Below are 144,179 nucleotides of genomic sequence, written 5' to 3'. Positions count from 1 at the left end.
ATTACATATATGTCTCTTTAAAACATTATTTTAAAAAACCAAATACATCTTTGAGACTGCAAAGGACATCAGAATTAATATTGAGGCTCAGAGAAAAAAATATCTTGAATAAAATCATACAGCTTGTAAATGGAAAAGTCATAAGAATTTTAAAATTTAATATATTTAAAATTATATCTCATTCCTTTATTGGGAACAATAGGTTTAACTTAATACATTGTATTAAGGGTCTTTTCTGTAATTTTAAAGCCTCACTTAGACCTGTAAGACAAAAATAAAAAGAATAAGGATTCTATGTGGTACCCACTCATGATGAGACTTTTTGATGTGAGTGTAAGGGGTACCACAGGGGCAGTTTATACTTCATCTGCTTCTAGCATTAAACTCCTATCAAGCAGAATCCAAGGGAATACAACTTATGTGCCATTAAGCCATCAGGGTCCCTTAATAAAGTAGAAACCTATAGTGAGATAATGCCAGCCACAGCTTAGCCATTATAAGGAGAACTAACCCACCAGGTCACAAGAAAAAGCACCCAGAAAAGCAAAGGCTCCCCTTCCACATCCAACTCCATCACCATCAGGGAGTTTTACTCCCATTAACCTGGTGACACCACATCTGACACACAGAAGCTAGGCCAAGAGATGGTAAGAAGATGACACTGATGTGTCTATAGTAAGACTACTGACCCCTACCACACCATACTGCATTATAGCTTCATTTGCTCATTTCAATTCAATGCATACATTAATTTCAGATCTCGCTTTCCATAAAAAATGAGACAGCCTATAAATAGCCATCCAAAAAATATTTTAGATTAAGTTCCCTGATTCAGGTCACTAAGTGTTGTTCTTCTTTATTTCTCAGAAATGTTTCATACTCCAAGAGAAATTTGGTGCTCATGATTAGACACAATTTTACATGCTAAGGATTCATATTATTTATGATAATAAAAACAACTTCTATGACTTAACTAATGCAATATACAATTCATAAAGTTCTCTCCTATATGTTTCAATGATCTCCACAGTCACATAGGGTTTTTTTGTTTTTTGTTTTGTTTTGTTTTTAGAGTTGTATTCGGGTAAGCGATATCACACTAATTTGAAAGCTCACATACAAACTAACTGGTAGATCCTAAAATTGATCCCATGACTTTGGACATCAAGTCCAGTGTTCTAGCCACTACTTAATTGTGCAATGTTGTTGTAGACACAGTATTAGAAAGACACTAATGTATTTTTTTTTCTTCAACAAAGTCATTCAGAGTAACTATTCCAATTTAGGGTTTTAATTGTATTTACCTTGTCAAGATATGCTTCCATTCCAAGAAGAGAACCCAAACTTTTGGTTCTTTATATAAGTAGAAACCACTATTAAAGGATAAATAAGTTGAAGAGATGAAGGAAGAAAGAAGGAAAGAAAAAGAGAAAGAGGAAGCCAGGAAGGAAGGAAGGAAGGAAGGAAGGAAGGAAGGAAGGAAGGAAGGAAGGAAAAAAGGGAGGGAGGGAAGGAGGGAGGAAGGGAAGACCAGGTATTTCATTTTCAAGAAAAGAAATGGTGCACTAGATACCTAAAACAATCTACTTTTAAAAAGCTTTTTACTCTGCTTGGCAAATTCCAGATAAGATTCTTTGTATGTAAATATGTATGATTTTTTGGGGAAAAGAATGTAAGGCTTTCATCCATTCAGTCCACCATAGAATCATCAGATGAGTACATCCCTTTAAATAAGAAACTATTTGTGTAAAAGACAGAAAATAAAAGGGAAAAATATTCTAGGAGTAGGAAGACACAACTGAATAAAGCAAAAGGAATCTTGGAAGAGTTTACAGAACTCATGGAATCTGCACTGGGTCTTGAAAGATAGGTTGAATTTTGTTTGACAGGAAGGGAAAAGAGAGGGCGTTTCCAGTTAACAGAAAGGTAGGAGTGAAGACACACATACACGCACACACAAATGCACACATTTGGGAGAACGCAGATGCTGCTACTTGAGTAGAAGAATTATTGTACATAAGGGTTCAGGAGAGTCCAAGTGCTAAAGGAGAGGGCACCAAGCAGAAAGAAAATCCATTTTCTCCTTCCGAAAGCAGTTTTTGTTATCTTCAGTAAGAAGAGCAACACTAGAATGTGTAAGCTACAAAAGATCATTTGTTTTCCCATCTTTATTTTACAGAGGAGAAACTTAACTGTCATACATGATTTGGCCATTTCTACCACTGAAGAAATTCAATACAATCTCCTAAATGTATAGCTAGAGCATACCTCAAAGCATATCTGCTTTTCGTTTAGTGTGGGTTCTAATTATAACTCTTTGAACAGGTTAATGTTTCTCTCAGAGTGTCTTTTATTCATTCATTACTGAAACATTTTCAATGCATGCAGTTCAAGAAAACTGAGTCAGTGAAGTCACTTGTGTCAACAGTAAATTTTTTTTATCTTTTTTCATTAGTGTCTTAGTCTAGCACTAGAATCTTTAAGGAAAGAATTGACTATTGTGTAGAAATAACTTTAGAAACTTAAGGTTCACTGATTAGATGAGGTCTGAAGTCCTTCTCTAAAAATTCTATTTTATGTTCTCAAATTTTTCTTTAGAGGAAAATAATTTTTTATGTATTCTGGTTCTTCTTAAATTGCCTTAATATGTTTGTAACTGTATCCTAGATTATTAGATGCTACACAGTTTCACCTTCTCTAGGGATTGACTAAATTCTGAAATGTACACAGAAGGTAAAAATCCCAAGGCGCCTGGATGGCTCAATTAAATCTCTGACTCTGCATTTTGACCTAGGCTATGATCTCAAGTTTCTTGAGATTGAGCCCCAACTCGAGCTCTGTGCTGATAGCAGACAGCCTGTTTGGGATTCTCTCTTTCCTTCTCTCTCTGCCCCTCCCCTATGTGTTCTCTCTCTCTCTCTCTTTCAAAAATAAATAAATGTTAAAAAGTCACAACCAAGGGGTGCCTGGGTGGCTCAGTTGGTGTTGTGTCTGACTTTGGCTCAGGTCATGATCTCACAGTCCGTGAGTTCGAGCCCCGCGTAGGGCTCTGTGCTGACAGCTCGGAGCCTGGAGCCTGATTTGGATTCTCTGTCTCCCTCTCTCTCTGCCCCTCCCCCGTTCATGCTCTGTCTCTCTCACTTTCAAAAATGAATAAATGTTTTTTAAAAAAAAGTTTTTTAAAAGGTAAAAATTCCAAATCCCTAATCACCCTATATGTGCATATGTGTTATTTGTCATATTATGGTAATTTAAGAGTGCCTACCAAAGACACAGAGTGACAGAAATTCATGAATTAAGGAATGAAAAATATATAGAGTTTAAAATGAGTAATTTAGGGGCACCTGGGTGGCTCAGTTGGTTAAGCATCTGACTCTTGATTTTGGCTCAGGTCATGATCTCACAGTTTGTGAGTTCGAGCCCTGAATCAGCTTTTGCACTGACAGTAAGGAGCCTGCTTGGGATTCTCTCCCTTGCTCTCTGCCCTTCCCCGCTCTCTCTCTCCGTCTCTTAGTAAACTTAAAAACATAAAATAAAATAAAATTAGTAATTGAAAATGCCATTTGATGAAGCTTTTGATATATTTAATTACAGAGCCCTGAAGTGATGGTAGTACATCAATAGGGAGATAGTACACTGAGAAATTACTTTCTTTGTATTAAAATTTATTGCGATCACACTGATTAGTTATCCATCTGCTCATACTCCAAATTGATTCTATACCCTGAGATGCTAGGGTTTAAAATATGCAAACAATACTTCCCAGAACCCCAGTGCCAGCTGGCTGACTGAGAAGTCTGCCAATAGGCAGCACTGAGTGGTACTGGAAGTGGGGGCAGGTGGAGAGAGAACTTCCTGTCTCAACTCCAAACCTGGCCCCATTAGCTGTTGTAGCAGTAACACTTGGTCAAGTCTGCAGTTTCTTTCTGCATTCCGCAAGCCAGCCACACTGGGGCCCTTATCTTTACTGTTTCCTCTTTATCCTAGGCTCTTGCTGTAGCTGGGTTTCTAGGTCACCAGGGCTCTCTTTTTGCTCTCTCAACTCTTCAATGACTGTAATGATATCCCGAATCAAATCTATTCCATTTTTAAATGACTAATGCGGTTTCCATTTCCCATCAGGATTCTGACTGATGCTATAAAGTGATGCCAATGGAATGCCAGTCTGTAAATGCCATCTCCTACAATGACCACAGAATGGATATGATGAGAAGAGTCAAAGCCAATGACAGTGCCTTGCCCTTTGGAGCAAGAAAACAGTACAGACACAAACACGTGCCGAATCCAGTGAGCAAAAAGCTATATTCTCTGAAGCTATCCCAGGGAAAAACAAAATTCCCTACACATCAGTCACTCAGAATAGAGGAAGTGAAAGGGCAGCAATTTTATAAGAGCTTTCCACTAGAAATTGGGCAAAAAAAAAAAAAAAAGGAAGGGGTCATTAAGGAATAATTTTATCTTCACCTGGAGAGTTTCAACATTAGTTTATGCTTTTCAGCTTCAACAATTGCCTTGTTCATTAAAGTTTTATGAGTAATTTAGATATTTTCTGCAAAAAGATACAGAATATACAATGAGTTTCTGAGTTCAGGGGTTTTCTCCATTAGTAGCCAATTTCTGATTCCTCTCAAAAGGCCTCCCAGACATGTTGGTCTCTTTCAGCTACTCACACTCTCATTTAGCGAAGAATTAAATGAAAACTGAACACAATTATTTTAATGTTACCTTAAGGATAAAGGCAATGCTATTTTAAATGTTAAATATTTTAGCTCTGGAAAACAGCATGGTGCTTAAATGTCTTTTAGAAAGAAGGAAATAAATAGTACTAATGGGCCACCCAGTAAGGTATACTTGAGACATAATTTTATGGCTACATTCATTTTAAGCCTTTGATATGTGAATCCTAAAAGAATTGTTCTAAGGATACCAATCAGCACAGTCACATTGAAACCCCACTGAGTGTTGCCAGTGGAAGTAACATATCCTCAAGACCTCTGAAAAGGGGGGGCATGTGTAGCCCCTCAGGTATTAAGAACCTTCACAGGGTGTCCCTACTCATCTGTGAGTGTTCCACTATAACTAGTAGTTCATTATATTGATGTTTCTAGAGGAGGATTATCCTAGCAAAATAGTTTTGCCCCTGCTCATTCCAGTCTTCTGAAAATACAATAATGCCATTTCAGTTACAGAAGAATGTATGAATCCTTTTCACATCTCGTATCTAATCTGATACACACAGAAGCATCACTCTGACTTGACAAATGAAAAACATGAATGCTCATGGAGGTGGGACCTTAGGCCTGATCACACAGATATTGAGCAAAGAATCAGGACTAAGTGGTCAGAAATATTACAAAGCTGGGAAATGTGGTCCTCAATATTCCCAAACACAGAGAGCACACTCAGGGTTTAAATTCCATTCTTTTCAAAGGAAAAAGAAAATAAGTTGTTTTGTTTCAGATCTGTTCCAGAGATGTCAGAGGATAAATTATTTCAGCCAAGCAAGATTTTGTCCTGTATCTACAGGAAAATAAAATCAAATTATTGAGTTACATGCATTCCTTTGGGGCTACAGTCTTTGTTTTGAAAGGGAAAGTCTAAAAAATGAAAACTTCTAACATGAACTAGAACCATCCTGAGATTACTCGTGTGTGTATAACAATACAAAAGATAAGTGTGATGGCACTCTACAAGCTAGAAAGCTATATAAACTTCTAGCACATAACTACAGTAAATGAGTTTCCAAAAGTTTCCAAAACCTCAGCATAGTCTACAGCAGTAGTTCTCAAAATATGATCCCTGGACCAACAGTGTCAACATCACCTGAGAATCTGTTAGAAAAGCAAATTCTTGGGCCCCACTGGATCATAAAATCTAGGGGTGGCATCCAGAAAACTGCCTTTTACAAATGCCTCCGGGTAATTCTAATGCATGCTGAAATTCCAGAACCTCAGAGCTAATGGCAGAATTAAATTTAAGGCCAAATTTGACCTTGTAAACAGATTCAGCTGTCCACTGTGTAGACACAGTATTTTCCAACAAATTCCTAAGTGTATTTTCCAACAAAATGAAACTATTGCCTCCTTGCTGTGAAATAATCATAAGTCAGTGCTCTCATGCTGAAAAATCAGCCTTGACAAACCCTAATAAGAGAATAGAACCAAACAGCCATTCCACAAGGAAGTTACTACTAAAATAAAATTCCATGGACACCTGCTTCACCTTGAGCAATGCTTGGATCATTAAAATTTTAAAAACCACAGAGGTCGCCACAGACTCCACATGGAGAAGACCATTCTGTAAGAATGCTGAGCATGGTTTATGCATTGAGGCAGAACTCAGTCCTCATCCATATTGCATTACCCCTTGGAAAGGTGAATGTACCAGATTTCAGGCCATAAATAATTTACCTAAATACCCACAGATCTTCCAAGTATTAGGGTTGTCCTCTTAAACGGGCCAAACCCTGTGATAATTTGCCAAAGAAAAACAGCCATGCCCAGCAGCAAAAGCTGTTCTCTAGTGAGAGTCAGTAATGGAATGGCAGACATTCCAGGACTAATCTCATCGCTGGAAATGGGGGATTTTCTTATTCTCTTCCCACTGCATCTGGAGGACCTTGGAACTTAACCATGGGTCTTCCGAATTGCTTCCAGAACAGATCTAATCTAGACAGTGTCTAGCTTTACAAATCTAACTTTTCAGAACCTCATGATACAAGTTCAACTGGTCACCCTGATCCCACAGGGTTGGGATTAAGTTTTTTTTTTTTTCTTATCACAGTGGGGACAGGGAACACAGATACTTTTTCTAGACTGGGGACCTCCTGGATTGATGCCTCCCAAGAGAAGGGATCTTCTCCTCTTCTAAGAAGATTCCAGTGAGTTTCTGAATTATAAACACTCTTTCATTGAGAGATTTCTAAACTTAAGACTGCCCTCTCTAACCCTTAAAGGACTTGGGGCTACAGAACCTAGCTGTAGTATTCCCAAAGCCTCCAGAATCTGGATATCTACTTGGTAGCTTCTCAGACCATCTCTGAAAAGCTCCAAAGTTATGGAATTCCAGATAATGTGTAACCCTGAGAGAAACAAGTACTGTTTCTGTAGCTCACAGGAGGTGTACGAACACCCAATGATTACCCTAGACCCTTCTGTGGAAGCCAGGTTAGCCAAGAACCCTAGGAATTCCCTCCATGATTCCACAATATTGTATGTTCCTCTGTACGCGGATCTTAGCACATAAAGTACTTCCAGGTTCAGTGGAGATGCCCAGGCTGCCCCTTGAGCTATGTCCTGGTAACCCCCAGAAATGTTTTCCTGACCTTCTCATGAAGCAAACTCCCAGTAAGTACATGGCCCTAAAGGCCACTGGGAGTTTTGGAATCCAAGATAAAGAGCTCAAAGACTCTCCTAGATTTTCTAGAACATGCTGGGGATGTCACTTATCCTCTCAGAGCAAAAGCCAGCACTCATTAGTGAGTATTCCCATAGAAGTTCTAGATGCAGCCTGTCGAAAACCCACCAGAGCTGACTGTGAAGGTCTCAAAGTGAGCATCAGGAACCACCAGTCAACTCTGATGAGACTGATGTCATCAAGAACTGGGATTAAATCTACCGTCAGAGATCACGCTGTGGCTACAGCCGAAGGACCTCAATTCTGAGATCCCTGAAACTTATCCTAAGTTTGGACAGGTGAACTTGACCAGATCCTTGGGGAATGTCAACTTGGTGTTGAAGAGACACGCTATGACTGTATTTATTCAGAAGTTTTTACTACTAAAAAAAAATCTCAGGCTAATCCAAGTGTTTAGGGGTTTTAGTTGCTGGGGAAGTATGACAGTTACTGGGAAATCTCATTCTCCTGGAAGTGGGACACCCATTGAAGAAATAATTCTGCAAGGCACAGAAAACCCATAATAGTTCCAATGGCTTCATTAAGTGAGACCCAAATGTCCTCTAATAACTTGGGACTCTGCTGAGCCATCCTGTGGTCAGTTTCACAGATCATTACCTTTGGGTCAGATTTAGCATTAACTGATACTGTTATTTCTTTAACAAAGTTCCTGAAACCAACTACTTTTTAAAATAAAACTCAAAAGTAATACATGTTTGCTATAACAATATAAAGGAAATTACAAGAGCTTATAAAGCAAAATTAAGTTTTTTCCCCTTCCAGTTTTTCCAGAACCATCTGGTATATATATACTCAACTCTCTCCTACTATATATATATATATAAAGTAGCTATATAAATATATATATAGTAGCTATATATATAGATAGTAGCTATATAAATATATATAGCTACATAAATATATATACAGTAGCCATATATATATATATATATATATATATAGTTAAATCCTTCTTGTGAAACTAACAACTTGAATTATAGATATAACAGATCCAAGATAAATAATAAGCAGCCAGAGGACTTTGTACTGGGCCACGCACCTGACATTATCATCAAGTTGATTTTCCAAGTATTAAGTAAATGATATTGATGAGATGCTGCTGTACCAGAGGTACAAATAGCAAGGTATGTGGAACTGTGGAGAATCCAAGGCTGATGCTTCCAATAGCTCAGCTTTGTTCATTGTTACCACGTGTCTTGAGTATGTAATGACTTGGGGACTTCACAAGGTGTGCCTAATTGTCAAAAGACTCTACTATATTGGTGTTGTGCAAGATTTGTGCTTGTCTTTAATTTAAACTGTCATTAAGTGAAATGAACCTGGTGCTGAGTAAAGCCTATTCTTTCCCTCATGAGTTTACCAAGCCAAACCTAAGATTCATGCCACTGGTCAAGCAAAGTGGACACTGCAGTATTAATCTGCATTTTCCTGATCACCATTAGGTTCCCCATCTGCATATTTAAACATTGTTCAATGTTTAAATTTTTTACACTTTTTCTATGGGTTGTGTTTTCCTTATTACTTTTTTGGAATACTTTATATATTAACTTTATATCTAATTTATACAAAAACAAGTTTAATTTCTTCTCACAATTATATTTTACATTTATTACAAATGTATTTGTTTTTATTTTTCATTTAGACTGCAATGTACCATTGTATCCTGTATACCTATCTTGATTTCTTTCAAAGCAAAGTCAGTTACCCCATTACCATTTAGTATATAATCCATGCTTTGCCTTTTCTCCCTGAACTAAAATGTCTATTCAGATACTAAGAAATTATACATTTACATTCACATTTAATTCTATTCCCACCCTTTATGCTGATCTACTGATATATTTGTTCCCGTTGTTTCTTTTTAAAATAATAATAGCATTATAGTAACTTTTACTAGCTGGTATGCAGGTTTTCCTCCATTTTTGTCAAACCCGTCTTCAGTCTGTTTTGGATAACACAGGGTTTACAAGAATATAATTTTGAGCACATCATTTTCCCTCTCTGGAACTCACTCAGAAAATCAGATGCGTAGTTCTCCACGTTCTATGGCAGTTCATGTTCTTACATTCTCGTTTCCAGTTCTCTCCTTAGTGTTCCTGGAGATTTCCTGCTCCATAATTGGTGTCATCTAGAAACCTCAGCTGTGCTTTCAATACAGTATCTATTATATGGCATCCAGTATTCCAGGTAGCTGTGCGCATGCATGTGTGAGCGTGCATGCGTGAATGCGTGCCAGCGCATGCGGGTGAGTGCGTGCTTGCGTGCGTGCTGTGGGCGGAGGTTTCTGGTCATGCTGGTAAGTGGAACAGAAGGTCCCATACCACTAAGTTTCTAATAAGTACAGAAGTTGAGCCAGATTTTGCTTTTTAGTGTGCTCCCTCGAGCAGCATCAGGGGCATCCCTTGGGAGAGTATTGTAAGCGCAGAACCTAGGTCCTCACCGGAGACCTGCATTTTTTACCAGACCTTTATGTGATTCATTTGCACATAGGAGTTTGAAAAGCACTGAACTAGGTGTTGTCTTATATCCCCGCAACTCGAGCATTACAGAAGTCAATGATTAAGTGGTAATCCTGGTTTTCCTGATTCTTCCTATGTATCTGATTGAATTAAATCTGGGAGCATTCTCCAAGGTTTAAGACTTTTCTAAAGAAATTAGTAAGAGGGAAGGAGAAAAACAGTGAACAGTTTGTCTTATAATTTTCCTAGTCCATGATAAATATAGATAACCTGCCTCAGTTGCATGATTATGTATCTTCTTCCTGGTCTTCCTGCTTCCAGTCCTTTTTCCTTTCTACTCTTTCTGCAAATTTCTACTCCGCCATTCAGAAATCTTTAGCTGCTTCTTGTCATACTGCTCCCACAGCCTTGCTGGAACCTGTATACCCACACTGTATCTATTTTATATAGCCTTTGCTTCTAAGACTTTATTTGAAGATGGGTTCCCTGTTTAAAAAAGAAAAAGAACGGGGCACCTGGGTGGCTCAGTAGGTTAAGCATCTGACTCTGGATTTTGGCTCAGATCATGAGCTTACAGTGGAGAGACGTAGAACCGTAAGGAACCCAACTTGGGGCTCCATGCTGGGTATGGAGCCTGCTTAAGATTCTCTCTCTCCCTCCGCCCCTCCCCCGATTTCAGGAAAGCGCACGCGTGCTCTCTCTCTCTCTCTCTAAAACAACGACTATAACAAAGAAAACAAGAGCTCATTCATCTGTGGCATTTTCCTATTTTAGTATTAGTTAGAAAATGTAAGTTGGTTTACAGCATAAACATAAATAAGCATAGGAAAAAGGGTTACTGTCTCTAGTAAGGAATTGTGACTTAGAACTGATAGTATTTTTCAGCTATCAAGTTAACAAGATTCAAAATAATGTCCAGAGTTATGCAGGATAAAGGTGTCTCTAAAGTGGGAGTGTACAGCATTGTCCCATTCAGAAGGAAGAAATATTTATCAAAATTCTTTTTAAAATGCACAGTAATTATATTTCCAGGAGTTTGTCCTAAGAAAATGTTTAATAATGTACACAGAGATTTAGCTACAGGGATAGTCATCAAAGTGTTGTCTCTGATTAGGAGAGAGGGAAAAAATAAAAAACTTGAAATGACATAAATATGAACTAGCTTAAATTGCTTATGGCAAAATCATATAAATGGAACATTTACATGGAGAGATATTCACAAAATTTAATTTTAAAGGATGTGTTAGAAAATAATATCACATTTTAGTGAAATAAATATATGCATTTATGTGTGTATTTGGTTTGAGAAGAATGTAGATAACTTTTCATGTTTTACTCTGGAATTACAAGACATTTTCCCCCTCTTTTGTTTTCTTTCCTGTATTTCTAATTTATATTTTTGTGGCTTTTAACCAGAAGAATTAAAAAGTGTTATCTTTCAAAAAGACAGGGTCTTTCTCCTAAGGTGGATGATGGAAGAGATAGAGGTAAAGCCTAAAGAAAAAGTCACCTTGCCTCTTTCAGTTCTATATTTTCTGTTGTTGTTAGATGAAAACTCCAAGTTAGCAAATTGCCATTTCATGCATAATGACTGCCCTGTTGTGGGCAAGCTCAGTTATTTGGGAACTGATTATTCATTAAACAAATATGTAACTACTCATGTCCCTTATATAAAGACAGAATATAGGGCCTTTGTTTCCTTAGAGTTTCCCTGTGCCTCACTTGTTCTTTCTGGCACTTTATAGACCCTTTGTCAATGGGTTTAAGGCAACTGTATATATAATTTATCCATACCACTCAGTTTGTCCATTTTTAACAACTACAGTTAAAATTCAAGTGTTAAAGTAGTTGAGAACTATTGGCCACAGTTTGAAAAAAGAACAGGTTTTTTTTTTTTCCCCTTTTTTCCCCCATGTCAACAACTAAGGAAAACCAAGTATAAGGAAAACCACTTGAATTTGCAAGTATAATAATCTTTGTTTTCTCATTTTAATAAATAATACATTTGAACAAATTAAGAAAAAATAGACCAGCAAAAGGAAAATATATTAAAATTACCTATAATCCCATTGCTAGGGAACAACTATCCTTAACATTCATAAGCTTATTGTTCCAGGCTATTTTCATTCTAAAATATGCATGTATACATAGCTTATATAACTTGAATCACAGTGTGCCTGTTTTTTGATGAGCCTTCATCTTGTTCAAAAGTGAGTCACGAAGACCTTTCATGGATTACTATCGTATAGCATAAATATAATGGCAGCAGGATGATCAATGTGCCAAGCTGACAAAATTTATTGTTTTTATTTTTTATTTTGAAAATTTAGACTCACAGAATGGTTGCAGTAATAGTACAAAGAAAGCCTAAAATCCTTTCACCTAAATTCTGTAAATGTTAACTTTTTACTGCGCATGTCTCTCTGTTTATGTTTCTCTTTTAGCCATTCTCTGTTTATGTGTGTGTATTATACTTTTATTTTTTAAACCATTTAAAAGTAGGCTGCAGACAATAGAGTGCCCCCTTTACCTCTAAATTGACTGCAACTTTCTTTTTTTTTTTTTTTTTAATTTTTTTTTTTCAACGTTTATTTATTTTTTTGGGACAGAGAGAGACAGAGCATGAACGGGGGAGGGGCAGAGAGAGAGGGAGACACAGAATCGGAAACAGGCTCCAGGCTCTGAGCCATCAGCCCAGAGCCTGACGCGGGGCTCGAACTCCCGGACCGCGAGATCGTGACCTGGCTGAAGTCGGACGCTCAACCAACTGCGCAACCCAGGCGCCCCGACTGCAACTTTCTAAAACAAAGGACGTTTTTACATAAAGACAGTACAATTACTAAAAGCAGGAAATTAACATTGATGGGCTATCTCTCCTGATACAGAATGTATACTTTCTCAATTTTTTCTAATTATACCATTAATTTCCTTTATAGGAATATTCTTTTTCTATCCAGGACCCAATCAAGGATCACACATTGCATTGGTGAATTGGGGAAGAGTCAGATCACAGTGGACATTCAAATGTAGGTTTATTCTCCCTCCAGAAATTTTAAAGTCCTTTTCTATTCATTTTTAAGGGCAGTGAGGAGGTCTGGTAAACTGCATTTCAGAAATGCTGTCATAATGGGTTTTAACACCTTTTACTGTTCTTACTGGTGCTATTTTGTAGAATAAGGAACAATATTGACAGGGTTTATGGGAGGTATTTTCATACACTTTTTTAAAAAAAATCTCAGACTTCCATTTTTATATTCTAACGTTTTCATAATTTTTTCTTTTTTTTTTTTTTTTTGTAACTGGAGCCATGTAATATGTATAAGGGAAATGTTTGCTTTGTTTCAAGAGTTTTGCTAATTTTTAGGCAGAAAGATAACAGTTGCCTAGAGTTTACCTTATGTTGAACTAAAATCAGTATTTCTTGGGGCACCTGGGTGGCTTAGTTGGCTGGACATCCAACTCTTGATTTCGGCTCAAGTCATGATCCCAGGGTTGTGGGACCAAGCCCCATATAAGGTTCTGTGCTGAGCATGGAGCCTGCTTAAGATTCTTTCTCTTTCTTCCTCTGCCCCACTCACGCTTTCTCTCTGTCTCTCTAAAATAAGTAAATAAATATCAGTATTTCTCTTTAAAAAAAAAAAAGGGTGTCAGTCAATTAAGAATTTCTTACCTAATCCTTAAAAAAAAAAAACGACATTGGGGGTTTTAAGCAGGAGGTAAGATTCTCAGATTTTGTTTTGTTTGTTTTAAAAGTCATTTCCCTGGCATTACAGAAAATGGTTTTGAAGAAGCTGTTTTAATAAATTCTTAGAATAGTGGAAGATGAGAGGACAAGGCAGAGACTGGTGATGGGGAGGAGAGAAAATAACATAGATCAAAGCCCAGTATGCAAAGTAGCCCTTGCTCCAATACTCCACTGTAGGAATAGAATGGTTTAAATTTGTGATGCCAGACCTCTTACCACTAATATGAAAATTCACGTATAAGAAAGAGGACGAAACGTTCCCCACCTTCAACTTATGTTTGCGAAGAATGTTTTAATTGAGTCTTATTTCTTAGTGAAAGATGATAGCTCAGTCTCACATCTTCCACTTTCATTTCTAAAAGTCTTTTTATACCGCCACAGTCCCCTAGTGCTATCCATCAAATTATGAGGCAGGCCTTGAGTGTCAGCCCAAAAGGCTTTACTTTAATATTTAGTGTAATGTTGGAGATCATTCCTAGTCTTGTACATGATTCAAATAACTATTTCTTTAGTCACCTACAGTGCTAAACTTTTGTCATCTAACAAGATAAAGAATAAGCAACAGCCTATTGAGTTGAAAAAAAACATATGCACAATGTATTATTTTACAATCCCATGAAGGCTAAAGAGCTTACCCTAACAAAATATATCCATCAATTACATTTTAAAGTCTTGCCTGAAAATTACTATGCTACACATTTCAATTTGCACCTGAATCTTCTGGAACTAATTTAAAATGCAGATTCTGATTCCATGGGTTTGGGATAATGTCTAAGATTCTTATCTTTAACATTCTGCCCAGGGTATCCATTCTGCTCATTCTCAGACCACATTCTAAAGAAGAATATAGAAATCATCTATTACTTCTCACTGTATTGTAGGTTTTTACTTGAAAACAGAGGTTGGAACTGCAAGTTAGAAAGAACACACACAGGGTTGGAGTCAAGACAAGGAGTCTAAGACCTGTTTGCCATCAACAAACCAGGTGACTCGGGGTAGATCCTGTGATCGTTGTGGGCCTCAGTTTCCACAATGTGGACATCTGCAACAGAAAAGAGAGCTGTTTTTCTACGATATAAGGTATGTTTTTAATAAAAATTTAACAAAAATCCAACCTTCAGAATGAACAAGCCTGAGTTGGTTTAATTGCAGTAAACATATTTATTTAAAAATGTTAAATGTTTTCCTTCTGAGAGTGCAATGCCAAATAGCTACCATATGATTATAAAGAAAATGAAAAACAAAATTACCTTCCTGAGAAAGTGACCCTTTCTCTTTATGAAGTCACAGGCCGAATGAGACAGTAAACAGAGAATGTGGCCAAAGAGTCATGATTCAGGAGATTAAAATATCCCTTCTCAGAAATGGATACACTACTTTTCTGCCTCAGGCACAACTTTCAGAAAAATATATTCTTTGAATTTGGAATGAAGCAATTTTTCATTTCATTTCAACATCTGGCTCTGAAATGAGGGGAGGCAAAGAAACATTGCACCATCTCTTGCTTGAAGAATCATTCAGATTCATAGTGGCAGAGTTCCCCAAGAAATAAATGGGATCCAACTGGAACGTCCCAAATCCAATATATATAGACACCGTACAAAAGATTATATCTTAAAAATCTGTAAGTGGTAAGCTGAAAAAGATGAATGTTTAAAAATGAGAGAGAGAGAGAGAGAGAGAGAGAGAGGTGACAGGGCATTTAACTCTCCAGAGCCTCATCCGTTCACTCTCAGTCTTTGGGGTCAGCTGTGCTTTTGGAGAAGCCGCATTTCCAGGGGTCCTTTTGCCAGCTGCCTGAGTCCTGTTGCTTTTGATCACTCTCTCTGACGGATGTGATGTGATTCTTTTTGCCAGCTCGTTCCTCTGAGTCTGCTAACTCGGCACACGCTGCTCTCACCTCACTAGCAGGACTGCCTCTTTCTCAGCAAGAGCTCTTAGTCCTGCCAAAGGCCAACACCCCTTGGTGGCCCCCGCACCTCCTGACAGCCCAGCTCCCTGGCAGATGAAGCTCTCCCTCTGGTCCCCGTGTCAGATGCAAAGTCCTGACCAGCTTCCATCAGCAGAAGCTGCCTCTTAATTGCTGTAGATCAAAAAGCATTGAACATGTCAATTAAAATAGAGTGGAAGAGGGCAGACAAAGATAGGGAAGATCTGGCATTTACCAAAATAACCCATTTCCTGCTGGGCTGATGGCTTTCTTTATGCCTCATGGTTCTACTTGATTAATGGGCAGGTCGTTTCTCCAGCAACACCACGAATACAGCAATCAATTTCAGGGTCTGTCTGATTTACCTGACTCTCTGGCTTTTTTCTTTCCTATAATCCATTCCATTCTATAGCAAAAGGGTTTGTCCCTAGAACTACACATATTTCCATTAGAAGAGAACCCCCTCAAGCCACATGCAGATGTGAAGGAAGTAGCCTCATTGCTTTTGACTCACCTCTTATGAGTCCCTTGTACTTTCCTATTATATTCCATCAACATGGCTAAAATATAATTTTCAGAGCTAGAACAGGGCTTCACTACATAGTCTAACAGATGAGTAAAGTGAGGCTCAGAGAGGTGAACTGACTTGCCCAAGGCTACACAGAAACTGTACTTACTAACTCATTTTCTAGTCGGTGCCTGCTTCCATTTCACAGCTATGTTGCTACCCTAGCCATATTTCAAGAACCCGATCTAAGACCTAGAGAAGCAATCGCCAGGAAACGTGCTGGTTAGAAGCCAAGCCTACTATGCCACATTGCCCCTGCCAGTTACTGGCTTCCTCCTCTGCAGAGTGGGTAGTTCATAGTCATCGTGGAATTGCTGCGAACATTAAGATTGTTAGTGTTGGCAAATCTCTCTTGTCCTCACAATAGCAAGTCTAGTTTATGGACTGCTTCTTAAGTGTTCAAAGAAAGTTGATGGGTTCAGGAAACACTACCCCCAAATATGGCACCTTGGCACATTGAATGTCTTAAGCTGCAGGAGTTTGAGAAAATGGCAGGATTGGGAAGTTCTCTCTGACCTCCCTCTTGCCTTTCTTCCCTGAGACAGGGACCTCTGAAAGGTACTGTCCCTACATCAGTAGGAACGGGGAGTCTCTTATGCATGATGGGAGTTTGGGATCAAGAAATCTTTACCAACAAACCTTGTTAAACTAACCCTTATGTTCCTAGTTACCTCTTCCCCATTTATTATTCCTAACCCAGCCTCCTCTGCTTCATCAGTTCTTCACAGATCTATTCTTTCTTTGTCTAAAAGGTATAAAAGCCCCTGCTCTGGTCATTTCTTAAGGTCTTTATACTTTTGTGGGGGCTCCCAGGTACATGTAAAATTTGTATGCTTTTCTCCCGCTAAATCTATCATTTCAGACCCAGCAAGGGATCCTAAGAAGGTCAAAGATAACTTTTCCTTCCTTAAAAAGTAAAATATGTATTGTTCATTAGATTTATGTAATGTAGCTATAGAAGTTACAGAACAATGGTCCCTAATTTGGTAGATCAGCAGATTGCCAAGTTTTATTTTCCAAGTAAGCAAATAAAAAAAAAATCCACTTACTAGCACATCTATCTTGTAAAGAACACTAAAATTCACAGTAGAAAAGGTATAATTTGAAAAGTAAAAATCCTCCTCAAAAAGTAATAATACTTTTGCTTCTGATGAAAAAAGTGTTGTCATGGGCCAGTGTCAGTACAAACACTGCAGTTTAGTTTGCAAGCCCACTGTCTCCCACTCATCTTCAAGGAGGAAGCACGCTGCCAGAGGCTGTGTGGCCCCTTCCCTCCAGCCTTCCCATGTGAGCCGGGAGATGTAAGGCCTCTGGGGCCTTAACTGTGAACATAATTTCCAAATTCCTAAATGAAGCAGCTGCCAGTCACCCAAGCCTTAGCCAGTGTTCTTCAAATCTGCACATAAATCCAATTTTCCAGAGTCAGGATCTCCCCACATCATCAAAGGTAGACCATGGGCAAATATACAAAATGAATGTAACCTGGAAAAAGAGCAAGCCCTGCCCTTTGTTGCAAAATTCATCCACATTTCTGGGGAAGTTCATAAGAGTGGTACACGAGAAAGCAGATGGAAGGCTTAACAGAAGGTCTGTGGGTTCTAATTGCATGAAGTAAACACCCGAACCTTGTATGGCGATGGCCCTACTCAGTTTTGTGGAATTCAGACCATGCCTGGAGGTGAGGTACCAGTAGGGACAGAGACAGATGAAAATAGGCAAAGAGGCAATAAGAAGTGCAAAGGCCCTGGGGCATGTTGTAAAAGGACACTGTCAGACTAGGGGTGTCTTAGAGGAGTGGAACATCAGGGGAGACAGTCACTGTCTTTAAATGTCTGAAGAGCTGTCAGGTAGAAGAGAAAATAGAATTGCCAGAGGGCATAAGAAAGTCAAATGATTGGAAACAAAGAAAAACAGACTTATGCTACATAAAGGAAAACCTTCTAACTCTTAAAGGTGCCAAAAGAAAAAAAAAAACAGGAAAAGAAAAGAGGAAAGGGAAGGAAAGAGCAGTTCTTTTTTGTTTTGATTTTTTGTTTTTCGTGTTTTTTTTTTTTACTTTTTTTTTTAACGTTTATTTATTTTTGGGACAGAGAGAGACAGAGCATGAACAGGGGAGGGTCAGAGAAAGAGGGAGACACAGAATCTGAAACAGGCTCCAGGCTCTGAGCTGTCAGCACAGAGCCCGACGCGGGGCTCGAACTCACGGACCGTGAGATCATGACCTGAGCTGAAGTTGGACGCTTAACCCACTGAGCCACACGGGCGCCCCTGGGTTTTTTGTTTGTTTGTTTGTTTGTTTGTTTGTTTTGTTTTGTTTTTCATGAACAGTGGTGATTTCTGCATACTGAGAAATATTCAAGAGAAACCAGGTAAAGGGTCTTCAGTAAGTGAGAAGGACTTAGGCCAGATATCTGACAAAAGGAAAGGAGATGATACTATAGATTCTGGCTAGGAATTGAAGATCCTGATAACCCTACCAAGTGATCTTGACCATCCCCTGGTTTCTTTCTCTGTTTCTTTGCCCACAATTGAAGCTTGATACATGGTATGTATTATAAATTCGGAGCATCCTTCTAGTTTGAGTACATTCTGGGTTCCATCAAACACACCTGGTTTTTCTTAGGTTTGATTATGGTAACTGTCATTTATTGAATATTTTCTATGAAAAAGGCACTATAAAATTTTGAAGTAGATTATATCATTATCCCCATTTTATAGATAGGGAAATTAAGTTTCAGAGCTGGTATGTGCTTTGACCAAGCCACACAGCTAGGAAGAGTCAAAAACCTATTTCTAACCACCATCATCTGCTGCTGTTAAGCCCCACAGTGCATGGCCTGAAAACGTCCAAATTTACTCTCTCAAAAGTATTTGCATTTTGCTCCAGCAGCCTCTGCTTCATCGCCAAGTCCCATGCCTAGAAACTGACACAAATTCCTGGTTACCCAAGGATTACCTTGGAGATCAGCATCATGAGATTGTTGTCCTTCTCAACTCTATTTTTTTGTTTTGTTTTTTGTTTTGTTTGTTTTGCTATTAAAGTAAGCCTCCATGACACCTCCTACTTTCACATTCTGGGACTCAGTACCTATGTAAATAACACTTTAGACAACCTAGGCTCCCATGTCCTTGACCCCGAACTACAGTCCTCTTTCTCTGTAGCCCACTTCAATCAATTACCCCTTGGGCTTACGTCCTTTACTATATCTAAGGTATCCTCCTTTTTTAAAATTTATTTTTAAGAGACAGAGAAGGGGAAGGGGCAGAGAGAGAGGGAAAGAGAGAGAATCTCAAGCAGGCTACCCACTGTCAGTGTGGAGCCCGTCAGGGGCTCAAACCCAGACTGCGAGATCATGACCTGAGCAGAAATCAAGAGTCACTTGCTTAACCATCTGAGCCACCCAGGTGCCCCTAAGCTATCCTCCTTCTGACCAAAACAGTTCATCCTTTACACTCCTTCATTTTCTGACCCCGACTCTATGATCCTCATAGTCTCTTGGAGCACTCTTCCCTCTTCTCACAGACTCACTTCCCTGCTCCAGGCTCATCCCAAGATCTCAGGCTGCTCTCACCTCAAGCCCTTTCTTTCCTTCCAGTCCTTTGACACTGCTGCACATGAGCACCTACACCTCCAACCAGCCCCGTCTTCTGCTTCCACATGTGGGCCACTGATGCAGCCACCACAAACCAAGAGGCCATGAAGACTGACACCATCATGAGCGTGTAGAACTCAGTCACAGCTGCTGCTCAGTCTACACGGCTCAGTGATTCCTAGTCAGTCCCTCCATACTGTCTCAGGCATTTTTCCAGACCCTCACATTTTCCATAAGCTTCTAAATCCCACTCTCTGGTGTAGACTAGATCTTACATCTTATTTCACATGCTCAAGCTTCCAACCTTGCTTCCTCATTCTCAGCACAGAGAATCAGTTCCCTTCTACTACACGGAAGGAAGAGATTACAGAAACCCTATCCACTTCACACCTCTAGAACTAGGTTATCTGTCCACACTTTCCTCCTGCCATCGTGTCATACGTGGCCACGTATGAATAGGTCATGTAGAATAGGCTATTCTAGGATGTGATCTATAAGGCCAACTCCTTCTCTAGGTACGCCTGTTACACAAATAGCACATGTGTGACCATGTCTCTGGTTCCTGTCTTCCTCAGGAACTTTATCAGTAGTCAATTTCTCTCCATGTTCTTCAAGCTCTTCTCTCTAATTTATCATTCCCATCAGCTTTTAAACATGCTCAAAGATCCCTGAACCCTTTCATATGACTGCAATCACATGGAATTAAATCCTATATACAGTGAAGGGCTTGGAACAGAATGTGGTGGAAAGGGTTTGTAATTGGGTTTCAGTGGGTCTACGGGTGATGCATTAACTGATTTAGATTGTACATATCAATTTTTAAAAGTTTCTATAATTATAATCTAATACCTTTATAGGTAAAGTGTTATTTTGTAAAAGTACGATTTTTCCTAACTGAAACAATGTGTTGGTTTTTATATCCAGCCAGTCTAGTTGAAAGAGTGCCAAGTCTGGGAGTACAGCAAAGTCTAGGCTGTCTTGCCAGCTCTGAGCGCCCTCTGCTGGCGAAAGTGGGTACAACAGTCAAAGAAACCATTCAGTTTGATGACCGTTAAAAAACACTTCGTATTTATCACAATGCAGTTTATGTTTTCTTTCATTTCCAATATTGTGTAAGGGCTAGTTAACATGTTACAAGTGGGACTCTTGCTGACTCCATTTGAGCTCTGTATAATAATTCTGTGATGCCTAAAACAGCAGCCATTAGCCACAGGTGACTCCTGGGCACTTTAAATATATGTCGTTTGAAATGACAGGCCTTGTAAGTGTAAAATACATACCATAGTTCAAGAGTTATTACAGGAAAAATTATTTAAAACATCTAATTAAAAATTATATTGATTACATGTTAAAACGATAATATTTTGGATATAATGGGTTAAAATATCTTACAAAAACTGATTTCACCTCTTCATTTTTTACCTTTTTATATATGGTTACTAGAAATTTTAAAATTATGTATTTGGTTTGCATTGCATTTCTACTTTACAACATGCCATAGATGCTTCATTCCAAAGTTAAAGTACCATGCATAAACATCAAAGTAGGTCCCTAAAACATGGTTCGTGACTCATGAAATCCTCACACATATATATTGAGGGCATAAAAAGACTTGGAAAATAAAGATGGGAAAACGGGTTGCTGAGTTTTCTATCAATTTTGGAGAGAGCTATTGGTGTGTTAAGTACTGAGGACCGCCAGCCAGCTCTCCTCCCTCAGGGGAGACAGTGGGACATACTGATGCCCTATTTCAAGCCTATCGAGTGGCGTCAATGGCACCACTGAGAGCTTACCTAGATGCTGGCCACGGGCTGGCAAGGGAAGCAGAGTAAGAAGTCTGTGATTAGGAAAGCAGCCACACTTCCAGACTTGGTCAGAGTTAAAAATGCCTCTTTCCCCAGGTCAGTTGTGGATGAGTGATTCACAGCCAGAGTGTGTGATTTAAACCTCTCCAAGAGGGCCTCAGGGCAGTGAGAGAGTTGGAGGTGGGCTTCTGAATGGGAATTCAATTTGAGTGGAGGGCAGTGAGGGGTGAAGGAAGAGGGGAGCACACATGCTGTGTGACCCTCACTCCCCTTCAGAGAGGGCCCGACTCGCTGCCTTAGCAAAAACTGCAAAAAGATCTGAGACTTCTTTCACACATGTCTGAACCTGAGCTGTGTGGCACTCATTTGAAGTATTAATTTCTGCAAACATAATCTAGAAACAACTGGTAAGTCAAAAACACACCACCTGTTTCCAGGTGGCCTCTCTGATCCTTAATGCTAGAACCTTCCTAACATTAGCTCATTCATTAGATCTTGAGTAAAACACTTGCTGAAATAACTTTCTAGACCCCAAATGGAGCTGCTCCTGCCTGGGGTGCCACATCAGCAAACCAAGATGTAGAGGACTTTCACGTCCCCGTACATGCTCCACTTGACCGGAAACAGTATATCCACTCAGCCAATCCCCAAACGCCGAGCCAACTATGCACACACGCTATACTCATTTACTTGTTCTTTCTCACCACAAATAATGTTGACTATGTGGCCCCAGCCAGTCAGGTATTTCCTATTTTTCGTTTCCTCGTTCTTTATTCTTAATCCTATAAAGCTCCCTGCCTTCCTCCCCATTTTGTACTTTTCCAAAAGAAGGCTCTCTGCTTCACGAAGTGTTCAGGTTTGTTTGTACTACCTGAACTGTCTTCATTAATCGTTTTTTAAACACTTTGCGTAGTAGATGGGGATCCAAGATGTCAAGGTTAGAGAAGGCTTTAGGAGCCCTCTTTTCTTGCCATCCATTAATTTATTCAATGTAAAAGTGTCTACATTTGGGGCGCCTGGGTGGCTCAGTCAGTTGAGGATCCGACTATGGCTCAGGTCATGATCTCACACTCCGTGGGTTCGAGCCTTGCGTCAGGCTCTGTGCTGACAGCTCAGAGCCTGGAGCCTGCTTCCGATTCTGTGTCTCCCTCTCTCTCTGCCCCTCTCCCACTCGTGCGCTGCCTCTCTCTGTCTCAAAAATTAAAAAAAAAAATTTTTTTTTTAATTAAAAAAAAAAGTCTATATTCAACTCCTATTATGTGTCAGGCACTATGCTAGTCAGTAACAATATGATACAGTCTTAGCCAAGGCTGAATTCGGTGGGAAATCACCATTTCCCAGTGCAGCCAACTCCACTTTGAGAAAATTCTCGTATTAGAAAGATTTTGTGTCTATGCATAGAATTATAGAAGAGCCTAATGTTTGGAGAAGGTGGGTTTTGAGTTGTTGGCGCCCCGTGTGGTGGATAACTTGCTAACACTCCCTGAGGTAGTCCAGCCTAGATAGCTTCGGCTGGTACAAAAGTTCATTTGTCTACTTTGTGTAAATCATCCTGGTGACATCAAGTGTTGACATTTACAAAGTGCTTCTCTTTTTTCTCTGGCAATGTTTTTTATTACAGTTTGCCTTTCCTGATTTTTATCACTTTTTTTTCTTTATTTTTTCTTTATTTTTATTTTTATTCTTTTGGTCACTATTTCCATGGAACATTTTTCTCATCCTTCTACTTTCAATCTTTCTGTATCATTGGTTTTAAGTATTTCTCTTTAAAAGCATATCGTTGAGGGGGCACCTGGGTTTGTTGATCATCCGACTTCAGCTCAGGTCATCTCACGGTTCGTGAGTTCAAGCCCCACATCTGGCTCTGTGTTGACAGCTCAGAGCCTGGAGCCTGCTTCAAATTCTGTCTCCCTCTCTCTCTGCCCCTCCCCCGCTCACTTTCACTGTGTCTCTCTCAAAAGTAAACATTAAAAATTTTTTTTTTTAAAAAAGGGTGTCATTGGGATTCATCAATCTGACAGTCTGTTGATGACAAAAGGTGTCATTTAATTGGAACATTTAACCTACAAACATTTAATATAACGACTGAAATATTTAGGTTTGAATTTACCATCTATGTACTGGCGTGTACGTGCTCTACCTTGTCTGTGCTCCTTTCACATTGATTATATTTTATTATTCTGTTTCCCTCATATTATCTTGGCAGTTTCACATTTTACTACTCTTTTTTGTTCTTATAATGAAGATTACATCAAGCATATTTGACATATCAAGGTCCAATAAAAGTCTTTTACCTCTTCCAAGATACTGGAGAAACTTAACTTTGCTACTTAATGGGTTCTAGACCAGCAGCATAAAAATCACCTAGGTGATTGTTAAACATGACAAATCTCCAGCACCACGCCAGACCTTTTGATCAAAATCTACAATTTAACAAGATGATTCATATGTTAAAAGTTTAAGGAATACTGCTGTACAACATTGTTAGTTCTACTTAAATTTTTATAATTTATATACCATTTTGTGCATTTACATCTTAAACCCCTATCATGTTTTGCACAATGCTCATTTATTCATTTATATTTACCAACAAATATATTTTTTTTAATTTTCTAAAAATGTTTATTTTTGAGAGAAAGATAGAGACAGAGTGCAAGTGGGGGAGGGGTAGAGAGGGAGACACAGAATCCGAAGCAGGCTCCAGGCTCTGAGATGTCAGCACAGAGCCCAACGTGGGGCTTGAACCCATGAACAGTGAGATCATGACCTGAGCCAAAGTTGGACACTTAACTGACCAAGCCACCCAAGTACCCCCATACTTTTCATTTATATTCATTCTTTTTTGTATTTCTGACCTTTCATCCAAGATCATTTTTCTTTGGCTGAAAGCACACATACATATTTACTTTAGACTGTGACTATCCATACTTTTAGTTTGAAGGTTTATTTCCCAATCATTTAAAAAACCTTTATTATGGACATTTTCAAACATATGTGAGTAGAGAGAACAGTGTAATAAGCCTGATTTACCCATTGCCAATTATTGATATATGGCTAATCTTTCCTTTCTTCTACCTTATTCACTTTCTACTCCCTGACATCAGATCGTTTCATCAGTGTTTATCTCTGAAGCATAGGGACTCTTTTTGTTTACAACCTGATCCCAGCATCATCAGGTGATGATCAACACCAAATACTCAATATCATCACATGTCTAGCCAGTCTTCATATCTCCCCATCACCTTATGAATTGTGTTTTCAGTCTATTTGCAACTAGTTAAAATGTCATTTGCGTCTTATATCCCTCCCTCTGTCCAGTTTCCTCACAAATATATTTCATTTTGAAGAATTTTTTTTTGTTTTATAAAGTTTCTCACAGTCTGCTTTTGTAGATTTCAACCTTATTTGATATTTAAAATGTTCCTTAATGCCCTATGCTTCCTACAGATTAGTAGATAAATCCAGAAACTTCGTAATTTTGTTGTATTGTTTCTTCCATTTAAAGGCATATATCAAATTCTTCCTCCTTTTATGGTACCAAATGTTGGTGATCATTACCTAGATCTGTTAATTCTTTGAGGGTTGCAAAATGATCAAAATCTCATTCTATCATTTTTTTATTTGACTACCAGTTAAAATGTTCTGTAAAGGGAAATGTATTCTCATCCACTATTCATTTATTCACCAATAAGGTATAGATCTTATTAAAATAACAGGCAGGATAAATGCTCAATTATTCCCCTTATTCACCAGTTTTCAAAGACCATGGGTTGGCCCATAGCATCTGCCATAGGTAAGCAGTAAGGGTTACTTTAAGAGGATAAAGATGCTTATAAAGATGTGGATTTAAACATATTTGATGTGTTTCTATTTATTTCCATTACTATTTTTATTGATGCACAGCCTCCTATCTCTGGTTGGTTGGAAGCAGTTGACATAACTCCGGTAGTCTTTGATAGCTTCTTTGCTATCTAGTAATATAAAGACGTTCCAGGTTTATATTGTAAATTTAAACCATACCTAAAAATAACCATATCTCTATGTAAGTCTGTTTTCTTTGGGTAGGAAATATTATTTCAAAGACCACAATTTGAGTATGAAAAATGTTGCTTCTTGCCCATAGTTTCTAGGTCTTTTCAGTCAACAAAAATGGTGGAAAATACTTCTAAAAATATGTAGGTGTGTATGGAAAAGCGGGGGGAAGATAAATTCATATATAGATAAAATCATTGAAAATAGTTCCCTTCTGTGTGATTATGTACCAACTGGGTATGGTTAGTTAAGTCCATTGCTTCATTTTATTCTGACTTTTAAAGCTTCCATTTACAAAATTTTGTTTCAAAATTATTTAAAGTAAGTTATCTAATTCTAACATCAGATCTACGAAATTAAGTATATACCATTACGTCTAGCTTCTACATCTCCCCAACACATGTATTTCTCCTCCCTCTCTAGAGCTAACTTCAAGAAATGTTGCCACTCCATTTTTATGTTGTTATAAAAATGCATACATATTAGCATTTCCCCCACCCCACCCCCTTTTCCAGATAAGTGGTAGAAAAACCTTAATACTTTCTCTGCTCTGCTTTTCTCACTTAAAAATATGGGGCACCTGGGTGGCTCAGTTAGTTAAGCATCTGACTTCTGCTCAGCCAATGATCTCACAGTTCATGGGTTCAGGCCCCACCTCGGGCTCTGTGCTGACTGCTCAGAACCTGGAGCCTGCTTCGGATTCTGTGTCTTTCTCTTTCTGTCCCTCCCCTGCTTGTGCTCTGTTTCTGTCTCTCAAAAATAAATAAATGTTGAAAAAATGATCTTGGAGAAGTATATTCATGATGTAGAAAAATATTCATAGTGTATTCATGATGTAGAAATATGTTCATGAGGTTTTGCTGAGTTCTTAAAAGGCAAATAAAAAAATGCACTGTATTTAAAAATTTTTTTTAAATAAATAAAAATATATCCTGGAGGGTGCCTGGGTGGTTCAGTCGGTTAAGTGTCCAACTTCAGTTCAGGTCATGATCTTGCAGTTCGTGGGTTAGAGCCCTGGAGCCTGCTTCAGATTCTGTATCTCCCTTTCTCTCTGTCCCTCTGTTGCTTGTGCTTTGTCTCTCTCTCAAAGATAAGTAAACATTATATCTGTATTATATATAGATAGATAGATCTATCTATATTATAGATATATATATGGCTGAGATTTCCCTTATTCCTTTTGACAGGTAACTAGTACTGCATAGTTCACTAGTCCCTAGTACTTAGGAAAAGTAAAATGAGATAAACTTTCGAACATTAATCAATAAAATGACTCAGTTTGTTTTTTAAGAAATTTGCCAAGAGTGACATCAGCAAGGTAACCGAGTAGACAGCTCCAACCTCCCATACCCCCGCAGAAATCTCACAAACAAGCAGAAACTTTCAGAAGCAACATTGCCAGAACTCTGGAAATTAGTCAAAGGTTTATAGTAACCAAGTGAACATAGATTCAAGAAAATTTAACTTACAAACAGGAGAAAAGTGTTCTACTCTGGCATCCTTGAAGGCAACAGTCTTGAAGACAGCAGCCTGCATTCCCAGATGGGAGACTCTATTCCAAATTATTGGGTATGTCTGTTCTAATCTGACTGGGCTAGCTGAAGGAGTGGTGCAAAGTGCTCATCTCTGTTTTCCCTAACAATTCACTGAGGCCAGAAAGGCAGGGAGTATTATTTGAAAATATTACAAAAGTAGATGGACTGTTTGCAGACACCCGAGGTAAGAGTTTACAGTTGAGACATACAACAGACAGCTTAAGCCTTAGGAGGAAACGCTGGAGAAAGTTTCTTTGTGAAATGGGAGCAGTCACCCTTATTTATGGGGGAATTTAGAAAGCCATACTCATGTCCACAGCAAAATGAATGCTCAGAAAAGACCTCAGAAGACCTGAAGTTTTGAACTCAGAGGGAACTTAGGCTCAGTGAAAATCCAGCTAAGTGTGAAAGGAAAGCTTCAGGACAGAGCCAATCTGTAAACACTTTTAAAAGAGATTTTTCTTTTTTTCTTACCTCTAGAGTTCAAGAAAATCTACATCAAATATAAGATAAAAGCTAAGAAACAGACACTGTAGAGATCACAAATGAAAGGAATACAATCTCTGCAAAAAAAAAAAACAATTTGGAAAAGTCACTAGACAAATTAACTACTGCAACCTTCACCAATCAAAATGAAGAATAAAAACAAAAACCCTGGGGAAAAGGAAGAACTTGATACCCAGGGCTATCATGTTATAAAATTCAAATGTCCAGTTTTCATAAGACAAACAAAGAAACTATATGCTATCTACAGGAAACTCGATGCAAATATAATGGCATAAATAGGTAAAAGTGAAAGTATGGGGAAAAGTGAGCTGAGTGGCTACACTAAAACCAGAAAAAAAATACTTTAAGTCAAAACTGTTACAAGAGACAAAAAGGACATTATATAAGAGGGTCAATTTCATCAAGAAAACATTACAGTTATAAACACGTGCACCAAACAGCGCCTCAGAATAAATACAGAAGCATTAAGAGAATTGAAAGAGAAACAGTTGTACAATTGTAGTTGGGAAACTTAAATTCACCACTTTTAATGATGAATACAACACCTAGATGGGAGATCAATAAGGAAATAGTACACTTGCACAATGCTGTAAACCAATCAGACCTAACAAACATATAGAGTACTCAATCCAACAACAACCAAATACATGTTCTTCTCAAGTATATATGGAATGTTGTCCAAGAGACTATATGTTAGACCATCACAGTCAAAATAAATTTTAAAAGATTGAAATCATACAAAGTATTTTCTCTGATCACAATGTAATAAAGCTGAAAATCAAGAGAAGTGAAAATGTTTACAAATATGTGAAAACTAAACACATTTTTAGATAACCAATAATCAATAGGTCAAAAAACAAAAATCAAAAAAAAATTAGAATATACTTAGAAAATAAAAAAACAGCAAAAACACAACATATCAAAACTTATGATATGCAACAAAGGTGATACTCAGAGGGAAATTCCTAACTGTACTTGCACTATTAAAAAGATCTCAAATCAATAACCTAACTTTACATCTTATGGAGCTAGAAAAAAAAAGAAGACACTACACTGAAAATTATTAGAAAGAAGAAAATAAAATAATAAAGATTAGAATGATGATAAATGAACCAGAGAATAGAAAGACAATAGAATCAACAAAACCAAAATTGGTTTTTGGAAAAGATCAACAAAATTGACAAAAGACTGGCAAAGAAATAAAGAAAAGAAGCAAATAACTAAAATCAGAAATAAAAGTGTGGAGGGGTGCCTAGGTGGCTCAGTCGGTTGAGTGTCCGACTTCAGCCCAGGTCATGATCTTGAGGTTCACCAGTTCAAGCCCCACATCAGGCTCTGTGCTGACAGCTCAGAACCTGAAGCCTGTTTTGGATTCTGTGTCTCCCTCTCTCTCTGTCCCTCCCTTGCTCACACTCTGTCTCTCTCTCAAAAATAAATAAAAACATTAAAATGAGTGTGAACATTACTACCAACCTTATAGAAATAAAAAGGAGCATTATAGAATACCATGAACTACATGAAAAAATTAGGTAGCCTAAATGAAAAGAACAAATTCTTGGAAACACGCAAATTACCTAATCAAGAAGAAATTGATCATCTCAACAGACCTATAAGTAAAGGCTGAATCAGTAAATAGACTCCCCAAAAAGAAAAGCCCAGGACCAGATGGCATCACTATTAAATTCTACCAAATATTTAAAGAATGAACACTAATTGTTCTCAACTTTTCCAAAAAACAAAAGAGGAGATAACAATTTCTAACTCCTTATATGAAGCCAGTTTACTCTGATACCAAAGCTAGATAAAGATATCACAAGAAAATAAAATTACAGACCAATATTCCTTATGAATATAGATGTAAAAGTCATCAATCAACAAAATGCTAGAAAAAAGAACCCCCCCCCCAAAAAAAAGAAAAAAAGAAAAAAGAACCCAGCAGCATGTTATAAGGATTGTACCATAACCAAATGGAACTTATCCCAGGAATGTAAGGATAGTTCAACTTAAGAAAATCAATCAGTGTTATATGCCACATTAATAAAGGAAACACACATAAGCAGATACCCACCTACACCCGCACACAATCATCTCCACTGACAAAGAAAAGGTATCTGACAAAGTCCAATACCCTTTTATGATAAACACTAAAAACTGTAGGAATATAAAAGAATTTCCATGACAGGATAAAAGGTATTTATAAAAATCCAATAGCAAACATATACTCAATGGTAAAAGACTGAAAGCTTTTCACCTAAGATAAAAATAAAACAAGAATTCCCACTTTCACTGCTGTCATTCAACATTGTGCTATTAGTTCTAGCCAGAGCAATTAGACATGAAAAGAAATAAAAAGAACCTAAGTTGGAACAAAGTAAAACTATCTTTGTTTTCTTATGACATGATCCTATGTATCAAAAATCCCAGAGAATCCACAAGACGACTACTAGAGTTTAAAAATGAAGTCAGAAAAATTGCAGATCAACACATGAAAATCAACTGTGTTTCTATACACCAGCAAAAAAAAAAAAAAAAAAAAAAAATCTGCCCCCCCACCACCAAGCCTCTGTCTTAATTGACCTAAATACACCAATTAGAAGATAGATATGGCAGAATGAATTTAAAAATATCCAACTATATACTTTCTACAGGAGATTCACTTCAAATGTAATGGAATAGATAGGTTGAAATTTAAAAAACCTAAAAAAGACATATTGTGTAAACATTTATCAAAGAGTCACAAGTGGCTATATCAACATCAGAGAAAGTATATTTCAAAGCAAAGAAAATTACCAGAGACAGAGAGGGGCATTATATAATGATAAAATGGTCACTCCATGAAGAAGACACAGCAATCCTAAATGTGTACGCAAAACACATGAAGCAACAATATTAACAGAACTGAAATGAAAAACAGACAAATTACAATTATAGTTGGAGACATTACACCCCTCTTTTGACAAATGGTAAAACAACTAGACAGAAAATCAGTCTAGATGTAGAACTTAACACCATTAACCAACAGGATCTAATCAACATTTATAGAAGTCTCCACTCAAAATCAAAATACACATTCTTTTCATGGAACATATACTCAGAAAATATCCAGGGACCTAAAACAAACCTCAACAAATTTAACAGAAATGAAATCACGCACTGTGTGTCCTCTAACCACAAGAGAACCAAACTAGAAATGAAACAAATATACAAGGAAAATCTCCAAAAACATGGACAAAAATCAGACATAACATTTCTAAATAATGCATGCATCAAGGAACAAGTCTCCAGGGAGATTTTTTTAAAATACATTGAACAAAACAAAGTGAAAACACAACATATAATAATTTGTGGCAGAGCTAAAACAACGCAATTTAACAAAATAGAATTTATATCACTAAATGTTTTACTTAGGAATACTTTTTTTTAGGAATGAAATAGAGCTACAAACCCAGCAGTCATCAATGAGATAAGGGAATACAACAAAAATTCTACACACATGAATTTCAGTATCTTGGATAAAATGGCCAATTCCTTAAAAAACACTAACTCAATAGGAAATGCATAATTTGAATAGGCCTGTAACTATTAATGGAACTGAATTTTTAATTTAAAATTGCCTCTCAAAAAGGATACATCCAGGCACACATGGTTTTTTCTACTGAAGAATTTTTTATAAAACTTTTATTAAAAAGAGTAGCAATTCTATACAATCTTATTGAGAAAACAGAAAAGAAAAAAACCTGTATGTTTAGCAATGCACTAATATAAAATCCGATCAAAGACAGTATAGTTACAGATCAATATTCCTCACAATAAATGCAAAACTCCTTTAAAAATATTAGCAATTCATCAATATACGAAAAGGATTATACAAATCAATGTATTTCCATATACTAGCAAGGAATATGTAGAAACAAAAATATCAATAATTGCACAAAAATAAATACTTTGGAGTAAATCTAACAAAACATACATACAGCACATATAGTGAAATTCTGGTTAAAGAAATCAAAGATTTAAATAACTGGAGAGACATACTTGTAGTCTTTTTTTGAAAGACTCAACACAGTAAAGATGTCATTTCTCCCCAGAAGTTTCATGCAATTCCTTTAAAAATCCCAGCAATATTTCTCATAGATATAAACAAGACTATTCTAAAATTTATATGCTAAGGCAAAAGAACTAGAATAGCTAAAAGAATTTGGAAAAATAGGGTGCAAAAAATCAGTCTACCCAATTTCAAGGCTTACTGTGTAGCTACAGTTATCAACACTTGGAATACTAGGGGGGGGCACAGATCAATGAACAGAATAGAGAACTCCAAAATAGACATACACAAAATATACTCAACTGATTATTGAAAAAATTGTAAAAGCAACTCAATGGAGGATAGATGGCCTCCAGCAAACGGTGCTGGAGCAGTTGGATATCTACACAAAAATAAGTAATAAACCTTGACCTAAACTTCACACTTTATGTAAAAAGTAACTAAAGGGTCACCTGGGTGGCTCAAGTTGGTTGAGCATCCGAATCTAGCACTGGTCATGATCTGGCTCGTGAGTTCGAGCCCCACATCAGGCTCGCTGCTGTCAGCCTGTCAACACAGAACCCTCTTTGGATCCTCTGCCCCCCTCTCTCTCTGCCCTTTCCCCACTTGTGCACTGTCTCTCAAAATATAAATAAAACATTTAAAAAAACTAACTCAAAAATGAGTAAAGGACTCTAATGTAAAACTTAAAACTATGAAACAGAAATATACATACATATGCATACACACACACATCAGAAAATCTTGAGGATGAGACAAAGAGTTGTAAAGACATGACCCCAAAGCATGATCCATAAAAGGAAAAATTTATATACACCACTTGGTACTCACCTCTCCAGACCAGAGAAGTTCATTGTCATTTATACATACACTGTTTAGAGCTACTGCCAGCTATACCTGCAGACACACATACTCACATACAAACACATGCCTCTAGTTCTGTGTGAGAGCCCGAGGCCGGGTGAAGGGTATGAGGGCAGAGGTTGGCAGGTGAGTTGAAGAGGCTTCCTGAGGTCAGGCAGGCAGTGACTGCACTGCTCATGAGGGCCCAGATTAGGTCAGTAATGACACCAGATAATTAAGTGTGGCAGGTGTAATTAAGGGTATGTCATGATTAACATGACCAAAACCAAATCTGTGTAGTTAAGTTCAGGAATTGGTAACAAAAGTGTGTTTTGAGAGTATGAAAAGCAAGTTATGACAATGGGATGTACAAAAGCTCACCAGAACATCCAAAGACTATTTGGTAAAGGAGCCTCATGAAGCTTGGGAGTAATAAAAATAGAGATAGACAGATTTTGGTTAGCAGTAGGAGAGTACAACCAAGAACACATGATCAGCAAAAGGGCATAAACTTTCAATTGCAAGTTTTGGGGATCTAATATACAGCATGATGACTATGATTAATAATAATATACTGTATATTTGCAATTTGCTGAGCATTCTCAAGCATTCTCTCTCTCTCTCTCTCTCTCTCTCTCTCTCTCTCTCTCTCTCTCACACACACACACACACACACACACACACACATACAAAAGCTAACTGTTGGAGATGACAGCTGTGTTAGTTTCATTGTGGTAATCATTTCACAAGGTATACATATCAAAACATCACATTGTTCACAGTACAAATTTTGTCAAAAATAAACAAAAAAATTTAAAAAGAACACATGATCAGGAATAAGGCCTTTCAGCTGAGTGTCTAGAAGTCTTTGTGACTTTCCAGGCCCCCAGTACTATGAGGCTACTCATTTTCTGGGGCATCTTAAAGGAACCTAGCAGCCACTGACAGCAGGAATTCCAGAATGCTAGACCCAAAGGAGCAATTAGAGATCACCAACTCTCATTGTAATGTGCTTATTAGTGTATGTAACAGAACAGAGTTACAGAGACTATGTGGTGACCCAAGGCCCTGAAGCAAGTTCAAAGCCAGGACTAGCACCCAGGTCTCTTTTTCCTGTTGATTTATTGTACACTATGTTGGAGGTTTTGTTTAAGCACGTAACCCAAATATAATGGGGAGCTAATAAAGTTTTCAAACCCCTGCCCCTGCCCTGTGACTTGTAGTAATCCAAAGCTTTCTTAAAGGTTTCACCCAATTTCCAAGGTGTAGGAGGTGAACGTTCTCCTGGCTGCCTTTAAAGGGCTTTGTAGTGTGCTGCACCCTACCACACTACATGGCCACAGCTTAACACTCACTCAGCCACAGTACACAAAATCCACCCAATCATACCAGGTACCTCCTACCACAAATTAAAGGGGGCTACTTTAATCACTTATTTAATTTTTTTTAATTGGCCTCTAGATATGTCAACTTTTTTCACTGTCAACTTTGATTAATTCTTCAGAAAAGGAAGGCTGAAATCAACCAACTTTAACAACACCTGCACATCACTGGTGTTCCTTATGCATATCGTAGTGATATGCAGCACAGATATATTACAGAGAGCATGTAGATTTCCTGTATTTGCCAAAGAAGAAACTAAGGCCTAGGGAATGCATTTCAGGGAAGCTAGATACCTCTTTACAAATCCTTTAGTAGTCATGAAAAATAGTATCTTATTTTTAAGTTACCTCCTAATTTCTGCAGCATCGGTTTCCATGGCATGTATATTCCATGGCATGGTTTACTCTATCAAACCAAAGAAGAAACAAACCTTATAAAGATAAAATGTTAAATGGTAGTTGTTACTAAATCTGTTTTCTCAAAATCCATGGAATACCAGGTATAGTGCAGACAAGAGCTGTTGCATTCATGGAGTCTTGCAGCATTCAGATTATTATGTGAACACCCACTTACCTGTTTTTCTCCCAGAGACATCAAACTAAGCCACCAACCACCACACACAGAACAAAGCCACTTCTCTAACCAAATTTAGATGTGGGAGTATTTGTTGAGGCCTTCAATGTACTACATATCAGTATGAGACTTGGGAGCATTTGTTGACAGTTTTGATGTACTGGATATCATCATCAGTGCTATTCAGGGCTATAGTGGATGGAACTGGAATAACGGAAGACCCTGTTCTTAAACAAAGATATATTAGGGTTACTTCGTAAAGAAAAAAAATAATACTCCTTACCCCAAAACTTCCCAAGTCCTTGATTGCAGTAAAGAAAACATGAGATTGGGGCGCCTGGGTGGCGCAGTCGGTTAAGCATCCGACTTCAGCCAGGTCACGATCTCGCGGTCCGTGAGTTCGAGCCCCGCGTCAGGCTCTGGGCTGATGGCTCGGAGCCTGGAGCCTGTTTCCGATTCTGTGTCTCCCTCTCTCTCTCTGCCCCTCCCCCGTTCATGCTCTGTCTCTCTCTGTCCCAAAAATAAATAAACGTTGAAAAAAAAAAAATTAAAAAAAAAAAAAAAAGAAAACATGAGACCATTGACTTAACAAATGGATGATTTTATTAAGAGAGGAGGACAAGATTGGTGTTTGCCTCAAACATCCAGGAAAACAAGCACACAGACATATACATACTTTGGTTTAAAAATTATTCATAATATTAATGTTAAACCTGATATTTAAAGAATCAAATGGGACAGAAGTATAGAAAATAAACCATAAAAACACAAGCTTGCATAGATGAATTAATGTAGATGTACAACTGGCATTTAAGGGAGGCCTGAGCACTGGAGAGTGCTGAATGACATTACCACCTCAACCTCCCAAGACACTTCAAAGTCACCAGCACCATGTTTCTCATTGTCCTCAATGAGGTCATGAGCAGGAGCAACTTGTGCTGTATGAAGGTGAACTGAAATAGACTGTTTCCATCAGCCTAGTCCAGATGGGTATGTACATACCCACCCAGTACTCAACACCAGTCACCTTTAAGGCATCCACAGAGTGTCCCTCACAGTTTCATTTAATCTCTAAATAGGCATGTGGTTTGAGGTGGCCTCTTTGCTTTCTGTCCTCAGACAACTATTTTCCATTAAGGTTCTGCTCATTTCCATGAAGTAGCTATTTCAAAACTGCCTTTCCTTCTGGGCGTGGCTACAAATTGGTAAGCACTTGGGTTAAGATCTCACTCAGTTTTTAAACATATCTACATTCCAGATGCCAAAGGGCTTACCAAAAACTCTGAGACTGTCTGGGCATTGTGCAGTATCTCCCTCGGGAAAGCACTTTTCCAAATTATATGACAAATGACAGCACCACCTCTAATTTCCTGAGCAACTTGATTTATATGAGCATACTCTTGTACTTTATAATTCAGCACCTTTTCAAAATATAATATTGTGCTGGGATGGATTCTGTTTAAGGGAAACCCCATTACAGAGAATTCTCATTGTGGAACACCATTTTTATATGCTATCTTCCCACTCTATCTCCTCATTATTTATAACACTTCATGAAATAAATAGTGGGCTGCCTTTAAGAGGCAGGTGAAAAATATAGTTATTTCTGAAAAAAAGGGCATTTGGCTTTCGGTTTATAGCAAGAGCTCAAGTTATAGCCTACGGTGATTTCAAGGGCTAATTCAATCAGAAATTTAAAAAAAAATTCTGACATCAAAAACCCTCTCACTAAATTTAATAGCTAGAAACTATTTTACCAATTATGATCTGAAATTTAGTGCAACAAAAACATACCCTAAGTATGCAATGTGTAATAGTATATTTCTTAACTGTCTTTTTACTGCTCTTAATCCTTGCTTTTTGGTAAAGGACATGTCACTCAAAAACCCTGTCTTTCAATTCTATTCTTTGTATGTGAACCTCAACAATGAACAATGGAGCACTAACTAAGATGCACAATTAATTCCGTCCTTATCTGAAATGTGGAAACAAGCACAGTGCTGGCTCACTAGGCTATGAAGTTATTCAAAAAGAAAAAAATATTTTCTAGCTTGCTGAGAACACACCACAGCATATTAAATGTATTAGGAATATGTTCCTAGGCAGTATTCACAAATATATAAGGGAAGAAGATGGTTTTCAGGACTAGGTATTTCCACAAATCAACATGATTGCTTAGATGATTCTGTTAGTCTATGGCATCAAATACAACTTTATAAAAACACTCTGGTGTCTTCCTTACCATAGTAAAAGTTTTCCTGGTTAATTTTCTCCTAAAAGTAACAAAATAGAAACACTCTTCACATCAACAGTTCTCTCATTTCAACTAAATGTCTCTGTTTTGTTTGGTTTTCTCCCTTTTTTTGTCAATGGTATTAAAAACACAAGAGTGTTGGGTTTAATTTTCACAAAACAATAATAAGTGACTTGACTACATAATACAACCTTTGGAAATATCTTCTACGTAGTCACTATAGAAAAGACAGTCAACTCTCAGTTACTCAGGAAGTGATAACCTGAAGAATCTGGCCAAGAAATTCTCACTCTCCTTCCACCAGCCTTTTTGGTCATGCCACTGCTCATTCACAGATTGAGAGGCAACTCAATGAAGTGATAGATCTATCAGTGAATACATCAGCCATAGCTCAGTGGGAGGAAGTCCAAAGTTTCTGACAGCAAGGATGTTTTGGGATCACCTGTGAATTTTATATCTCAGTGGAGAGTTGATAGTCATTCACATACAGGAAATACAGTACACTGACCTCAGTCAGAATCAAACTAATTTAAGGCAATACAGCTCCCCAAGACATTGCTGGCAAAAAGTGCAAGTCTCATCAGAAAAGTGACTCTGTAAGACCTGAAATCTGCCAGTTTGCCCCTTCCTTTTTGACTTCTCTGGAATTAAATTTCAGCATTTCTAACCACAATTAAAGGGCAGGAGCAACAACAGCCTGGACTCTTCCCTTTCATAATCCTAAGTGTCATCAGGGACAAAGGAGATTCTCTGAAGAGGAATTTGGATGACACCTTGCCCCATACAGCACTATCAGAACAGTCTCCAGTTTGTTCCTTGCTGATCATATTACCTGTTATAAGCTAAGGAGAAAAACAGGATTCTATCAACGGTAAGATAAGCAGCTATGGCTTTAAGAGGCACCGGCACCACCAGATAGGAGGAGAAAATGGGAGGGACCACTTTATCTAGTCGCTTCTTGGACTATGAGCAGTAAGTAAAGGACAAAGTACTTTGAAAATCTGTTTTTTCCTTTTGGCTGAAAAAACAGGTTTTGGTTATTTTATGATTGTTTCTAAAAAGCCGGTGTTCTAAGAATATGGCACAATATATCCAGTGAAATCTAACTGAACCGTGTTCCCTTTCACATTAACATTCCCTACACAAATACTGTTTTCCCAAGAGGGAAATAAAGTCTGTCAGTGCAAGTTCTATTCTGTTCTCAGTCCCTCAGAAAGCTGATCACACAACGGTCTCATTCCTTTATTTACAGGGAAGATCTTACAGCCAGTCACCATAATTATCTTTCAAGAAAATCATCACTGAATAAATGAATAATCTTGATATTCCCCAAAGTGATTTTTATACAAGGCAACACTCGTTAAAAATCAAGGCCCTAAAACGTTAACCACTGATGTGGTAAACTGAATGCACCATATTATATAGCAGGTGTTCCCAAAGAACAATTTGGCACAAGACAAAAACTAGAGAATATTTTGACAGTATTGAAGAAAAATAATTCTCCGTTAAAAGTTAATTATTTTTATACTGAAAAGTCCTGACGTGGATGGAAAAGTGTGGACAAGGTTAGCAATGAATTTATTCATCATCCAGTTCAGCTGCAGACCGCAGAAGAGAAGAAAAGGGGAAAATGAGTCCGGTTCACAATTTTCTAGAGTTCAGTGGACCACAAGGCCCAAGGTCACACACCTTGGCATATGCTGATCTACATCCAAGTGGCCATTGAAAATCTGAAAAGGTTTTCCTCCTGGGAAACATCTATCCATATCATTCTTTCCTAATTTAGATGTTTCTCTATGATCAAAACCTGTAAGTCTTTTTGGTCGTCCATTAGTCTGTTGCTGCTTGTTGTAAAGTCACTTGAGAAAAAGTAGCTCAAAGTTATGCAAAGTCTCTTTCTAAAAATCTCAATGTTCTTTTAAAGCATATGTAGCAACTGTCCAGTCCCCCATAAAGTAATCATGTCTAACAATGGTTTCACACTACAAACTTTTTCAGCACTGAACATTTAATCTGACCCTTACCTGACCTTGCTTCCAGGCAATGAGTTACAAAAAGCTAGTTGGGGGGCAGAAGGTATACACATTCAGTAGCCTTATGATAAGGCTCCATACTGTGCTCATTCAGCAGTACTAGTGTTAATGGCGCCTCCAGAGAAAGGTATAGAAACAAAGATTTTCCAAGGCCAGAGCATTAGTTTACATCATAACATTAGAGCATAATACATTGTGGGCCTAAAAATTCAATTGTCTCTTCCAGCAGTAGAAAGAGGAACAAAAGAAATATTTCCACATTTTTATAAAAATAACAACGTGAAAAGCAGAGAACACAGTGAGGAATGTTTGGCAGTTCCTTTAAATAGAGTTGTTAGTTAACTTCTATAGTCTTAAAAATAATAATTATCATCTTTGAATGACAGTAAGAGAATTAAACCAATAAAAGGAACGGAATTACTCTGATACTCTTTAAAAAGTGTTTGCTTTACAAAAAAAAATAAAATTAAAATATTTTAAAATTCTTAATTTTTAAAAACCTAGAAAAAAAAGGAACACATTTTCAATACAGATGTTGAATTGGGTGTCACAGGGATCTATGACCTCTGGCCACTCACTAAGACAGCTAAAACACTAATATCCAGGGGTTAAATGGCCTGACATTTTTTGAATGAAAATGTCTCCAGACAGCATTTTACAATAATAAATATGATTGGATAAAGTACATGAGAGGTAAGATAAATGCAGAATTTTTAAAGTAAAACTGGTCATTGTATGAGATAGAAAAATAAACATTTATGAAATAAAAATAATTTGTTTAACCATCAAATAAAAATACATTGTGTTTTTTTTTCTTTAAAGTTACCAGAGAAAACTTTTTAAAACATGAAGCAAAATCACAGGGCAGACAAAGAAAAATACAGCATTACTTTAAGCCAACAAGGCCTCAGCTTTGGATACTGAAACCGCCCTCTAGAATTTGGCTAAGGCTCAGTCCTCCATTTTGTCTGCCCTTGCCTATGTCAATGAAGATTCTGCCTCATTAATTTCACCATGGTCATTCAAAGTCCTGTTTTTTTCTCTTTCCCCATTTCTCGAAAATGACTACATCTCTTAGGGTTTGTTTCTTCCTAGATCATCATTTTCCTAAAAGTTGGCTCTTTTACCCAAGTTTCTACAATCAAAAACTTTATGAACTAATAAAGATCTTTCTCAAAACAGAAGGACCCAAATCCACTCTGAGAAACTATCCTACACAGCTTCCTAAATTCTGCCTGACTTGAAAGACTATCTGGAAAGATAAGGCAAAAAAGGCAGTTCCAAGTGGGAAAAGAATGGATTAACAGCCTTTCCTCTAGTGACCTAGGTATCTCTTTCCTAAGCAAACACCATACTTGAATGTCAAAACGTCAGATTCATACAATGAAAAATAACACAAAGTCAAGCTGAAAGGAAATTATTTATATATGTCACATGATTGCCATTTATGTGAACTAACTAGAATGGGAAAATAAGTATTTCCACAAGGTTAGAAGCTAGACAGAGGCTAGATTTCTCAAAGAGGGCTTTAAAGGTCCTGTACAATGGAATCTGATGCCATGTATCACTGACAAATGCGTCGAACCAAATACCTGAATAAAGAACCATTTTATCTACTTCAACTTCATGTCAAATTAATCTGATTATTGACAGATACACAAAATATTTTTTGAGTGGCTGCCAACAAAACCTGCTGTTTTTTAAGCAGGAGGAAAACTTCAATCTGTGTCCAGAGAGAAAGATGGCATCATCGCTCATATGAATGAACATCTTACCAACTCCAGCCACTGCCCTTGGCTCTCTACGTACAATGTAAAACAAGAGAAGGGATACAAAAGTTTTTCACTTTTTCATGTTCAATGGACTTTGCATAGCCCTGAGTTAAAATTTCATAGAATTAAACTTTTGCCAATAAATACTAATAAATAGCCCAATACCCCGAGGCCTCAGAAAGCCTTGCTATAGAAAGCAACAGCAGAGAGAGTGTCTGGGAATGCCATCTGAGCCAATTCTCCCAAGAGGGCTTAGAAGGATATGGAAAACCGCTAGAGTCCTGGTGGCCAAAATAACATGTTTCAACTGTTCCAGATTTGTTTGTTTTTTTTAACACTTTATGGTTCTGATTTTTAGTATTTCCCTGGAGAATACAAAAACCAAAAGATTCTTTCTTCAATATACCATACACTAATGCACGAAAAAAGTTATTTGTTATATTCTTTTATTCTGCATTGCACCCAAACATTGTGTTTTACTCTGATCATTATCTCCACAAAATTCTAATTGCTAGCTAAATAAAGCCTAGTCTCTAGATACCAGTACTCCATACCTAACAAAAATGGCATTTTACAGAGCTTTTAGATACTATATCCCACGAAGCATTTGCAGCATAGAGGTGGCCAACATTCAGAAGCTAGATTTTCTTATACTGCCCAAGTGATCAGGAATAACCAAAACATTCTGAATGAATTAAGATTATTTATGGTCTGAAAAACACTTGAAGGTAAATCCCAGGAATACAAACAGAGGAAGGAAGAAAAAAATGAGCGTGGAATGCATTCTGTATCATCCAGTAATATTTGCTACAGTGAGTCCGTTTTCAAGGCAGATTCCTAGGTTTTTACTGCTTATAATGGAAACCTTGGAAAGAAGAAAAAGAGAAGAAACACCATTAAGAAAAAACCTTTAAAACTGTTTTCTCCCTGCTTGGGCAAAATAATTTATCTTTATCTCTATGCATTTCAAATGGTTCATGTTTTCTTTGTTCCTGATTATAAAATATATACAGAATCAATGTGTTATTTTCAATTATGTATCAAATGTATGTCAAAGACAGGAAGGCATCCCCTAAGAAGTAATGCATGTATATAAACTGAGAAAAAAAAATCATGAGCTACTTTCAGTTAATCCAGTGATGATAAAAAAGCCAACAACTGATAGAAATTGTAGTGTACAGGGTTGTTTTGATAACGTCCAAACAATTCCATCTTTTTAAAAAAAGTTTTATTTATCTTGAGAGAGAAAGTACAAGCAAGGATGGGCAGAGAGAGAGGAAGAGGGAGAGAATCCCAAGCAGGCTCCTCGCTGTCAGTGCAAAGCCTGACACTGAGCTTGATCTCACAAACCGTGAAATCGTGACCTGACCTGAAACCAAGAGTCAGATGCTTAAATGACTGAGCCACCCAGGCGCCCCCAATTCCATCTTTTAAATACTGTCTTTTGTGTTACTATCAACTCTGGATGCCAGAGTGGAAAGGGATGGGGTAAGGAGAGCTGTTTAAAAAATAACAAAACTTTTAAAAAAATTAAAGATTTGGTCCAAAAAAAATAAATAAAATAAAGATTTGGTCTAACTTAGACCTTATATTCTTTCTTCATTTCCTTTGTCTCCATTTTCTTTTGTGTGACAGAAGTTTTCTGTGATGTATATGTGTGTACTTTATTTTTTAAATTTTATTTCTCTTTTTTAAGTTTTTATTTTAATTCCAGTTAGTTAAAATACACTATAATATTAGCTTCAGGTATACAATACAGTGATTCAACATTTCCCTACATCTCCAGGGCTCATCACAAGTGCACTCCTTAATCGCCATCATCTATTTAACCCACCCCCGTCATCTCCCTTCTGGTAACCATCAGTGCATTCTCTATAGTTACCAGTCTGTTTTCTTGGCTTGTCTGTCTGTTTCTCACTCTCTTTTCTTTTGCCCTTGCTCATTTGTTTTGTTTACAGGCACCCTTTAACAACATGATGAAAGCTATAAATTCTCTCTGGAGGAAAATGCACATACATTGACAATCTTGTACTCACTTTAAGGTGTTATGTTTTCTGTTTTACCTTTTTGGTTTTTTAACAAATGAATACTATAATGAGCTTCGAAAAAGGAAGGATAATTTATTTTACCACTCCAGTGACATATAAGACACAATTTGATTTTTCCACCATAGCATAAGCATTATTAAAAAAAAAAAAATCCTAACCTTGACCACATCTATTTTTCGTACCTTTATGAGAGGATTCTGATTTTGAGAAATGACGTGTGGAATTATGCTGGTTTGTAACATGAGTGTAATCCAAATCCTCAGCTTCTGTCATGGTAGGCGGTGGTGGCCTGAAGGGATGTCAGAATTTAAAGAGACAGTCTAAGTCGTGATGACTACAGAGCCACCTCCCAATGGACTGCAGGATAAAAACTTTTTTTTTTTTTTTTTTTTTTTTTTGGTAGAAATGCAAAGCCACAGGGTAGCAGAATTCTCATCTTAGTTCCTGGCCTATTGCATAACCTTGGGAGTAAATTATTTTAGCTTACTGTAACCTTTGCTTTGATGCACATAACTCAATAAAAACAAATATTTACTGAACACCTAATATGTGTGGGGCACTGTGCTAAGGGCTAGGGAAGCAAAGATTATTGAGATGTGTGACTGCTGCTGTTAATGAGAAATTTACTTTGTTTTGGCAAGCTTTATGAAGAAAAAGAGGACGAAAGGAAAGAACAGAAGGGAAGTAATAAAGAAAGTTAAGGAAAGAAAAAAAAAAGGGAGGACAGGTGTCACGTAAGGAGGGAGGAGAGGGAAGTAGGAGTGGGCAAGGAGAGGACAAGGGTCAGCATATAAAATTTAGAGCAAAGTTCCTAATTCCACTAGGTGGCAAAGCAGAGCTTACAAAAGGAAAGGACAGTCACACATTGGCAATTTTTCATGTCAAAAGAAGACAAAATATTAAAAAACAAACATTGGGAAATTTTTCCTACTCTAAAATTTTTATTATTCTGAAACTATGTTACATAGATTTTTTGCAAAAATTTGACATTGATGAAGATGAAGAACAAAATCTCTCCTTTTTGTGGTTGTTGCTTCTCAAAGGTACACTTAAATGTTATGTTAAAGCATGGAACCAGATAGGTAACATAATGTGTCAAATATCTAACCATGTTGTATGATGCTTTTTGTAGCTGGAAGGCATAAGTATACTGCAATTCAGAAAGTTATGGTAACCGTGGTACAAAAGTCTCTTTCATAGAAGAATATAGACACGTGATTTCAAATTTCTCACTCTGTCCCTAAGCAATAGGTCTCTCCTTCGGTATTCAGTGTCTGCAACAGGTCACCACAGGATACAAACTTGTGTATATACTGAGGACTGTGGTATGGGTTCTACTCAGATGATGTCAATTAACTTTCAGGACAAGCTGCATGGTAACTGTCGTACACATATTTTAGAGTTAAATTAGGTGAGATGAAGTAAGTTATCTGTCCAAGCACACACCGTTGTTAAGTGGCAGGGCTGGGACTCAAACTCACCTGGACTTCAAAATTTGTGCTGTTTAATATGCTATGGTCTGCTACATAGATGTGTATTTTTATCAGCAGTAGTATCTGCATCCAAGACTATACACACATATGCATATGTGTGTACATGTGTGTGTGGATATATATACACATCAATATATATACACACATATGTGTATATATGTATATATATGTGTGTATATATATGCACATATACGTGTGTATATATACATTTATGTACATATATACACGTATACATATACACAGATGCACATATATGTACACATATACACACATACATATGTATATATATACATATATATATAGTCTGTATATTATACTTTTAAATGGTATTTGGCTTATATTTTAATACTTTCATGCATTTGTTATACACATATAATTAATGTAAGCATAACAAATGATATGGTATTTTTCATTTTTCTTATTTTTCACTTTGAACTATGTGTTTAACAAATATTAAATATTAAATAGTGTTTTTCTTTTGTTATCAACTGACATAACATTTACCTTAAAAAGCAGTGTTACGAGTTGGCAGGAAGAGTTGAGACAAACCATCTGAACTAGAATTAAGAAACTCAACTTCAAAAAACAGGTGGTTAAAGAAGTAACTTAGACCCAAGAAAAAGGGATTGGGAATCAGGGAGCAGAGCCTCAGCTCTACATTTTTGCAAACTGTTATATCAAATGATCAAAACCCAGAAAAACAAAAGCCAAATGGGACTCCTAAAAATAAACAAACAAACAATATTACTACCTCACGATCAATTCCTCATCAAAGAAAGGGATGTCAACATGTGCAACACTGCACAGAACTCCCACACATCCACTAGGGTAAAACAAGTCAATCTAGAATGCCCTCAGTTCTCTTTGCATGCTGTTCTCCTTAGTTTCTGATTATACAGAGGACAAATCTTGGCTTATGGCGTTCAATGATCCCTATCAAACAGATTCACTGCGCTGGAGATAGTTGTTTTAAAGTGAAGGGTATTCACATCCAAAATTAGAAAAATCCTGTTAACCAACAGTTTGTTTTATAGTTTCGGATGTATTGGGAATACCTGTTTCCTGTTGTTCTCATGAAATGACTTACATGTTTAAGTTAGCAATACAGGCAAAATACCTTTCAGAATTTACTCAGAAGTCATTGAAGAGGCCCTCCTAGATACCCAGACTAGGCTGTCTCCTTCTTTTCTTATAATACCATGCACTTTTCAACCAAAGCATTCAACATAATGGTTATTTGTATAATTGCTTAGATGATAAATTTCATGAGAACAGGAAGCAGTTCTTTCTTGGTAACTGCTGCTTACTCTAAGATAAAGTTTTCTCTTTTCTAAGAGAAAAATGTAAATAAAACACCAGGTAGTAGTATCAGTATAAAATACTATACTTAGTTCGAGCCCTGCGTCAGGCTCTGGACTGATGGCTCAGAGCCTGGAGCCTGTTTCCGATTCTGTGTCTCCCTCTCTCTCTGCCCCTCCCCCGTTCATGCTCTGTCTCTCTCTGTCCCAAAAAAAATAAATAAACGTTGAAAAAAAAAATTAAAAAAAAAAAAAGATTTTGGAACTTGGTTGAAACTTTTTCCAGTTACAAAGAGTTGAAGTTAATTCAGATTGCCAGCTGATACTCCATTTCCTTAGATAGAGTAATGGACAAAGAAACTGATTCTTGACCATGAATGTTATAAGCTCCTCCCAATAACTTGTCTTCCCTCTACTACTATTATCACTACACTGAAGTAAACTTCTAGACCTAGGAAGCTCCATGTTTTTCAATCCCTGAAACCATCTCTTTCTGTACAAATAGCTAACTAAATCTACTATAATTAAATGTGAAGGAGAAAAAAAAAGGGGAAAAAATGTGAAAGAGGAAACCATAGACTCTAATCAGAAAGCATATATTCCAGTATTAGTTGTATAAGGCAACTATAATACTAGGCTTAATTTCTAACTATGAAAATAGAGATTTCGTAAAATTCTAATTTTTTTTTGTTACCTGTATCTATATCTGTATCTACACAAAAAATCTTTCTGTAACCGATACTTAAAGACAAATGTTTCTCTCCAGTCAGTTCTACCAGTCATAGGTGACTTTCATTCATTTATAATAGCCATTTTTAATACAGGATCATTTGATTATTCATTCTTTCAATATGCCAAATATTTTTAAAAGTATGTATTATATTTCAAAAACTTGTTTTCAACTTTAATACATCTTTTTAAATAGCCATTACAGATTGTTCTATCATATCTGATATGAAAATTATTAGTGTTCTAAAGAGCCCACAAGTTTTGAAGATTGCAGAGTAAGCCTAAAGATTTTAATTCAGCTGACTAAAGAAAGCATAATAAACCACACCTATTAACCTACTGAGAACAGATGAGTTACTCCTTTTTTAACTTGGATATTGCAGGGAAGAAAATAAAAGTACGTAATTATAAAGTATGCCATAAAGAAACCTCTGGCATGTGCTTAACTAAAAGATACAAGAAGAACCAAGTTTATACAATTGACAGAATATACTAGTGTTGCCCTAAGAGCTTTACAAACCTGATGTAGTTTTCCGAAGGATATTTACTTTCTGAAAGCCCGTGAGTTTAAAAATAGACTATGGCTTTTTAAAGACACTAAATATATTCACTTTAAGAAAACAAGTCTAGCAGCTTAAGTGTGGGCAATGAGTGGCAACAACATTATATGTTTTTCAGTGTGATAAAATTTATGTTTTAGAATTAAAACAGATATTAATAATTAGGATGAAAATTCAAGGTTTTAACAGAGTTTTCAAAGTGTTAGACTCAGTGTTACTTTTGTCTTTTTGTATATAATATTCTCTCTTTCTAGTCCAATTATGTTGTTTTGTTTTGAAAAGCAACAAAAATCAATAAAGGACCAAAAAAAAAAAAAAAAAAAAGGTTGCTTTCTGCTTCCCCAGAGACTTAAATGTTGTCTACACTTAGGTAGAAAGATAGCAACTGGTCCATTAACTGAAACCCAAGGCTGTTTGAGAGAAGTCAGAAAATACATACACCACAGCCACAGCTACTTGATCTAGTGGGATTTAGAATAGACTGCCATGACTCAAACTAAGTGTTTGCCAAGGCTTTGAGACTCATGCAGAAATGAATTTAAGCATGTGTAAATATCATGCACATACCAATGTGACCATAAAACTTAGTAAAACTTTAAAACCTGGGATTTTACTGGGAAAAACATCAATCTCATCCCTTCTTAGCCAAGGGCATCAGTTCAGTGAATCCAAAGACAGGAACTGGTCCTACCAAAAAACATATCATTCTTTATAAACCCTAGTTTCCAGTAAAATGATCATTTTCCTGATTTGACTTGTTCAACCCAATTTAAGAACAAACTGAGGGTTACTGGAGGGGTTGTGGGGGGGATGGGCTAAATGGGTAAGGGGCACTAAGGAATCTACTCCTGAAATCATTGTTGCACTATATACTAACTAATTTGGATGTAAATTTTAACAAATAAAAAATAAAATTGAAAAGAAAAAAAAGAATGCAAACAAAATTTGAGAATACTCCCACAAGACTTGATACCATCTCACAGCTGCTGATTTCTGGATCTCCTCTCCAGAGAATACTCTTCTCAGACAATCCACAACTCCTTACTCACCCCAAAGTCAAGTTCCTCACTCCCCTCTTCAAGTGTCATCTTACCTTGCTGGCCTGTCATTCTTAGAACGGTGAGGGTCATCACTTTCTTTTGACTTTGAGTGTGCCGATTTAGTTGTTTTTGGCTATGGACAGAAAAAGAAGGAAAAAAAATGAAAGAAAAGAAAAGCACACATATAGAAAACAAAAGTAAGATTATTAGGTTTAGAAAATATCTAAATCATGCCAAACTCTAGTAATTTCAAGTTACTTACATTCAGTCGAACAACATGAAATATTTTTACATATGGCCACTCAGAGATTTAAAAAAAATTACAGTCACAAAAGTATGCTGGAAGCTGTCAATGCAGCCAGATGAATGGGCGACATACACATGAACATGCTCCCCCACAGGAATACACCTGGACACCCATTATTAACATAATAGCTGCACAGCAGCTGACCAGAACTTCCAGTCTGTGGAATGTTGGTCTGTGCCCTTAAACCTATTTCTGAAAATCTGACTTGGGGATGGTGATTTTCAAGCTAGGAAACTAAGGAACATTCAGTCCAACCTTTCTAAGAGAAGAACTCTACCAGCACCAATTATAGAATCTAGAAATCAGACTCTAATTTGCTAGAACACTTGCTAGACAAGCGACCTTTCCCCTTTTACCTGCCTGATGTGCAATCCTCAAAAATACCTACTCCTTCATGGCTGGGTTAACAAAGAATCTGAGTAACTTCTGGGCAATTATTTGTAGCTTAAATTTGTATAAGTAGAAGCATTTGGGAGCCCTTCTTTTAAAATAAAATACATCAGGAAAAATCCTGAATTACTAGGAGGGTGAAAGAAGGAGATACCTATAAATAATTAACATGGAAAAAATACTTTCATTTGTTTTTCGACCGACGACTGAATAACTGAGCAATAGGAAATAGCAGCGCAATACGATTATCATGGTTTCTATGTCTTCTTTTTCCTCCTAATCAACGCTGAGACTCAGACCGAACCAGAGATCCAAGGCAGAAATTTGTTTGAGAGAGAAGAGAAAGAGAGAACAGCGCTAAACATCAACTATGCGTGGGTACACACCCTAGCTGCGACCTCCCAGGCCTAGTACAAACTTCCTCTGAAAAGCCTCTACTATAGGAATTCTTGACCCCAGCAACTCCTCTGTTCTTCTACTACGCTTTCTTCAGCCAGTTCAACCCTGTATTTGTTACCTGTCTAGTTTGTCTTCCTCCTACGTTATATATTATTATGAGGAAAATGTATCTTTTTCTTTCCCTGCAAGTCCACAGTGGTGCAATGCACACAGTAACTAATGAGTGCAGTCTGTTAAACTGAACTTGCACCCACCTCGTACAAAAATTAGACTATAGAAGAATAAACTGTGGTCAGTAACCATTTTGTCTAGTGTTCCTGATTAATGAGTGGAAGACAACAGTCCCAGCTCATGCTAGGCAGTTCCTATACTCTGACAGGAGATGGCTGCTGGTGGTATGTGTCAGCCTGCCACGGATCTAGTTACGTCAGAGGAAAGAGAAACAGTGGGTACATGATCACGGATGGACAGAGAGAAAGTAGAGAGAGAGAGAAAAGGCCACTGGGGAAACATGAAAGCATGTGAAAATACTACATTCTCCTGTAAGGTAATAATATTTACCTATTTTACTAATATGTAAAACTTAGATTACTCATGACCAGTGGCATGTGCAACTTAATTGGTACTAAAATGAATGGAATGAGTTTTTCAATCTTAGCGGTTACTTTCTCATGGTTACTTTGAAGAATTATGATTTTTTGTAATGAAACAACATTTACGAGTCAGATTTGCATATGCAATACAAGTAATTTGTGTATGCCAAATACACTGGTAGAACTTACCCTAAAAGCAGAGTCCCCTTTATAATTAATTAATAAATAAAATAAGATAAGATAAAAACAATAAACAGAACTTACCTTCCAATCAGGGTCATGCTTTCTTTTGTCCAAAGATGATTTCTCCCTCTCCTTGGCTTTCTTGTAAGCTTTCTTTTCTTCAGCCATGAGGAGTCTAGCAATTTCCTAAACAAAATCCAGTCAGTACCACTGATTGCAGAGTTATGGGCAGAAAATTACTGGGCTACTTCTGACGAGTATTAGTTCAAAAACTTATTAACTAATAAGAACTCACCTCATCCTGGGCTACTTGAGCTGCTCTCATGTCTACCTGGGTAGCCTATGGTACAAAAAAATACAAAAAAAAAAAAAAAAAAGGGTAATTTAATTAGAATCTGTGTTGTCCATTTTTAAAAATCTTACATAGAAATACACGAGTATTTCAAGCCAGCTGTAAGTAACATCCTTGAAGTTTAACTGGTATACTTTCACCAGCCACCAGCCAGAGTAGGACTGTTTTATCATGTTCCACAGCAGATAGGGATATGGAATTATGATGGTAATGCTTACTCAGTAAGTAAAACTGGACACTCTATTCCCGTTATCTTGCTTTTCCACCCATACTCAACTCATAGAGGATCACAATGCCTATCACATAATCTCAAATTTTATTCAAGAAAACTTAGTGATTATCACCTAAACTTTTGCATGAAAATTTGCTCACCAAAATTTCTTCTTCTTGCAGTTTTCTGGCAATTTCAGCATCATACCACTCCTGATCCCTGTGAGCCACTCGTGACGGGGTAGAGACAGCCTCTTTCATTCCTCTTGGCTTCATTCCTAGAAAACTCAATATAATAAGGCGACTGCATTTGCTTTCTGAAAAGTTGCAAAGTTTAAGAAGTTATTTTTTGTATCTAATATTGACAATATTGGCACCACTACAGAATTCAGAGTAGAGTGCACCAGAAATAATTTTTTCCCAGAGGCACAGAAGTCGTAGTGCAGATTATCCACACATTTAAACAGTTACCCACCCAAAAGTGCCCAGGAAAAACTCCCCTTTCACATACTTTCTTCAACAGCAGGAAATCATACAGTGAACTGTAAGTGAGGCTTTTGCAAAATAGCAAGTGAAAAAAAAAAAAGGGTTAAGATACTAAAATAAAAAAAAAATCAAGAAAGTTACAGAGTCAGAGTTATAAAGAGGCTGTCAAGACTGGAGGAAGTAAGAGTCTTCCTTCTATTTAACTCAGCCTTGTGTACTTTACTTCAGAAACAGCATCACCTCAGAGTTACATGACAGTCCCTGTTAGCCAACCAGTGGCCCTACTGTGGCTTCTGCTCTGACAGTGAACAAACCCACCTGCTCTGGATCTTTCCTGTAGTTTCCATCAGCTCAATGCTGTTGCTAAATTTTAGGGAAGATGTAACATAAGGGAAATACCAGAGAACATAATGACCTTAGATGTCTACTCCTCTGAGAAAAAAGGAACATGGGGTATGGGTGGGGAATTTTTCCCCTACTTTGAAGTTTTATAAGCAGCATATATTCTTTTTATAACTTTTAGTCAAGTGGTAATTGCTGTTTATTTCAACACTGCAGATATTCCCCTCTGTGTATCCTTTATAAATTATAATTATTGGGGCACCTGGGTGGCTCAGTCAGTTAAGCATCCAACTTCAGCTCAGGTCATGATCTCACGGCTCATGAGTTCAAGCCCCATGTTGGCTCTGTGCTGACAGCTCAGAGACTGGAGCCTGCTTAGGATTCTGTGTCTCCGTCTCTCTCTGCCCCTCCTCTGCTCATGCTCTGTCTGTCTCTCTCTCAAAAATAAATAAACATTAAAAATAAATAAATAAATTATAATTATTCAACAATGTGAATGTATTATAGTGAGAAGTAATATTTTTAATGCCACAAACAAGAGTGACCATCTGGAATAGTGACTTTCAGTAAATGGATTATTGAAGGTAAAAAGAAAATTTACTCCTAATTACCTATTTCTTTGCATCAGTGATTCTCAGCCCTACTTATATATTAAAACCACTTGAGGTGCTTTACATAAACATACAAATCTTTGACTCAAACCGGAAGGACTAATTTAAATAACCTGAATGAGATCTGGCCTTTGGTAGTTCGGGTTGATTGTTTTAAATCTTAACAGTTGATTCTTACTTGAAAATGGCATTGAAGCTATTAGTTTACTGTATTATGTCCGTCAAAATAACCATACATTAAAATAATTTTTATCAAAATACTTCAATACACTTGATTCACTTGCTTTAAACAAAAAAGAAAAAGAATACAACTAAATTATGGGCACATGAAGAAATTTAAATTATCTGGTGAAGCCTTTGTAGAGCTTTGAACTTAGCTCTGTGGTAAATCCAAAAGCCATGGACTCATCTCTCTTTCCCACAAACATAGACTATTAAATTAAACCTGGCTCTCTTAGCTTCAGGCCTTTAGCGTCTGTGTACCTAGAATACCAAATCCACTTCAACTTCCCATCATCTCTAGAACTACTGAATCTTATATTGCTGGGCTGGGCAGGGCTAGCTTTAGTCAGATTTCTGAGTGGTTTGTGACAGTCAGGAAACAGAGGGATACTCATAAGAGTGGATCATATTTAGGGGCGCCTGGGTGGCGCAGTCGGTTAAGCGTCCGACTTCAGCCAGGTCACGATCTCGCGGTCCGTGAGTTCGAGCCCCGCGTCGGGCTCTGGGCTGATGGCTCAGAGCCTGGAGCCTGTTTCAGATTCTGTGTTTCCCTCTCTCTGACCCTCCCCTGTTCATGCTCTGTCTCTCCCTGTCTCAAAAATAAATAAAACGTTATGGGGCGCCTGGGTGGCGCAGTCGGTTGAGCGTCCGACTTCAGCCAGGTCACGATCTCGCGGTCCGTGAGTTCGAGCCCCACGTCGGGCTCTGGGCTGATGGCTCAGAGCCTGGAGCCTGTTTCTGATTCTGTGTCTCCCTCTCTCTCTGCCCCTCCCCCGTTCATGCTCTGTCTCTCTCTGTCCCAAAAATAAATAAATGTTGAAAAAAAAAAAAAAAAGAGTGGATCATATTTAAATGAAATATAAACCTCCCTAAGTTATGATTAGTTTGTTCATAACTAGAAAACAGTATTTCAGGGAAAAGACATGAAATTAGGGAAGCTGACATTGGACAAAGTTGGTGGAAAAGAGGTTGTGATACCATACTCCTACCTACAGAAAAAGGACACTTCAACAAATGCTCAACGCCTTGTTGAGTCTGACAGGGAAGATCACACTTATACCTTACTCCTTCCATTTTGCCACCAGTGAAAGAAACTACAGAGTGGGATGTGTTCAGATTTGAACACACTAAACCTTCTCCCTTCTTATGCCTCCGCCTGTGCACCAAATTCACTGAGAAAATATTTTAATATATATCAAAGACATTTGGAGGACATTCAAATGAAATAGTCAAATAAACAGACTTATTTGATTTGACAGAGTGATAAGATTGTCACCTCCAATCAGTTTAAAAGAGAATGACACAGGGGCACCTGGGTGGCTCGGTCAGTTAAGCGTCCGACTTCAGCTCAGGTCATGAGCTCACAGTCCATGAGTTCGAGCCCCACATCGGGCTCTGTGCTGACAGCTCAGAGCCTGGAGCCTGCTTCAGATTCTGTGTCTCCCTCTCTCTCTGCCCCTCCCCTGCTCATGCTCTGTCTCTGTCTCAAAAATAAACAAAAACATTAATTTTTAAGAGAATAACACATAGATCAATGGAATAAAATAGAGCCCAGGAATAAATCTGTGCATATATGTTCAATTAATCTATGACAAAGAAGCCAAGAATATATAGTGGGGAAAAGATAGTCTCTTCAGAAATGGTATTGGAAAACTAGACAGCTACATGCAAAAGAGAGAAACTAAACCATTTTCATATACCATATACAAAAATTAACTCAAATGGATTATAGACTTGAACATAAGACCTGAAACCATAAAACTCCTAGAAGAAAACATAAGCTCTTAGAAATGTTTTTTTTTTTTTGATTTGACATAAAAGTAAAGGTGACAAAAGCAAAAATAAACAAGTGGGACTACATCAAACTAAAATGCTTCTGCACAGCAAAGGAAACCATTAACAAAATGAAAAAGTAACCTACGGAATGGGAGAAAATATTTGCAAATCTGATATGAGGTGACTACCCAAAATACATAAAAAACTCATACAACACAACAGCAAAATACAATCTGATTTAAAAATGGGCAGAGTGGGGCACCTGGGTGGCTCAGTCGGTTAAGTGTCTGACTTCGGCTCAGGTCATGATCTCACTGTTCGTGAGTTTGAGCCCCGCGTCAGGCTCTGTGCTGACAGTTCAGAGCCTGAAGCCTGCTTCAGATTCTGTGTCTCCCTCTCCCTCTGTCCTTTTCCCGCTCATACTGTCTCTCTCTGCCTCTCAAAAAACAAATAAATGCTAAAAAAAAATTTTTTTTTAAATAAAAAAAAATAAATAAAAATGGGCAGAGTGCCTGGGTGGCTCAGTTAGTTAAACGTCTGACTTTGGTTCAGGTCATATCTCATGGTTTGTGAGTTCGAGACCCGCATCGGGCTCACTGCTCTCAGCACAGAGCCCACTTTGGATCCTCCTTCCCCCGTTTCTCTGCCCCTCCGCCACTCATTCTCTCATTCTCTCCCTCTCTCTCAAAAATAAATAAACTTTAAAAAAATGGGCAGAGGAACTGAATACACATTTTTCTAAAGAAGACATACAAATGGCTAACAGGAACCTGAAAAGGTGTTCAACATCACTAATCATGAGAAAAATGCAAATCAAAACCACAACAAAATATCACTTCACACCTGTTAGAATGACTATTATCAAAAAGACAAGAAATAATAACTGTTGGTGAGGATGTGGAGAAAAGGGAATGAACCCTCATGCACTGTTAGTGAGAACATAAACTGGAAACAGCCACTATGGAAAACAGTATGGAGGTTCCTCAAAAAATAAAAAAATAAGACTACCATGTGACCCAGCAATTCCACTTTTGGGTATTTATCTGAAAGAAGCAAAAAGCACTAACTCAAGAAGATATCTGCATCCCCATGTTCACTGCAGCATTATTTACAGAAGCTAAGACATGGAAATGACCTAAGTGTCATTCAACATACGAATGGATAAAGAAAACTGTGGTGTATATACAATTAATATTATCCAGCCATAAAAAATAAGGACATCTTGCCATCTGCAACAACATGGACAGACCTTGATGGCATTATGCTAAGTGAAATGAGTCAGAGAAAGACAAATACCATATGATCTCAATTATATAGAGAATCACTAAAAAAAAAAAAAAAAAAGCGCTCACAGATACAGAGAACTGACTGGGAGTTGTCAGAGGCAGAGGGTAAGGAGTGAGTAAAATGGGTGAAAGGGATCAAAAGGTACACACTTCCAGTTATAAAATAAATAAGCCTGATGACTACAGTTAGTAATATTGTATTACATATCTGAAAGTTGCTAAGAGAGTACATCTTAAAAGTTCTCATCATAAGAAAAAAAAAAAAACCTTGTGCCTATATATGGTGATGAACGTTAACTAGACTTATTGTGAACATTTTGTAATATACACAAATATGGAATCATTACGTTGTACACCTTCAACTAATATAATGTTATACATTAACTATATCTCAATATAAATGAATGAATGAATAAATGGTTAACTAATAAGTATCTGAAATAATATCTAAGTCCCAAATATCTAGTGGGTAAAGAGTTTATTTGAACTACTGATATATCACTGTAATTCACATGTCTCATAAGCAGAAAATCTCCATCATAAAATACTAGATTTCTGGACTGGCAGGACTGCCCACTAAATAGTAGTATGCTGTGTACCAGAGGTAAAAAGAGCTTATGTGAGTATTTAAGAAGGAACTTCAGATACTACAATGTAAGGCTATACATTTCATTATAGAAAACAGAGATGCCTTAAACATTTTTTTAAATGCAGTTAGTTGAAAGAAATTGAAGGAATGGCTGCTCTCATCTTGGTAGCCTCAACAATCCAAACACCAGTTTTCAAAAGATCAGGTGAGCCATACTTAACAGTTTCACATTCAATTCTTAATCTAATCCTTGTCTCCTGTTCATCATTCTCCAGTTTAAGGACACAAGGACCTCCGCCAACAAACACAAATACAGCTTACCTTTAAATTCTCACAGAATAAAACTGTTAAAAGTTTGCTTTTAAACTGTAGAAAAATTAATATGCTGTTATGATTTAATAGCTCATTAGAGAAGTTACCCTCAAAGATGTTACAGTTTTACTGTCCTTTAGAAAGTTAACCAATCTTATATTTAATTTTGACAATTGTATTTTGCATTCCTTTTTCAACTAACTATAAAAAAGCCTGCCCTCAAATTCTCTCATTAGCTCTTTGTCACTCTGCTAGTTTCTTAATTAATAAGTTAAATAAAATTTTGGCCTATGCCAACAACATTAAGAACTATGCTTTTACAAAAACAAGAATAGACACCAGTATTTAGTAATTGCATTTTAATGTAACCTTCTATTCGTGGGGTCACAAAATCAAATGCCTGCAGTAGCTAGGAAGATAGAATTTCTAACGTTGAATATCAAGACCAGCAGCTCTGTTGTAGCCATTTGAGTACCTGCCTAGCCACCTTTTTTTTTAAACCATTTTGTTGGGTCCTTGGGTGAGTTTACCCGCAATTCCAGTAATAGAGTTGTGAGTTAGTATTTCCTTTCATATTAGTTTTACCCTTCCTAAGCCTTTTTAAGAAAACCTCAAGAATAACTAAAAGCCGTAAAGATTAACCGGTCCTCAGAGCACTCTTAAAAGATCAGAATCACAGAATCAGAAATGCAGAGGTGGGGGCAACTCTCTCCCATATTAGGACTCCAAGTCTTTCTACATCTGGATATAGTATAACTTACTATAGACAGATGATATCAGTTCTCCTCTACTCCTCCAGAGCTCTTTGTTCAAAACATACCTAATTTATGACTGTTTACCTTCACTCCATCTTTTTGGCTTGACTTATTAAAACCCTCTGAGGCTCAGATCCAAGCATATATCCCCAAACATAAAGCCTGAGGCGAGAATAATTCCAGTAGGTACTTAATACGGTTGCTGAACTGAATTTTCATTTTCTTTATGACCAAGTCTTTTAATAACTTAAATGACTAACATGATAGGAAGAGATAACACAATAGGAGAAACAAACTAAATCACTCTGAATCTGCAACCTAACCAGTTTCCAGACCCAAAAGTAGAGGTTGGCTGGGCAACAGTTAGGAAGAAAATAAGTAGAGATGCCTCGTTGGTACTCTCCAATAACCCTTGCATTGCTGCAAAACTTCAATAAGAGTACAATAGAACCAGGGAGAGGACTATGGTCTAATTATGACTTACAGTGGTAGAACCACAAGGAAAACATCACCACACAGCAGTTTCCAGATAAGAAGAGAGAGAACCATTACTGGGTCAATGAAGGACTTGAGGTAAACTTCAGACATGCCAGGACATTCACCTTATTCCTAAACAAATGCCAAGAACTTACCGGATACCGGCATTTCAGAACACCAACTGTAGCATTAGAGTCGTTGATGGTTAGAGCCTAGAAAGTAACTTAAGGAAATGATCTTCAAACTTTAAGTGCAGAAAAATTACCTCAGGTCTAAAATGAGTCCAAACTGCCAGGAGAAACTATAGAAATTATAATACGTGTGAGATCCAGAAAGCTGCTTCTTTAGGAAGCAGCCCAGCTGATTCTGACAAAAATAGACCAAGGCCCACAATTTGAAATATGCTGTTATAAGAGAATGCCTATCTGATCTCTCACTTTACACATGGCAAAGATGAGACCAAGAGAAGCTAGTAATTCCAGCCTTGATTTTCTAGTTAGGCAAATAATACGAAGACAGCGTCACAAGATCTGACTTACACCCAGAAATTCAGGAGCTATGATTTGGTATCTGGTTCTCTGGTATATGGTCTTGACAAATGAAGAACTGTGTCTGGGATGGGCACGTCCACTGCAATCTGGGGCTGGAAGAACTTTGTAAGGAATTGGTGAATTTTCTTGGAAGGTAGTAGCAGAAATGTACAAATATGTTTCTTCTTCCTATATACTTGGTATTAAGTAGATACCTTTTATAATATTTGGTTCCAGGATTTATTTCAAAGCCATGAGTACAAACTACAGAGAAAGAATACGTTGCTGAAGATGCTTATTAAATACATTTGCTTGTATGCATATACATGATACCAGGATTTTCAACATGACTGCCCTTTATTACCTGTGTCATGGAGTTGGAGCCATTTCTCACTCTCTGAGAAGGGAGGAGTCCTGGGCCTGTGTTTCCTTTCTCTGTGCTCACCTTGCCCATGGTCCCTCCCATACACAGCTTCCTTGTAATGAAGCCCCGATTTCTGTGAAGACTTGGGTGAAAGTCGGTCTTGGTGTCTGGACTTTTTTTCCCAATTCTGAGTTCGATGGCTACTGTTAGCCTCCCAGTCATCAAATCCAGTACTCAAAAACACCTCACCACTGATCTTGGGAAGTGGAGGTCTCCGAAGTCTCTCATGATCAGACCGCTTCCTTTCACGCTGCTCAGAGTCAATTTGGGGACTGCCCCTCACTTTGCTTGAGCTACAGGATGACAGAAATTTCCCTGATGAACAGTAATCTTCTAGCTCTTCCAAGTTCTCCATTGGATGTTTGGGTTTCTCTTTCCTTTGCTTTACAGTGTTTCCATCACTTTGGAGTCTACAAGACCTTGAGACTCCAGAACCCAATTCCCTTGCCCTCCTTGACTGTGGCTGGTCTGAGTGGAAGTGGAGGGATGTGAAAAATAGAAATGTAGGTTAACTTAATGAGCATATGAACTCACCACACAGGAAAGACAGGGCCCATATTTTAAAATGGAGAAGACTAGTTTTTCAACAAACTGCAAAGAGGGGATGGGCATTTATTGGATTGGCCCAGGCATAGATGAAGGATTCTGGGTACACGGTCAAAAATTTAAAAGACTAAAATTATGTGAAATAACTTAAATCTGAAAGAAGAGCTTGATTATGATTATGGAGACTTAATACAGTACTTTAATATTTGCCAATAACAAAAGCCATGGCCATTAAATGTTAAATTCTATTTATAAAACCAATTTGGAAGTATTATGGGGGGAAAGTAGGGGTTGAGGGAGTCTCATAAAACAGAAAACAACCAAGCTTTGTGATAATTAAGGTTTCCAGGAAGAGGCTTTCAAATATTCTTATTGGAAATGATAATAAATCTCTATCAGAATGTTGCTAGTTTCCATTAGAGTCTGAGAAATGACCCAGTTTTTAGTATTCCCCTACTCTCTCTCCTTAGGTGGCCAAAACAAGTATTCCCAGCCATGCAGTTCAATGTGGAAGAAGATGGGGTAGAGAATTTTAAGTGAGTAAATGACCCTGTTATCTTTGGGTAACTCTGCTCCCAAACTTAACTTAAATTTTACAGAGGAAAAAATTAAAAATGGATGCCATAATAGAATACAGGAAAAGGAGTCCCTTCCATCCCTACATTCACTTCAAAAAATATGATATTGTATTCTTTCTATAAAAAGACAATATGTGCTAAATATACAAATCCCTGATGTAACACAGGGATTTCAGTAACAAATTTCAGTAACAGCACATAGAGGTGTGCTTTTGTCCAGTCTCATTCGGGCACAAGCCTATTGTGAAAATGAAGGAAGGGAATTACTATGCACTTTGCAGGGCATATTTAACATTGTCTAAGACCCTTAGTACATGTTGTAATAAAAATAAATCACGGGGCACCTGGGTGGCTTAGTTGATTAAAGCATCCAAACTCTTGATTTCTGCTCAGGTCACAATCTCACAGTTTGTGAGTTCGAGCCCTGCACTGAGCTCTGCACTGACAGTGCAGAGACTGCTTGGGATATTCTCTCTCTCTCTCTCTCTCTCTCTCTCTCTCCCTCTCTCTCTCCCCCCTCTCCCTCTTGGGCTTGCTCTCTCTCTCTCTCCCCCACTCTGTGCACTTTCTCTCTCTCTCAAAATAGATGAACTTAAAAAAAAACAGAAGAAAAGAAACCCTAGTTCCAAGAAAACTACTAAATTATCTAAGATTTGTTCCCTGCTGAAATTACTCACTTGCTGAATTGCATCTGAAACAGCTACCCCAATTTGATGGGATGTAGAGGAAACAAAGGACTATACATTTTCTTAGTTTTTAGGGTTTTTCTTTCATTTTGTTTTTGTTGTCTTAGCTTTGTTATTGTTAATCTAATAAAGGAACTGAGAAAGGGGAAATTTGTGCTAAATGTATCACTGACGCCATAACGCTTCTCAAAACCTTCAAATTGTTTCCTCTAGAGCTTTCCAGAAGAAAAGGAAATTTGCTTCAAAGATGATATCCAAATTAAAATCAGTCTTCTAAAATCATCTGAAGAATTTTTGATTAAATTTATTTTTTGCATAAAAGCAAAACTGAAACAGAACAATTACTCTCTATGGTAAAAAAGTATCTATAATTTTAGCAAACTATCATTTTAAGTGTGTCTTGACAACTGAGAATCAATTGACTACTGCTATGAATTATTAATATAAATTGACTAGCTACTTAAATGATAACCATATCCAGGGAACAATGGTTCAGTGTTAATACCAATGTTACCACAAAGGGCTGCATGAATGAAGTCGGCCTTCTAGCTCCCAAAAAACAAGGGTTCTGTTTGACATGGATATGTGAGGCTATGATTGTTCTTTTGGTGGTGGTTTTAATCCTTTCTGAAAAGTTAACTGATAATCAGTTTTACTTTAGTTGAATGTGTTTCAAGAGTTAGAACAGAGCTGTCACTATATTTTCACAGAGTTGATAGGAAAAAATATCTATTGTCTACTTCACTTGTGTTATCTTCAAACCTGGGAAAGAAAAAAGACTGGGGTGGGGACTGGGACTTGTATTTTTCTTGTGACCAAGTTATTTGGCAAATATAATTAAGTTCCTTAGAGCCAACACGTATGCATTTATATATACACATACATATGTATATGTATATACACACACACTTTATTTGTGTGCTTCCATGTTTGTCTTTCAAAATAAGATGATTTTTGTTTAGAAATGGAAGATACTGTCATACACACATTAACACTGATACATGTATGAACAGCAGTACTTTGGAGTTTAAGTCCTCACCAAAATTACATTATTTGATCTTCTCAACACCCATGTGAAGGATGTATTTTTAAACTCTCCATCGTACAGATGAGAGAAAGGCTTAATGTGATTATAGTAGATAACTTCTCAACATTACAAATGCTCTAAGGAAGGAATGAAACTTGAACCAAGGTCTTATGACTCCAAAGACCATGACTTAAAAGAGACTAATATGCCTGTAATACAGGTCAGTGGCTTTGAAAGAAAAACATGGATTCACAAATGAATAAGACATGCCATTTTAGTTGATATAAATCTGACAGATGTTTTAGATAATTTCAGATTTGCAGAAAACTATAAGTGATCATTTTTAAGATTTACACTGAAGCAAAATAAAAGCTGAAAAGAGGACCACTTCCATAATGATCTATTATAATTATTATATAAGTATGGCAAAAATCAATGTACACATAAAGATAGAGAAGTACAATTAAAGAATATCCCTATGTGTTGGGAAAAGACAACTGCAAAGAACCTAAGAATTACTTTGAGCATACGAGCCGGATTATGATGGGGTTTCTGTGGAACTCAACTCGGTCTAACTCAAAGGCAAATGAATGAGGATCACACATGTTCAGCAACATATAAACTCTCAACAACACAACTGAAAAGGAATTCCAATATTCACATACATATGCTCAGGAGGTCAAGACTTCATGATTTTAGTAAATGTTCCTGAAAAACCACTGAATTCTTAACATAGGTAGTCCCCTGCCCTCAAGAATGATAGCACTCTGATCAAAACAACCAGATTTGAGTCCCAATTCAAATTAGTGTAAAGTTTTAACAAAGGGAGGCTAAAATTAATACTTTAGTATACTTAATTACTTGCCATCCTAATGCTTTTCTAGACTTAATAGTTTTATTTTAAATAGTGACTTTTATTTGCAGTGAACATGATTCCAGAGCAGAATTAAAAATAAATAAAAAACACAAGAGCACATTTCTAAGGTTATAACTGAATATGAAGAATAAACTCTTCACGTTCTGGTTTCCAGCACAAAACTATAAGGCAATACTGTTTGTTTGTTTTTTAATTATGTGATACATGATTTCATTAGAAAAACAAGCATAATGAAAATGGTTATCAAGAAAGAGCTGAGCACTTTACTTATGGAAGGAGAGCACATCAAGCAATAGAGAGAGAATCAACCTGCCTACGAACTATGCCACAGAGCCGAGCTCTACTGGTAACAAATGTAGAACAATGTGGCTGGGCAAGATTGTACTCAACGGTAATAATCCTAACATCTGCATATGCATTCCTTTCATTCCACTCATCAAACACAAACACCTACTTACCTTTTACAATGAAATCACAGAGAAGTAATTGATAATTAGTTCACAAGAGACTTTAGTAACATGGACCTTAATGTCTTTACTTTCTAGAATCTGCTTTAGGTTTTCCTTACTTGTTATCCTAAGTGTGGTCTCCCAGCTGAACTGCAATCAATACGGACGCTAGAATTAGAGGAAATGTCTTTCCTTTGACAGATCTTTAAAAAGGATGGGACAATACTTGCAAATACTCATTTCCCAACACACTAGTAAGAGAAAGAATCACCAGCACCACAACCGCCACCACAAAGCACCAGCACCACACTGCAAAAGCAGGCACTACAGAAGAGAAATTCTGAAGGGGCTTTTCACCCTCAGGATTTTTTTCTTTATGGTAATCAAACAGCAAGAAAGCAAAATAGCAAGGACAAATAATGAACATGGAATCTTAAATTTTAATTTTGTCATCAACATACATACTCAGTGGCCTATGTTTAAAACACAAGAGCTTTGTTACCCAACTGATGTGTTGTGTACCATCTTCATTATTCATGGCACTCTGCTGCCTCGGACACTGTGCCCAGACTTCCTTGAGAAAGATCAAGCCCAGAGCCTCACCCCCATTTTCCACACCCCAATTTATGTGCTTAGAATGCAGTACAGCATTCTAAGCTGTAGAGTAGCAGCTCTAAGTGGCTGCAGCACGAAAGAATGCATGCCAAATCTTACAAAATGCCAGTTGTTTTAACAGCCATGAAAATGGCTCTGGTCATCCAACTAAAGAACAGACGAATTCAGATTCACATAGAATTTGGCCATAAATCCATATGGACCCTGAGGTCACTTTACAGACAAATTTAAAGGAGTGTCCTATGGTTGAGTCTAAGGATAGAGTAAGTCATAATGTAGTCATTGTTACCTCCATTTTCATAGTAGTAATTATCTCCATAAGCACTGGATCCAGAGGACTCTGGAAAGTGTTTCTTTCGCTTTTTCTCTTCCTGTAACTCCTTTTCTTGCAAAAGGCGAGCTATGTCCTGCAAATAAAGAGAGAATGCTAATAAATATTACCAGAGAACAAACAAACCTTTTACAATGAAACAAACTCCATCCAGTGGCCCCAAAGTCAATGGTTTGACACTCCACTGCCAGTCTCTTATGGACTCCATCCATAGCTTTCCAGACTTCATGGCATTAAGCTCATGCTATTCAAATACTCAGTGGAGTAGCACATGATCCAGATGAACAAGAAAGACTTTTTGGTTAATTGAAATTTAAACCTAACTCAATCTGGGACATACAAACCTAGTATTCCTAAAGCTGATTAAACAACAGAATTTTTAAAATTCTTATTTGTGGGCCCTTTTTCCAAGACGATGATTCACTAAGCCTGGATGGAAAAGAGTGCAGTAATCTATAAAACATTAAAATTGTATATACAATTTAATTTTGAAACTTTGAAAAAAATTATTTGGCTGATTTAGCTTTGCGTTAGAGCACCACTGAAAAAGACAAAATGGTCTTCCTCCTATCTCCCCCTTGCTTCTTCGCCAGGCAAGTTTTTACAGTTACTGAGTGATGAATAACATTCTGACCCTGCCCCCCCAGCCTATGATGGCAAAGGTATATGCAAATAACTAAAATACAATTAAATCATGAATGCCTCAATAAAAGAGTAAAAATGTCAATGTGAGTATAAAAGAGGCAAATCTTATTTCTGCTTACATGAATTAGTACAAGTCTTTGCATTTGGAATTACTGTTTCATAAAACATAATTTGAGAAAACAAACCTAAAAGAACTCATAAGCCCTTCTGAAGTCATTTTCAATTATTTTTTAATTAATCATATTAATCAAGTAGGCTTACTTTGGGTTAATGTGTAAAAAAAAAAAAAAAAACAAAAAACAAAAACAAAAAAAAAACCCCTCCATAATTAGAAGACCTTCTGGTAAATACATTCATTTGAATGAAAATTCACCATTATATTTCATCTTTCCCTTTTCTGTCATTCAAGCTCACCCACCTCTTGAAAATTTGAAACAATGAGCATAAGACAGAACACAGTTAAAGATCTCTATGCTAGAAAAAAGTAATTTTAATAAAAACATGTATTTACTGATTGCCTTCAAGGAACCAAACATTCTCCTAGAGTCCTCTGTAGAAAAACAGGATATATGATCAATATCTTCAAAGCCTTACCTATTTTTAGAAGCAAAACCATTAGCACGATTTAAGACCCTTTGAAAGGGGAGTGCTCTAAGAGAGGCATTATCACAAACCAGGTGCAATGGGGCCCAAAGGAGCCTAGCACATCTTCCCCAAGCACATGACAAATTACTAAACTATTGTGTTGAATTCCTTATGCTATTTTTTTGATTTATATGATTTTATATCAGGGTTACTTCTCCCTGAAAGTTTCCACTTCTTTTCCTCAATGGTGGGAAATGAGGAAATTTCAAAATGAGGAAATCTTCAGCACAAAATCAAGGAAATCTAAAAATGTGACTGTCAAATGACTATCAGAAAGGAAAAAAAAAAAGAAGGAAAGACATTCCATTAGATTGCTACACTTCTTTATCAACCAGTAATTAACAACTAATTCAGTAGGGAACTCTCAAGAGGTATCATCTCCAGAGGGGTATAAGACCAGAAAACAACATACCAGTTCTATGGATGCAAAAAACATCAATATAACTAAGATAAGAAGAAAGAAGAATTTTCTCAACCAGGCACCTTCCACTCCCTCCCCCTTTCTGGCCATACATGTATAATCTTATTTTTAAAGTGCAAAAACATAGGAAATTTTTTTAGTAGCTAAAATGTACTGCTATTTGAGCTATGCTCTAAATATTACCAACTTATATAAATACTTTTTTAGAACATGAAATTCTAATCACTTTCACACTAAATTAATTTTTAATGTAAACTGGTTACTAAGTTTATCCCTGAACAGTTCATATTATAAATGGCTTCAAACTGTTGGATTAGTGCCACAGACTTTTCATAAAATGGTCATGCTAATGTTTACTTAAGCAAAAAAAAAAAAAAAAGGTTTGCCCTAAAATAGTTGCACATTCACATATATTTGGACCTAGGTTCAGAGACACACATATACCTATAGATATTCACACACATACACATACACACACGCTTAAGAATTTCATTTAAAAATAAGTTAAACCAACTAAACACACATTCCTTAGCCTTATTAAATAACACTGACAAATGTTTATGCTATGACTAAAGAAAATGATCCCAATGGAATTAGTCCACTTTAATTACTTACAAACTCACACAGTCCAGTATTCCCAAAGGCTACAACCCTTTCTTCAACAGAGGCTTAGAGAGAAATGCAACTACTATATAGTCACAGTATGTAAAACAAGTTTTTTTTAAAAAAGGAAGAAAGGAATGAAGGGAGGGAAGGAGGAGGGAGGACAGAAGAATAAAAGAAAAAAGAGAAAGAGAAAGAGGAAGGGAGGGAAGAGGACTGGGGAGAGGAGGAAGGGGAAAGCTACCATGCTGGTAAGACTATCTCTCTCTTTCTGTAAACTTTTTGTTGTTGTTGGTTTAACTTTTCTACATCTGTCTCCCTGAATGGAAATGCTACTTTCCTTACATCTGTGCTCTGTTAAAAAGCACAATAAAATTATACCATAACAAAGTCAGAAATGCTAATTAACCCACACAGAGTTGTGTAACTCTACTCTTCATGTACAATGTTGTTCAGGAAAAATACTCTGTCCCAATAGGAAAGAGGCCCTGGATTCTATATCTGGTTGTTTGGGGAGTCAGAAACAACCAAAGAACTGACCCCAAAAATCTCTTAAAGAGATTTGGGTGAAAATCCAGAGAGGAATTTTCCACAGCCCTGCTGTCCAATAAGAACATATTAGCTAAGCAGACTCCATAAGAAAATAGAAGAGCACAGAGAGAAGAGAAGGGAAAAAAAAAAAAAAAAGAATTAGGTCAGTTCACGAGTAACAGGCAATGATGTTTTTTTCAAAAGTTGGCCAGAAAAATTCCCACTATTATCTCATCTCAGTGTCCTCTGTGAGGCACCGTGGACTAAAATAAACAAATATGTATTATCATACATTCTTCAATGACAAACTTTACTAATGCAAATTTTGTGCATTTAATATTAATACCATACCAGTCAGCTGAGAGCCCTATCTTCAGATAAGAAAACATCTCCACACGGTAGGCATATTCTGATCTAAAGCATCAGCTGAAAAGTCAAAGAGTCTGAATGGAGCTTTTAAGGCTAGTCTCACTAAATCTCCACAGCTGCACTTCCCATTCAGTCTCTGACAGCACTGGGGAATGGGACCATTTCTGTAGGTCAAACAACAGAGGGCAAGGTAGCTGGGAGATGTGTAAAAGCAAGAAAACTCTTGGCTCAGATCACACCAGACTGGAATACACTTGAGCCTGTTTATTTTTCCCCCTTTCTAATTTAGCACACATCTCCTTCTGTATAGAAATCAGAGCTGTTATAAGGGGCAGAATGGTGGGGAAACACTAGGCAAGAAAGCAAAAAGAAAAGAAATTGACTTAGTATGTAAGAAGCTAAGTTAATATGCACCAAAGGCATTAAACCTCATAACAGCCCTCTAGTGTATGTGCAATTATCATGACTTCTCCATTTCGGAACCTAAGGTTCTACCTGGGTAAGTAAAATGCTGAAAGCCACAGCTAGACATTAAAGAGCTAAGATTCAAACTCAGAGCAGCCTAACTCGAAAATCTCCATGTTTTCTGTTGTGTCACAGGACATCCGTGTCAGAAGCAGTCAGTCAGGGAACCTGAACTGTACAGATATTTCTCGGTCATCTTATTATAGCTGGAGACCAGTCACTGACTTCCTCAAGTCTTAATTTCTTCATCTGAAGAACAGAGTCAATCACTACACTGCTTACTTTATACAGTATTACCACGAAACTATTTATTGTGATTGCTGTTTAGATTCTACACGCCTAAATAAAGTGCTTTGGTTTCTCTTTCTATCCTGTTTTTCTTGAATGGGGGGGGAAATCACAGGACACCAGTAGCATTTATAAGAAGCCAACTTCATTACTCTGTTATTTTTTAAAATAGAAGCTTTCCTGTTCAGAAAATATAATCACTTCTTTCAGTTCCCAATTTCATCCCCAAAGCTAAGTCTTGACTACACAGAGTAACACATCCTGCAGGAAGAAAGAGTTCCTGTGTTGATAACAGGAAGGATAAAAAGCAAATCCTAATGCTTACTTGCAGTTCTGATTATCACATGATCATGGTTTGTTTCTTAAAGAAACAGCTAAATACACACATAGCAGATGTCTCCCGCTCACCTGGCACTGAACAAGGAGTCTTAGAGGGACAAGGATGGCTCAGTGGGAGCAGCAGTATATGCAGGCTGCTTGACTGATGGTCCTCATCCCATCTATTTAACAGGGTGATTCCGTGTGCTGGTTTACCCAAGGCAGGCCCAGCTTATGTAATTATTAATAGTCCCCCCTTGAACCTAGAAGAATATGTGAGTATACATACAATAAATCATATGGCCATCCTCCTATTAAAACTCTAAATCATTTTCTTCAGTCTGTGGCCAAGAACAGCACAGCTGGTTTGAAAGAAGAAAAGAATCAATACATGCTGAAAAGGAATTGTTTGTAAGAAAGGCTAAAAGTGTAAAACAAAGGAAATAGTTAAATGCAAATTCAAGTCTCCTTACCAAAAAACACTGCTGCTACTTGTAGTCATTTTCAACTTTAAAAACAATACAATTTAAAAATATATACAGAATTAAACTGATTACTTCCTTGAGGCAGCGCATCACAGAAGAATGAAGCCATGAACAGCAAAGAGTGAGAGCACTGGTGGCCCCTGGCCTCTCACGATTGACACGCCCTGACTTGTGTTCAGACCACACACAGGTCTGCTCTCCCTCTCTCAAGACTGCACAAATAACCCACAAACAAACACCCTGTATGGTTTGAATAGTGCCCCCCAAAAAGTAATTTCTACTAAGAACCTCAGAATATGACCTTATTCAAAAATAGGGTCTTTACAGATGTAATTAGTTAAGAGAAAATCATACTAGATGAGGGTGGGTCCCCAATCCAATGACTGGTTTCCTTTTAAGAAAACAAGAGGACACAAAGACACGGGAAGAAGGCCATCTGACCACAGAGTCAGAGACTGAAGTGATCCAGTGACACTCTAAGAAATGCCAATGATTGTCAGGAACCAGCAGAAGCTAGGGAGAGGCAAAGAAGCATCTTTCCCAATAGGCAGCAGGGACCCACCAAAACCTTGATTTTGGATTCCTGGCCTCCAGAACTGTGAGAGATTCTGTTTCTGCTGTTTTAACCACTTCAAGTCTGTGGTAATTGTTAAAGCAGCCCAAGAAAACTAATTCACCTCTTACGTTGAATTAGCATCATCTTTAAGAAGAGTTCACTTAGGTTATCGAGGGGCAATAAACAGTGGTCCATGGAGGGCAACACTTGGACTGTGCACCACCAAAGAGGAGAGTTCTGCTGCCCATCCGGCAACCCTGCATTGAGTCCATGAATACAGAAGGCAGCCCTTCCTCAGGGCTGGGGTGGAGGGGCATTATCTTAGTCGTACCTCATCTTTCTTCTCCTGAATGCGTCGTCTCTCGGCCTCAATAGCCAGCTTCTCCTGGATTTCCTGAGCAATTTCACAGTCTTGTTGTTCACTAAAAAACAAAGGTGAAAGTAGTATGAATAAATAATAAATAAATTTTCTTAAAAATACAATTTACTGAATACTATGAACCCGTGCAAATCTTTATCTCACTTAATCCTCACAATAATGATGCAAAGAGGTGGATATTGTCACATGTTACAGATAAAAAAGCTGGGGTCCAGAGTAGTGACAGCATTTCCCTAAGAGCACAGAGAACACAAGTGGCAGAACCAGAATCTGATCCCCAGACACTACAATGGAAACTCCCAGGCCTTTTCTAAATTCTCTTATCACCTCACCATACTGGGGCCACTCCACAGACAGGCATGCTTTCTCAAGATCTTACAAAGGAAACGTAAACTATCAGATTAATGTCCACAGATATACAAATCACTAGATGTCACTCTGGTCTCCTAGAAGTGATGGTATGACTTTAAAATGATTTTTATAAGTGTTTAAATTAGATGTATTTTTCAGTTTCACAAATACTTAAAATACCGTGCAGCTTCAGTTCCCAGTAGACATCTCTCTGGCTGGTGCCAGTTTTCTTAAAACTCAGATCCCTGAGAAACGCGAATGCTGCAATACTGCTGCTACCATAGTTTGCCTTGTTTTGGCATTCATGTACTGAACAGGGACTTAAATTTAACACCTGCTATAGTACAGACACCATGCTCAGACACTGAGGATACAAACATGAGTAAATCTTCACTTTGCAGTCAAGGCTCACAATCCTTTTTGGAAGAAGAACCAAGAGGATGATTTTGGTGGGCAAAATAGATCACCTCTAAAACAGCAATGCAAACAAAAAAGAAGAACTGGATATCTCAGAGATGGGTACAAGTGCATGTCTTCTAGATTCAGGTCAAGAAAAGTCAATAGGCAGCTTCAAACTCCAGAACCTGATACCTCTGGAAAGCCAAACTTCACACACAACTGTTAGCTAGGAAGGATGACCATAAACATGCTTAGGGTTTACGACTTAAGAAGAGGTTGGAATGAAATTACAGTTGTGACTTACAGAGGGAGTTTTCTTGCTAAACAAACATTCTCATTCTCCCTCTCATTCTCTCTCTACCGAGTGAACTTAAAACTCTCAATGAATCTCATTCTTGGTTGGCTATTCCATGTTTAACAAACAGCATTTTGTAAACTGGAAAGTGTTGGGGAGGGCAATAATCTGAACTGTGATTAAGGAATTAAAGCCCATACTTTCTCTTCCAACAAAACTGAGAGGCAGAAATTATCCTCATTTGTATACAGAAACGGTCACTTCCAACATGCTTGGAGACAGGCAGGTACAGGTGGACAGAGACGCGGCTGTGTACGCACGTGTTATGCTGATACAAAACAGAAAGGAAGGAAGAGGAAGTAAGAGAGCACAAGTAAGGGATGGCAAGACTCTCCTAGAATCAGTAGGAAAAACACTGGACAAGGTAGCTGCAGACCTGATGTCTGGTCCTGCCACTGAGAGTCAGTGAGCCATGCCCTCTCTTGTCAATTTATCAGCTATAAAAGTATTTGGACTTAATGACTTAATCTTATAGGTCTAATATTTTAGAACTCTTAACCATTCAAACCAAAGAATTGAAAAGAAACAAAATCTACTCAAAACAATTTTTATTTATATATCCTCTTTTCATTCACTTACTTCTAATAATTAAGAATCATACACAAAATCATGTTCCTAGTTTTCAAAGACTTCTCTAGTTGGATCTCTCAAACTCAGGTAAAATCTGTACAGGAGTTAGCAAATATTAATTACATGCAAGATAATAATAGATGGGAAAAAGAAGAAGCCCAGCAGAGAAGGCAAATCCAAATGAAATGTTAAAGGTTACAAGTGACACAGATGTCCTCCCTAGTACAGAAAATAAAGAAATGAGGTTTAAGCTGAGGATAATCACTTCCAATCATATTTCCATGAAGGACAAGATCGAGTTCACGCAGACAATTACACAAAATCCCGAGGAAGCAAAATCACGTGAGAAAGGGGTAGTCAACAATGGGCAAGCCTGATAGTGGACAGGGGCCCCAGGATGCAGAGTGAGTAAGAGCTTCCAGTTCATTAATATTCACAGCATTTCATCCAGCCAGTGAGGTGCAACTGTCAAAACTGCTAGCGTGTGACAATCAGAACAACTTCCTTTGTAACCACTTATTTCAGCTAGGAGTACCTCCAAAAGCCTGAAGTCCCAGGCAGAAATAGAATATCTGGCTCTACTCTAATTTAAGACCTATAATCCATTACTCTCTGAATCCTCATTTATATTTAGAGTTTTATCTCAATAATCTCTGAATAATCTCATTATACTATCATTACCCTAATTCAGGGTCTTAAACTTCTGCACCAGCCTCAGAACTGCTCTTGATAGCAAAGCACTGTGAATAATGTAAAAGGCAATGATTTAGAACTCTAGAATACTCTAGCTCTGGCTCTTATCTTTTTGTTTTGTTTTCTGGGGGTGTTTTGTTTTGTTTATTTATTTTGAGAGAGACAGAGAGAACAGAGGAGGGACAGAGAGAGGGGGGGAAAGAGAGAATCCCAAGCAGGCTCCACACTGTCAGTGCAGAGGCTGATGTGGGGCTCGAATTTACAAACCTGTGAGATCATGACCTACCTGAAATGAAATCAAGAGCTGGAGGGTTGAGCCACCCAGGCGCCCCTCTGGCTCTCATCTTAACTCTGGTTATGACCCCAAACCTCCACACCTCTCAAATCTCTCTCTTCTTATTCCATGAGCATTACCCTCCAATCAAGCCTTGTCATCTCTTAATTTGACCACTTCAAAGCTGTCTTCAATCTTGTCCCCTACAATCCTTTATCTACCCATCCCCCAGAGTAGATCCCAAAATGAAAATCTAAAACTCTTTCAATGGTTCTCTGTTTATAATATAACATCTACAAAATCTAAATTCCTAAAAGCCTAACTTTTGGTCCAGTTTTTGACTACTTTTCTGGCCTCATGCCCTAACCCATGCCCTTAATCACACACTACACTCCAGCAATACTGAACATCTTGTAGCTACCATGAGATTCCAGGTTCTTTAACCTCTTCCCTTCCCTATTACTCCCTCTGGCTAGAATGGTTTCCTTCAGCTAGCACTATGAACTTCTAATTTAACCATCAAGGCTCAGATTAAATACATCACCTGTGTTAGAATGGTTTTCCCAGTCTCTCCTTTCTTCACTGGCATTAAATGTATTATTTAATTCTCTGTGGCTTACACCAGTCTCTGTAGATTTCAAAAGCCTCAGAGTTTTATTCTGAGGCTCTTAAAGGCAACAGCTATATTTTGTTCCTATCTGTGGTCTCCAGCGCCTTTCATGGTGACAGGTATAGCAAGAGTCAGTAAGAGTGTTTATTTACAAAATAAGGAAGCTGAACAAAAGGATGACTAAAGTTCTCTATACAAATAATAAACCAGAAAGGCAAACCCTTCCTCAAAGACAGCAAAAATGATAGGCTTTCCTGTTTATTTGAACATGAACTATAGTAAACTGTGGGGGCCCTTTACTTCTCCCTCTACCCTTTCCCCTCAAAACAATACCTTGTGGCTAAATCCACCATTTAGATATAGGGGATTACACAGAGATTTAGATACAGGGGTCACTCTCAAATAAGAAATGCACCCTCTGAGCTTTTAAAACAGTGGGAAAAAGTAAGTCATTGTGCTGGAAGAGACCTTGGATATGATCTTTCCTTTTACCGAACTATTACAGGAGGAGACTGAGGAAAGAATGTCTGTCAGATGCTGAAGTTATAAAGAGAACTGAGTGTATATTTCAGAGCTTTCCAGAAGATCCTGCCTCTCCCTGAAAGCAAAAGAGGTTCAAGGAAAATAAGAGCAGCAAACATCAACCACGCAAGAGTAAAGGAATCCAATACAACTCATAAAGTTCTTTGATATCCAGTATTTCACTGGATCCCCCAACCAACCTATGAGGCAAAGGGAACAGAGATTATTTTCCATGTGCTATAGGGAAGGAATACAGACTCAGAGAGGTGGATCGAAATGCTCAAAGTCCAACAGTTAAACGTGCCGAGAGTCATACCAGAATCCACTTGTCCCCAAACCTATGAAGTATTCCAACAACAACAAAAATTTCAGACCAAAGAAAACTGTGGGCTAGCCACTATAGGATTTGTAATCTAACAGTGACAGGCATGAGAGGGACAGACACACAGTCTTCTTCCCTGCCCTGGTTGCTGGCTCCACAGAGAAAACCAGTCCCAGCATGCCTCCCGCCCACCCCCAAATCCTCACAGGTCTTTGTAGCGCTTCTGGAGCTGAGCCTGAGCTTTCAGATCTTCCTCCTGAAGCTGCTTAGCCACCTGGAGATCATGCTGGACCAAACGGTTCCGCTGAATATTCGAGGCCAAATGATGTTCAACTGGATGGAGAGATTGAAGAGAGGAATCACAATGTTTCGTCTGGTTAATAATACGCCTCAGGATAACTTAAGAAGGGTTTTTCCATTAAAAAGAGCTTCACATCCATGACTTCATTTTATGCTTTCAATAATGCTATATAACAGGCAGCAAAGGAATTATTCCTCTTCTCTTTCCATTAAGTAAAATGAGAATCAAAAAGGTTAAGTAACTTGCCCCTGGTCACATGGCAAAACAGCAGCAGTGACAGGATTTCCACACCAATACTCTAAAACCAAGGCCAGGGCTCCTTCTGCTCCACAAGCTGTCACTCTATTTATAAACATTTTCAATACTTACTTTTTATATTGACACATGAATTAATGATTCCCAAATTACATATTTGCAAATACGTACTTCTGTGTAACACACATAACTTAGGTTTAGTTTCCATAATTACCTACATAAATATTGAGAAAAGGCCACAACCTAGATACTTCCAATGTCTGCAAAGATGTTCAGGCCCCTCTTCTAGGGGAAGAACAGATGCCAGATAGTATCTCCCTCCTAACAATACTAAGGCAAGGGAAAGGTTCACGCGCCGCTTTTCCTCCCATATACCCAAAGTCTCCTAATCCCTGGCAGCTGTCACATCTTAAAATACCCAGAACTTCATTTTCCACCAAGGTGGCACTTGCCTAGATAAATCCCTCAGGACTGATGGAAAGTAGGCCTGGTGACTCTGTTCTCTCTCCCTGCCTCACCCAAAGAAACCTGCCTCAAGCTACTACTAAAAAAGAAAACAGAAGGAACATAATGAGGGCCATTACTCACTCTCTTGTTCTTGCAGGCTGTGGGCCAGGGTGTGGTCCTCTAAGACAGCAAAATCTCGGCACACTGCAGAGGATGAAGGAGGAAAAGCAGACAAGAAGGTTCAATGGTAGTATTTTAATATGTTAAAAAAAAGAATTTTGTTTACTTCAAAAATCAATTCTACTATTTTAGGATTATCAGCTTTATAACATGCAGTGCAAAATAGTGACTAGTTAATACAAAGTCTTCATTCACAAACATCCACAGTACCTGCTCAGTGCCAAGCACAGGGCATCACAAAGTAATGGTTAGCTCTGGTCTCTGACCTAAGGATATTAACCACAGAATCAGAACCCATAAGTCCAGAAATTTTTTTTTTTAATTATTTATTTATGGGAGAGTGCAAGCAGGGGAGGGGAGGCAGAGGATTCAAAGCAGGCTCTGTGCTGACAGGCTGACGGCATCAAGCCCCATGTGGGGTTCGAACTCATGAACCACAAGATCATGACCTGAGCCAAAGTCAGACATTCAAACAACTGAGCCACCCAGGTGCCCCATAGGTCCAGAAATTCTAATCCACATCTAAAAAGAGAGGGCAAGTATTGTGGCCATAATACAAGAGACAAGACCTTTCTGCATACTGTTAGCTAAGAGAAAGCTGAGTTCTTGCATAGTCAGAGGAGTTAAAAGAAATCTAGCCTTTGCCTCAACCATCTAGGGTTGAGGGAATCCTCTCCCAGAGACTTACAGCTATCCTGCTGCCCCTAAGGAAAAACACACCTTTATTAGTCCCTCGGGTAGGAACAGATTTCTATTTCAGGATAATCACTTCTTTAATGGGACCACACCCTCAGACAGGAGTTAGAACTAGCTCCCCTAGGTCTCGGTAAATGTAGAGCTTCCTAAAAAGAATCTGCATACAAAAAGGATATGGGAAGCTTAGAGGATACAGGAACCTGCCCCTACTGTCACCTCGATTGGGAGATTCAGGCAAGAACATTCTCTGGCCTATCTTTTTAGGAGGAAATGGGAAGAGATGGTCTCCAAGGTCCACCCCAAACTGCAATTTAAACTCCTGTTTCTTAAAACAAACATACACAAAACAATACTCATAAAGAACTCTTATCATGAAATGTGCCTTTTGTTTGTATGAAGGACATGCAATTTAGGTGATATGTTCATACTCTATTTCAAACATGTAACTCACATGAAAAAGGAAAATTCCCTAAAGCCACAAACTACTACAACATGTAGGACTCATGAAACTGTCCCGTAAAGTTACCAGAGTTTATAGATTTCTTTCTGCAGCTTTGAATTTGCCTATGAAGACATTTAACTGAAATGGAATAAAGAAACAATCCTTTGCCATTCTTAGCACTTATATATGCTCACATACATATACATTGACATAGCCAGCCCTGTCCCTGAGAAATAACAATAAAAAAGTAGGTAGATCTTAGAGACATTAAGCTTACTCTGAAATGGTTTTACAATTGGGGAATCATTTCTGCCCAAGAACCATTTAAACAACATATGGCCTGCTTACTTCTTGCAACTGCAAAACTTGTAATTCCAGGAGAAAGTCCTGTTCTTTTACATCTGATATATTCTTAGCAAATTCTAACAACTTTGTGGCCCAGGTCCTAGCTACCCTATGTTTCACAGAATGAAAGTGCTTTCAAGATGAGCTAATTAACTCATTCGATTAATAGGTGAGGAAAATGAGGGCCAGACGGAAGAAAAGAGTTATCAAGACTATATACAGTTTGTTGGTGACAAGGTTAGAAGTCAGTATCTGAGCCAGCAAGAGCTCTTTCCTTTCCTGACACCATGACAGCCCTCTGGGATTCCAGGCAAACCAAGAGGTCACAACAGACTGAAAGGAGATATTCTATACTGACTAACATGCACTCCCTAACATGCCTAGTGAATTAATATTAATTGATCAAATGGCTAAGACATGTATGGATTTAGTTCACAGAAAACAAATATTCAGAATGAATTAGACAAAATGAATGTAATTAAATCTTGTGCAGAAGAATGCTATTTTATTAGGTTGCTTTATTATTTGAAGCACTTTTATTATACTGCAAAGGCTTATGTCTGTATACTAATGTCCCGTATTAATTTTAGATAAGATTAGATTAATTGTTGAGATTAATATTTTTCAAATCATGGATGTCAACCTATTATTAGGTCATAAAATCAATTTACTAAGTCTAGAAATGAATAGGCTAGAAAACAGAGTAAAACACACAGTCGAGGAAACCATGGAATGGAGACACTTTTTTCAGTTTTACTCACACAAAACTCACACATACGTGTACACACACACACAGCTGTATATATGTATTAGGTTACACTGTAAAACATACAACACCCTGCAGATTATGGTCAAAAAAACTTAAAAGCCACTTCAATTTATGTTACCAAGGCAGAAAGTTATGCCAAACAATATATTTTATACATGTTTAAGGTCATACTGAATAAAAGATTATAAAATTATTGCAGGTTTCCATGTGGATAACCATGTGAAGAACTGCAATAATTTTATATTTTTGTTTTAGTCAGTGCAACATTAAAACATAATGTTTATGGATGCATACACCTGTAATAAAAATATGTTTTTAATATACAGCACTGACACAAACTGAATTTAGAATTGAATCGTGCTCATCTACAAAGAGAGTCAAAGAGCAGGAGTGCCTTCGCTATATCAGATGTTCTATTGACTTACAAACAAAACAGAGAAGACTAAAGCAAATAAGGCAAATATTAACATCTATTAAATTTGGGTGGCAGGATCATGGGTTTATGTATTTCTTTTTTTTTTTTACATTTTTTTAATGTTTATTTATTTTTGAGACAGAAAGAGACAGAGCATGAGCAGGAGAGGGAGACACAGAATCCGAAGCAGGCTCCAGGCTCTGAGCTGTCAGCACAGAGCCCGATGCAGGGCTCGAAATCAGGAGCAGTGAGATCATGACCTGAGCCAAAGTCAGACGCTCAACTGACTGAGCCACCCAGGCACCCTGGGTTTTCTGTATTTCTTTTGTTTTTTGTAATTTTTTACACACTGCATTTTAAAATTCTACAACACAAACTTTTTCTTTTTAAATCCACATCTTTAATTCCATCAATAGCATATGCTGCTAAACCATAAACATAAAGACATAGTTGCCGTATCATAGCAGGTGCAAGGAGTTTATGAATTACCGGTTACCATAACAATGACTCTTCTCAATGACTTCTTAGTATTTAACCAGCAAGAATGAAGTATCATTGTTATTTGATCCTAAATCTTCTTACAGCGCATACGGGTTAGGGTCTGAGTGAGAAGAGAATCTAGAAGATCTTCAATGACTAAAGGAAGTGCACACACTCATACACAGAATTGTATTGTCAATACACCGAGTTAGCATTTCAGAGTTTACTGAGAACTTCCAAATGCATGATCTCATTTATGCCAAGTATTACGTGTTCACTCCAGTTTCTTCTGCATCCACTCTAGTTCCTTTCTAGATGTGCCTCTGTACACTCTGCATCATGACTCTTAACACAAGCTGGAAAACAACCACACATCCAGCCACCTTTGCAAATCAGTAACCAGACTGGGAATTACAGAAAACATTTCACAGCCAGGCCAAATTCAGAGCCTGGATCTTTGCTCCTTCCCTAATCTACTCTACTTTGAAGTAAACAGTATAAGCAGTATAGAAGGATAAACAGCATCAATTCATCTCACCACCTTTCCCTGCAGGCACACTTAAGCTGTATCATTGGACCCTGAATGCCTACCCTCCCACTTCTCAGACTTTGTCCCTCCCATGTTCACTTTCACTCACTCAAATTTCAAGCTGATCTTGCCATTAGAGCCATTCCATCATTCCTCTCCATTCCCATCCAAACTTCAATGGTCCTGTAAGCCTCCTCCCTCTGACCCCAAACATTTTCCCCAAAATTAAGGCATGGTAGCTAAGTCTGTTTTGAAAACTAATCATGCAACTCTACCTCCTTGCTTTTGAAGAGCATCAACAGAAAGAAACACATTTTATCCTTCAACGCAAATAGACAGCTGTCTCCGTGACCAGTTGCAAACTCTTCAGGGCAGGGGCCTTGTGGGACTAATCTCTGTACCTTCCACACAATTCTATATGCACTGGATGTAGCATGTAATGAGACTTCAATAGATATTCATTAATTGAAAAAGAAATGAAGAAACACTGGCCAATAAAGTCAAAAAACAGTGAAACTTCCATAGCCAAAAGAAGAAAACAATTTTATAAATAGAATTAAGCTCTGTTGTTACAACAGCATTACAGAGACTTGTAAAACTTTCAGATATCATTTAAATAAAAACTAGAAACCTTCTCCATTCCCACTAAATGAAATAGTTTTAGTGTTTTTTAATCCATATATATACATATAAGTATACAATGATTTAGTTTACATTAAACCAAGCAAATTTCAGAAATAGGAAGTAGGATATATATTTGAAAAATATACATATGTGTGTGTGTGTACACACACACACACACACACACACACACACACATATATTCTCCCCCCATCCATTTTCCTTGAAGAAAAAGGTGATTTTCATTCATTTGTGGATCCCCCTAAATACACAAATGACAGTATGTACCTAGTAAACGCATTCATTCAACAAACATTTGCTGAGCTCTCTTGCGATAAATAAGTCATTTCCAAGCCATCACGAAAGTAGAGATGACAGAAAGGTACATAAACATAATATAATTTGATAAATGCTATAAAGAGCTACAGAAAACTCTTTGAAGGCATAAATAATGGAGGAAATGTGCTTGCTATGAACTGGAGGTAGTTGTAAGTAATAGCAGTGACTCAGAGATATCAAGAAACCTTAAAGTAGCTAACATACAGAATGAATTTCAAAAGGTTAAAATTCCTATGGGCAGAGGGAGTAGGCATTCTAGATGGGGAGGCAATTAACTCTCACAAACCAGAAGAGTGAAGAAGTCATTCCCCTTCTGTCCTTCTTGTACTCACACCCCAAACTTTCTGAAAATACAATTCCTATGACTCAGTCTTTACAAGCTTCCACCCACATACAAATGCCTGGATTAATAATACATTCACTAGCAACTATTTCTTTCAACTGTGTCTGTAGTGCCTTTTATGTCCTGGTATAATTTGTGAATTATCCTATTTTTGTGTGAATGCTATTAGCAACAGATGGAATACATACTCATTGATTTGAGAACAGGGATGATACTTGTTTTCCTTTGTTCTGTACACATGAAAACAGCCTCTATGAATGAGGATGATGTTCCAGACACATATTCTATGTTGAAAAGTTTGGTAATGACAGGCAGCTACAGTTGACATTGATACAGCACTTTATTGATTACAATGCACTTTCATATACATTCCTCCTAATTACCTGAAGGTAAAGGTTTTACCAATATTCTCATTTTATTTATGAGAAAACTAAGGCTCAGAGAAATAAAGTGACTTGACCAAGATTGCCCAACAAATGAACAAATGAATTGGAAACCAAACCTGGAAGAAGTAATGAGTCTATATTTCACTACGTAAGAAAAGAGTTGATATTATTAAATAGTAAATAAAATAAAACAAATATGCATTAGGTTGTTTGAAATTGTGGATACAACAGAATTTAGGTAAGGATGGCACGTGTGCTCAGAAGGTAGGTTCCAGGGCCCCAAATAGAGCAATAAAATGGGGGATATTGTTTATTTTGTCTCACTGTCTCCCAAGAATAAGTCTCTGGCAATCACAGTCAGCCTGTATTCAATTCTGAAAAACAAGGGCAATAAAAAGTTCTTTTCATTTCACAGTGTTTCCTGGGTGATGTGCAAGAAGAACCCTAAGCTGTGTGTGACAATGGTGGAAAATTCCAAGGAAAATTTCCCTTTGGGATCTAACCAGCTTGCCCCATCTCCCCTACTCTCCATCCAGTATCAATGAGATTTTCTCCATTTGCAAAGAGAGTATTAATAAATTTCAGAATAATGTGTCCAAGAGATGTTAAAGACAATTTGTACAAAGAAATAACATGTGTAAACCCCTATGCCTTTGTTTGTTGCCCCTCAAAAGGAATGTCTCCCTAATTTATTAAAGAAGGGTCTCTTTTCTTTATTTAAAGGTCTAATAAAACTGCCTGAGTAAAAGAGAACAGAATGCAGGAAAAACTATGAACAGCTATCATCCTAATGCCAAGTCCTTGACATTTTCATCCCCAACAAATTTTACGTATATAGGGACCAAGAGGATATCAATATCACCATCACTAATAACAACACCAAAACCAACCCTCACCCCCCATTACTACCACCGTCAGCTCGGGAGCTTCTTAGGTATGCTCAGTTATGGACTATGGACACTCTCGTAACCATCTGCCCCAATTATGGTCCTAAAATAGCATACATAGCTTTGAATCACTGACCACTCTGACAACTGAAACTTCCCATTCAGGCAGGAAATTGAAACGATGGGAATAAGATCTCAGTAATGTCTGAACAATTAATTTACTAGGGAATAAAGGGTAACTGAAACTTTTGCTCCTTCTCTGACTTTTAATGTCCTAGATGTCCATCCTGTTGAAATTAACAAAATCCAAGTACAGTATGACAGAAGAAGGAGAGTGGCACCTAATTTGGGCTGACAAAACACTAGTAAATGACACAGGCCTTCCATCCTCATTTACTTTGTTCCTAGACGAAGTCAATGGCAGGGCTATTATTCTGATCAAGTCTCCAAATCCCCTGTTCTATCCCATATACTATGGTTATTCCATCTGTCTGGAAGATAGAGGATCCTTCTGATAAGAGACGCATAATATCATTAAACCAGATCCACGTTTCTGGAATACTTATCTTTAGTAGAATTATTACCACCCCCCCTTACTAAACTACCTGAAAAATGCACACAGGCTTCTACAATTCCTTTTTGAAAGACAAACACTTTCATCCACACTTTGTACAAGTGATTGAGTCAAGTATCATTAACCAATGTTTCAACTATTTGGGGATTTTTATGGTTACTGGGTTTTGTTTATGTTTTAGTTGGTTGGTGTGGGTATGGGACACAGAGAATGGGAGCATCCTGCAAGTTGAAGGAAGCTTAGTCACCATTACACACACTGGGGGCAGGGCACAAACCTGTTCTATCTACCTGAGGCACCTCTCCACTATCTAAAAAAATCATAATCAGTCTTCAAACCCTCATTCTAATGTCATTTCTCTACTAATCCAATCTTATAGAATAAAACCAAAACCATCACAATGGACTCTCACACACCCAGCAGATTTACCTATGCTATATTTCCCCCAGTGATTTCACAGCATATAGTAAATATAGTACGGTAGCACTAATCATATTATAATTAATTTACCCATCTGTTTCCCCAGCATACATTCAAGATCCTTGAAAGGCAGGAAAAATATTATGGATCATTTTCTCTCCAACATTTATCCCAGTGCCTGAGATAATGATTTTCAAATAAATGTGGAAATGAGGGCTCCTAAGAAAAATGGTGATTAATACAAATGACATACTGTGAAAAACTGCATTATTTGCAGGTGTGAGCCATCCTCACCTTCCAGCACACCTGAAAAAGGCTAAGGAGCTGCATGTCTACCGACATTACCTAAAATGACGGTAAAGGGTTTCTGCTTCCATCCCCCAAATTTTGGATATATTATAATATATGTATAGTAATGGATAGAAGCTGAAAGAATCCTAGAATATCTATAAAGGTGGTCCATTCAGGCAGGTGGTCAACTGTTGGTAGCTTTACACCACAATTAAACATTATCACTCAATTTCTGAAGAAATGATGGCTTGGAGAGTTGGAATAACAATGCCAAAGATCACATAGTCAATGAAGTGGTACTTCCAAGATGAGACCCCAAGGCTATGAAAAATGACAACATAGATGAGGTTATACGTGTTAAGCTAAACAACCCAGCAGGATGCATAAGATGAATGTGGCATTTTGAAGCAGAGAATGCAATGTATGCTAAGGTGCCGATAGGAATTTTCAGAATCTTGGAGTTAGTGTCCTGAGTCATTTGAGAATGAAAGTTTTTTGTTATCGTTATTAAGGGAAAAAGTATGCTAGCAAAAATAAAGTCCATATAAGTCCCCAAATTTGTATCTGATCTTCCTGAGAACCAAAGCAAGCAGGGAAATATGAAAAGTTGCTCAGTTTTCATGACCTAAAAAAAGAAATAACACCAGTTCGTCACTGGATAGAAATGTTTTACTAGCAGCAAATATGCAACTAAACTGTTGTCATGCTGCAACTTAAATAGGAAGCACTAAGTTACATAATGGACATCATCAATAGTTCAAGTATGAGAACATGTGCCTACACGCACACACATCTTCAACAAAAGCACAAGACTGAGCACAGTAAGGAGACATTTTAAAAAACAAAACAATTAATATAATTCCAACATTTCACTCTGATGCAATTTATTAAAATAGGTTCCTGAGTTATTTTTTTTTCTAATCCCCCAAATTCGAAGTTAAATGAAAAGCCCAGTAACCCAAACCACTAGTTTGGCAAGTAGGTATATTATAGCTAACCACAGACACACTAGATTGCAGGCAAGTGGGTTCTGAAAATGCTGAGATAATGTAAGTCACCAAATCAGAAGTACTACTTTAATATCACAAACCATCTACATCATTATCAGAGACCACAGAGTAACTGGGTAACTTATTGGAAAAGTGAAAATGGCTGAGTCAGGAATTTCCATTTGACAGAGCAAAAGATTGAGGGTGAGAGGAATAGTGAAAACATGGGTGGGGGGAGAGGGGAGGTGGCAGGGCAGAAACAGGGCAGTATTGACTCATCCTGGTAGAACTGTCACATAAAGCTTTCCATAAGGAAGTATCTGACTCAAGTTACCATAAAGGATAAAAACCCCGCAAACACAATCTCACAAGCTTTCTGAGTTTGCAGGCATCAACTTTGTGGATTGGTACTCTGAAGCCAAACTTTTCTGTGTTGGCAATAACAAAAAAAGTTTCTCTAGAAAAGTGACAACTCAGACTTTATCTATTTTCAGAAAATGCAGATCTAGATACCAACGCAAATCCCTGAAACTGAGCTTCCTTTCTTCTCAAGAAGCATCCCTTAATCTCAAAATGAGCTCAACCTATCATTAACCAGTCTTCAAACCCTCATTCTAATGTCAACCTAGAGGTCACTTCATCTGAGTTCCCAACAAACTGGCGCTTGGGTTCTTTCTGTCCTTGCAGTCCTACCAAGTGACCACGAGTAAGACCCTTCAAAACCCCATATGATGTACATCTACAACATCCAATATTGGAACAGATGTTAGAAAAGATTGCCTTAAACTAGACCAAATTTGTATGTTCTATTGATTCATCATTATTATTCCATCCACCAGGGTCACAATTTGTTTTTCCCCACAATATAAATGGTAGCCATTACTCACATGTAGCAATTTCTTCAAATTAACTAAAATTAAATTTTGAAAATTCAGTTCCTCAGTCTCACAAGCCACATTTTCAGGGCTAAATAGCCATATGGGGTTGATGCCTACCATTTTGGACAGTGTGGAATATAGAACATTTCCACCATCAGACAAGTTCTATTGGACAGCACTGCTCTAACAATAATCACAGTGTGATAGAAAGGTTACTGATAATTTAGACAATTAGACTACTCAGTAGCATTTAAAGCCATTTCAATCATTTGTGTATGTGTGTATGAGCACACACAGGCACACACACATAGTATTTTAGGCCAACAGATGTAACTTACTTTACCAGTATGGACAAGAAAGGGTTTTGAAAATATTATTGGTTTTGTGTTAACCACTGATTTATCTTCAAAATTCCTGTATGGTATTTCACCTGTTTCTTTTTCTTTAGTCCTAAAGCGATGGTAGTTTTGCTAACTTCACCAGAGTGAAAGAATCAAAAGTTGCTCTACAGCAACTGTGCACATATAGTCACAGAAACAAAGGAGCAAAGCTCCACTTAGAAAGGCAAGTGAACTGATTTTAAATACAGTTAAAGCAATTAAATTCTGGGAAATACACCTGCTACTGAATAAACCCACCAGATCGCTAATACTTACTTACCAAACACTTACTGAAGAACTCTGCATTCTGATTAGCCAATGTGTACCTGTGAATCTCAAATGACCTTGAAAATAAAACTGATCAAAAATGGAGATGATCTCCTAAGTTTACTATCTTTGGTGAATTCCTTAAAGAACAATTGTATTTTACATGGGTGCTCCACTTCAGAACAATTCAGGCATATATGAATTTACACAGCAGCTAAATAAATAATTACTTTTGATATCATAAAAGATTTAAAAGAAATAACTCCTGCTTTAAAATGATTCAGTTTACTTTTTAAATGGATTTATAAAATTTCATATTTGACCATAAAAAGACTAGCAAAATTACACTTAGAAAATGATGAAACTCTTTACACAGTGTTTTCTCCAATACACTACACAGAACACTGGTACTCAGTGAATACTCACTGTATGGTATAACCAAGAGTACTCTCACTTTGATTACAGTCCTGGCTCTAACACTCACTAGATGAATAATCCCGAACAAAGTAATATAACTTACGTTTGCTCACCTGAAATGACAGAGTGATAACGACCACTGTTACTTGAGTACTGCAGGAAATGTATATATTTAAAAATACATATTCACAAATTATTTTGATGGAGATAGTCAGACTTTCTATGTAGAAAACAAAAGACCCTTGATAACCACAAACAGTCCTCAAAATACCCAAAATACTTAAATACCCTTAGATAAACAGTAGCAGACAGGGTTTTTTTTTTTTTCAAAGGCAGTTTCCAGTAAGAATATCCAGACTGTAAGAATTTATTGCTTTTATTTTGATTGCACGTATCCCTAAAGAAACTCCGACCTTCTCTTGTTCCAATATTTGAATGGCACTTTTCCTGGCACTTAAACAAGCCCCCAGATGGTTTGGCAGCCCTCAAATGGTGTTGGTTTCTCTGTTTGCCTTAGCCTAGAAAGAAAAGCCACCCATCTCCTTAAACCCCTGTAGGATAAACCCAGTCATGCCCATTAAAACCCAAAAGATCACATCCAACCCAGCTTAAGTACAAGTTTACACCAAGGAAAGAAAACCATTTTGGTTTATTGGCTTCATATGACAAGAAGAGTTTCCTTAAGTACTAGCTACTGCACATTCTGTTTACCCTTGAGTCAGATATTTCCACTTTCAACTTCTCTTCTCAAGTAGATACTTTAGCATTTTTTTCCTATTAGGATTAGTAAACACATTTCAATTTCAAGAAATCAAGAGTAATACTCAAAATTGCCCCCCAAAACTTTATTTCAAGTAGTGGTCATGGGATTAAGTAGACATGGTAAAAAGATTCTCTTAGAATCGTGCTCCCTTAAAGCAAATCGTACTACTCACACTTTCACTCTGATAACCATCTGCCAGAAGTCTACAACATTTCCAGTAAGCTTGGATTATATAAATCTAAAAGTATGAATAAAAAACAAATGGGTAAATCTTGAGATTTTTGGAATTCTACTCTGATATGCTGCCATATGCTCAATAATTGGTCATGTTTACCCACTAGAAATGTGTTTTTCTATAAGATATCTTGAGATCATGGGTACTTTCTTAGAATCTAGGAGAATGCCTCCCCTGAAGTTGAGATTTATCTTCCTAATTATAATATAAGCTTACATTAAAATCAGATTTCCTAGAAATACAGTCTACACAGAAGAAGGAAGCAATCCACCAGTAAACTAGAAGAAGTCAGCCTATATTTCAAAGCACACATGGAGAACTCCTATGTTGACAGCAGGGAGTTGTGCAAGGAATTTAAGAAGTGACTCTGTCAACCACTTTGGCTCTCTATGAAGTTCATCATACAGGTTATTTTTTTTGTTTTATTTTTGTTATTATTTTAATCTTTTTTTAATGTTTATTTGTTTTTGAGAGAGAGAGACAGAGAGACAGAGACAGAGACAGAGCACGAGTGAGTGAGGGGCAGAGAGAGGGGGGGAGACACAGAATCCGAAGCAGGCTCCAGGCTCTGACCTGTCAGCACAGAGCCCAATATGGGGCTGGAACCCACGAACCATGAGATCATGACCTGAGCTGAGCCTGGCGCTTAACTGACTGAGCCACCCAGACGCCCCTATTTTTTTCTTTTTTTTTTTGAGAAAAATTTCTATTCACTTTAGTGGTATTTAAGTTAGATGTGAACTTTGGATGGTTCTCTATTCCAAAGAAAGCTGGAAACTCAGCTAGTGGTGCAGGACGAAAGAAGCACAAACCAAAGCTTGGAGGCAAATTCCAATAAGGAGGAAGCTGAGATGTCTTCAATAATTACAAAAATAAACAGGGTATATGAAGTGACAACATTATCCGGCTTTGGATTTGTCCTACTATTTAAAAAGTGTTTCAGAAAGAGAAAAAAACAAACGGGAGCTATATACATCAGGATTCAAATATTGCTTGCTTAACAGCTACAAGACTTTGGGCAAGTTATTTAATCTCTGAGCTTCAGGTTCCTCCCTGTAAAATGAGAATGGATTTCTTGAGAAATAAATTAGACAAGTGAAGGGTCAAGGAATACATCCGTCACTCAATAAAAGGAAATTCAAGAAGTGGAACCTATTATTATTGGCATCATCAGAATTAATGAATTATTACAATTAGTTATGTTCTACTAAGTATTTCTTCTAGTCAGGTCCCCTAACTAAGTCACTGATTAACACAGATCTAGTCACTTGTCTAGTATAGAATCCATAACAGAATATGCAAACACTACTTCCTCTTCTTCTACCAAAGAATTAAAATGTAATCAACAGTTACTACATTTCTTTTTTGTTAACAGTTACTTCATTTCTATAGCTCTTTCTAACCTCTTATGTCCAACTGAGGGAGAATATGTTTCCTATACATATTGTGGACCTAAGTTAAAGGAAAATCAGTATGTCTAAAATGTTTAATAAGCTCCATCACTTCAAACTTTTCTTTTCAACTGAATGTCCAGAGTTAGAAAGCAAAGTAGAATTATATGAGAAAGTCATGTAATTACAGTTTAATCAACATCAAGAATGATAGGAGGGTAGACCACTGAATAGAAGTATAGCCAGTCAAAATATAAACACCTTCACACGTAGATTAAAAACAGTGAATACCTAAAACTAGACGGATTTTCCTAATTTCTATTCTTTGAGTTGCTCTAGTGAAAGCTTTCTGCCAAATCCACATGCCATTTTGGTATCTTTCCTATAAGAAATGTGGATATTTCTTGCCCAATTTATAGAAATATGGCTTTACTGTAACATATAAGGAACACACAAATTAAAGTACAAAGAGCTCTGTTCTTAATTCCAGATACCTGTCAGAATTTTAGTTCTGGTTCTGTCACCCACTCACCAAGTGACCTCTGACAAGTCACTTCCCCAATCAGAACCTTAATGTCCTGACCTTGTAACAGTACAAATTATCTCTAAGAATTCATCCAACTTAAGACATAGGGTTGCATAAAATATAGTTCATTCAGGGTAACTCATATACATTTGTATCTTGGACACCAACACATCATCTAAAATGTGAAAATCACAGCCTGTAAAAAAGACTACCCTATAGGATGACTGTTGTGTTCTCTCCTGCACCAAATACTGCTTTCTTCAACGTTGTTGATTGTTTAACTATTTCTACCATACAAAATGGCAAACATCTGCTTTTATTCATCTGTATAGTAGCTTCAACCACCAAGAAATCTTAAAATAAACTTCCACTCAATCTGGTGCCTTATAAAAAAAAAAAGTAGTCTTTTCCTGTTTTAACTAGCAGTTCTCTCAGAGCCTTTAGTATCAGGGTAAAATGAGACCATGTTATCAGTCACTTACTGTCCAATGAATACAAATGTGAACTGTGTCATTTACTAAAAGGCTTAAGTGAGGCCAGATGACCACAGTACAGCCTGGAAAAGTGAGCACACTCCATATTCAGAAGGCTTCTTAAAGATCACCAAATGTTTCAGGGGCACCTGGGTGGCTCAGTCGGTTAAGCACCCAACTTCGGCTCAGGTCATGAACTCACAGATTGTGAGTTTGAGCCCCACATTGGGCTCTGTATAACAGCTCAGTGCCTGGGGCCTGCTTTGGATCCTGTGTCTCCTTCCCTCTCTGTTGCTCCCCCACTTGCTCTCTCTCTCTCTCTCTTTCAAAAATAAATCAAGATTAATTTTTTTTTTATTTTTTATTTTTTTAAATTTTTTTTTTCCAACGTTTATTTATTTTTAAGACAGAGAGAGACAGAGCATGAACGGGGGAGGGGCAGAGAGAGGGGGAGACACAGAATCGGAAGCAGGCCCCAGGCTCTGAGCCATCAGCCCAGAGCCCGACGCGGGGCTCGAACTCACGGACCGCGAGATCGTGACCTGGCTGAAGTCGGACGCCTAGCCGACTGCGCCACCCAGGCGCCCCAATTTTTTTTTTTTTTTAAATCACCAAATGTTTTAAGTTCAACTAGAATGTGTTCCTAAATGCCTTGGATTTCTCTCAGCAATGCTACTGAAACTAGCTTCAGGACCTTCTACATGCAATTACCCTGCAGAGAACTGAAAGAAAATCAGGGACAGCCTGCACCTGTGAACAGGAAAACAAGTTATCCAAATCCTTTCTATTCTAGAGGATTCACTTGCCTCACTGGGTTTTTAAGAAGTCGAAATTATTTGGGCGATTTTTTAAACATTTGAAAAAATGGCTGCCTACAAGTATAAATTTATTTTTTGCAGCACTGCCTATTTTTAAAGCAGTGTTAACTCCTATGTACCATATGAAACTGAAAGAGACTAAACAGTGTGCCCTAAGTTAGAAAACAATTCCAAAATAAGTACAATAGAGTATATCCATGCCCAAAGCAGAACACTCTTGAGTTGACTCTTGCTCATGCTTTTCTACCCTCTTTTGATCATAAACCATTTCAAGTTTGCAATCTGTACATCCATCTTAGTCTCCAACTCAAAACTTTCAGATTCTTCACAATTATCTCCCCTTATAATCAAGAACTTTAAAAATACATTCTATGTTTGCTCTGTTTAGGTAAAGCTTCATAAGACCCTTGCTCCCTTTATATCAAAATAAATCTAGAGAGAAAATAGTAAACATAAAAATTCTGAACAGAACCCAACACTTCTAGTAACAGTGACAAAATGACACTATATAACATTCCTGGAAAATGTGCACACATTAGCATAGTCTTACATAACTAAAATTAATTCATAAATAGGTAAGATCTCTGCCTCCGAAGGAGACTATTGTATGTTCAGGCCTTGACTTAACCTTAACACCAATCAACCTACAAAAACTTGAGAAATGGGGGAAAAAATAATACAACAAAAAGTAAAACTGACTTATTCCTAGTCCTCTATTCCTACCTCAGTGAATGAATGCAAATAATCATAGCTCTTACTCTAGTGGTCATTAGTCCAGTTAACTCAGGTCAATTTGCCCCCTGGGCACAAGCTGTCAGATAGTCTGACAAGTTTTCTGGAGTATCTCCTATGTGTAAGGATCCCCCCAAAATACTGAGATCAGCCAGCCACCAGTCTTTTCCTGAGAGAAAATGAGTAAATTAACACAAAGAATGAAACATTTTGCTTAAGGAAATAAGTAGTTCAAAGTGGGTTGAAGAAATCACAGAAATGAAGTAGGGTAGACTCAAGAGAGAATGAGTACTTGACCTAGGCCTGGTGGGGGTGGGGGGTGTAAAAACCACACTATATTTGGATAGCGTAGAAGGAAACTCTAGGCAGAGGGATAAGGACTCACAGGAACAACGGTCTGGAAGAAGGTTAAAAGTAAAAGTATTACAGGGCAACTTGAACAATAATATTATCAAGAGCTTGAATGTATACCACTGCATTTCACAGAATGTTTTCATATCCATTTCTTCAGTTAACCGTAATCACAAACCCAGTAAATATTTTCTCCAAAAAACAGATAAGGCAACTAAAACTTAGAGACACAATGTTATCTCTGAGTCCTTACACCTAATGGGTGGTAAACAGGAGATGTGAAACCAGGTCTTACAAGTCTAGGTTCAAGGTATTTTCCTTTAGAAAGAAGACAGTCTGATTAAGAGTAAATTAAACTGTATACTACAAGTCTGATTTCAATTGGGATGAATTATTTAATGTATCAGTAAACTAGACCAAATACTACAAAATAATTCTAGGAGGAGCTCAACTACTAAAAAGATGCATAGCAGAAGTATATAGAGTAAAAATGTCACCTTGCCCACTCCATTTAAAAGAAAGAAGAAAATGATAAGTATATTACATATTGCCGAGTAAAAAGGAATCAAATGTCTGTATTTCTTACCTCCTCTGAATTGGCACACATCTTTCCAATATCTGTTCCACATTTTGGGAGGAATATACAGACAGAACCCATAAACAGGGAACAGAAAGAAAACTAAATAAAAATAAAATTTCAATAAACCCAAATATGAACAGCTAAATGACACCCTCATGATTTCTATTCTATAATCTATAGAGCTGAGTTCATGTTTTACTTAGTAATCAATTAGAAAACAGAAAACAGGGGCGCCTGGGTGGCGCAGTCGGTTAAGCGTCCGACTTCAGCCAGGTCACGATCTCGCGGTCCGGGAGTTCGAGCCCCGCGTCAGGCTCTGGGCTGATGGCTCGGAGCCTGGAGCCTGTTTCCAATTCTGTGTCTCCCTCTCTCTCTGCCCCTCCCCCGTTCATGTTCTGTCTCTCTCTGTCCCAAAAATAAATAAACGTTGAAAAAAAAAATTTTTTTTTAAATAAAATAAAAAAAGAAAACAGAAAACAAATTAAGAGTAAGACAGTCTATGACAGACAGGTACCCTTCAGGTTTTAAGTGCCAATGAAAACTTCACACACTCAGAAGAGGTCTTGTGACAAGGACCTCACTCAGTAATCACATCCAACTGCTCAGGGCATTTCAGCAATGTCTCCTTTAGTTATGTGATCACCAGTATATATCTATTCCATAAAATTAACAGAATTGCACTTTTTAATCACAAAGTATCTGGGTTAGGCCTACAAATTATTTGGCTAGCCTGTCTTTAAGTTTAGTAATTATCCTAGTTTGGGGAGCTCGAGAAACCACTGAAACCATGTTCCGGAACTTCAGGGGTGTCCACAGTAAAAGCATGGTAAACTGGCATCTATCCGTAGCTCCCTAACCATTTTCTAAACCTCTAGTTTCTCCCCTCCAACATACACATAGCTAAAATGACCTTGGAAGATAAGCTCTGTGAGGCTTTAATCGGGTAACTATAAAATTTTAGAAAAGAAGAAATGCTCTGCGGGTACACTAAAGCCCAATCTGAAATAATAACGTGGGACCATGGAAACCTGAGAAAACAACAGAAGCAATCATGTCAAGTTAGAATCCAGCAATCAAAGATAGGAAAATGGAACTTTTGTAGGCAAAGCCAGAAAGTGATCTGTAAATACAAACACCGAGAATGAACAGTTCTTTTCAAATGGCTGTTGGCCCAAATGTTAGAGCAAACTCAACAAGTGCAGATGGGGGGGACAAAGACCTTAATCAAGTCTCTTTCTTCTCTTTATCTACTTCAGGTCTCCCATCTAGACAATAAGGACTTTTTGACAGTATTTGCCAATCCTAGCATTCTATATTGTAAAGACGTAAAGAAAAACAACTAACATTTTAAAGCATTTGATGTAAAGGTGCTACTCAAATGCTGGCAAATGTAATAAAGTAAATCATGGACTTCTCTATATAGCCCAGTTTAAAAAAAAAAAAAAAAGTCATTGATGGGGAGGCAGTGAGGAGGGAAAGACAGACACCCTTATAAACTACTCACACTTTTACTATATACAGTTAAAAGTCCTGGAGTAAAGTTAATGGAAAGTGACTCAGCCTTTATGACTCATTAGAAAAATGAAAGCCAAAAAAGTCCACTGGAGACTCCCCTAGTATTTGGTAACTGAGAAGCAGTATCGAGACTAGAAATGTTCATCACACATTAAGCCTTCAAAGCTTAGTGGTAAATCAACCTAGGTACTTCTGATACAAGTTTCTAAGAAGACAAAGTAACACTTCCTTCATGCAAATGTCAGTTAACACATTTTGAAGAAAGCCAGTATAAGTAAAAAGCTAAAAATCATAAGCCAACTTTTTTAAAAAGTTCAATCTGTTTACTCATGCCCTCTACTCATGAAAGCTCACAGATCCTTCTTCAGAGCTGGCATATGACATACTCTTATTTTACATAAGGCTTCTATCTATACAATCAATTTTGAAATACCCAGAAGTATATATGGAGTGTAAATTTTTTCTTCCTAAAAGAATAAAGAAAAAATCAGGATATAAGTCTAAGTTTTTAAGTCACTACAAATATAAAATACACTATCCTAAGAGTTCCATCAGCCACAGTCCCCAACAGCACCAACATAGTAAAGTTATAATTGATGCTCATGGTGATAACTGAAGTATCAAGAAAAGGTTAAATAAGGAAGTTTTTTAAATTTTCATCAAAAATGGTTCAAAAGAAACCACTATTTTTTCCTATACAGTACCTGATAGTAAAAATTTTAAGCTTTGCTGTTAATATGGTCTCTGCCACGATTACTCATCTCACCTTTAAAGTGTGAAAGCAGCCACAGACAATATGTAAACAATGAATACGGCTTTGTTCCAACAAAACTTTACCTATAGGAACTGAAATATGAACTTCATATCATTTTCATATTTCACCAATCTTTCTTCCTCTTTTTTTTTCAATCGTTAAAAAATATAAAACCTATTCTCAGCTTACCTATTGTATGAAATCAAGTGGTGGGTAGGCTGGCTTGGCCCATGGGCCACAGTGTGCAGATCCCTACCTTAGAGAAACAAATTTCAATTACTAGAGGGGGAAAAGATGATGCTCATTCTTGAACACTGACAGAGAAATGTGCTGCCAATACAAAAATGTGAGAGGTTGGAGCAGGGAGGATTCCTTCACTAGGGTGGCCAGAGAATTCTCAGTATATTACAAATGTCCATTATGTAAGTCCAAGAGTATAATATAATCTGGGTATAAGAACTACAGATTCCTGGAACTGTCTCCAAGAAACTCAGTTGATATCTAGGAGGACCAGGAATGTGTTTATGGTAAAACTCCCAACATGAACATCTTATGTTGCACCAATGTTTAAAAACCGTCGACATTTGCAAAATATCTGACATTAAGACATGAAGCTACAATATATAAAGACTTCTCAAAATTCAATTACAGGAAAACAGTCTGATTTTTTCTAAAGGGGCAAAAGCTTAGAACACATACTTCAACAAACATGTAAGAATAGCAAATAAGACTAAAGAGACTTAACATTATTAGTCATTAGAGAAATGCAAACTAAAAACCACATGTGGTATTATACAGTTATTAAAATAGCTAAAAGTTAAAAAAAAAAAAAAAAAAAAGACCCTGACAATACAAACTGTGAGGAAAGGTGCAGAGTTACTGGAGCTCACATTCACTGCTGGTGAGAATGCAAAATGGTACAGCCACTTCGAAGAATAGTTTGGCAGTTTCTTATAAAACTAAACATACACTCACCATATGACCCAGCAATCCCATCATAGGTGCTTTCCCAAAGAAATCCTATATGCAAATATTTATGGTGTCTTTATTTATAACCACCAAAAGTGGTTAACAACTCAAATGTTCAACAAGTCAATGGATAAGCATGCGGTGGTACAGCCAAACACTGCAACTCAGCAATAAAAAGAAACAGAATTACTAATACATACAATACGGTATCAGATATATTATGCCAAGTGAAAGAAGCCAAACTCAAAAGACTACTTACTGTATGATCTAAATTATACAATATTTTTGAAAAGGCAAAACTATAGTGGCAGAAAATAAATCAACGGCTAATGGGAGACAGGTAAAAGGGTAGAGAAGTTTGGGGATAACGTTATGTAACTGTTCTGATCTTAATTGTTCCAATAATTATAAGACCATATTTGTCAAAACTCAGAACTGTAAATTAAGGATGAATTTTTACTGTATATAAATTATACCTCAATGAATTTGACTAAAAAGAAAAAAATACTGATATATAAATAACAGATTACACCTAGTTCTGGTTTATAAGAAACTTTTCACTGTTTTTATATCAGTGTATGGTTACCAACTACCATACGTATACATACATACATGAATGTATGTGGGGGTTTTTTGTAAATGAAATAATAGGAAAATAAATGGTTGTTTTTGTGTGTGTGCATTTGTCCTTTTTTCTTTTTATTCTTAAGTTTACTTATTTATTTTGAGAGAGAGAGAGAGTGCAAGCAGGGGAGGGACAGAGAGGGAGAGAGAATTCCAAGCAGGCTCCACACCGTTAGTGCAGAGCCTGATGAGGGGCTCAAACTCACAAACCGTGAGCTCATGACCTGAGCAGAAATCAAGAGTCAGACACTTAACCAACTGAGCCACCCAGGCACCCATCCGTCATGTCTTCTAAACATAATATCTGGGAACCCTTATGCACTGGTTTCTAAATTCAAACATCTGGGAATAAATGGTGTAACTAATCCCCCAAGGTCCTCCTGAATATAAAAACCAATTATCCTTTGTAGGTCTTATGCAAGATCTAGGGTATCCTAATTTTACATTTGGAAGCACAGGACACCTTTAACTCGGTCATCAGTTAAAAATATTAATTCAATTGACCGTCCACTAGCTACTTCTGAAACTGCAAATACAGCTGTGCCAGGTTTGTTTTTCCCCCCAAAGGTCACAGTGGTTCATTTTAGAAATATGCTCCTGTACTTAGAAAACTGGGATTTCAAACAGAGGTTAATAAGGTTTTGTGGTATCTATAAATGCTTTCTTTATGAACAGAATATCACATAGCTTTTTGTCACAGAGGAAAATTCATTTATCTCAATAAAAACTCCTGAACCCCTGACAAGGACTGTGGAAACAACATGGCCTATGGCTTTCTTTGAGTTTATTTCCCTAATAAGTTTAAAGTGTCCAAGCCTCTCAATGTTATAGCCCTGTTGGGCTGATGATAGCAGAGAAGACATGCAATTTTTTGATAGAATATTGAGGCAGGACTGTGACCTCCTACAGTTCCCTCAGTAATTCATTTAACAAATAAAAAATAAAACCAAAAAAAAAGTTTTAATTAAAAAAATAAAGCCTATGTTAACTCATTAACATTCATATCAAACATTATCCCTAAAATAATTTCAAAACATCTCTGAAATTTTTGTCATTGTTTTCATTCTGTTTTAAATATAAGATAGTGTTAAGGAACACATTAGAAAATAATCTTATGTATCTACAGAATAAAAGAAAAAGATGACAATGGGGAGGGGAAAACAAAGAGAAAGTCAGGGAGAAAATGGGAGAGGAAGGAGAGGGTGGGAAAGGAGAAAATATTCAGTTTTAAATGTTTCAAATTCTAGTCCCCAGTGTGCCAATTCCTACCTAACCTCAGCACTTTGGTACAATTCACTTCCCTGTCCTGGCCCTCAGATTTTCATCTGGAAAATGAGAAGGCTGGCTTAGATCAGTGGTTTTTAATGCTTTCTACTCTGAGATCCTTTGATTAAATATCAATTAACTTTACAGTGTCACACATGGAAGAAGTTGTCCTTTAAGAACCGATACTTTTTTGGGGCGCCTGGGTGGCGCAGTCGGTTAAGCGTCCGACTTCAGCCAGGTCACGATCTCGCGGTCCACGAGTTCGAGCCCCGCGTCGGGCTCTGGGCTGATGGCTCAGAGCCTGGAGCCTGTTTCTGATTCTGTGTCTCCCTCTCTCTCTGCCCCTCCCCCGTTCATGCTCTGTCTCTCTCTGTCCCAAAAATAAAAAAAAAAAAAAAAAAAAAAAAAAAAGAACCGATACTTTTTTTAAATTTTTTTTTTCAACGTTTATTTATTTTTGGGACAGAGAGAGACAGAGCATGAACGGGGGAGGGGCAGAGAGAGAGGGAGACACAGAATCGGAAACAGGCTCCAGGCTCCGAGCCATCAGCCCAGAGCCTGACGCGGGGCTCGAACTCACAGACCGCGAGATCGTGACCTGGCTGAAGTCGGACGCTTAACCGACTGCGCCACCCAGGCGCCCCAAGAACCGATACTTTAAAAAAAAAAAGTTAGTGTTTAAAAACTGCTTATGAAAAAACGCTTTATTTTACAAATGACAGCTATATCCATTTAAAAAAAAATCATTCATTTAAGAAAGGATTGCATTTTTGCATACAGCAACTAACTGGAAGATTCTTTTTTTCCCTTTATGTGAGAGGCATTTTGGGTGCAATATGCATTTAGAGGGTTCTTTACAACAACACCTAAACTCTACACAACTGCTTGTTCACCACAGTGAAGACCACGTGCATCACTACAGGGCATGTTTTATTGTGAAACTACCCTTGCACAATAGGTAGTACACAGTAGATAAACATTTTTTTTAAATATGTGTCAAAGATTCTTTCCAGCTTACAAATTGTGAAATGTTGCTTTGCACTTAAGGAAAAAATTAAAACTATTACTCAAATAAAAATCAAACACACAAAAGAGCATTTGTTAGAGGTGTTTTCACTGAAATTTTATTCTTAATAATGATTATCTCCAAGGATAGAAGAGCACAGAATTCCTTTTTTCTTTTTTTTTTCTTTTTAGGTTATACATATCTTTTGGGGATGGATTCTATTTTTAAGATGCACCTATGAAAAAATAAACATTACAAAAATAAAGATTAGGGGTACCTGGGTGGCTCAGTAGATTAAGTGTTCAACTCCTGATTTCATCTTGGGTCATGGTCTCGTAATTGGTGAGTTCAAGCCCTTCATTGGGCTCTGTGCTGACAGCAAAGAGCCTACTGGGGATTCTCAGTCTCCCCTTCTCTCTGCCCCTACCCCGTGTGTGTGTGTGTGTGTGTGTGTGTGTGTGTGTGTGCGCTCTCTCTCTCTCTCTCTCTCTCAAAATAAATAAACTTAAAAAAGAGGAGCACCTGGGTGGCTCAGTCAGTTGAGCATCTGACTTCGGCCCAGGTCATGATCTCATGGTCGGTGGGTTCGAGCCCTGCGTCAGGCTCTGTGCTGACTGCTTGCTCAGAGCCTGGAGCCTGCTTTGGATTGTGTATGTCCCTCTCTCTCTGCCCCTCCCCCACTCACGCTCTGTCTGTCTCTCAAAAATGAATAAATGTTAAAAAAATTAAAAACAGAAAAAAGATTAAAAATGTTTATAAATTTAATTCTGGCATTGTAATCTATGATCCTCGTTGTTAAAAGGCATGATCCCTGCCCTTTCAGTGCTTATACTATGGGAAGGAATATGAAAGAATTACTGTGCCAGAGATATGACTCCTGAACCAACAGGGAGCATTTAATAATACATGCACTCAGGGGCGCCTGGGTGGCGCAGTCGGTTAAGCGTCCGACTTCAGCCAGGTCACGATCTCGCGGTCTGTGAGTTCGAGCCCCGCGTCAGGCTCTGGACTGATGGCTCAGAGCCTGGAGCCTGTTTCCGATTCTGTGTCTCCCTCTCTCTCTGCCCCTCCCCCGTTCATGCTCTGTCTCTCTCTGTCCCAAAAATAAATAAACGTTGAAAAAAAAAAATTTAATAATACATGCACTCATTCACTCACATATGCAAATATGTGCTGCATATTTGCTGGCTATGCCAAAGACCGGAAGCCAAAAAAGGGAAAAAAAAGATAAATACCACACAAACCTCCCAACTCAAGGAGATCCAGCCATTGTCTCGTTAAAAAAACAGTAACAAAAAAATGTGCTGTAGCATTTTGAAGAAAAGAGAAAATCAGTTTGCCCTGAAGCCATATGCTGTACATCTCACAGACACTGCCTTCACGTTATTGCCTAGTGTGCATGTGATATGCTTTAGATCCCGGAGAAAATTTGGCTAACTTATTGCACCAGACCTAATTTTGTGTTTTTCCCCTTAAAACTCTGGATTTGTGCCATTTATCTAATTCACCTCATTATGCCACCGGGATGTCCTGGACCTAAAATGAATCAGTGCTTTCCAGACATATTTCTGAAAATGTATTAAATTTTATCTTTCACAAAAGAAGATTTTTCTCTCAGAATAGGCAGCTACCTTACTTCAAGGAGTAATTCGCTAGGTGCACTGATTTCAGATGTGCACACACACACAGTTAACCAACTTTGGAGATGGTACAACTTTCCATTTCCATCTGAAGACTAGTACAAACACATAACACATAATACATTTCTTACTGCTGTAAGAGAAGAAAAAAGAAGGTTGGCACTGGGAATTGATGGGAAGTTGGTGTATAGTGCTAAATGGCTAAAAATGGGAAAACTCTAAAGGCTATAAAATTACAAAGGAGTTGGTAAAAGTTTAAAAGGGACTAGAAATGGTTTTGAATATTAGCTCTTAAACCAACACTTTATGTGTCAAAAGTTTGTTAGATAGGAGAAAGGACAAGATTATGATGGTAAATGAGCAACTCCAATTAAGTAGTGGTATGGGAAACTAACTGGAGAGAGCAAAAAGAAAGTGAGGGGTCTGGACTGTTGTTTCAGAAAGAAAATTCAGCAAAGAAGCTAAAATTGACCAAAAATCAAAGTTTGTCAACTGATGAACAACTTTCCTTTTCAGAAAAACAAACTCCCAGCTGTGATCTAAACTAAGAGACTTACAAAATACTGTTGGAACCTGACTAAACCTATGTCTAATATCCACAAATTGCATGATGTATTTGAGTTACACATCTGATTTAAAAAATAATGGCTGGGAATTATTTCCAAATATAGTTGGGTAGAAGTTCAAATATTTCAGAAGAAATAAAGGACTATTCCTAAACACTGGCAACAGTATTTCCATTACAAAAAATGTACATATGTTACAAACATGCTTTTAAACCAGAAATAATGTGTGTTGACATTTAGCTAGACTTAATTCTTTTTCCCTACATATGAACTCAAATGTGTCCCTTTGTCCCTATTTTAAGAGATTCCCAAGGTAAAAACACTGCTGTAGTCTTGTTTGTTTTTTTTTTTTTTATTTTTTTAAAGGTCTGCCCAATGATGGATATCTTTAGCAAGCATTGGATTTTAACCTAGGAAAGAAAAAATGTTAATATTAAAATATTCCCTGATGTCAGCTTTTACCCATGACCTCTGTTGAGATGTTCAGGACAAAGGTCACAGGGTTCCCCAACCCCTCCAAAAGAAAAGGCAGTGGGAAGCAACAGGCACCCACAACATTGGAAATCAACTCCATGACCCAAATTGTAATTGCATATAAACCTACCAGAATTTAGAATGAGAAGTGGAAGAGACAGGTTTTTAAAAACAAAGGTTAAAAACCAATGCAGAGTATTAAACAATTTACCACTAAATTTACTTTTCAAACTGAGTTGGAAGTTTCAGTACTAAGAACAATCTCAATGTGTATGTTTTACCAAAACATGGGCACCAGCTTTATTCTCTTTAAATTAGGGTTCAAAGACATTGTTAAGGAGTTATTAGGCCATAATGAAGAGTTACATTAGAGAAAGATACACTTTATTATATCTGAATACTTCCCAGAGCAAAAAGTACAGCACTATTTAGGACGTTCCTAATACATCATTTCCTGTGAGAATCTTGGAACCAGAAAAGTCAGATGCTTACAAAGACAATGATCTTCTCAACAATTTCTAACCACCTTCAAAATCAATCAATATTTAATTCTAACTTAATCAAAGAGCCACACCAAATTTCTTTACCACTTTCCCATGAAATGTAAACTGGATTGCCAAACACCACACTATGCAAAATGAAAGTCAATTCAAATGTGTTAAAATTCCAGGGGGTAGGAATGGAAACATCTTGCATTTTTAGATGGAAAGTGTTTGTTGAACCCCCTGAGAAAGAATGTATTAAAATAAGTCACTCATGTCTTGGTTAGAAACCAGAAGACCTAAGAGTCATACAAATGCATATACAGAAAGTGAGTTTCAAGTTTGTCCCAGGTCATCAACATATACAAGGGGCTGGGTAAAATCACAGCACAGTAGGATTAACACTTTACATGGAGTTGTGTTTGAACTCCAATGCTCACTCTACTCATCACCCACCCCAAGGAAGCACTATACACTACACAGGGTCACTTTTTCTTTAGAAACATCCAACACACAGACATATATACACATACACACCCACAAAACTCATACTCAAAAGACTAAAGACAACCAGACAATCTCAGAGACTAGGACTTTCAAAGTATAGCTCTGCCTTTCCTATCACTCAGGCACCAGTCGGGACAGTGCAGTGAAAATTACATTTACATGTGAATGCCTAAATCTTTACCAAAGCTTTGCAGGAAACTGAAAGGTTGAAAAATCTCCAGCCTAAACTCTAATACCCTTCAGGAACAATAGGACAGGCTAGGCCTCATTAAAAATTCTTTATAAAACCAGCGACTCTCTCTGTGTTTGGAACTCTCCGGGAAAGAAAGCAGTCAAGCTTACTTGGTGGGCCTGGGCAATCACAAGACCATCAGAGTCAAATCAAGTTGTCAATGAAACATGCAGTTCCAAGAAAATAAAAATTCTTATTTTCAATTCCACATTCCCAAGACACCACAAGTCACAATGCTCAGATGAGATGACATTCACAACAAAGATAACCTTTGCAAGCTCAGATAACACTCTGGGATTTCCACGCTTCCTAGGGCCAAAGAATAGCCAAAGATAACTAAAGGTTAAGGTGATCCAGCACCCAAAATTTCAACAAAAAATGCTAAATCTTGGAGCAGCCGATCAAGAGCAGGGAAGGGAAGTCAAAGGGCTACCTACTGCTAACCAAACCAGTCCAGTACTAATCAGCCATAATTTTTCAGGGCATCAGTATAAAGAGCCTTTAAAAATCAAGGTCACCAGTTGGTCCCCTATTCCTCCTCGTCCCCTGCTTTTTTTTTAAGAAAATGCTTATAGGACCTTTCGATCCGTCCGCCCGCGCAGGGCAGTGCCAAGACTAAACTTTCAAACCTTGAGGGAGGTGGGAAAGTCAGCCAGCCAGACGCTGGACTAGGAAAAGTGGAGAGAGAGAAGGAGGGAAAGACTCAAGTTTCAAAACAAAGGCTCCACAAGGAACTGAATGTCAACCCCTCCCCACTTCCTAGCCTTCACGCCAGCTAGGCTGGGCCTTGATTTTTAAGGACACAAATAAATCAGATTTACCCAGCTCTTGAGCGTTCACCAATTTGCACAACCACTTGCTGAGGGTGGTGCTATCCTCTTTCCCCCCGTCTCGCAGAGGAGAAAGAGGGCTCAGAACGTAAGGACTTGCCCAAGGTACCACAGTAGAGCCTCAACTCAATTCTGTCCCCGACCAGGACACCAGGGCCAGGGCACCGCGGTGGGAGGAGGGACGAGGGCCGCGGGGACCGAAAGGACGACGTCCCCGCCCGGAGAGAGAGGGGCTGGGAGAGGGGAGGGGCCCCACGCGACTCGCACCCCGGCCCCTACCTTCCTTGACTCCCGGCAGCTTGGACTGGTCGATGCCAACTTCAGCCATGTTGGGCCGGGGTCCCGGCCGCCCCTCGCCGCCCGCTTCCCCGCCCGCTTCCCCGCCGCCGCCGCCGGCCCCAAGCGCGGCCCCGCGCGCAGCAGCAGCGCCCGACGCGGCGCAAAGTCCGGCCGGCAGCGCGCGCCGACCTGGGGGAGGAGCGGCCGCCTCGTAAGGGCTGGCGACAAAGGCGGCGGGAGGCCGGTCCCGGCGCCCCAGGCTGGCGGCCCAGCTGCCCCGCCGCAGCCACCTGCTCCCGCGCCCCCGGCCCCGATCAATACCAAATATCCGGAGCCCGGAAATGGACCCGGGCCGTCCAGTACGGAGGGAGAGAGGAGACAGAAAGGCGGGCGGGCCTGGGTGGGGAGGGGGTGGGGGAGGGGGGAGCTGCAGGTCTGTAACCGCAACTGCTAGTGGCTGGCGAGCGAAGATAGGCGCCGGCGGCCGCCTCCCTGCTGTCTCCTTTGTGCCTTGTGACGCCCCCGAGGCTGGGGCCCCCGCTGTGCCCCCGCCCCCGGGGCCCTGCCTCCCTCCCCACGGAGGGTCGCGTCTGTCGGTGGGGCCTTTGTGTCCTTCTGAAGGCCTCAACAAAAAGGCCACATGGGTCACCCAGAACGTAATCGGTATTGTCACCGGCATATACAGCATTCTGTGCTCTGGTTCCTGGGCTGAGATTTCCTGTTGCCTGGCTCTGTCTCAGGCATGCTTTGCCTCCGAATTAGAGGAAAAATAACATACGGAGACGGAAAACCTCTAATACAACCTACAGAACTAGACGACAGCTGATATCTAGGCCAGTTTAGAAACGAGGGCGTTCACAACCAGCTGGGGGAACTGAGTCATCCATTCATCAAAAACGCATGAATGTCTACCAAATGTGATGTTAGGTACTGGGGGTGATGAAGTGTGTTTCAAACATTATCTCTCTTATGGCATGTCACATATTGTACTATAATTGTGACATTTTTATCTCCCAAAAATAGAAATCTGTATCTCCTGGCAACAGAATTCTCCCTCCCTTTGGGAAACCCTCCTCCGCAGTGGGCTCCTCTCCTGAGCTTGTGCAATCATAGAACCTCTCTACCACCACCACCCTTCCCACCCCACCCACCCACACACGTTCTTCTAAGGATGGGTGTGTGACCAATACAGGTCAAGAATACTTGCCTGGGATTATTGCCTGAAGAGGGACAGGTACTTTCCGTTTCCTATGGGGAAGCCTTGCCCTTACTAATAAACAATGAAACCAAACTGTAGACTGAGCAAAGATAAAAGAGAGATAAAAAGGGCTTGTTCTGATAACTACAATAGCAAACCAGGTCCCTGGAGTAGCTGGGGTTCAGGCAGTTCCTGGATTCTGGGATCTACCTCCAGCATCCTCTCAAATTTAAGCTAGTAATTTTACTCTCTTCAGCTTGTAAAAATTGACTTCCTGTCATTCATAACTCAAAGAGTCCCAGTATTACAGGCCATATGGAGGTTTTATTTGGAATCGACATTTAAAAAAATAGGCAGATTTAGACTAGCAAAAATTTAGAAGACTTTTTAGGTCAGAGGGTGGGAAACTATGGCTTACAAGCGAAATCCAGCCCACTGGATTTTAATGACTGCATTTTAGATCCGTAAATGATTATATTTTAAGTGGTTACATAAATACAATGTAATACTTTAAATTTTGCCCCTAAGGTCTCAAAGTCTAAAATATTTACTATTATTGGACCCTTTCCAGAAAACGTTTGCGGATCGGGGTACTAGGCAGAAAGAACACTTAGTAAGTTAAATGTTTGAATAGGAAGGAAATAATATTAGAAAGTTACTTTTATGGTGATTTTTAAGTTCCCTGCCATCTACTGACTTTTTTTAATTCTTGTGGTCATAGAAAATATTTATAGTAGATATTTTTGGTTTCCCTCTCCAAATCCATTGTCTCTACTTCTTGGATATGCTCTGCCCTGGGAGCTGACATTTTTGAATACATTACCAGGACCTCCTTGCCTTGTGCTTCCTGTTGAGTTGGACCGATGGGAGAAGCACTGGCAGAAGATCAAAAGAAGGGAAGAGAAAAATACCAGCGTATGAATTACACACCCCTCCCCCTTGTACTAGGCCAAAGTTTTGGCCATACCCTGGCCTTCTGTCTACAATGCCTGTCTCAAAGCCTTTTTTCCATGGCTCCAGCTCTCATGGGTCTCTAATAATACCATTTTCTTCAACTGCCTAGGGTTGTAAAGGCTTCCCATATTAGTAGTCCTCTTAACCATACCCACAACTCTGTCATAGTCCCTTCATTATATTCTTTTCAGTTAAACCATTTTGAGTGGGGCTTCTGCTTTCTGCCTAAACTCCATATAATATGGTAAGATATGCCAAAGGGTCACTGCTTTGTTTTCCTTGAAAACATCCATATTTCTGCCATAGAGAAAAACATATACATATATACAAAGTCATGCCTATTGTTTAGGAAATCAGCTGCCTGATTTTTCAACAAAGAAATGGACCAGAAACCCCTTTTAGGTGCTGGACCGGATGACCTTGCAAATCCCCCAAGAGTTAGGCTATCCTTCCCCAGCTCCACCCTTATTCTGTATCTACCCCCAACCTGAGCAGTTAGAGCTCAGGGTTACAGGATCAGCACCTTCCAACACAGGACTGAAATGTCTAAATATCTTTTAACTATTTAAAAGGAAATGAATGTATAGTGAGTTTGTGTAGCTAGTTGATGTATTTTAATGTCCTGAAATGTCAATTTTGCAGTAAAAAGAACCAAAAGATAGGCTTCCCAGAGGAGGTACAAATCCCTGATTTTAAGAATATCTCAAACAAGCAATTCAGGGCTGAATTGCAACTCAAATGCCACAAGGAGAAATAAGGATTTACTTATAAGATAGTATCAAACCACAAATTGAGTAGATTGTTGTAAATGGAGAGTTATATGATACATTTTCTATGTGAAGAGCATTGACTTGGGAATAACAGAACAGGTGGATTGGACTGGGGAGAGTTTGGTTGTGTCAGAAAACTAAAACATTCAAAAGACAACCTCAAGTGGTACTAGTTGGTGAACTTTACGAGAGCAGGGATTTTTCACCTGTTTTATTCACTACTTTCCCTAATGCCTAGAATAGTGCCTGGAACATAAGAGGCACTCGATAGATATTTGTTAAATAAATAATGAATATAGTTATCCAATTGTATTGTCAATAAGAATCCTAAGTTAAAGGAAGGCTAAAGGAAGGGTGCCTGGGTGGCTCAGTTATATGTCCAACTCTTGATTTCGGCTCAGGTCGTGATCTCACGGTTCCTGGGTTCAAGCCCCATGTCCGGCTCTGCGCTGACAGTGCAGAGCCTATTTGGGATTCTCTCTCTCTCTCTCTCTCTGCCCCTCCCTCGCTCACACGCACTCTCTCTCTCTCAAAATAAATAACAATTTTTTAAAAGATGGAATTTATCAAAAGATGGACATTATCAAAACAACCCCATACACTTTGACCTAAAATTCCATCTATTATATACTGTTTTCCCTTACCTGTTCACAACAAACCTCTTTGAAATATTTATCTACTCCAATGATCTCCTCTTGCTGCTTCGCATACTTTCTTGAACCCATTCCAACCATACTTTTTAGGCCCGTCACTCCAAAAAAACCAAATTTTTTTTTATCACATTAACAATGACATTCATGTTGCCAAATCCTGAATTCAGTTTTCAGCCCTTCACAATAAACCAGTTGTTACTGTTTAATAGATATGATTGTACCTTCCTTCTTGAAATGTTTTTGTTCTGTTTTGTTTTGGGGGTTGTTTTTTTGTTTTGTTGTTCTTTTCATTTTTGTTTTTTGCTTATTTCATTATCTCCCACGGGCCTTTTCACTTAACTGATCTCTTTTCCTGGAAAGCCCCCTACCCTTGCCCCACCCCCTGACAAATACCTGCATGATGTGCTCCTCCATTTTTATTCAGGTATCTGCTCAAGTGCCATTTTCTCAGAGACACTTCCCTGACTTTATCTAAAATAGTCATCTAATCCCTGCCATTCCATATGTTGCCCACTCTTTTCTTTTTCTCTCTCCAAGTCAGTAATTTCTGCAGATATTATATGTTTAAATGTTTGTTTATTTTGTCAGTCCAATCTACCAAGAGAATTGGAACTTTGTCTATATAAATCATTACTGTATCCTTAGTACATAGAACAGTGTTGGCACACAGTGTCTGCTCATAAAATGTGTATTGAATAAATTTTTGGATAAAGCAATTGGTAAAGAATTATTAATGCAGATCATGACTATGCTGATCAAGCAATATCTTTTAAAAAGTAAAATTTTTAAGAAAAAAATGTGTTTTTCAGAAATGAACTTTAAGAAAAACCTAGACCTTAATACATTGTAGACATAATTAAAAATTTGTTAGAGAAACAACCAGGACTAATCTTGCTTTGCCAAGAGGAAGCTTTAGCTTATACTATCATGTCCTGAAGCCTATTTTTTAAAGGTCATTTATTTATTAAAGATAAATATATTTCTAAGATGGAAAAAAAGAAAAAAAACAACTATGGACTGTCATTTAGGAGATGTTTCCATGACTTCCATGAGAGTGCAGGCAAGCAACAATGATGACAGTGAGTCTATATGGAGCCAGGGCAACAGAATCTCACCCAGAAGACTTGGCAGGGACTAGGGTAGGATGTTGACAGTTTTCACATGCAGGGATATTAAGCATATTGGCCCAAGTACTGATGAATGCATAGCATAAGGAGAAGCATGAGCCAACAGCAAGAAAGCAAAATTCAGTAGTATGGGCTGTGGTAAAAGGTACCTAACCTCTGGGCTTAGTATACTGAAGTACAAATTCATATACATCATCAATTAAGTACAAACTGCATAAACTATAACTCTCTCATAAAGTATATTTCTAGTTTTTTAATGAACACAAGTACAGTTGTGTAAATGCATTTACAAATTGTGAAAATTAATAAAGAGAAACCTCACTAAAATGTAGTGGGAAGGTCAGAAGGGGGAACACAAAAAGGGGAGCCCCATCATTCAAATGTCAATTATAGGAAGAATTGTCAATTACAGACCCCAACAGAAGCATAGTCAGCAAGAAAGAATCATCGGTTATAGGCCTGACAGAGAAAGCTGTGCATTGCATTTCCCACAAGAAATTAACTACCCTTGCAACTCAGCCAATGAGAAACCATCATAACCCTAAACTCTTTTGTTTTTCTGCAATAGGCTTTCATTTAAAACAACCCCTCCCAATTTCTTGCTTCTCCATAAAACAACGTCCCTCTTTTGTATGTGGGATTTGCCTATGGTTTTACCATAGCTTGCATGTCCTAAGTTGTAATTCTCTGCATTCCTGAGTAAACCCATTTTGCTGATAAAATAACTGGCTATTTTATTTTTAAGGTTAACAAAGTAATCACTAATATAACTTTTTTTGACTGGGTTTTTTTTTTTTTAACCAAAGGTTAACAACAACAACAAAGATTACGTATGGAAAAAAGTCTTAATTAAAAGGAGAGCTGCAACCTGGAAAGAACTGGAATCTACCTTAATAGGATGACCCATACTGTCAGTTTTTCTATAGGAGACCCAAAATTTAGGAAACTTTTTCTACATGTGATTTTTTTCCTATGATACCTGTAACCAGAAGGGCAGGACCATAAATTCTAATTGGGAGAAGGAAAAAAAAAATGAATCTGTCCAGCTCAAGCTGTCGACAATGTGATGGCCTTAGTAGATTCTTAGGTAAAGAAATCTAGGGAATCCCTGGTCTATAACACATTTGTGAAAATTCCTCAATATTTTGCTTGGCTCTATGTGGAGAATGCTTGATGTATGAAAGGCATTCAGTGCTTCAGAGAGCTGTACAAACAGTATAAAAATACGAATGAGAAGAATACATATCAATTACAGTGACTACCCCTGAGGGAAAGAACTAGGGGATGTCAGGAAAATGTGCTATATGTTATATCTGCAAGACTGACCACAACATCCTTTCCTACCCATACACCTTCCTGAAAAATGACATTGTAATCCACCATCAGAGTGTGGAGTCTAATTCTCCTCCTATTGAATCTGGGCTGGACTTGTCATGACATTGATCAATAAAATGCAACAGAAGTAACATTCTGAGACTTGTAAGCCCTGGCACTAAATAGACTAGGCAACTTCTGCTTTTATTCTCTGAAAGAGGCCAGCAGACTTGTAAGAAATCTGACTGTCTTAATATCTCCATGTTGTGAGAAACTCACTAGTTACTATGTGAAAGGGAACAGAGACTCGCAGCCAACATCTCAAGTGGAGCTCCCAACTGACAGCCAACACCAAGATGATAGCCAAGCATCTTCTCCAAAACCCAGTTGAGACATTTGAGTTAAAGCCATGTGGACCACGTCCTCACTGATCTTGCCCAGTTTTTAGAATATTAAACAAATGTGGGGCAGCTGGGTGGCTCAGTCAGTTAAGTATCTGACTTCGGCTCAGGTCATGATCTCACAGTTCAGGAGTTTGAGCCCTGCGTCGGGCTCTGTGCTGACAGCTCAGCTCTCTCTGTCTCTGCCCATCCCCCACTCATTCTCTGCCTCAATCCCTCAAAATAAACATTAAAAAAAAGGATATTAAAAAATGAATGTTCTTGGTTAAAGCTAATAAGCAATAGTGTGGTATATTATGTATTCAAAGATAGCCAAAAGAGTGTGCTTCAACTATATCTGTGAAGATTCAATACTTTGAGAAAAGGCCATGTATCTGAGACAAATATGGAAAATTTTGACCTTGGATCTGGGTATGGTATTATTTCCCCCCTTTTTTTCTTTATATAAGAAATATGTATTTCATAACTCAAAATTTAAAAACCTATTTAGGCTTGCATTTCTGGTTAGGATAGAATGAACAGTTCTAAACACATCTCCTTCCATAAACAACTATACAGCTAAAGAAAACATATGTGGCAACTTGTCAAATACTGGGCAGTAGGTAGTATGATCCCTAAGGAAAGATAGACACATGAAGTGAGGCTCCCAGTCTCTAGCCAACTCTGTATTTTGGTACAATTTTCTAACATTTATAAAGGAGGTATAATCCAAGCAGAGTCTCTCTGGGGAGGCACAGAATTGAGCACAGGGCTGCTGACATAGTTAAAACGTGTGGGGGGGGGTACTGAAGAGGTCGCTTCACATAGGAGTCCCAAGCGCTTGGCCAAAGCCCGCACATATGCAAGATGAAACTCTATGAGACCTAACAGAGAGCAGCATTCATAGAATAGAGAATGGAATGGCAAGTCAAGAGGTCACTAGATCCTAGAAATGTCTGATTAAAGACCCACTTAGCTTGAGACCTCATTAACACCTCTACTGTTCAGATAAGATACTGAAGAGGCCATAAGTTAAAAGGATAGCCTACTTGGAAAGGCTACTCTTTAGCTTATCTAACAAAGTCTGAAACCAACCCTTGACAGAAGGAAACAGAGTTTCTAGTAAATAACTGTCTGCCAGGGCAAAAGTTAACAATTGATAGAAAAAAAAAAAAAAGCAATCTAACCAAATTAGATTTAAAATATGTCTTTAGGGGTAACTTGGTGGCTCAGTCGGTTGAGCATCCGACTTTGGCTCAGGTCATGATCTCATGGTTTGTGGGTTCGAGCCCCATGTTGGGCTCTGTGCTGACAGCTCAGAGCCTGGAGACTGCTTCAGATTCTGTGTCTCCTTCTCTCTCTGCGCCTCTCCCGCTCACGCTTTGTCTCACTCTGTTTCTCAAAAATAAATAAATGTAAAATGTGTCTTTAAAAGTGTCCAGAAAAAAAATTATCTACCAAAAATGACTAGACCTGAGGGGCAACTGGGTGTCTCAGTCAGTTAAGCATCTGACTTCAGCTCAGGTCATGATCCCACCGTTGGTGAGTTCGAGCTCCACGTCGGGCTTTGTGCTGACAGCTCATAGCCTGGAGCCTGCTTCAGATTCTGTGTGTCCCTCTCTCTCTGTTCCTTCCCCGCTTGCACTCTGTCTCTCAAAAATAAACATTAAAAAAATAAACATTTTTTAAATTACTAGACCTGAAAAAGAGTAGGAAAATGTGGTGAATAATTAAGAACAAAAGCCATCAGTGGTCACAGACACCAAGATGGCCCAGATATTGGAATAGGCCAGGATACAATGAGGCTCTTAGTATCAATTATTATAAGTGTTTTCAAGGATTTAAAGCAAAATGTATGGTCATAAGGAATGAATAGCTGAGGAATCTCAGGAGATAGTAGAAACTGTACAAAAATCAGTGAAAAAGTGTAGAAATTTAGCAGGTAAGGCCTGAAAATAAGTCAAAATTCTAAAAGTAAAATATATAATATCTGAAGTGAAAAAGAAAACACTGGATAGGCTTACTAATAGAATGAAGATGGTAGAATAAAGACTCTGAACTGGAGGACCGATCAATAAAAATGATTTAATATGAAAAAAAAAACAGAAAATAGATTTTTTTTAAGTTTATGTATTTATTTTGAGAGCCAGAGAGAGCACGGACTGGGGAGGGGCAGAGAGAGAGGGACAAAGAAAATTCCAATCTAGCTCCATGCTGTCAGTGCAGAGACCCATTCGGGGCTCCATCTCACAGTTCATGAGACCATGACCTGAGCTGATATCAAGAGTCGGATGCTTAACTGAGCTTAATTTTAAAGATGCTTAATTGCCCCCAGAAAATAGATTTTTATTTAAAAAAAAATGTTTTTAAATATTTATTTTTGAGAGAGACAGAGACAGAGACAGAGTGCAAGATGGAGAGGGGGCAGAGAGAGAGGGAGACACAGAATCCGAAGCAGGCTCTAGGCTCTGAGCTGTCAGCACAGAGCCCAACAAGGGGCTTGAACTCATGAACCGTGAACTGTGAGATCATGATAAGCCAAAGTCAGACGCTCAACTGACTAAGCCACCCAGGTGCCCCAAAAAATAGATTTTTAAAAGAAGATCTTCAGGTACTTTGGGTATATCATTCTGTTTATAATACATAGACTTAGAGATGCAGCAGAGGGAGAATGAGAAGGAAATACTTGAGAGAATAATCAATCAAATCAGTATTCAATATGTAACAAAATAGTCCTTCAAAAATAAAAATAAAACAAAGTTATTTTCTAATAAATGAACACTCAGAAAATTTGTAACCACCAAACCTAAATTATGAGAAATACGAAAGGAAGTTCAAGAGGCTGAAGGAAAGGATAGCAAATGGAATTTCAGACTTAAAGACAGAAAAGTCTAAATATAAGGATAAGTTTTCAGGGCGCCTGGGTGGCGCAGTCGGTTAAGCGTCCGACTTTAGCCAGGTCACGATCTCGCCGTCCGTGAGTTTGAGCCCCGCGTTGGGCTCTGGGCTGATGGCTCGGAGCCTGGAGCCTGTTTCCGATTCTGTGTCTCCCTCTCTCTCTGCCCCTCCCCCGTTCATGCTCTGTCTCTCTCTGTCCCAAAAATAAATAAAAACGTTGAAAAAAAAACTATAAATATAAGGATAAGTTTTCAAATGTCTAGCTTTTTATCTTTTCACTTTATTTTCCTAAAAGATAATTTGTTTAAAACGAAAAATAAAATTGTAAGTTAGTGTTTAGAAAGTATGCAGAAGTAAAATTCATGACAACAAAAGTACAAACGGGTAGATAAATGAAATTAAATTGCTGTAAAGTTGACGTGTGAAAGACACAGATAAATTAGGAAAGAACATGACCCAATTTATTTATGTGTACAGTACAGCCCCAAATACAAAACCTGACAGAGATATGAAAAGAACAGTATAGACCAACATCCCTTATGAAAATGGATGCAAAAATCCTCCACAAGATATTAGTAAATAAAAATCAGAAATATACAAAAGGAATAACACATGAACACCAATTGAAGTTATTCCTAGGACTGTGAATGCAAAATCAATTTAGCATTCAACAATCAGTCAATGGATTCAACATCTTAATCATCTCAACGGATATCAAAAAGAGTTTTGACAAAATGCAGCATTGATTTATAATAAAAAAAAACTCTCAGAAGGCCAGAAATTGAAGGAATATTCCTCAATATCATAAAATGTATCACAAAAAACACGCAGATTGGTGAAATATTGTACTGTTTCCTTCCAAGATTGGGAACAATGATAGGATATGAGCTCTCTTTACTTTTATTCAACATCTTACTGTGCAATATTCCACAAGGCAATAAGAAGGAAAGAAAATAAAGTACACTTAGTCTGGAAAAGAAGTAATTTTATATGTTATATGAATTTTATATGTTATTTTATATGTTATATGTTATATGTTTATAGAAAACCCTAAGATATTCAAAGCAACTATTTGAAATTATAAAATTAGCAAAGGTACAGAGTATAAGGTCAATACATAAAAATCTATTGCATTTCTATATATTAGCAACAATTGGAGAATACAAATTTTTAAAATCCATTTACTATAGCATCAAGATATATAAAATTCTTAGAAATGAGTTTAACAACTCTATGTGAGACTTCCAGTCTGAATAGCAGAAACCATTGCTCATAGAAATTGAGGATGATCTATAGTAGAGAATGGTTCTGTGTTCATGGATTAGAAGAATTAATATATTAAGAGGCCATTTTTCTCAAAATTGATGTACAGATGTCATGAAACTCTATCTGAAATCCCAACATTTTTTTCGTAGAAATTGACAAGCTGTGTTTCTAAATCTCATATAGAAATGAAAATGGTTACACTAGTCAAAACAGTTTTGAAACTGAGCAACATTTGTGGACTCACACTTTCAAACTCTTAGTATAAAACTACAGTAATCAAGACAGTGTAGTGTTGGCATAAGGAAATAATTCAATGGAATAGAGACTACAGGAACAAACATATATACTGTATATGCATTTAATTGATTTTTCTATAAAAATAGTTCAGTCTTCTCAACAACTGAAGGATCTGGAACTCATACGTTAGTTCTGTATGAAATTTTATAAGCATTTTAGAATACTGACAGTTTTTAATGTTAAATACACAGGTAACCTATGACCCTTCACTTTCTGTTAAAATGTGACATGCAAAGAAAACACCTTGTATTTGTTTTATCTTATTTCTGCTTTATTTTCCTTTTCTCTTTACTCTTGATGCCCTCACACTTCCTGAAAAAGCGTTGTATAGTAAGTTTTGTCAAAAGTTCTGTTTCCTAATGGCCCCAGGCAAACGTAATGGATACAAAAAGTGGCCTTCAAAAGCCAATCCTCTGGGATACCTCAGTGGCTCAGTCAGTTGAGCATCAGACTTGATTTCAGCTCAGGTCATGATCTCACCGTTCCTGAGATCAGGCCCGGCATCAGGCTCTATGATGACAGCATTGAACCTGCTTGGGATTCTCTCTCTCCCTCTCTCTTTCTAAACAAACAAACAAACAAACAAACAATAAAAGAAAAGCCAATCCCCAAGATGAGATTTTGGGGTTAGATAACTCATGTTCTGGAACCAAAGCAACTTATTCCCTTGCTATTGTTAACTGGAGTGGCAAAACTTTCTGGCCTACAATGGAATTACAATTATTCAAGCTTTCACCTTTGGTTAAGTGGAATGAAGTGTAGTTATAAGAAAAGGCATTAAGAGGTCAAGTGGCTATTACACTTCATTGGTACAGAGGCATTTCTAATTATAAAGTTGCAAGAGCTGCAAAAAAAGAAGTAAATGCAGACTTGATAGGTCTCTTTTTTTTTATTTTTTTTTTAACGTTTATTTATTTTTGAGACAGAGAGAGACAGAGCATGAATGGGGGAGGGTCAGAGAGAGGGAGACACAGAATCTGAAACAGGCTCCAGGCTCCAGGCTCCGAGCTGTCAGCACAGAGCCCGACACGGGGCTCGAACTCACGGACCGTGAGATCTTGACCTGAGCCGAAGTTGGCCGCCCAACCGACTGAGCCACCCAGGCACCCCAATTGATAGGTCTCTTAAGACAAATGTAAGAAATGGGGATCCCTGAGGCCAGAAATTAGGATATTTGGGACTCTGAACCTCCTAAATTCTCTGATCTCTCAGGGCTAGCAGAATCAGTCCTTTCTACTTGCCAGAAGAAAACAGCATTACCTAAAGACCATGTAATAAACTATGCAAAACAGTGACTGGGTAATATGACCACTGGTGTCCTCAGCATTCATGCCTTACCATTCCTCATGGTCTCCAGGAATGAAACCCAGAATCAGCCTTTAGTACAACCTGAGTAGGGAAGTAAAAGCATGAGAGTTTGCTGGTGTGGTTTCTTGAAGCCTGCCAGTGATAATGCCTATGTTAAATGAAGTCAAGATGCCAAAACGTCCATGCTTTATTACTGAGGAATTTCTCAGAAAGCTCAGGGAAGTGGAGATGTTGGAATGACAACACTTGAGAATTACCACCTAAAGCCCAAAGAATGCTACCTTTGCTAAGGTAATATTAAATGCACAGTTGAGAAAGGTATTGGCATCTTTGAAAAGCTCAGTGGTAACTTCCTTTGTCAGTAGGAGAGGATGCTATGAAATTAGTCTAATTAAATACACATGAAGAGAATGGGATTCTGGAATGGCCAAATGCAAAGTAAATATGCAGAAATTCTGGAGTGGTGGTAAGAGGAGCTTGACCATCAAAGAAGGATGGTGATGACTAATAGTTTATGGTTTTCCTAGGGTTAACAAAGATGGACAGTTGTTTTGTATACATAATGGAGAGATATAAAGTGGGTGGGGGATGTCTGACATCCAGTGCCACATTGGAAAATTACAGTCCTTCTTTCAGTTTCCATATCTAAGTCTACTCACAGACCTAGGTTCTATCGAGTGAAAGAGAGGCTGGAACCCTGTAACCATACATGGTAAATGTCCTCCAATCTTCTCCATAGGGACTTGCAGCTATTTGACAAGACAACTTGTCATGGGTGATTTTTTTTAATGTTTATTTATTTATTTTTGGAGAGAGAGAGGGAGAGAGAGAGAGAGAGAGAGAAGCAGAGAGAGGGAGAGAATTCCAAGCAAGCTCCACACTGTCAGCACAGAGCCCAATGCAGAGCTCCATCTCACAAACCATGAGATCATGACCTGAATGGAAATCAAGAGTCCGATGCTTCCCTGACTGAGCCACCCAGGCACTTTGTCCTGGGTGATTTTTAAAAGACATATATGCAATTTGAACTGACTGGTAGGAAGCCTGAAATGCCATATTAGACCCCTAATGAGAGAGGGATCTTCTAGAGGACAGGTGTTAAGTGCAGCTTTTTGTTTTTTTTAACTTTACTTAAACATATTTAATTTTAAGTACAGTTCTGATACAAGTCTGTCTCTCAGCTGACCAACTGGGTCTATAGGCTAACCCTATGGTTATTTCCAGAGTCAACAAATGTATACTAAGGATGGATACACTTAACAGGTGACAGAACCCTTACATTGATTCTCTGACCTTTGGAATAAGAGCCAACTGGAGGTGCCAACTGGAAGCGTTTGCAACTGCCCTCCCCCTACCTCAAAATGGAAAATAAGAAGCAATAGAATATTCAAAAGTAATTGAAGGGATTGGAGCCACCATCAAAGACTTAAGCCGCAAAGTTAGTTACCAGAATGTTCCTCATCAATTTATCTCTGACCTCTGTAAAACCCACTTGGATCATAGTGGATGACGGAGACTCCTGTAACCTTAACCAAATTATAACTCCAAACACTACTTTTTTCTGGATGTCAAGAACTGGGAAAAAGTCTGAGATTTTACTCCACTAGGAAGCTAATAAGTTAGCCTGCCACAGTTTCATGGATTGTGGCAGAAAACATGAGATTCCTGAGTTGGAGACAAATGAAGTTTATTACTCACAGAAATAGCAGTAGGCAGAACATCAGCACTTAACATCAGTTCCTTAGGCCCTAACTCACATAGGGTGGAGCACAGAGGGCCGGGTGGTTTTTTCACACTCAGTGGGGTGTGTTACAAGAGAGGAATCTCAAGCATTCTGATCTTAAATCTTTTATTTTTTTAAAAAAAACAATTTTTTATTAATGTTTTTACTTATTTTTGAAGGAGAGCATGAGCAGGGGAGGAGCAGAGAGGGAGACATAGAATTTGAAGCAGGCTCCAGGCTCTAAGCTTCCAGCACAGAGCCCAGTGCGGAGCTCGAACTCACAAACTCTGAGATCATGACCTGAGCCGAAGTCGGATGCCTAACCGACTGAGCCACCCAGGCACCCTAGTAATCTTGAATCTTTTATAGTGGGAAGTGAGACTATCCTTTATTTGCCTTGATGGAAAATATTATTTTTCTTATACTAGAACCTACCATTTGCTCTGAAAGGAGATGCTTTTTCTGTCCTCCTCCTCCAAAGCTATTTGGTATAAAACATACCTTGAAAGGTAGTCTAGAATGAAGAAAATCAGTTCCTCTGCTCACACAATATGCAAAAATGTGGGATGCCCACTGAGAATTGACTGTCAATAGCAGATGCATTATCTTTATTGAAGCACATTAACCAGCCTCTGACATTTGGTGTGTTATTAAAAATTAGTGATCCATTTACCAGAGAGGTTCAAATACAGCTTGCCTTTTCATGGCTATGTTTACTGTCCTACTTTTTTTTTTGCAATATATCCCTCGGCTGTACCTCAATTCTCAGGTATCCTGACCATGGTGATCATTCTCACATTCTGCAGAATATCCCGGTGGTCAAGTCTATAGATGGCATCATTCTGATTGGTTTGATAAGCAAGAGGTGATGAGTGTGCTCAATACTCTGGTAAGACATATATGTCAGAGAATGGAAAGAAAACCCACAAACATTTAGGGGTAATATTCTTAGGGTCTGGTGATCTGGGGCGTACTAAGTCATGGCTAAAAGAAATGAGTATTAACTGGGAATGATTTTGCCTTCAAAAGACATTTGGCAATGTCTGGAGACATTTTTTGGTATTTAAAAATCGGTGGGAGAGGGTTGCATTAAATGGGCCATAAACCAGGGTTGAAGCCAGGGTGACAACAGATGTGGGTAGAGGCAAAGGAAGCAACTAAACATCCTACCAAGCACAGGAAAGCCCCCTTACAATTAGGGAATTCTCTAACCCCAAATCTTAGTAATACCAAGATTGAGAAACTCTGGTTTAAAGTAATAAATCTGATATTGCCCTTTGCAACTTCTACATAAGAGAAAACAATATTGTACATGTTGGTCCCCCCGAATTTTAGAGCCAACATTTACAGCAACTGGGAATACTATTGAGACCCTTTAATTAAGTGACTTAGAGGCTTCACATTTTTAGTGTAGCCTTGTACAAGAGGGGGTTCCACAGTTAGGTCCGTATTGTATTGCCAGCTGCCCTGCCACTTGGAACACACCCACGTGGCTCAGCTCTGCTTCTCTCCCTGGCCTAGCACTTGCTTTCATTCTAAGCCATAGACATTTTAGCAATAGCTCTTGATATTACCATGGTGATGAGTCCCCAACTCTTTCTGTTCATCCAACCACAACACAAACAAAAGAAGAACCTACATAATATACTAATGGGCAAGGATAGACCAGTGCAATGGCTTATTGGTGCAATGAAGTTGAGGAGGTTCTAGCATCCCGACTGGATGCCTTGGGGCAGAGAGGGAAATAATAGAAACTGCGAGTGAGTGCAGGGGCGTTAGCCCTCTATGGGGTAGACTAAAGATGCAAGAGATGAGATGGAGGCAACAGAGAATCTCCTTGCCCTTCCAAATCACTATGGACTGTTTTAAGGTGCAGTGACTCCCTGATGTCAGTCTAGATTTATCCAGCAGGGCTCAGCAATTAAACACATGTTTTCAGGTGAAACTATAGCAAGCACAGAAACACATCACCCTGTGTTTGGTTTCCTTTTTTCCATGCCTTGCTTTTCTTTTTCATCTTGTGATTCTTTGTGCTGTAGGGGAGGCAAAATGGTACCTCTAACCCTCTCAGGGTTTTTGACTGTGACTGAGATGTAATCAGCATAGACAGATTAATAGGAGAAAAGCAAAAAATGTATTTGACATAAGTTTTGCATGACAGACAGCCCTCATAAGTAAATGAAGACTCAAAGAAGCAGTTAGATTTGAGTGCTTATCTACACTGAATTGGGCAAAGAGTGGTAAATTGTGAAAATATGACAACACAGATGGGCTTGGGCTTAGGGTAGTTAATTGGGTAGAGAAGTGATCAGAAAGATAAGTGTTAGTTTAACAAGGTTTGTTTTTATAGATTTATCTCAGTGATAAGAATGTTTGTTTTCTCCTGATATCCAAAGGATATCTTCCATTCAGGGTTTTGTCTCCTGCTTTCAGGTAGGAGGAGGAGTCACAGCATCCCTCTTGCACCTGTTGTTTTTCAAGTGTCTTTTAGCTCTAAATAATCCTTATGTCAAAATGGAATATCATGAAGTGGCATATTCTGCCACCCTTTAGTAACCTCCAGTAAAGCATCAGCATGTAATTTTGTCTCAGGGTTTCTTTTTGAAAACTTGAGCTAAAACACAGTGTATTAGAAATATGGATGGCGTGTGGTACCTGGGTGGCTTTGTCTTTTGAGCGTTTGACCTTTGATCTCAACTCAGGTCATGATCTCACAGTTCATGAGATCAAGCCTGAATCGAGCTCTGTGCTAAGCATGGAGCCTGGTTGTGATTCTCTCTCTCCCTCTCTCTCTGCCCCTCCCCTGCTCATGCTCACTCACTCTCTCTCCAAATAAAGAAATAAACTTAAAAAAAAAAAGCATGGAGGACATATGGAACTGTAGTCAGTGAGGGGACTGTAGAAGTAGGTTGAGGCCAGTCCATGGAGCACCTTCAAAGTCAAGCGAAGGATTCAAAGGAAGCTCAGGTTCCAAGAATTTAATTCTGTATTCACACAGAGTGGTAGGAACAGAATTCTGCATCAGTAAAGTGACTTAGTGCCTGTCCAGGCATTCATTAGCTAATTAAACTGAGGAGCAGAGATAGCTGATTCTTTCTAGTCACGTAATTCCTAGGAATCTCTCCTTCGTTTAATTATGTGGGGTGCACTCTGCTCCCTGTCAGCAGCCCATCCCTCATGTGCTGAGGAGGAAAGGTCTTCCAGAGGTGAACCAGAGCTTCTTTAGGGAATTAGTTAATAGGAAATCTGCAGCAACCTCAAGCATGAAAATTTCCCCTCCTTACCAGAGGAGACCAGTGCTCAAGCAGCTGAAGAACCCCCAGGCACACCTTCTGTATTATTATCAATATTTCTGTGATGCTTTGGGCAATTTCTGAAGCTAATATGGAAACTGGTTGCTGTTGATATTTCTGACTTAAGTTTTTTGGGGGTAAAACAAGAATAGATGTAAACTAACAAAATACATGACAAATAGATAGTTTGCAAAATGTAAAATGTGCTAGGGTTCCATCATCATTACGTCTAATTTACAAACAGTGAAATCAGTGAGTAGGTTAATTTTATCTCTGAAGTTAACTTGTACTCTTTATGTTTGGAAAGCATTGTAGTTCTTTTTCTTACAAGGTAAGTGAGGGAAAAGATAAATGAGATAAACATACCGTATGTTTGGCAAATTTCTATATTGAGGTTAAAAAGAAGTGTGAAATATTATATTCACATTGTGTCAGTGGTTTTCTTAACTTTATTTCTGCTGAGGTATACCTTGAGACAAGGTTTCAAATGCAAGTAGTTTATTGGGGCAGATTTATCAGAAGATATCTGGTGAGGATACCATACCCAGTGAGGCTGGGAAGAAAGAAAACCAAAACAGTATGGTATCAAACAAGTTACCACTGTGGGCAACTAGAGAATAATAATGGGAGAAGGGCAGAGAGAGAGGGAGACACAGAATCCAAAGCAGGCTCCAGGTTCTGAACTGTCAGCACAGAGCCCAACATGGGGCTCAAACCCATGAGCCGTGAGATCATGATGTGAGCTGAAGTTGGATGTTTAACCAACTGAGCCACCCAGGCACCCCTAGATTTCCTTTTAAAGCCATCAGTCATGTCTTTCTTCTTCAATACATCCTTTTCCAGTGAAGGATCTGGTACCAACCTGCATCTAAACAAGTGTGTGCATCCTAGTCTATGTCTTGCTACAGTGAAAATTAGAACTATAATGGCTTGGATGTGAGTCTAGGTCATGTACATAATACTCCATAGGCAACTGCTCACTGAAGTACTGAGAGGTATCATCAGCCTGAAGTACTAAAAAGAATGCTGGATGTGGAAAAAGAAAAAGAAATTGGGACTCGCCAATTGTCATGACATTCATGAGTAGTGCATCATAGATTGAATTTAGGTATTATGAATCTTATTGATGGGCCCTTTCCATTATGGAACACAGCTTCTTGAATGACTGTATCCCTCATATCACTTAGCTCACTGACAGTAATAATATTTGGGATAAACAGGTACTTGGTTATTAACTGTGAGGTTTGTTTGTTTGCTTGTTTATTTTTAAGGAATGTGTTCCTAGATACTACTATCCAAATCTTGTCTTAAATTCTTCCCTCTTAAATTCCAGGGAATGGATATCTGTTCAAGGGATGTAAGTTGTGCCTGATGGAGGTATCTTATACTAAAACTATCTATGGAGCTGAATCTCAGCAGCCAGCAAATTGATTGTTTCTGTGTCCTCTGATTTCCAAGGACTCTTTTTTCCTCTCAACCCACACCTCTTCACAAAGCTCCTAGTAGTGGCAATAAATCTGAGTTCATCCTGTTATAGTAGTTAATGGACTTAAGAACAACTGAGCTGAAAAGTCATACCCAGGCAGGAGTTACAAATTACACAAGTCAGGATAAAAGCTTCATAAATATTGACTCCACCTAATGGTTTGTGTCAGAGGAAGAAATCTCATTATGATAATAGCATCTTCTCCCTAAAGCACTGCTCTATGGACTGAAGTTCTGTAAATGTATTAATATCACCAAGAATTTAGTTAATAAAAGTGAATTGTTCAATATCTATCTTCATTCATTATTTAATGTATTAATAACATTGAAGGTTTCTCAGAGTGAAATCTTGAAATATATTGTGGTGAGAAATGAAAGGAAATTTGTGGAGGGTAAGGTAGCATTGTGAATCATCCAGGACTGAGCAAAATGGATTATGCAAAGCCAAGGATGTTTGAATTACTTTGTTGTTTTCCATTCAAATGTTCAGGCCATCAGCTAGAATGAGACAAATTCTCCTGCTGGTTTGACTAAGGTTTATGTAAATTCATAAATATGTTTGGCCACCCAAAATGACTTGCTGGAATTCACCTAAAAAAAGAGGAGATGGCTCAATCCAGGAGAGAAAGGTTATATATTGTGGGTAAGCAGGAAGTCACTACTATAAATGAAAGAAAAGGAAGTGATACACTCGAATGCACACAAAAAATAGATTTACTGAGGAAAAAGAGTAGTCATTCTGAGTTAAAGCAGTGACTTTTTCATAATTTATCAATGGATTTTTTGTGAGATCTATTATCATGCTAGATACTATGTTGGGTGTGCAAATATACAAAAATCATCTTGAATTACCTTTTTTTTTCTTAAAAAAATAATGATGGTTATACATGCTATAAATAGAGAACTATAGGTTATGAGAAAGTGTTCAGCAGAATATTGCCACAGAATATTCAAGGGGAAGAGATCACGGATGTAATTAACCTCAACATTTTACATGAGAGCCTGAAGCCCAGAGCTTGGAAGTACCAATGTTACATTGAGAGGCAGAAGGTGTCAACTTTTTTTTTTTTAACTAGGTGACCAAAGAACATTTTGCCTGGCTAGATGTCAATGTAAATATTTCCTTATATGCATTATTATGATAATGTTTTCTTAAAATTAATTTTCTTGGTAGAGACTATTTAAATTAGGATAATCAATGGTGGAATTACTATTCCTTTTAATCAGCATTTGCAATGCATTTGCATTTGCAATCACAAACTGTGTTCCAGGACCCATGCTAAATATTTCCATCTATTTTTTTTCATTTAACCCCTACCACAAGCTAGAAGGTATATGTTACAAGGAGCAATAAAGGAATTATTATCCCGATGCTCAAGCAACTCAGATTTAGAGAGAGACTCTAGACACACAGACCTACTTAGTAACAAACAGAATGCAATAAGTGACATAATGCAAGTTATATTATGCTTTCAGTATACAGAAGAAGAAGCAATTAATTCTGCCCTAAGAAGATGGAGGAATTCTTAATTGGAAAATATAATCTTGGGCCTCCGACTTTTTCTTTTTTAATGAGTTTCCCAAGTAGAATAATGAAGGATAAGTATCTTCTAGACAATGGGAATTGTGTGAACAAAAGAATGGTCTTTTGAAAGTATTCTCCTATCTCCACTACATAGTGAGGCAAGCTCTAACCAGCTCTCAGAGTATGAGAAAGGAGAAAGCTGAAATCAGGGACAGCGAGGAGCAAACAGGAAACCCAAGATTAGTTCCTAACAAGAGTAAAGTCAGGAACGTGGCCAAACACAGATGTATACCTTTATGAGTTAGATGCTACTAAGGGACAAACCTTCAATCTGCAGTTCAAATCCAAGAGTCACACACAAGGAGAAAAGGCACAGAAGATACATTTGAAGAGATTCTCCTAGAAAAATCTTCTTTTTTCCCATCCTCCTCTGGAATAGCCTTGATTCAGATCTTAAATGAATCTTCAGGATGCCTGACAGTTTCCTTTTCTGACATCTCTTGGCTTCAACTCTGTTCTTTCTCATAGATATTGACTTTCTTTCTCAAGCATAGCAAGCATCATTACTTCATTGCATGACCTATACAAACATTGAGGTGTTCACATATGAGTTAACTTGCCTATTAAATCAAAGTCATGTTTGGTTCCCCTTCACCTCACTTGCTCAATGCCACCTACTTCCTCTATTTGGGAGAAAAACAACAACAACAAAAGTATGACAGTCTTTGCCCTCTTTTGCCCTCTTTTCCTCTGAGCACTGAGACTCTGATTTTGGAAATCTCAGCCCTGCCTTGTTTTGGAAACATTTTGTCCTTCCATCTTCCTTGAAATGTTCTGTGTCTAGAATAGTCAGGAGCCTTCTTTCCTTTAGTAGGTTGATTTGAAGTAGTCAAACTAATGGGAGGCACCCAAGCACAAACAGAACTACAAACGGACTCTTATTCTACTTACTTATTCATTTGTTTAATCATTAGATATTTTTCTGGGGATTTTTATGTACCCAGACCTCTTGTGGTTGCTGAGGATATGGTTATGAACATGGCAATAAGGACAGACTGCACAAAAACATACATAGTAATTTTTTTAGAGTTGAAACATGGCCTAGTCAGGAAATATACAGTGAAAGGCCAAGACAGGCAGAACTACCTAGTGGGGAAAAATCAGAGAGATTTTTCTGAGGAAGTGACAATTTTAACTGAGGCTTAAAATGGAGTGTGTGTGTGTATGTGTGTGTGTGTATGTAAGTGGGGAGAAGGAAGTGTGCCTCCCTGAAGGTACAAAGTCCTTGTAGCAAAAGTAGCTTGACATTTCTGAAGAACTAAAAGATCATAGTGGCTGAACTATGGTAAGGGAAAGATGAGTCTGGACAAATTGAAGGTGTAAGTAAAGGCAGATAATGCAGGACTTTATAGACTATGTCATGACATTCAATTTTTATCCTAAGTGTAACAAAAAAGGGTTGAAAGGTTTTAAGTATGAATATTACAGACTGGTATTTGCATTTCCAAAGATTAAAAGCTTTGTGGGAAATGGATTAAAGGGGAGCAAGAGTGGTACAAGAAGACTTAGTATTAATGGTATTTTAGTAGTGTAGGAATGAGATGATAGCTTCCTAGTCTAGGGAGGTGCCAATAAAGACAGATATGGAAAGATATGAAAAATACTTAAGTGGTTTAATGACAGAATTTTGCAATTTGCTGAAAAAGATGGGGAGGAAGGGAGAGCAATGGGGTTCTTGAATGAATAACTGGGTAAACGCCATGCTGCTTAGTTAGTGAACATTAGAAGAGACATGAAACGTTGGAGTGAAAATGAGGGGTTTGCTTTTGGACATGGTTGAGAACCTTGTAAAAAATCCAGGTATGGTACTCAAAAGAGAGGTAAGGAGAGAGGTATACATTTTGGAGTCACGGGCATGTAGGTAGTGATTAAAGTTATGCATTTCATAGAAGAGATTGAAGCATGATAAGGAAAGAGAATCTAGAACAAAACCCTGACAAAGTTCATCTTTCAAAAGTCACAGGAGGAAGAAATGTTAAAAGAAACTGAAAAGGAATGACTAGCAAAGAGAAAACCAGGGAGTTTTTCAATGAGAAGGCTGTGGTCAACCAAGAAGATTCTGAAAAAGATACATAGGGAGAGGAGATCCAGAAACGGCTCTTGGGTTTGGCAGCAATGATGTTCTTGGAAAGGGCGATTTCGTGGAGCTGGGAACAGGAAGGTAGAGGCAAGATTGAAACAGGCTGAAGTAAATATGTGGGAAAGAACCAGAGGAAGGAAATTATTTCCAGAAGTTTGGCCTTGATGGAGAGAGACACTAGGGATTACTAGGGAAGTAGTTGGAAGTTGTGAATAGTCTAGTAAAATTTATTTGTTGTTAAGATAAGAGAGAGAAAGGTTTGTTTAAATGATAGTGGCCAATGGACCACTTTACAACTGATAAACCATCTTTACAACTACCATCTCCATGGTAGCTGAAGGAAGAAGGTGAGGTTAGAGACGTTTGTCATAGCCCAGGACCCCTGATGGCCAAGGAGTCTACCTTTTAAACTGAGGCCCAAACCCTTTTCTTGACAGTTGCTTCCTCTGGTCTCAATTCTAAGAGTCTGGTTTCCTACTGCTTTCATTTATAGGCTTAGAGAATCTTTTTTCTTACACTGGATTTTTTAATCCAGTTTTTTCTCTTTCTATTTCCATAGACTGTGTTTTATATGATTTCTTGCCCAGTGATTTATCTCACTTACATTTTTGAATGATGTTTTGTTTTGCATCATGTGCTACAAGGAAAGAACCATATATTTGACCCTTGATTTTAAGTCCTCAGTCTGACCAGAATCTAGTCCCCTATTTACTTCTACTCAGACACCTTCCATGCTTTTCAACAGTTATCAAAAGTGCTACTTAAAAACATTAAGCTCCCATATCACAGTGTATCTATGTCTGGAAATTTCTACTGCCTTGCCTGTCTATTGGTTTAAAGCCCTTTCTGGATGTTACTTCTTGCTGGTGTTCAATGTTAGGTGTGTATGTTTTATTACTATTACTTTCCCCTGGATTCTGCCAGAGATGTCTCTATATCTCATGGTTCTTCTTAATAAAGAAGTGACAAAATCTCAATGTTTTATTTCTATATTAAAAGATAAATAATCACATTTAACAGCTTGGGGATATTACTGCAAACCTATGGAAATAAAATGGTGTATATGGGGCGCCTGAGGGGTTCAGTCAGTTGGGCGTCTGACTTTGGCTCAGGTCATGATCTCATGGCTCATGGGTTTGAGCCCCACGTTGGGCTCTGTGCTGGCAGCTCGGAGCCTGGAACCTGCTTTAGATTCTGTGTCTCCTTCTCTCTCTGCCCCTCTCCTGCTTGTACTCTGTCTTTCTATCTCTCTCAAAAATAAATAATAAACATTAAAAAAAATTTTTAAAGGTGTATAAAGGAATACTATGAACAATTATATGCCAAAAATTAGATTATCTACATGAAATGGACAAATTCCTAGGAAGACACAAACTACCAAAATAAAATCAAGAAGTAGAATAGACCTATACAAATAAGATTGAATTAGTACTTCAATAACTTCCCACAAATAAAAGGCAAAAACCAAATGATTTCGCTGTTAAATTCTACAAAACATTTAAAGGAGAATAAATACCAATCCTTACAAACTCTTCAAAAAATAAAAGAGGAGAGAATCAGTTCATTCTATGATGCCAGTATTATCCTGATACCAAAGCTAGACAATGAAATAACAAGAAAATTACAGAAAAATATAAATACAGATGCAAAAGCTTTCAATAAAATACTAGCAAACTGAATCTAGTAACATTTACTAAGGATCATACACCAAATGGGATTTATCCCAGAAATACAAGGTTTATTTAACTTATAAGTCAATCAGTGCAATACATCATGCATAAAGGACAAAATCACATGATCATCTCAATAAATGAGGAAAAAAAATTGACAAAATCCAATACCCTTTTATAATAAAAATATTCAACAAGCTAGGAATTGAAGGAATTTCCTTAATCTTGCATCCTCCCTCAGATCAGGAACAAGGTAAGTAGGTCTACTCTCACCATTACTACTAAACATTGCTCTGGAGGCTATAGCCAGAATGATTGACACAAAAAAGAAATAAAAGCAACCTAGAGTGGACAGGAGAGAATAAAACTATATTTATGGATGACATGATCTTCTGTATAGAAAATGCTAAGGAATCTTAAAAAAAAACAAAAACAAAAACAAACAAAAGGTTAGAGCTAATAAATGAAGTCAGGAAGGTTTCAAGAAACAAGATCAACGTACAAAAATCAATTGTATTTTCATACCCTGGCAATGAACAATGTGAAAGTTAAATTAAGAAAACAATTCCATTTATTATAGCATCAAGAAGAGAAAACATTTAGGAGTAAATTGAACAAAATTACTGTAAGACGTGTTCCCTGAAAACTACAAGACAGCTTTGAAAGACATGAAAGACCTCAACAGAGAGACCATATGGAAGACTTAATATTTTAAAAATGGTGAAATTTCTCAAATTGATCCACCAATTCAATGTAATTCTTATCAAAATCCCAATTGCCCTTTTTACAGAAATTGGCAAGCTAATTCTAAAATTTATGTGAAAATGAAAGAGGTCCAGAAAAAGGACACAGTTGGAAATCTCACACTTCTTCATTTCGAAACTTACTACAAAGCTACATTAAACAAGCTAATATGTGGGGGCACCTGGCTGACTCAGTTGGTTAAAGCATGCAACTCTTGATCTCAGGGTTGTAAGTTTGAGCCCCACGTTGGGTGTAGAGATTATTTAAAAATAAAATCTAACCAAAAAAAAAGATAGTATGGTGGTGATTTAAGGTTAGAAAAACCGATCAATAGAATAGAATTGAGAGACGATAAATAAAACCACATATCAACAAATGGTGCTGGGACAACTAGGTATCTATATATAAAAGAATAAAGTTGAACCCCTATCTCATACCATATACAAAATTTAAAGCAAAATGGGGTCAAAGGCCTACATTTAAAAATTTTTTTTTCAACGTTTTTTATTTATTTTTGGGACAGAGAGAGACAGAGCATGAACGGGGGAGGGGCAGAGAGAGAGGGAGACACAGAATCGGAAACAGGCTCCAGGCTCCGAGCCATCAGCCCAGAGCCCAACGCGGGGCTCGAACTCAAGGCTTGAGATCGTGACCTGGCTGAAGTCGGACGCTTAACTGACTGCGCCACCCAGGCACCCCAAAGGCCTACATTTTAGAGCTAAAACCATAAAACTCTAAAAGAAAACATGGGCATGAGTCTTCATGACTTTGGATTAGGCCACATTTTCTTAAATATACTAAAAATACACACACGTGCACACACACACACACACACATGCACACAGAAAAAATAAACAAACTGGGCTTTATCCAAATAAAAACTGTGCTTCAAAGGACATTATCAAGAAAGTGAAAAAACAATCCACAGAAAGAGGAAATATATTTGCAAATTATATATTGGATAAGGGACTGACATCCACAACATAAAGAACTCTTACTATATAATCCTAAGTAATTTATTATAATAAGAATAATATATTAATAATGGTAATAAGTTAATAATAATATTGTAATAAAAAGACAACACAATTTTAAAAGTTGCCAAGGTATTTGAATAAACATTTCTACTTTATTCTGAAAAAAATAAAGACTTTCTGAACTCTTTAAATGAAAAAAAAATCCATGCACACTCTTTCCAGAATGCCAGAGCCTCTACTTTTGCCTTCTCCTTTTTGTCTGCTGCTTTTTTTCCACTCATTTAACTTCGTGTTAAAAATTCTACTAAGAGGGGCTCCTGGGTGGCATAGTCGGTTAAGCATATGACTTTGACTCAGGTCATGATCTACAGTTCATGGGTTCAAGTTCTGTGTCAGTCTCTGTGCTGACAGCTCGGAGCCTGGAGCCTTCTTCAGATTCTGTGTCTCCCTCACTCTCTGCCCCTCCCTTGCTTGAGCTCTGTCTCTCTCTGTTTCTCAAAAATAAATAAAAGTTAAAAAAAAAGAAAACATTAAAAAAATTCTACTAAGAAATCACAGGGTCAGAGGGAAGTCTAAATAAAATTGCTTAAATTTTTTACTTACTGGAAAAAAAAGCCCAATTGTTTAATAGAGTCAGAAAGTAATTATTCAAATGTGTTTGAGTCACCATATGGACCTTGATTATCTGTGCTTTTCCTGTCACTCATTATGAGAAATAGTTAAGATGTAAATGATTCTTAGAGTTATCTATAAATTATAATATAATTCGACAATGTCTTCACTGACAGAATTGAAATGTTATTTAGAAGCTATAACTGAAATACAGACTAATTGATCAAAATAAAATTGCTCTTGAAAATTTGAAGCAAAGTGCTGTAAGTGTCCCTTAAAATTGGGATCTCTCTTATTGGAACAACCGATCATTTTACATTTCTGTTTTCCTAATTGAGGACAAGAGACAATGTGGGTTAAGAGTGGGGCTCTGCAGTGGATTTAGGTTTCCTTTTGGCTCCGTAACTTTTCCTTTGTTGTAAAAGGTGAAAAATCAAAACAACTTTATAATTTTTGAGGGACTGATATAGGAATTAAATAAGATACTATATGTGAAATGTTTAGAATAGGGCCTGTCATGGGGTGATTACTCAGTAAGTGGCAACAATAACCTTGTTATGTATTATTATTGTGTATATACTAACAGCTCCAGAAACAAATAATCTAACTTCATTTATTTGTTTAATACAATCACTAGTGAAAATTTGTTTTTATTTGAACAATTAATTAGATTATACACTATATATATATATATATAATCAAGAAAAAAAATTAGTAAAATATTTTGGTCTTTGTGAGCTTTTTCCCCAAAGTAGATGGAAGGGTCATGGATAAGGCACTTATTTTTCATCACTTTGCCAACATCAGCTAAAATATGACAGAAGATTCAGGAGATTGCCTTGGATTTCCCGAAACAAATGTTTGTAGAACAAAAGTAATGCATAACATTTTGTTTAGAAATGAGTCATCAGTACCTAACCTTATCAGAGAAGGCAGTTAATTTGCCTCTTTTAAGTAGGCAAACCCCATAGGAATTGGGGTTCCTTGACCTGCTGTTTAACATCAAAATTTTTAAAAATCCAAAAATTTTATTTACATTTAAAAACATTTTTTTAAATTAAGGAACCATGAACTGAACATGTCTTTAATATTGACTCATATTTAACTTGCCATTTCATTTGTTATTTATTGTCAGGTCTTCATTTTGGATTATGAAATTTATTATCAATATATTATATAGGAATGATCAGGTTTATTATCAGTATATTGTATATTTTTTTACTCTTTTCTTTTTTTAAAAAAATATTTATTTATTTATTTTTGGAGAGAGAGAGAGAGAGAGAGAGAGAGGCAGGGAGAGAAGGAAACAGAGAATCCCAAGCAGGCTCCACACTGTCAGCACAGAGCTTGATGGGCTTGAACCCATGAACCATGAGATCATGACCTGAACTGAAACCAAGAGTCGGATGCTTAACTGACTGAGCCTCGCAGGTGCCTCTTTATTCTTTTCTGTAATAATTTCTTGCAATTATACTATTTTTCATCATAGTTGTATATTTTTTTGTCCATTAAGTAATACTGATTTTATGTTTTCTATACTGATGTACTTTTTTTTTTTTAATTAGAGCTTAAAAAGCTAATCCAAATAACCTAGTAAATAAATAATGGTAAATGGCATCAAGGTATATTTGAATGACAGGTTTTGAAACACTATGGTATGAAAAACTTTAAGGATCAAGTTTCAAAGACATTGTTCTTGAATTTTTAGGCTAAAGAGAGAATAGAAACTTAAGGAGCTGCAAGTATTGTATTCTGTCAGTTAGCTTTATACCTAGATATAAAGTTTAAGAGCATTATCCAATTTTGCCTTTAAATCTCCATATATTTCAGTTGCTCTTTACTCACAAATTAAATATGTTTTCACTTATTTTTCCTTTGAATCACTCCAATATTTGCAAATCAGGACAGAAACATCTATGACCATAACTGCTCTCAAAGTAGTCACAATTTAATAGTGGAGGCAGACACAAAACACGTAACTGTAATGAAATGAAGAATGGATTTCGAGTGATGATAGATATCTAAGCAGTCTTATGAAAGTCCAAAGGAGGTAAAAACAAAACAAAACAAAACAAACAAAACAAACAAAAAACCAAAATCTATGTCTGAAAGCAAAAGAGAGAGACAGACCCAAAAGACTGAATAGAGCTGGTGGCATTTGATCGGATACTTAAGGAATGAACAGGTAAAATGGCAGTGGAATGAAGGAGTGCAGGTAGATAGAAATTTGTCAGCAAACTCTGAAGTGAGGAAGTGCCAGGTGTGTTCAGGGATTGAAAACTTACTGTGACTGGTGCCCAGACATATAGTGGAAATGAGCCTGTGAAAGAAAAACAAGGCTGAATATCAAACTAAGTAGTTGAGACTTTATTTAGGGAATTTATTAAGGCAATGGGTTAGTGAAAAGATGGGCCATTGCCCTTCTTTCACATCATCTCATGCTGCCATTTGTGCACATGGAACAGAGTCAGTTTTAGAGCTAATGCATCTAGAGTTCTCCTGACAGAAGAAGTAAGTGTCAAGGCCAGAGGTCATTAGCACATCTTTGGAGCCATAAAACTGGAATTGTGGATGTACTGAAAGACTTCGACTTAAAAAGAAAACCATTACAATTAAAGCAAGTATTAAAGAGTGTAATTGACGGGACATTTGCCAACTTTGAATTAATTAGATTTAGCTTTAATCTTTAGAAGTGCTGGTTGCAGCAAAATGAAACCATCCTTCTTTAGTGCAGTAAGACATTAATGTTCCCATTATGATTCATTTCCAATTTGAGCTCTTCCCAACTCAAATCTATTTGGTTGGTTAAAAATGAAGTGATGGTTGCAAATAACATGGGCTATCAGGGAGACCTGGGGTGGGGGGGGGGGGGAAGGAGGGGTAGGGGGGCTCTAATTTGGTCAAATGAAAGGCATTGTTCCCATTTGATTGTTATGAAAATTGAACCAACAGGTTCAATTGCCAATTTTCGCTCTATGCTTGTGCCTGTGTCTGAAGTGCGTGGGCATGCATAGGAATGCCTGCTTTTAGTGAAATGGGCAGGTATGAGATATATCGATTGGGTTCTTCCTGTCATTGACTGAGTAGCAAACCTGTCACTTCTCCAAGTAGTGAATCATGTTGACAGAATGCATTACATTTTATAAGTTTTTTTCTTTGTCCAGATCATCTGTAGTTGAAGCACACTTGCCACCTTTTAAAAGTGATCTCTGCAGCATTCCAGAGCCACTGAAGTATTCATCTTGACCTGGATAGTCAGTTTCTCTGCTAGCACAAAGAAGATTTTTTTAACATGAACAAGATCCTTTCAACCACTCTTTGCTTTGGGCTCCTAACTTTGTTATCTGTAATGATATTTTTCGAATTGGTGCATGGACGGCCATATCTTACCCAAGGTATGTACACATGAATCTAAAATCCTACAGATGGGTAAATAATCCTTATCTTTCTGTTTGCATTGCCTTGATTTCTCTGCCATTATCAAAATAATATGTTAAGGCATTAGTATTATTAATCATCAAACATCTTTTCAGAAGTTGCTGTTTTAAATTACATGTAATCCGTGATGCTGTTCTTCTCAAGTAAATTAATTTTAACCAACATTGTACTAAATTTATTTTGACTACACCTAATTTTTTATCTAATCATGGGGCACCTTTTTTCTCACTTCTGTTCTATGACCAAAGATAGTGAATGTGTAAGTAGTAATACAATCAATTACCTAATATGTACATATTTTATTTTATTTTTTAATATGTGCATATTTTAAAGTGTATCTGGGGAAAGCAAAATAATATTTTTAACCTATGAGATTATAAGTAAGTTACTAATGAAAGGAGAATGACTTAGATAAAAACACATTAGGATGGAAATTTGTGTTTGCAGAGATTTGGAAATAATAATGCATGGGGAAATCTACATAGTATTTTCAGGAAGACAATGCTAAATCCACATTATGCATTGACTGTATTTATCAGATTTCTAACATAGAGTACTTACATTAAATGAAATAATTTAATCTATGACATCTAAAATTTGTACCATGAGAAAGTTGGAGAAAATAAATTTTTGCTCTTGTAATATTGTAACTTGTATTGACCTTTCTTTAAAATTTTCAATGCATTTTGTACTGGAAATAGCTCTTCATCTGAGAATCAGTAGGGCTAAATGTAATGCCGATTTATTAGGCAAACAACCTCCTTGAAACTTTTATATATTTCTTTATGTTTGGAAAATAGTAATTTAAAATAGTGCTCTCTAATTTTCCTTCCAGCTTGAAATTTTGAGGTTATCTATCGTCTAACTGAACTCCTTGCTGGGAAGGAAAGAGCCTTTAACTTTGTCTTACATAGGGGAACCAAAACAGGATAGAATACATTTTATTTACATGATACTTGGTTGAGAAGAGGGATCAAGTTTCTCCCTTTGGGATCAAATTCAATTTTACTAGACCATGTTGCTTCCAATGTGGTTTTAAAAGTCAATGAGAGAGCAGTTCTTTTGGCAGTGAAAATAAAATTGCACAAATCCTTGTTATTTATTTATTGGGATTTTCCCATGAAAAATAAGTTGTCTTAGAGACCTAGATATAAGGTTGGGAATCAAAAGAGTCTGGATTTTATCCATAGCTCACATTTAGTCTTTGGCCAATCAAAATCATTGCACATGATAGGCATCCTTTGTTCTTCCTGTGAAATGATGGTATTTTCAATGTTCTTAACACAATGTAAATGAGGAAAAATGAGACCATTCACTGAGGACTTTGCAAAATTAGGATGTTGGTGGTAAATGTAACTTCTGATTTCATGTGGATGTGGAATACAGAAAAATCAAACTCTAAAGTATTTTGCTAGGTTAAAGCTAAATAACACCTCTGACCCCAGAATACCACACAGTGATATGCATATATCACTGGCAGCATATTGGAAAGGTTTTTCTCTCTGGTACTCCCTTGGATTTATTTTATTGTATATAAACAGAGAAGATTACGTTACTAGTAGGGTTATTTTCTGATCTAAATTGTCTATGATTAGAGTCTCTCTCCATATACACGTATTTCAAAGCAGCCAAAGGTTTGACTTATGTCCTTGAACACATTGTTCAAATAAGCATTTTGGGGGGTTACCATCCCGCTCTTTCTGTGTTAGACAATGTCCAAGACAAATGACACAATCTGCCAGCTGTCATTTGGTTGGAGCTATAGAAATGCATGGTTCAATGGATAAACCTGACATGGGGCAAACTACCTACCACAAAATGATGAAGAGTGAATATCAAGACCAAGAATACTGGAAAATTTATTAATTGTTTTGTATTTTATCATTTTGGGGATTTCCAGATTTCTTTCTGGTAAAATTTCTTGTCTATATGTAGTGAGAAGCTTCAAATTTGAGTGAAAAGTGAGGAGACAATGAAACCTTTAAGATTCAGTATCTTTAAAGGGTGCCTGGGTGGCTCAGTCGTTGAAGCACCCAACTTCGGGTCAGGTCTTGATCTCATGGTTCATGAGTTCCAGCCCTGCATTGGGCTCTGTGTTGACAGCTCTGAGCCTGGAGCCATTTTTGGATTCTGTGTCTCCCTCTCTCTTTGCCGTTCCCCCGCTCATGCTCTCTCTCTGTCTCTCAAAAATGAATAAATATTAAAAAAATTAAAAAAATTCAGTATCTTAAGTAGCAATGAACCAGTATTATCTGTGTATTTGCAAAAGCCTTCACTCTGTCATGTCTGGATAACTTTGTCATCCTTTGTGCTAAGGGTTCACCTACACTCAGGTATTTTTTATTCAAGCATTTCCCTTGTCATACTAACTTTTAGTTCAAAGACAAAAGCATATTAAAAGTATGTGTAATTGTTTTCTTTTAAAGCTGTATCTGTTTTAAAACTAAAAATGAAAAAAAGAAAAAAGACTTATTTTCAATTATATTTCTAAGACAATATCTTAACTTTAGAAATATAAAAATATTTTTAAAAAATTTCTTGAAAAAATTTTTTCTTCAGGGATTCCTGTAAACCATGGTTGTCTTTAAAGGTACTGACAAGAATTTCTGAGGAGAGTTATGCAAGTGTAACCACTGGAAACAAAAGTAGTAAAGAGAGGCAAATTGATTCAATTTCTTTTGTGAAAAATTTCCCACTTAAATATGCAGAAGTGGATTAGTAATTAAGTTCCTAAAAGCTTCAGCTCTACACTTTCCTTGTTACCTCCTCCTGGTTTTATACATTCTCTAAGTTTAAGGCAATGAATTGGTTTCTCTTATCACAGTTCTAAAATAAGTAGTCATTGTCATCTGGCTATAATATGTACCCTATTTCTTTTTCTAAGAAAACTATTTTAAAGATTGTAGATTGTAATTTAACATTTTGATGAACAACTGTAATAACAATGACGTTATTGCATGGTCACATCTTAAACTAAACTATCTCTGAGGGTCTTCATATAATTGATGTTAAACAAATTTCCATTGATACTGTATTAATGTTTTAATTAATCAGTAGAAAAAAATGTTACAGATAATTTCTATGTTTATGAAGTAAAGGAAATTGAAGAGCTGAGCATCCATAAACTATGTTTGGTCAGTGTAGAAATGATGCTGTCACCTGTCTCACGTCATCCATTTGCTTCCTCATCAAGTCTCTCTCATTCGTTTTATTAACCTCTTAATTGTTTGAGTTAATCAATTAACATTTTGTACACACAAGAAAGACAGATGATTAAACAGAATAATAGAGTTAAATTACGGGCCATTTCTGTAGCTAAAACCACAATATTCTCACTTCTAAACTTCAGACTCAATGAATCTAGCTTCTGTTCAAGCTGTCAGCTAGAATGAGGAGCTAGCAAATGGGGAGCATGATCCCACAGAAGTTCTGGATAGAAGTTTGGCTTTTCAGGCCACATCACAAAAGTTCATTTTGTTTGTAATATACTAGTTGTTACTTCAATTGCATTACTTGTTGGTAGATATCTTGTTGAGTCTTCATGTCTTATAGCTTGAGTAAAGGTTATTATCCTGATTTCTACTCCAGAATAAAAATATTTACAAAAAATTGGGTGATATTTTGCTTTTAATGTGTTGAAAGAGTTGAGCATCTGATCAATGAATGGGCTGGGAGGTAAATTGGCAAAGATGGAAAGATGTCAATATGGAGAAAGGACACTTCATATCACCTTTCCCATAAGATTTCCCTGACTGGCTTAAAGGCAATCTCCAGAACACAAAATGGCTCATATTTAAATGTGCATAGCACATAGAATCTTAAAATCAAATATTGTTTATTTTTTTCTTTAAAAAAATTTTGGGGCACCTGGGTGGCTCAGTTGGTTAAGGATCCAACTCGTGATCTCAGCTCAGGTCATGATCTCACGGTTTGTGAGTTCAAGCCCCCATCAGACTCTGCACTGACAGCATGGAGCCTGCTTGGGATTCTCTTTCTGTCTCTCTCTGCCCCTCCCCTGCCCTCTCTTTCTTCCTCTTTCTCTCAAAATAAATAAATAAACTTAAAAAAATAACTTTTATATTTTTCATATTAAACATAAGAGTAGAAAATTTCAACAACACAGATAAAAAATAAGAAATTTACCTGCGATTCTACTACCCAAATTTACCTACTACCCAAATTTAGCAGGTAAATTTTAGGGTGTCACCTTTCAGACATACTGTCTGTCCTCTTCTCTTTCCCTCTCTCATAATCTCTCTTTGCTCCTATACATTCAATGATTTTTGAAACAGCCCCTCTTTTTGGGTTACACACCTTTGTCCACAGCGCTTTTTTTGGTGGGTATATGCATTGATAGTTAGCTATAAAATGTATTTAATTAAAAGTGCTTTCGGTGACACAGATCGAAAATGGAGGCTTCATTACATTGGGATGATTATTACAGGAAATGCATTGTTTCCAGATAAAGAAGATGCAAACCACGAAGAACTATTGCTGGCTCTACTGAATAAAAATTTTGATTTCCAAAGACCTTCTAGCATTGGTAAGTTAGGAATTTATTCTGTCTTCTGACCTGTTCTTTCTCAATGTTAATTTGTAGTAAAGTAATAACTACTCCTTTTCATGCTGCACTGACAGCTTAAGTGTGTCTTATTATTTCATATTCATGATAAAGCAATGGAATTATTAAAAAATATTAAAATCCTATTTTCTTCAATTAGAGGGTCCTAATGGGATCAGTAACCATCTATTTACAAAATAGTTATCTTTAGTCATATTCTCATCTCTGCAACTCCTCACTCATACAGTTAATATTTTCTTTTACTAAATGCTTCAAATCTGTTCCCAGGTTTTCATTAGAAATTTCACAAATTAACTGCATTTTAATGGCAGTTAAGTTAGCACATTTGCAATGAAATTCTCTCCATGTGGGAAACAATTGGAGTAGAGACCACTGGGAAATTTAGGCACACCGACTGACATTTTTTTCTTTGAAGATCAGCAGAATCTAATTTACAATTATGCATTAGAGTTTTCTCCAAGAAATGACAAATACTGTCAGAAACTTAGCAAGTCTAGCCTAAGAGAAAATGTGAGAATATGTCAATGTGTTACACTCTCCAAAAACATCTGATCCTCTAAAAAAAAAAAAAAAATCTAGTCATGGGACAATGTGCTGACTATAACAACATCTTAATGAATACTTTAAAAATACAGGGTTTTAAAATTAGAAATAAGATATTCTCATTGAAGAAAATGTATGAAATTATAAAAAAGAAAAATTCATACTCAAACTGTAAAACCCAGAGAGAGCTAATATCAATATTCTGGGAATTTCTTTCATGAATGAATTGTATAGATGTTTGTGTCCCACCTTTTTTCACTTACCATTGTTTCATAAAATTTCCTCATGTTAGTAGAATAATTTACTTCTAAATAATAGTCCTTGTTAGAACTATGGTCTGTTTTAGAAAGCTTTGTGCTTATTACAAGAAATCAGGTATTTTCTCATGACATAACTGGTTGCAATTCAATATGTCAGGCATTGAGAAAATATTTGGGTCTTATATTAGGGATGGTGGGTGGTCTCAAATCTTATGGAAAAGACCTTTGCCTTCCACATAAGATCCTGAATGTGTGAATCGGGATGAATCTGTTATTTGCCATGAAAGTTTTCATGTAACGAATGTGTCTTGCAGATACAGAACTGACTGGCAAATTGGAAGAACTTAACCAGGTGAGAGTGTGAAATACTTACGTTTCAATTTTAATAATAATTAGAAGGCATTTATCTTTGGGCACAGTTTGAAAAATTATTGGTATGATACCGTAAATTTTTTTTATTCCTGCTAGAGAAAAAGTAAAGTAATTCATTAGGAAAAAAAATAGTCAAATTCCACTTGGGGAAAAAAAAAAACAAGAAAGAAAAGAAAACCAAAACAAAACTAAAGCTGAAATGATCTTGAGATAAAATCTGGATTCTCGTCCCAGCTTTCCAATTGTTATGAGACCAGAAACAAATTAAAATTCTCTGGATCTAAATATCCTCATCTATAAAATAGGAGGCTATACCTAGATTGGTGATTTTCAAAATGTATTATTATTTTTAAAAGTGGAAATATTTTTTCCCAAATAAATTGGATACGGTCTCATACCCAATTCATTCGGTTGCATACGAAGGTGGAGCTGTTCTGTTTAAAGCACCTGGTTGGGCGCCTGAAGGGTCACCTCTTTGAACCCGCTCTCAGCCTCCTGAGAGGGAGAGAGACCCTTAGCAGCCTTTTCCCCAACTCCTTGACATGCTGTAAAGAAAATGTGAAAATCACCAGATTCAATGATTTCAAAACTTTTTCACAAACATGCATGCAAATCCATTATTATGCAAACCATGTGGCTCTTTGGGAGAGAGAATTGTGTCCCATCATTCTAGGCGGGTCAGACATGGACACCCTCAGTAGCCAGGCTGAACTCTACTTTGGTAGAGTTAGATCTTCGGGGTGTAGACAATCAGAAAGCTTGCTAAAAATGAACATGGGTTGAATTCTGGGTAAAAACCCTAAGGCCTCAAAATACTTCTCCCTTCCTGCTGGAAAGGAGAAATATTTCAGGAAATCCAAACATTTACATAACTCTGTGGAGCTCCTTGAAAAGCATTGCTCATTATAGGTGACATGAAATCGAGTCCAGGAACACAGGCTGTGTTTCCAGGCTCCCCATTAATTAACACCCAGAGTGGACTTCCTTAACCATAAACCTGTTTTTTCCTCATGTCCTGTTGAGTCATGTACCTTTCTCAGTCAGTCTCTAAATACTAGTTTCCTTGTACTTTTCCTGTTTCTTTTTGTTTACTTTCTTCATTACTTTTTCTCCTTTTCAATTCCTTGTTTCTCCTTTCCCCCTTTCTTCTGTTTCTCCTACTTTTTTCCCTGTTTTATTCAAATACTTTCTCTTCTTCAACAGAAAATAGCATCATTCTAATTAAAGATGAATAATTTTTATGTTTGATTTTTAACAGCTGGAAAATCTAAAAAAGCAGCTTGCAGAGGCCAAAGATTCGGAGATATCCTATGCTATAGGTGGTCTATCTTCTTCCCATCCCAATAAGCGAGGTAAATTTTCATTTCAAATTTTTAAAATTGACATCTGAAAGATTAGTTTTGCAATTATTACTAAGAAGAAAGAGAGTAACTTGATATTTCTTAATCCTATGGTGGTGCTCAAGATCAAGGCTCATATCTTTATTTTTTATTTTACTTATTTTTTAAACAAATTTAATGTTTATTTATTTTTGAGAGAGGGAGAGAGAGAGAGAGAGAGAGAGAGAACAGGAGTGGGGGAAGGGGCCGAGAGAGAGGGAGACACAGACTCTAAAGCAGGCTCCAGGTTCTGAGCTGTCAGGACAGAGTCCTACACAGAACTTGAACCCATGAACTGTAGATCATGACCTGAGCTGAAGTTGGGTTCTTAACTAACTGAGACACCCAGGCGCCCCTATTTTATTTTATTTTATTTTATTTTATTTTATTTTTTAAGTTTATTTATTTTGAGAGAGGGAAAGCAAGAGTGGGGGAGGGGAAGAGAGAGAGGAGAGAGTGAGAATCCCAAATAGTCAAATTCCACTTGGGAAAAAAAAAAAAAAAACAAGAAAGAAAAGAAAACCAAACCAAAACTAAAGCTGAAATGATCTTGAGATAAAATCTGGATTCTCAGCACTAGCAGTGCAGAGCCTGATATGGGGCTCAAACTCACAGACGATGAGATCATGACCTAAGCCGAAGTCAGACACTTCTCCTACTGAGCCACCCAGGCACCTCTGAGGCTCATATTTTTTAAAAAGATTCCAGTGAAAACGTTCCCATATGAATGTATCTGAGTTCTGTGGTGTTTATAGCAGTGTGTCATATGTTCTAGGTTTAAGTAAAATAGGCCCTTATTGTTTAAAATTGTGACTTACCTTTGCTGTTTTGCTTAAACACTGGAGATAGGAGAATCACAAAAGGGAACAATCAAGTTTCAAGTTAATCCAGAATTTTGGAACATCTTTATTCAAGTCATTGCTCTAATGTTTGGTTCAAGGCTTGATTCAAGGATTTGGTTCAAGGATTTGTCTTTTGGAGCCCTCTTACTATTTATAATATTTCTTGGGAAATTCTTGTTTCTTGCTGAATTAGTTCTTATATTTGAAAAACTTGTATGTATGTTTTTCCATTCATAGAGTGATGTGAGCCTTCCTAAAACTTGTTTTATTTACACTTGTCTCTCTTCCCAGATTTGTCTTTAACTTGTACATAAACCTATGTCACAATTGCTACTAAGGGGGAAAAGGAGACACTGGTATTATTTAAACACTTAGCATATTATATTTTATATTTTCATATCTCAAAATATTGTGGTTAATACATAAGCACTAGAGCTACACTGCCTGGGTTCAAGTTAATATTGACATTTTCTACCTGCTTGAACTTGTGCAATTATCTAACTTCCTGTGCCTTATTTTCTTTGCCCCCAAATGCAAATTATAATCCTAAGTATCTTTATGAGATTGTTGGGAGGACTTGATGAGTAATATATGAAAGGAATTTAGAATAATGCCTAGCAAATAGTAAGTACTATGTAAACTTAACTTGTTTTTTATGGTTTTGATCAATGCTATGATTATTATTTTATTCTCTTCATAAACATCAGGTAGCTATTACTATGCCTATTTTATAGATGAGGAAATTACATCTCAGAGGCATTAAATTATATGCTGAAAATAATCCCCCTGCTAAGTTGACTCAGCCAGTGAACCTGAAGGAGATGGTAGTAGAACCTTCCGGAGTTTTAAGGACTTTGGCTTTTACTAGGTATCATGTGGGACATCACTGGAAAGTTTGAGCTCAAGAGTGATACGAGATAATTTTTAGTACAACCACTCTTGATGCTTTGTGGAGAACACACTGCAAAAGATGGGCAAAGGTAGAAGCAGAGAAAACTTTAATAAAAATAATTTAGTGGTAGCAGCTTGGATTAGGTTTGGCAATAGTGAATTGATAAGGAGGGGTCTTATTCTTTGGCTATATTTTCAGCAAAAAAGCCAACAAAATTCCTTGTAGGATTACACATAGGTTGTATTAAAAAATGACGGAAGGTGTCAAGAGTGACTCCAAAGATTTTGTTCCAAGCAACTAGGAAAAAGAGGGCAAATTCTACTTATTGAACCAGAGATAGCTGGAAGAGGAGAAAGTTTGGTAGTGTAGAGGGTTGAAATAGAGATTTGTTGGGCCTTCTCATAATTAGCGTAGCTTAGGCTATGATGTGTTACCAGTTTTAATCCAAATCTCAGAGGACTATCATATAATAAAGTCCAATATATGTAGTATAACCCTCTTTGATTTTCTGACTATATCATTTGAAAGGTTGTTATAGCTTGACTGCCTCTAATATTGCCAAGACATAGGAAAGGAATAGAGGACACATCCCAGGTCTAAACTGCCTCAGTTCAGAACTTGGTTCAGTGAGAAGTGTCACTTCTGAAGTCCACTGGCTAGAATTAGTCATGTGGGCTGCCACCAAAATACTGGCAAGATAGGCTGATACATTTTAGGAAGTACATATAATACCTGGGGACCACTGCCTCTACTACAGTCAGTCCTTTCATCTCTTCTTAACCACATAGACTATATTTATCCCATTCCCATTAGAGACAATCCCAGATCTCTTTCACTGACTGAACCCAGAACAAAGAACAGGCTTTCCAGGAGATACTTACTAGTCTTCATTAGATACAGTGTGGCTTCTTCCTCTTCATTCACAGACCTGTTGGCTAAAAGGACAATTCCAATAATTGGCAGAGGAACAGGGACAGGATAACCACAATCAGAAATCCATCCATAAAGGAAACAAACAAGAGATACACAGAATGCTACCCTCCAGGAATTCTGAAACCCCACTGGGCAAATATTATAAAAGTCTCCTACCCTGGGGATGGAAAAAGGTGTCTTGATTGGAGCCTTTAGTATCTAGGAGGAGTCATTTGCCTATTGTAACATTTCTGGTGGCTACACTGTCTGAGATTTTTGCTTTTTCATTTTCATCCCTGGATACATCTTATGTGTTCCTTGGGGAATATTCTCTTCTCTGGGATGGTACAGTTTTCTTGGGTCTCATCCCACTCTTGCAAAGTTGGAGGTCTGAGGTTTATTTTGTCTTAAAATATCAAAGATATTTTTATTTTAGGGTTTATGATGTCCTTTCAAAAATTTAGAAAGCTTCTCATCTGCTTGCTACATGCAAATGCTTTTGAAGAAACAATTTTAATTATTCTGCCTTCTCACCCCCAATTTAGTAGCAGTTGTCTTGAAAGTATGTGGAACATGGGCACCTGGGTGGCTCAGTCAGTTAAGCATCCGACTTGGGCTCAGGTCATGATCTCATGGTTCGTGGGTTCAAGCCTCGTGCAGGCTCTGTGCTGACAGCTCAGAGCCTAGGGGCTGCTTCGGATTCTGTGTCTCCCTTTCTCTCTGCCTTCGCCCACTCCTGGTCTGTCTTTCTCTCTCTCAAAAATAAATAAACATTTAAATAAAAAAAAAAGCAAGTATCTGGAACATGCCTTAAAGACTAAGCACTCACTCTGACTTCTTTATTCAAATTGTTATTTATGGAGCCTCTGTCACTTGGAGTAATTTTAAATCTCATTTTATAGTGTTTTGGATCTAGAGGAAGTTAACCCTTTCAACATTTTGAGAGCTTGTATTTCTGAACTCTTTATTCCCTTTGTATTTGCTGTCACATTGCATTTGGGGATGAATTAAGCAAACTACACTAGCAAAGTAACCTTACTATCCCAGTGACGTAACTTGCTTTAATATTTTTTTTATTTACACGAAGCCTTGTGTATGTTGGTCACTTTCCTTTACTCTGTATCCACACTATGTGTCCCTGTAGTGGGACAGGAAAGAAATGGAGGTAAACACATTCTTATCTGCCAAAATTAGACTCATGATCTTAACCTAACTTACTGGGGTCGGGGAAGCACCTTGGAAATGTAAAAAAAAGCACAAGGAATATTTGGACAGTCACATCCCTACCACAGATGTTTTGGGCTTCTGCTATGCATAGCAATATCATCCCAGTATAGCAGGCCTTCTTATGTACATTTTTGGGTTTCAGTTACTTGTGGTCAACCATAGTCCAGAAGCAAATGATCTTCCTTCTGACATACCATCAGAAAGTCAATAGTACCTTCATGCTACATCACAGGGCCTACGTCATTCACCTCATTTCATGTCCTCATATAGGCATTTTATCATCTTACATCATCATCATAAGAAGGGTGATTATAGTATAATAAGACATTGTGAAGAAGCCACATTCACATAACTTGTATTGTAGTATATGGTTATAATTGTTCTAGTTTATTATTTATTGTTGTTAACTTCTTTCTGTGCCTAATTTATAAACTAAACTTTATCATCAGTATGTATGTATAGGAAAAACATGTATTTATAGCATTCAGAACTATCTGCAGTTTCAGGCATCCACTGATGGTCTTGGAACACATCCCACACAGATAAGGGGGGACTTCCTATAGTGATCTGAGTAGACCATTGAATATATAAATTTGAGGTTTAGGGAAACAGCTCATATTGGAGTTATTCATTTGACAGTTATCAACATATCAATATTGCTTGGCATTGTGATGAAACCATCTAAGGAATGACTCTAGATATTAAAGAGAAGACAGCCAGGCCTGAAGCCTAAGTGATTCCAAGGTTAGAGATGGGGCAGATGAGAGAATCAGCAAAGGAGGCTGGGTAGGAGCAGCTACCAAGGAAGGAAGTGACAAAGACTGTCCCACTCCTTCCAGGAAGAAGTAGTGAAACTATATTTGAAGTTGGATAACTCCAACTTCCCTTCTGAGCAGCAATAGAAAGATTATTAATGGCTTGGCCAAGAATTGTTTGGTGGACTTCTGTTGAAGGAGAAAATGATAAAACAATATTTTTATCATTTGTCAGGAAACACTGACAATACACATCACTTTTGAAAAATTTTGTTTTAAAGGGTAGAAAAATTGGGGTATTAGCTAGAACATTTTGGGGGAGTGTCAAAGAAACTTTTTATTTGTATTTATGCAAGTAGATATTAAAACATATTTGTATGTAGTAGGAACAAAGTAAAACATATGAATTAGATGCCCAGGTTAGGTGACAAAAACAACCCACATTATACTTAAAGTGTGGTTCTATTGCAAAAGTATGAATAACATTACATGAAAGTAAAATGGACCTAGAGATCCAGCTAATGCAATAGTAACTTATGCTTACTGGGAAATATTATAGTTTGCTTTAATAATTTATTTTATAGTTGATAGACACCTGCTAACTTCATTCAGAATTTGTGATAAAATATGATAAAATACAACATCTTTCCATTTATAAAAATCCTTAACAGATTGGGTATAGAAGGAACATACTTCAACCCAATAAAGGCCATATATAACAAGCCCACAGGTAATATCATATTCAATGGAGAAAAATTGAAAGAGATTTCTCTGAGATTGGGAAGATCACTTCTATTTAAATATAGTGCTAGAATTCCTAGCTATGCAATTAGGAAAGACAAAGAAATAAAAGGCATCCAAATAAGGAAGGAAGATGTAAAACTCACTTTTTGCTGATGATATAATCTTATATATACACAATCTCAAAGAGTTAGTAAAAAACTGTTGAAATTAGTTGGTGATTTCAGTAGGTGGCAGATTAAAAAATCAGCTTACAGAAATCAGTGGCATTCCTTTATACTAATGATGAAGCATAAGAAGAAAAAACTATCCCATCACAATAGCATAAAGAATAATAAAATACTTAGGAATAATTTTTTTATTGAATTGTATTTGATGTAAAATATTATGTTAATTTCAGGTATACAGCATAGTGACACAATA

General features: G+C 37.5%; 2 protein-coding genes across 4 annotated transcripts; one reads left to right on the top strand and one right to left on the bottom strand.

Moving 5' to 3' along the window:
- Positions 1-40,122: 40,122 nt before the first annotated feature.
- Positions 40,123-122,109, bottom strand: CCDC50 (coiled-coil domain containing 50). Of its 3 annotated transcripts, XM_047098803.1 has the most exons (12): positions 121,995-122,109; positions 73,960-74,022; positions 73,022-73,148; positions 68,672-68,762; positions 62,973-63,090; positions 57,846-58,373; positions 50,258-50,373; positions 49,829-49,873; positions 49,615-49,719; positions 47,715-47,794; positions 42,724-42,830; positions 40,123-41,358 (listed from the first exon to the last, which is right to left on the bottom strand). In XM_047098803.1, the coding sequence occupies exons 1-12, from the start codon at positions 122,092-122,094 to the stop codon at positions 41,339-41,341; spliced, it is 1,500 nt and encodes a 499-aa protein (XP_046954759.1). In that variant the 5' UTR covers positions 122,095-122,109; the 3' UTR covers positions 40,123-41,338. The 3 variants fall into 3 exon arrangements, with proteins under 3 accessions (XP_046954759.1, XP_046954757.1, XP_046954758.1); XM_047098801.1 differs by lacking the exon at positions 57,846-58,373; XM_047098802.1 differs by lacking the exons at positions 57,846-58,373; positions 121,995-122,109 and adding an exon at positions 101,480-101,574.
- Positions 122,110-131,105: 8,996 nt separating this feature from the next.
- UTS2B (urotensin 2B) lies at positions 131,106-141,103 on the top strand. The gene is made up of 5 exons (XM_047100426.1): positions 131,106-131,208; positions 135,696-135,794; positions 136,951-136,988; positions 138,267-138,360; positions 141,048-141,103. Exons 1-5 carry the CDS (start codon positions 131,106-131,108, stop codon positions 141,101-141,103), a joined length of 390 nt encoding a protein of 129 aa, XP_046956382.1.
- The last annotated feature ends 3,076 nt before the right edge of the window (positions 141,104-144,179 follow it).

Source organism: Lynx rufus, unplaced genomic scaffold (genome assembly GCF_022079265.1).
Source record: "Lynx rufus isolate CCGP_SWC_20201006 ecotype Redwood Valley unplaced genomic scaffold, mLynRuf1.p SCAF_5, whole genome shotgun sequence".
In the NCBI taxonomy this organism is placed as follows: domain Eukaryota; kingdom Metazoa; phylum Chordata; class Mammalia; order Carnivora; family Felidae; genus Lynx; species Lynx rufus.
The sequence above is the reverse complement of the archived record's forward strand: the minus strand, read 5'-3'. Positions and strand labels throughout refer to the sequence as shown.

Bases quoted from the DNA above. Each gene is read 5' to 3' on its own strand.
- CCDC50 (XM_047098803.1), bottom strand. From the start codon at position 122,094: ATGGGAAAAAAGAAGATTTTTCTAGGAGAATCTCTTCAAATGTATCTT. The intron at 63,091-68,671 runs GTACGACTAAGA...CTTTATTTGCAG, and splicing joins TTCAGGAGAAGAAAGATGAG to GACATAGCTCGCCTTTTGCA. The intron at 47,795-49,614 runs GTAAGTTCTGTT...TTCTGTCCATAG, and splicing joins AGCATGACCCTGATTGGAAG to CCAAAAACAACTAAATCGGC.
- UTS2B (XM_047100426.1), top strand. From the start codon at position 131,106: ATGAACAAGATCCTTTCAACCACTCTTTGCTTTGGGCTCCTAACTTTG. The intron at 131,209-135,695 runs GTATGTACACAT...TGATTATTACAG, and splicing joins ACGGCCATATCTTACCCAAG to GAAATGCATTGTTTCCAGAT. The intron at 135,795-136,950 runs GTAAGTTAGGAA...TGTGTCTTGCAG, and splicing joins CCAAAGACCTTCTAGCATTG to ATACAGAACTGACTGGCAAA.